This window comes from Engystomops pustulosus, unplaced genomic scaffold (genome assembly GCF_040894005.1).
Source record: "Engystomops pustulosus unplaced genomic scaffold, aEngPut4.maternal MAT_SCAFFOLD_118, whole genome shotgun sequence".
In the NCBI taxonomy this organism is placed as follows: Eukaryota; Metazoa; Chordata; class Amphibia; order Anura; family Leptodactylidae; genus Engystomops; species Engystomops pustulosus.
Window position 1 is genome coordinate 86,095 of NW_027284999.1, and position 144,179 is coordinate 230,273.

Below are 144,179 nucleotides of genomic sequence, written 5' to 3' on the forward strand. Positions count from 1 at the left end.
GGACCCGGCAGAAGGATGGTGACCATTAAGGAGCAGAGGGAAGGACGGTGACCCATAACGAGCAGGGGGAAGGATGGTGACCCATAAGGAACAGTGGGAAAGACGGTGACCCATTAGGAAGGTAACCCATAAGGATCCGTCAGAAGGACACTGACCCATAAGGATCATGGGGAAGGACGGTGACCCATAAGGAGCAGGGTGAAGAATGGTGAGCCATACGGAGCAGGGGAAAGGACGGTGACCCATAAAGCGCAGGGGTAAGGATGGTGACCCATAAGGAGCAGGCGGAAGGTAACCCATAAGGATCGGGCAGAAGGATGGTGACCCATTTGGCGCAGGGGGAAGGGTGGTGACCCATAAGGTGTATAGGGAAAGACGGTGACCCATAAGGACCAGGCAGAAGGATGGTGACCCATAAGAAGCAGAGGGAAGGATGGTGACCCATAAGGAGCAGGGGAAGGACGATGACCCATAAGGAGCAGGGGTAGGAAGGTGACCCAAAAGGAGCAGGCAAAAGGATGGTGACCCATAAGGAGCAGTCTAAAGGTAACCCATAAGGAGCAGGCAGAAGGACGGTGACCCATAAGGAGTAGGGGAAAGGATGTAGACCCGTATGGTGGAGGGGGAAGGGCGGTGATCCATATGGAGCAGGGGGAAAAACGGTGACCCATAAGGAGCAGGGGGACGGGGAGTAACACATAAGGAGCAGGGGGAAGGACGGTGACCCATAAGGAGCAGGGGAAGGATGGTGACCCATAAGGAGCAGGGGAAGGATGGTGACCAATAAGGAGCAGAGGAAAGGACGGTGACCCATAAGGAGCAGGGGAAGGATGGTGACCCATAAGGAGCAGAGGAAAGGACGGAGACCCATAAGGAGCAGGGGGAAAGACGGTGACCCATAAGGAGAAGGCTGAAGGACGTTGACCCATAAGTAGCAGGTGGAAGGACAGTGACCCATAAGGAGCAGGGGGAAGGAAGGTGACCCATAAGGAGCAGGGGGACGGAGAGTAACACATAAGGAGCAGGGGGAAAGACGGTCACCCAAATGGAGCAGGGAGAAGGACGGCGACCCATACGGAGCAGGGGGAAGGATGGTGACCCATAAAGAGCAGGGGGAAGGACGGTGACCCATAAGGAGAAGGCTGAAGGACGGTGACCCATAAGTTGCAGGGGGAAGACGGTGACCCATAAGGAGCAGGGGAAAGGACGGTGACCCATAAGGAGCAGGGGGAAGAACGGTGACCCATAAGGAGCAGAGGGAAGGACGGTGACCCATAAGGAGAAGGCTGAAGGACGGTGACCCATAAGTTGCAGGGGGAAGACGGTGACCCATAAGGAGCAGGGGAAAGGACGGTGACCCATAAGGAGCAGGGGAAAGGACGGAGACCCATAAGGAGCAGGGGGAAGGATGGTGACCCATAAGGAGAAGGCTGAAGGACGTTGACCCATAAGTAGCAGGTGGAAGGACAGTGACCCATAAGGAGCAGGGGGAAGGAAGGTGACCCATAAGGAGCAGGGGGACGGAGAGTAACACATAAGGAGCAGGGGGAAAGACGGTCACCCAAATGGAGCAGGGAGAAGGACGGCGACCCATAAGGAGCAGGGGGAAGTATGGTGACCCATAAAGAGCAGGGGGAAGGACGGTGACCCATAAGTAGAAGGCTGAAGGACGGTGATCCATAAGTTGCAGGGGGAAGACGGTGACCCATAAGGAGCAGGGGAAAGGACGGTGACCCATAAGGAGCAGGGGGAAGAACGGTGACCCATAAGGAGCAGAGGGAAGGACGGTGACCCATAAGGATCATGGGGAAGGACGGTGACCCATAAGGAGCAGGAGGAAAGACGGCGACCCATAAGGAGCAGGGGGATGGAGAGTGACACATAAGGAGCAGAGGGAAAGACGGTGACCCAAAAGGAGCAGGGAGAAGGACGGCGACCCATAAGGAGCAGGGGGAAGGACGGTGACCCATAAGGAGCAGGGGGAAGGATGGTGACAATGCGGAGACAATGGGGGTCATTTATTAAGGGCCCGATTCGCGTTTTCCCGACGTGTTACCCGAATATTTCCGTTTTGCGCCGCTTGTACTTAAATTGCCCCGGGATTTTGGCGCACGCGATCGGATTGTGGCGCATCGGCGCTGGCATGCGCGCGACGGAAATCGGGGGGCGTGGCCGAACGAAAACCCGACGTATTCGAAAAAACCGCCGCATTTAAAAACCGAAAATGTGTCGCATAAGGACCGCTTACCTTCACCTGGTCCAGCTCGGTGCATTCCGGCGCGATGAGTTTACTTTCAGCGCAGCAGCGCCACCTGGTGGACGGCGGAAGAACTACCTTATTAAATCCCGGCCGGACCCGAATCCAGAGCGGAGAAGCCGCCGCTGGAACGCGAATGGACCGGGTAAGTAAATTTGCCCCAATGTCTGGTTCTGGATGAGCCAAATAAGTTAGGGCCGAAGTGACCAGGAGGCGGAGCCGGTAGCGGAGGCCCGTCATGATGAGGGGGACCGGAGCGATAGAGTTAAAGGGGCGGGGCTTAGGCCCGCCCGAAGATCTCGCGGGAGCCGCAGTCTCCCGGGCTTAAAAGGAGGCTGGGACGGCCCCTTCTTCCTCTTGCCACGACGCCAGGGATTTGAACGGATCAGCGCGTCGGCAGAGGAAGAAGGTATGTCCCACATCCAGGACATCATGCGGGCGGCAGCAGCTGAGCACGGCCAGGATTGGCTGCGTGCACAGCTGCAAGCTGCCTTAACCCCCTCGTCCCCGGCATCTCCTCTGCTTTCACGGCCGGCGCGACGGGCTCGCCCCCCGGAGCGCTTCAGGCCTGACTCCTCTCCCGCCAGCGTTCCCTCCGCCAGCGGTACCGCAAGGCCCACCACCCGCCAGATCACCGGCGCGCGTGGGACACGTGCGCCCCCGGCACCGGCGGCCAAGAGGGTTCGCCCTCCGTCTGCTGGGGCCAGGGGGACTTCCATGTCCCAGCGCAGATCCCCGTCCCGGGCCCAGCGGACCTCCCCACCACCGCAGAGATCCAGGAGAGCCGCTGCCTCCAGGCAGAGCCCCCCATCGCCCCGTGTGTCAGCTCCTGCAGAGCGGGGGAGGGATAGAGCATCCCGCACACCCTCCCTCTCACCGCCCGCCACGCTACAGGCCAGTGTGACCAGCAGACCCCAGAACCACGTGGTGGCAGCGGTGGTTCATACCCCGCTGCGCTCTTCTCCAGCACCCGTGATGTCACCAAGAAACCCCCCACCAGCACGGCAGGCCTCTCCGGCCTGTTCTATCGTCGCTCCTCCTGATGAATTGGAAGAGTTCCTGGACGCCAGCGAGGCCCTTCCGCTGCCTCAGAGCCAGCCGACTCCCGCAGGACCAGGCCCAACGGCTGTTCTACCCCCGGCGGGGCAGCCTGGTGAGTACCACACAGCCCCTTCCTCCTATCCCCCCATCCCCCTTCCCCCACCCTCTCAAATGTATTCCTTTAATGCCAATGTTCCACAATCAGGGACCCCGTGTTCTCTCCCCCCCTGGGTAGCACATTTATGGTCAGGCTTCCAGGAGTTAATGGGGAGGGCATTAAACGCGGGTAGCCCAACACCCGTTTGGTCACCTCAGATAGTACCTGCCCCAGCTCCGGTTGTGCAGACGGCGGAAACACCGCTGCACGCCGAGTGGCGCCCGGATGACGGCCCGCGGAGCGAAATATACGTTTGCTTTGAGGGCCCACTAGGTTACCATTTACGCCAGCTCCTCCTATTCACCGGTTACACAGGCGACAGCTGTTGTCCCAGCGGGCGCTGGAAAATCAGGCACTTGCTGGCAGTTCAATGACGGCAGCTGTCGCTTCGGTAACACATGTAGATTTAAGCACGAGTGCTCCCATTGCGGTGGAGCACACTCGGCAGCCAGATGTTTCAGGAAAACTCGAGGCCGTGCCTCCGATCCTTCTAGAAAAGGGGAGGACGCCGGTCCTAGCAAGCCGGATGCAGCCGTACCTAAGTAAGTATCCAGATCGGGAGGGAGCAAAATTTTTGTTAGAAGGCTTTAGTGTAGGTTTCAAAATTCCCTCAACTTCTAAACGAGTAACTTTGAGCACAAAAAATTTAAAGTCAGCTAGGGAACATCCACAAGTAGTTCACGAAAAATTGTTCAAAGAGGTAGCGTTGGGCCGCATGGCAGGTCCTTTCAAATCAATACCGTTAAGTAATCTGATAGTCTCACCATTGGGGGTAGTCCCTAAAAAGGAACCCAATAAATTTCGCCTAATTCACCATCTATCTCACCCCCCGGGGCTGTCAGTGAATGATGGGATAACGGATGAACTATGTTCAGTATCTTACGTGTCATTCGATAAGGCGATTGACCTAGTAAGACTAATGGGCCCTGGAGCCCTGTTGGCTAAGACGGATATTGAAGCAGCCTTTCGTCTGCTCCCGGTTCATCCCGAGTCTTTTCATTTGCTAGGCTGTTACTGGGATGGGGCCTATTTTGTAGATCAATGTCTCCCCATGGGTTGCGCGCTGTCATGCTCCTACTTTGAACAATTCAGCACTTTCTTGGAATGGGTGGTGAAGATGGAATCGGGCATCGATTCCATTATTCACTACCTGGATGACTTCTTATGCATAGGCCCCCCAAATTCGCATGTGTGTTCAGTATTACTGAGCACTGTTCAGAGGGTAGCAAATCTTTTCGGGGTTCCGCTAGCTCCCGATAAAACAGAAGGCCCGGCAACAACCATGCGCTTCCTGGGCATTGAGATCGACTCTGTCGCAATGGAATGTCGCTTGCCACAGGATAAGCTACAGGACTTGCGCGAGTCGATTGAGACGGCCCGGGTAGCGCGTAAGCTGCGATTGCGTCAGCTGCAGTCGCTTCTGGGGAAGCTGGCCTTTGCCACCAGGATCATACCCATGGGTAGGATATTCAGTCGCAGGCTAGCATTAGCCACGGTGGGAGTTCGTGCTCCTCTTCACTTTATCAGACTATCAGCGGCGCATAGAGCAGATTTGGCTGTATGGTCATCATTTCTGGCTAAATTTAATGGCAAGTCGGTTTGGCTTCAGGAATGGACATCCAACGAAGAGGTGGAATTTTACACCGATGCGTCTGGTGGTCTTGGTTTTGGGGCTTATTTGAAGCGCGCTTGGGTGGCAGAGGCTTGGCCTACGGAGTGGAGAGATGCAGGTGTCATCAGGAACGCTACATTGACGGGATTATTCACATTAGTGGTCGCCCTGACGGTTTGGGGTTCCAGATTGGCTAACAGGCGTTTAAAAGTATACACATCCAACGAGGCGATGGCTCAGGCCTTAACATCCTTAACAGCTTCATCCCCGCAGGTTGTCAATATTCTTAGACATCTGGTACTGCTATGTCTGTCAAACAATATTTGGTTGAGTGCTAGACATGTCCCGAGCGAGCCTAATGCTACAGCATTTGCTTTATCTCATTTACAGTGGGAGTTGTTCCGGTCCCTGGCCCCGCATGCGGATCCCGTCCCGACCTACGTTCCACTTCATGTTTGGGATATCCCGTTCAGGTGGCATTGTCCTTTATAAAACAGTCCCTAGCTCCCTGTACATGGAGGTCTTACAATGTGACAAGGCTAGCTTGGGAACAGTGGTGCGAGGGGTTAGGTGTTAGCCCCTATCAAAACAATCTGGTTGTAGTTTTAGTGGGTTTCCTAGGTCACCGCCTTGAGATGTCGGTGTCCCCGTCAATCTTGCGGAGAGAATTAGCAGCTCTTGCATTTTATTTTAAACTGTTTTCAGGCCAAGATTTTACAAAACATTTCTTGATCAAACAGGCAATAAAAGGTTACACCCGCAGTTTCCAGCAGACACCCCGTATCCGTCGTCCAGTCTCCTTTGCATTGCTGCTGAAATTAACGGCATCTCTTCCCATGGCTTGCAGAGATGCCTATGAAGTAGCACTATTTAAAGCAGCATTCGCCCTGGCCTTTTTCGGGGCGTTTAGAATTGGCGAATTGCTGAATTCCAGCAAAACCAAACCCGATGGTCTTCCGTACAGCGCCGTATGCCTGACGGATAGTAAGATAGAATGTTTCTTGGCCAGATCAAAAACGGATCAATCGGGAAAGGGATCCACAATAGTGTTAAATAGTTTGCCGGATTCGCCGGCCTGCCCGGTAGCAATGGTGTCTCAGTTTTTGAAATCACGGCCCAAGGGGTTTATTCCTTTATTAATCCACAAAGATGGGTTACCTTTAACTAAATACCAGTTTGTAGTCATGTTTAGGAAGCTGCTGGCAAATCTGCATTTAGACCCGCAGGAATTTGCTTCGCACTCTTTTCGTATTGGAGCCGCCACAGAGGCAGCTCGTTGGGGTCTTCCGGATGAGGTGATTAAGCAAATCGGTCGGTGGGAGTCAAAACGCTTTAAGATCTATGTGCGCCCCAATTTAGTAGTGTAAGTGACTCCCGGACCAATATCCTCCTCCCCCAACCCCCCCCCCTTCCCACCCCCCACCTTCCCCTCCACCCCTTCCGGCTCTTTCGGGCATAGAAATGCAACAACATTTGTTTTTTACCCCCCCCCCCCTCCCCTTCCTGTTTTGTTTTTTAGCACCGTCCAAGTGCCTGGTATGGATTGTAGGCCACTCTTTTGTTGTCTGGGGCGCACGCAGAGCTGATGTCCGTCCACAGGGTCGCAGGTTGGGCTTACCCAGAAGTGAAGCGGAGGTCCACTGGTTAGGAACTCGGGGAATGTTGTGGAGTGCTCTCCTCCCTCAGCTACATTACTATGCTCGGCTGGATAGGGAACCTAATGTCATTTGTTTACATTTGGGAGGTAATGATTTAGGTTCGCGTACTTCTCAGTCGCTGATTAGAGATATTAAATATGACACCATGCGCCTGCTGTCTCTTTTCCCAGGAATCATACTCATTTGGTCTGATATCCTTCCCCGACTCAAATGGCGCAACGCCAGGTCGGTGTATAGGCTGAACCGCGCCCGGGCAAAAGTTAACAAAGCGGTGTCTAAGTTCATTACCCGACAAGGGGGGATCGTAGTACGTCACGACGACTTAGAGAATACCGATCCACAATTTCGTCGTGCCGACGGGGTTCATCTGAATGATATGGGCATTGATTTGTGGGCTTTGGGGATCCGGGATGGTATAGAGAGAGGTTTTCAGGTATGGCGGAGCGCACAGCAGTAAAGGGGTTTACTACTGCTCGCGTATGGCGGGGTCTATGAGGGCCAGTGGGGTGAAGCATTATACAGGTGTAAGTGGTTTTGGTAACAACGAGCGTTTGGTCACACCAGGTGGGTGGACCTGGGAGGAGGAAATTGAGTGTCCGCGACACTTTTGTCACCCCACGAGCCGAAGCGGTGCGGCGTGGGGAATATTGCGTACACTCTCTTCTCTCTGGCCCTCATAGACCTTCTTTCTGCAGGTTCTTTCATGTATAGTTTATAAATGTTATTTTATAACATGTTATTTATGTTAATATATTTAATTCCCTTTTTGTATGTTGTTAATAAAGAGGCTGCTGTGGCCGCCATATTCCAACTTTTAAAGGTGTTTTCCGGATATTTCTTGACAAGGTAAAGGTACACAGGGTTGCATGGGGTGCGTGTCATAGGTATGGAGCACATCGGGAGTCCCTACATCAAGGTTTATGATGAAGAGGGGATCTGGAATGGCGGATATGAGGTCAGAGTGCAGCTGATCCAGGACCGGGGAGTCACCAGACATCTGCCACACGTCTTCTTCTTGGGCTCTGACAGGGGGATATGTTACTATCCTGGGCAGCCAAGACTGTGCCACAGATGTGGCGGCCGGCACATGGCGTATTCCTGCCCTCATGCCAAATGTTCCCTGTGTGGAGAGTTGGGACATCGGAGAGACGCCTGTACAGGACACGTGCGGTGCTATCTCTGCTCGCTTTATGGACATACTTTTCTGGATTGTCCAGACGCTCAGCATAATAAGACCTGTGAGCCGCCAGGTGAGGAGACTGCAAAGGAAGGAGGAGAAGAAGGAGCTATACCTGCAGAAGAAGATCTCAGCCAAGAGCATCATAGCTCGAGGGACCTCACTTCTATCTGCTATCTGCAAGAGCATCACCGGATGTGGAGATCTCTCTTGGGAAATTCCATGTCTTAGGAGAAGAAGTCCATGTCCACCAAGAGGTGGGGAACAAAAGGACACAGTAGTGGTAGAGGAAAGAAGACCAGGAAATCTAAGTGACCTGCAGGAGTCTGAAGATCGGTGTTTATGTTGTGTGGGGACTTTAATTGTGTCTAGTGATAGTGACGGCTGTGGTGATTGGCGACGGCTCTGGTGATGGTGACGGCTCTGGTAATGGTGATGGCTCTGGTGATGGCGACGGCTCTGGTGATGGCGACTGCTCTGGTGATGGCGACTGCTCTGGTGATGCTGACAGCTCTGGTGATAGTGACGGCTCTGGTGATGGTGACGGCTCTGGTGATGGCGACGGCTCTAGTGATGGCGACGGCTCTAGTGATCGGCTGAGATATGAGACTTGATGAGACTTATCTGAGTAATATTGTCCAGCAGGCCGGCTTTGTGGATTGTTGTAGGGTCTTATAATTGTCTTGTGTATCGTGTGAATATTTTGTATTTGTGTATTATAAATAAAAACATTGACCCATATGGAGCAGAGGAAAGGACGGTGACCCATAAGGAGAAGGCTGAAGGACGGTGACCCATAAGTAGCAGGTGGAAGGACGGTGACCCATAAGGAGCAGGAGGAAGAACGGTGACCCATAAGGAGCAGGGGGAAAGACGGTGACCTATAAGGGTCATGGGGAAGGACGGTGACCCATAAGGAGCAGGAGGAAAGACGGAGACCCATAAGGAGCAGAGAGACGGAGAGTGACACATAAGGAGCAGGGGGAAAGACGGTGACCAAAAAGGAGCAGGGAGAAGGACGGTGACCCATAAGTAGCAGAGGGAAGGATGGTGACCCATAAGGAGCCGGAGGAAGAATGGTGACCCATAAGGAGCAGGGGGAAGGACGGTGCCCCATAAGGAGCAGCGGGAAGAACGGTGACCCATAAGGAGCAGGGGGAAGGATGGTGACCCATAATGAGCAGAGGGAAGGATGGTGACCCATAAGGAGCAGGAGGAAGAATGGTGACCCATAAGGAGCAGGGGGAAGAACAGTGACCCATAAGGAGCAGGGGGAAGGACGGTGACCCATAAGGAGCAGGGAAAAGGACGGAGACCCATAAAGAGCAGGAGGAAGGACGGTGACCCATAAGGACCAGGCGGAAGGGCGGTGACTCATAAGGAGCAGTCTGAAGGTAACCCATAAGGAGCAGGCGGAAGGACGGTGACCCATAAGAAGTAGGGGAAAGGATGGTGACCCATAAGAAGCAGACTGAAGGACGGTCACCCATAAGTAGCAGGGGGAAGGACGGTGACCCATAAGGAGCAGGGGAAGGACAGTGACCCATAAGGAGAAGGTTGAAGGACGGTGACCCATAAGTAGCAGGTGGAAGGACGGTGACCCATAAGGAGCAGGGGGAAGAACGGTGACCCATAAGGAGCAGAGGGAAGGACGGTGACCCATAAGGATCATGGGGAAGGACGGTGACCCATAAGGAGCAGGGGGATGGATAGTGACACATAAGGAGCAGAGGGAAAGACGGTGACCCAAAAGTTGCAGGGAGAAGGACGGCGACCCATAAGGAGCAGGGGGAAGGACGGTGACCCATAAGGAGCAGGGGGAAGGACGGTGACCCATAAGGAGCAGGGGGAAGGATGGTGACCTTTATGGAGCAGGGGAAAGGACGGTGACCCATAAGGAGCAGGGGGACGGAGAGTGACCCATAAGGAGTAAGGGGAAAGACGGTGACCCAAAAGGAGCAGGGAGAAGGACGGTGACCCATAAGGAGCAGGGGAAGGACGGTGACCCATAAGGAGTAGGGGAAAGGATGGTGACCCATAAGGAGCAGAGGGAAGGACGGTGACCCATAAGTAGCAGAGGGAAGACGGCGACCCATAAGGAGCAGGGGGAAGGATGGTGACTAGAGATGAGCGAACACTAAAATGCTCGGGTACTCGTTATTCGAGACGAACTTTTCCCGATGCTCGAGTGCTCGTCTTGAATAACGAACCCCATTGAAGTCAATGGGAGACTCGAGCATTTTTCAAGGGGACCAAGGCTCTGCACAGGGAAGCTTGGCCAAACACCTGGGAACCTCAGAAATGGATGGAAACACCATGGAAATGGACAGGAAACAGCAGGGGCAGCATGCATGGATGCCTCTGAGGCTGCATAATCGCACCATTATGCCAAAATTATGGGCAACAGCATGGCCATGACAGAGTGACAGAATGAAGCTAGATAGCATCTAAAACATCCAATAATTGACCCTGACACTATAGGGGACGGCATGCAGAGGCAGCGGCAGCAGGCTAGAGAGTGTCATGGCGACATACCCTAAATGGACTCAGGCTTCAAACCAATGGGTGGCAGAGAGGAACCAAAGGAGGTGAGCAAGAAGCGCTCAAATAATATCGGTACATGATAAAAGTTTGCCAGTATATTTTGTGGATTACACAGCAGGGTGGCGACAAAGTTAACATGGAAGCCATGAAAACAACCCAAAATTCTGCCTGACACAGCTCGTTTGATAAGGGGACGATGTATGGAGGCAGTGAACTAGTAGTAGATTAAAGGTGCTGCAGTTAAAACTATGTTAGTTGGATCTTGGCATGGAGCTGGCGCTCCGCTGCCAGGCGAGCTTTCGCCAATCCAAGCCCCTGTCTCTAGGCTACTCCCCAAACAGCACTTCTAAGAACCTTTTGTATAAGATCAAGTGTAGTAGCGTTCTTATAAGTTTAGGATATGCCGGGTGAGGGGAATGTAAACAGATGCGCAAGAAGCGCTGAAATAATATCCCTAAATGGTAAAAGTTTGCAAGTATATTTTGGGGATTACACAGCAGGGTGGCGACAAAGTTAACAACTTTGATGTGGAATGCCCTGTAATAGCTCTTGGGCGGTGTGCCTTTTATCGCCTAGGCTCAGCAGTTTCAGCACCGCCTGCTGTCGCTTAGCGACGGCACTGCTGCTGTGCCTAGAGCTACCGACTGATGGCGCCATGGCCACGGATGGTAATTCGGAGGAGGAGGAGGTGGAGGAGGGGTGGGAGGAGGTATAGTAGGCCTTTGAGACCTGGACCGAGGTAGGCCCCGCAATCCTCTGCGTCGGCATTATATGACCAGCCCCAGGGTCAGACTCGGTCCCAGCCTGCACCAAGTTAAGTGTAGTAGCGTTCTTATAAGTTTGGGATATGGCGGGTGAGGGGAATGTAAACAGATGCGCAAGAAGCGCTGAAATAATATCCCTAAATGGTAAAAGTTTGCCAGTGTATTTTGTGGATAACACAGCAGGGTGGCGACAAAGTTAACAACTTTGATGTGGAATCCATGAAAACAACCCAAATTTCTGCCTGACACACCTCGTTTGATAAAGGGACGATGTATGGAGGCAGCTATATGGACGACTTTTGGAGGTAGCAATGGAGACAACGTGTGGAGGCTGCTATGGAGACAATTTAATTTGGATAGTGCCTGTATGTGGCAGTCCCAAACATTTTTCAAACCAGAGGAGCAGGTAGGTGGCCCTCCAGTAAAATGGGATAGATTGAGTGCCTGTATGTGGCAGTCCCAAAAATGTTTCAAACCAGAGGAGCAGGTAGGTGGCCCTCCAGTAAAATGGAATAGATTGAGTGCCTGTATGTGGCAGTCCCAAAAATTGTTCAAACCAGAGGAGCAGGTAGGTGGCCCTGCAGTAAAATGGAATAGATTGAGTGCCTGTATGTGGCAGTCCCAAAAATTGTTCAAACCAGAGGAGCAGGTAGGTGGCCCTGCAGTAAAATGGAATAGATTGAGTGCCTGTATGTGGCAGTCCCAAAAATGTTTCAAACCAGAGGAGCAGGTAGGTGGCCCTCCAGTAAAATGGGATAGATTGAGTGCCTGTATGTGGCAGTCCCAAAAATGTTTCAAACCAGAGGAGCAGGTAGGTGGCCCTCCAGTAAAATGGAATAGATTGAGTGCCTGTATGTGGCAGTCCCAAAAATTGTTCAAACCAGAGGAGCAGGTAGGTGGCCCTGCAGTAAAATGGAATAGATTGAGTGCCTGTATGTGGCAGTCCCAAAAATTGTTCAAACCAGAGGAGCAGGTAGGTGGCCCTGCAGTAAAATGGAATAGATTGAGTGCCTGTATGTGGCAGTCCCAAAAATGTTTCAAACCAGAGGAGCAGGTAGGTGGCCCTGCAGTAAAATGGAATAGATTGAGTGCCTGTATGTGGCAGTCCCAAAAATTGTTCAAACCAGAGGAGCAGGTAGGTGGCCCTGCAGTAAAATGGAATAGATTGAGTGCCTGTATGTGGCAGTCCCAAAAATGTTTCAAACCAGAGGAGCAGGTAGGTGGCCCTCCAGTAAAATGGAATAGATTGAGTGCCTGTATGTGGCAGTCCCAAAAATTGTTCAAACCAGAGGAGCAGGTAGGTGGCCCTGCAGTAAAATGGAATAGATTGAGTGCCTGTATGTGGCAGTCCCAAAAATTTTTTAAAACAGAGGACCGGGTAGGTGGCCCTCCAGAAAAATGGAATAGATTGAGTGCCTGTATGTGGCACTCACAAAAATTGTTTCAAACAGAGGACCGGGTAGGTGGCCCTCCAGAAAAATTAAATGCATGAAGTACTATAGCTAGAGCCAGTGGGCCCTGTCAAAAAATAGCCAGTTTCCTCTGCTTTACTGTACAAAGAGGAGGAGAAGGAGGAAAATGAGGAGGAGGAGGAGGAGTGGATCAATTATTCAGGTTGAGCTTCCTTCACCTGGTGGAGATTGGAAATTCATTTATTTATTTATTCATTTTAATAAGCGTCAGCCTGTCAGCGCTGTCAGTCGACAGGCGTGTACGCTTATCGGTGATGATGCCACCAGCTGCACTGAAAACCCGCTCGGACAAGACGCTAGCGGCAGGGCAGGCAAGAACCTCCAAGGCGTACAGCGCCAGTTCGTGCCACATGTCCAGCTTTGAAACCCAGTAGTTGTAGGGAGCTGTGTGATCATTTAGGACGATGGTATGGTCAGCTACGTACTCCCTCACCATCTTTCTGTAAAGATCAGCCCTACTCTGCCGAGACTGGGGACAGGTGACAGTGTCTTGCTGGGGTGACATAAAGCTGGCAAAAGCCTTGTAAAGCGTACCCTTGCCAGTGCTGGACAAGCTGCCTGCTCGCCTACTCTCCCTCGCTACTTGTCCCGCAGAACTACGCACTCTGCCGCTAGCGCTGTCAGAAGGGAAATACTGTTTCAGCTTGTGCACCAGGGCCTGCTGGTATTCATGCATTCTCACACTCCTTTCCTCTCCAGGGATGAGAGTGGGAAGATTTTGCTTGTACCGTGGGTCCAGGAGAGTGAACACCCAGTAATCGGTGCTGGAATAAATTCTTTGAACGCGAGGGTCACGGGATAGGCAGCCTAGCATGAAATCTGCCATATGCGCCAGAGTACCAACGCGTAAGAATTCACTCCCCTCACTGCGCTGACTGTCCATTTCCTCCTCCTCCAACTCCTCCAACTCCTCTTCTTCTGCCCATACATGCTGAACAGTGAAGGACTCAACAATGGTCCCCTCTTGTGTCTCGCCAACATTCTCCTCCTCTTCCTCCTCATCCTCCTCCACCTCCACCTCCTCCGATATGCGCTGAGAAACAGACCTAAGGGTGCTTTGGCTATCAACAAGGGAATATTCTTCCCCCGTCTCTTGTGACGAGCGCAAAGCTTCCGACTTCATGCTGACCAGAGAGTTTTTCAACAGGCCAAGCAGCGGGATGGTGAGGCTGATGATGGCGGCATCGCCATTGACCATCTGTGTTGACTCCTCAAAGTTACTCAGCACCTGACAGATATCAGACATCCACGTCCACTCCTCATTATAGACTTGAGGAAGCTGACTGACCTGACTACCAGTTCTGGTGGAAGTTGACATCTGGCAGTCTACAATCGCTCTGCGCTGCTGGTAAACTCTGGATAACATGGTCAGTGTTGAATTCCACCTCGTGGGCACGTCGCACAACAGTCGGTGAGCGGGCAGTTGGAGGCGGCGCTGCGCTGCCCTGAGAGTGGCAGCATCTGGGCTGGACTTCCTGAAATGCGCACAGATGCGGCGCACCTTCGTGAGCAAATCAGACAGATTGGGGTATGTCTTGAGGAAACGCTGCACTATCAGATTTAACACATGGGCCAGGCATGGCACATGTGTCAGTCTGCCGAGTTGCAGAGCCGCCACCAGGTTACGGCCGTTGTCACACACAACCATTCCCGGCTTGAGGTTCAGCGGTGCCAGCCACAGATCAGTCTGCGCCGTGATGCCCTGTAATAACTCTTGGGCGGTGTGCCTTTTGTCGCCTAGGCTCAGCAGTTTGAGCACCGCCTGCTGTCGCTTAGCGACGGCACTGCTGCTGTGCCTAGAGCTACCGACTGATGGCGCCGTGCCCACGGATGGTAGTTCGGAGGAGGAGGTGGAGGAGGGGTGGGAGGAGGAGGAGGCATAGTAGGCCTGAAACACCTGGACCGAGGTAGGCCCCGCAATCCTCGGCGTCGGCAGTATATGAGCAGCCCCAGGGTCAGACTCGGTCCCAGCCTCCACCAAGTTAACCCAATGTGCCGTCAGCGATATATAGTGGCCCTGCCCGGCAGCACTCGTCCACGTGTCCGTGGTCAGGTGGACCTTGTCAGAAACGGCGTTGGTCAGGGCACGGATGATGTTGTCTGACACGTGCTGGTGCAGGGCTGGGACGGCACATCGGGAAAAGTAGTGGCGGCTGGGGACCGAATACCGAGGGGCGGCCGCCGCCATGAGGTTGCGAAAGGCCTCGGTCTCTACTAGCCTATAGGGCAGCATCTCCAGGCTAAGCAATCTGGAGATGTGCACATTAAGGGCTTGGGCGTGCGGGTGGGTTGCACTATATTTGCGTTTCCGCTCCAGCGTCTGGGGTATGGAGAGCTGAACGCTGGTGGATGCTGTGGAGGATCGTGGAGGTGACGATGGGGTTTTTGTGGCAGGGTCCTGGGCAGGGGGCTGACTAGCAGCTGACACAGGGGAAGGAGCAGTGGTGTGCACGGCCGGAGGTGAACGGGCTTGTTGCCACTGAGTGGGGTGCTTAGCATTCATATGCCTGCGCATACTGGTGGTAGTTAAGCTAGTAGTGGTGGAACCCCTGCTGATCCTGGTTTGGCAAATGTTGCACACCACAGTCCGTCGGTCATCCGGTGTTTCCTTAAAGAACCTCCACACTTCTGAAGATCTAGCCCTCGCCGCAAGAGCCCTCACCACGGGAGCTTCACTAGTTGACAGTGGCGCTGATGCACCAGCTCTGGCCCTGCCTCTCCGTCTGGCCCCACCACTGCCTCTTCCAACCTGTTCAGGTCGAGGACTCTCCTCCGTCTCAGAAGCACTGTGTTCACCCGGCCTCTCAACCCAGCTTGGGTCTGTCACCTCATCATCCTCCGATCCCTCAGTCTGCTCCCCCCTCGGACTTCCTGCCCTGACAACAACTTCCCCACTGTCTGACAACCGTGTCTCCTCATCGTCGGACACCTCTTTACACACTTCTTCCACTACGTCAAGAAGGTCATCATCACCCACAGACTGCGACTGGTGGAAAACCTGGGCATCGGAAAATTGCTCATCAGCAACCGGACAAGTGGTTTGTGACTGTGGGAAGGGTCCAGAAAACAGTTCCTCAGAGTATGCCGGTTCAAATGCCAAATTTTCCTGGGAGGGGGCAGACTGGGGGGAGGAGGCTGAGGTGCAGGAGCTGGAGGAGTGGCGATTTCGGTGACATGGGTGGACTGCGTGGAAGACTGACTGGTGGTGGACAAATTGCTCGAAGCATTGTCAGCAATCCACGACATCACCTGTTCGCACTGTTCTGGCCTCAACAGTGCTCTACCACGAGTCCCAGTAACTTCAGACATGAACCTAGGGAGTGTAGCTCTGCGGCGTTCCCCTGCTCCCTCATCAGCAGGTGGTGTCTCACCCCGCCCAGGACCACGGCCTCTGACCCCTGCAGTAGTTGGACGCCCACGTCCCCGCCCTCGTCCTCTACCCCTAGCCCTCGGGTTAAACATTTTTAAAATGAGAGTTATAACTTTATTTTTTTTTTTACTTTTTTTTGTTTTTTTTTGAGTTTTTAAAACCAAACAATGCTATCCTATTGCTATGGCTATTTTCTAGCCAAGTATCAAAGCACACTACTATGCCAGATGAGATGACACTGAGTTAGTGCCTAATTGAAATCCAACCCCTACTAAATTTTCCCACTTCGGCCTTTGCTATGGATATGTGCGTCACTAAGCGCAGAACACAGCGGTCGCAAGTCTCACTACAAATTGCTCAGAATTGGCAAGTACATGCACTGCAGAAACTACAGCCACCAGCAGATCAACCAGAAATCAAATATATAGAACGCTACTGTATGCGTAAGTAAGCTCTTTGTATTCTCCTATGGCTATTTTCTAGCCAAGTATCAAAGCACAGTACTATGCCAGATGAGATGACACTGAGTTAGTGCCTAATTGAAATCCAACCCCTACTGAATTTTCCCACTTCGGTCTTTGCTATGGATATGTGTGTCACTAAGAGCTAAACACAACGGTAGCAAGTCCCCCTGCTAATTCCTCACAAAATGGTACTAGATGCAAATTAAAATAAAAAAAGTAGAACGTTATTGTAGCCCTAAGAAGGGCTGTTGGGTTCTTGTAGAATCACTCCTGCCTAACAGTAAGCTAATAGAACACCCTAACACTTTCCCTGACCAGCAGCAGCTCTCTCCCTAGCGGCATCCAGAGACAGAATGATCCGAGCAGCGCGGGCAGGGGATAGTCTATCCCAGGGTCACCTGATCTGGCCAGCCAACCACTGCTATCGACGTGTAAGGGTACCACGTCATGCTGGGTGGAGTGCAGAGTCTCCTGGCTTGTGATTGGCTCTGTTTCTGGCCGCCAAAAAGCAAAACGGCGGGAGCTGCCATTTTCTCGAGCGGGCGAAGTATTCGTCCGTGCAACGAGCAGTTTCGAGTACCCTAATGCTCGACCGAGCATCAAGCTCGGACGAGCATGTTCGCTCATCTCTAACGGTGACCCATAAGGAGCAGGGGGAAGGACGGTGACCCATAAGCAGCAGACGGAAGGACGGTGACCCATATGGTGCAGGGGAAAGGACGGTGACCCATAAGGAGAAGGCTGAAGGACGGTGACCCATAAGGAGGAGGGGAAGGACGGTGACCCATAAGGAGCAGGGAAGGACTGTGACCCATAAGGAGCAGGGGGAAGGACGGTGACCCATAAGGAGCAGGGGGAAGGACGGTGACCCATAAGGAGCATGGGGAAGTACTGTGACCCATAAGGAGCATGGGGAAGGACTGTGACCCATAAGGAGAAGGGGGAAGGACTGTGACCCATAAGGAGCAGGGGAAGGATGGTGACCCATAAGGAGCATGGGGAAGGACTGTGACCCATAAGGAGAAGGGGGAAGGACGGTGACCCATAAAGAGCAGGGGAAGGACGGTGACCCATAAGGAACAGGGGGAAGGACTGTGACCCATAAGGAGCATGGGGAAGGATGGTGACCCATAAGGAACAGGGGGAAGGACTGTGACCCATAAGGAGCATGGGGAAGGACTGTGACCCATAAGGAGCATGGGGAAGGACTGTGACCCGTAAGGAGCAGGGGGAAGGACTGTGACCCATAAGGAGCATGGGGAAGGACGGTGACCCATAAGGAGCAGGGGGAAGGACGGTGATCCATAAGGAGCAGGGGGAAGGACGGTGACCAGGGGCGTAACTACAGTGGTAGCAGCCATAGCAGCTGCTATGGGGCCCACAGCATCAGGGGGCCCCATCATCCAACCTGCCAAGGTCGAGGTCCGCTGGAGTTCACCTTCTTCTCTTCGGTGCATGTAGGTGCGTGTCAAGCTACACAAATTCTTTTTTATATACAGTGTTGTTTCCGAATCCGTCGGGTTTTCCAATGGCCACGCCTCCGATTTCCAAAAAACCCGGGGCAATACAGGGAAAAACGGCGCAAATCGGTAATATTCGGGAAACGCAGCGTTCCGGCCCCTTAGTAAATGAGCCCCATTGTGTATGACATATACACTCACCGGCCACTTTATTAGGTACACCTGTCCAACTGCTCTTTAACACTTATTTACTAATCAGCCAATCACATGGGGGCAACTCAATCACATGGCGGCAGTGCATTTAGGCATGTAGACATGGTCAGGACAATCTCCTGCAGTTCTCCATCAGTATGGGGAAGAAAGGTGATTTGTGGCCTTTGAACGTGGCATGGTTGTTGGTGCCAGAAGGGCTGGTCTGAGTATTTCAGAAACTGCTGATCTACTGGGATTTTCACGCACAACCATCTCTAGGGTTTACAGAGAATGGTCCGAAAAAGAAAAAACATCCAGTGAGCGGCAGTTCTGTGGGCGGAAATGCCTTGATGATGCCAGAGGTCAGAGGAGAATGGGCAGACTGGTTCGAGCTGGTAGAAAGGCAACAGTGACTCAAATCGCCACCCGTTACAACCAAGGTAGGCAGAAGAGCATCTCTGAACGCACAGTACGTCCAACTCTGAGGCAGATGGGCTACAGCAGCAGAAGACCACACCGGGTGCCACTCCTTTCAGCTAAGAACAGGAAACTGAGGCTACAATTTGCACAAGCTCATCGAAATTGGACAGTAGAAGATTGGAAAAACGTTGCCTGTTCTGATGAGTCTCGATTTCTGCTGCGACATTCGGATGGTAGGGTCAGAATTTGGCGTCAACAACATGAAAGCATGGATCCAGCCTGCCTTGTATCAGCGGGTCAGGCTGGTGGTGGTGGTGTCATGGATCCATCCTGCCTTGTATCAGCGGCTCAGGCTGGTGGTGGGGGTGTCATGGATCCATCCTGCCTTGTATCAGCGGCTCAGGCTGGTGGTGGTGGTGTCATGGATCCATCCTGCCTTGTATCAGCGGCTCAGGCTGGTGGTGGTGGTGTCATGGATCCATCCTGCCTTGTATCAGCGGGTCAGGCTGGTGGTGGTGTCATGGATCCATCCTGCCTTGTATCAGCGGCTCAGGCTGGTGGTGGTGTCATGGATCCATCCTGCCTTGTATCAGCGGCTCAGGCTGGTGGTGGTGGTGTCATGGATCCATCCTGCCTTGTATCAGCGGGTCAGGCTGGTGGTGGTGGTGTCATGGATCCATCCTGCCTTGTATCAGCGGGTCAGGCTGGTGGTGCTGGTGTCATGGATCCATCCTGCCTTGTATCAGCGGCTCAGGCTGGTGGTGGTGGTGTCATGGATCCATCCTGCCTTGTATCAGCGGGTCAGGCTGGTGGTGGTGTCATGGATCCATCCTGCCTTGTATCAGCGGCTCAGGCTGGTGGTGGTGGTGTCATGGATCCATCCTGCCTTGTATCAGCGGGTCAGGCTGGTGGTGGTGTCATGGATCCATCCTGCCTTGTATCAGCGGCTCAGGCTGGTGGTGGTGGTGTCATGGATCCATCCTGCCTTGTATCAGCGGCTCAGGCTGGTGGTGCTGGTGTCATGGATCCATCCTGCCTTGTATCAGCGGGTCAGGCTGGTGGTGGTGGTGTCATGGATCCATCCTGCCTTGTATCAGCGGGTCAGGCTGGTGGTGGTGGTGTCATGGATCCATCCTGCCTTGTATCAGCGGGTCAGGCTGGTGGTGGTGGTGTCATGGATCCATCCTGCCTTGTATCAGCGGCTCAGGCTGGTGGTGGTGGTGTCATGGATCCATCCTGCCTTGTATCAGCGGCTCAGGCTGGTGGTGGTGGTGTCATGGATCCATCCTGCCTTGTATCAGCGGCTCAGGCTGGTGGTGCTGGTGTCATGGTGTTGTTGCTGACCATGTCCATCCCTTTATGAGCACAATGTACCCTGTAACATCTGATGGCTACTTTCAGCAGGATAATGCGCCATGTCATAAAGCTGGAATCATCTCAGACTGGTTTCTTGAACATGACAATGAGGTCACTGGACACAAATGGCTCCACAGTCACCAGATCTCAATCCAATAGAGCATCTTTGGGATGTGGTGGAACAGGAGATTCGCTTTATGGATGTGCAGCCGACAAATCTGCGGCAACTGTGTGATGCCATCATGTCACTATGGAGCAAAATCTCTGAGGAGCTTCCAGCACCTTGTTGTATCTATGCCACGAAGAATTGAGGCAGTTCTGAAGGCAAAAGGGGGTCCAACCCGTTACTAGCATGGTGGACCTAATAAAGTGGCCGGTGAGTGTATGTGATGTATATATACTGTATCTGTGATGTATATAAGCTGTATGTTTTCAGAATGTATGATGTGTATATATACTGCATTATACTCTATATGTGTACTGTGTATACTGTGTATCTGTAACTCACATTTGTGAGTATATAAATATGTATTTTTTAAGGTAGAAGGAGGGCCCCATTCAGAAGTCTGCTATGGGGCCCTGCCTCTCCTAGTTACGCCACTGACGGTAACCCATAATGAATAGGGGGAAGGACGGTGACCCATAAGGAGCAGGGGGAAGGAATCAGTTATCATTGGAGACTTGTGAACTCCCCCCACGGTGACCCATAAGGAGAAGGGGGAAGGACGGTGACCCATAAGGAGCAGGGGTAAGGTCGGTGACCCATAAGGAGCAGGGGGAAGGACTGTGACCCATAAGGAGCAGGGGAAGGACGGTGACCCATAAGGAGCAGGGGAAGGACGGTGACCCATAAGGAGCAGGGGAAGGACGGTGACCCATAAGGAGCAGGGGTAAGGTCGGTGACCCATACGGAGCAGGGGGAAGGACGGCGACCCATAAGGAGCAGGGTGAAGGACGGTGACCTATAAGGAGCAGGGGAAGGACGGTGACCCATAAGGAGCAGGGGTAAGGTCGGTGACCCATACGGAGCAGGGGGAAGGACGGCGACCCATAAGGAGCAGGGGTAAGGTCGGTGACCTATAAGGAGCAGGGGGAAGGGCGGTGACCCATAAGGAGCAGGGGGAAGGAATCAGTTATCATTGGAGACTTGTGAACTCCCCCCCTGGTGACCGTGCATCACTCGGATCACTCCCAAAGCTTCCGTTCTCCCCTATTGCTGGTCCAGAGGTATAAAACATTTCCTTATACTCACATCATGTGACTTTTATATGTTTTCTATAGTCCCCAGAAGCAGGGAGGGAAAAGCCACTAAAAACCACAAATATTTTACGTGGAAAATGCCCACAATCATTAATAGAGGATGAAAGGTAAGACAAAAGAGATTACAAACATATAACATCAGGGAAAAAGAACAAAAAATAAAAACCAAACAGAATAAGAAACAACAAAAAGACCTCACTATGAAAAATGCCCTCCACCACTCATCACACAGCAGTGACGCAGAGGATCACCTCCAACACTCATCACACATAAGGATACAGCAGTGACGCAGAGGATCACCTCCAACACTCATCACACATAAGGATACAGCAGTGACGCAGAGGATCACCTCCAACACTCAGCACATATAAGGATACAGCAGTGATGCAGAGGATCACCTCCAACACTCATCACATATAAGGATACAGCAGTGACGCAGAGGATCACCTCCAACACTCAGCACACATAGGGACACAGCAGTGACGCAGAGGATCACCTCCAACACTCAGCACATATAAGGATACAGCAGTGACGCAGAGGATCACCTCCAACACTCAGCACACATAGGGACACAGCAGTGACGCAGAGGACCACCTCCAACACTCAGCACACATAGGGACACAGCAGTGACGCAGAGGATCACCTCCAACACTCAGCACACATAGGGACACAGCAGTGACGCAGTGGATCACCTCCAACACTCATCACACATAAGGACACAGCAGTGACACAGAGTCATTACTCCAACACTCACCACACAGCAGTGACGCAGAGGATCACCTCCAACACTCATCACACATAAGGACACAGCAGTGACGCAGTGGATCACCTCCAACACTCATCACACATAAGGACACAGCAGTGACACAGAGTCATTACTCCAACACTCACCACACAGCAGTGACGCAGAGGATCACCTCCAACACTCATCACACATAAGGACACAGCAGTGATGCAGAGTCATTCCTCCAACACTCATCACACATAGGGACACAGCAGTGACGCAGAGGATCCCCTTCATCACTAATCACACATAGGGACACAGCTGTGACGCAGAGTCTTTTTCATTTTTTTTAACATTTTGCCATTTTATTTTGGGGTTTCGCTGGTGATCTGTTGACGCGTGTCAGCTGCTCATGATTCCCGTTTGGGGACTGCAGCCCAGCGATGGTCATGTCTGTCCGGTCATACTGACTAATACAAAGAAATGGATGATGCCATCAGGTCCAGCACCAAACATTACATTGGTCTCCAAGTTTAGTTATCATCATCGTCGTCATCATCGTCATCATCATCGTCATCATCATCATCATCATCGTCATCATCGTCATCATCGTCATCATCATCGTCGTCGTCATCATCGTCATCATCATCGTCATCGTCGTCTTCGTCATCATCATCGTCGTCTTCGTCATCATCGTCATCTTCAGTGTTGATCTTCCCAGACAACACGTCTTCAATCCATTGTTCCAGCTCAGAGGGAGAAGGTAAATCCTCGGCATCCTCCATTTCCATCCAGACGCTGTCCGCCTGCAATAGCAACATGGAGTAATATGGAGTGATAGGAGGAGTTATATGGAGTAAAAGGAGGAGTAATATGGAGTGATAGGAGGAGTTATATGGAGTAAAAGGAGGGGTTTCATGGTGTAATAGGAGGAGTTAAATGGAGTGACAGGAGGAGTTATATGGAGTGACAGGAGGAGTTATATGGAGTAATAGGAGGAGTGATATAGGGTAATAGGAAGAGTTATAAGTAGTAATAGGAGGAGTTATAAGGAGTAATAGGAGGGGTTATATTTAGATATGGGAGGAGTTGTGTGGAGTAATAGGAGGAGTTATATGGAGTGATAGGAGGAGTTATATGGAGTGATAGGAGGAGTCATATGGAGTGATAAGAGGAGTTCTATGGAGTGATAGGAGGAGTTATATGGAGTGATAGGAGGAGTTATATGGCGTGATAGGAGGAGTTATATAGGGAAATAGGAGGAGTTATATGTAGTAATAGGCGGAGTTATATGGAGTGATAGGTGGAGTTATATGGAATAATAGGAGGAGTTATATGGAGTAATAGGAGGAGTTATATGGAGTAATAGGAGGAGTTAAATGGACTGATAGGAGTAGTTATATGGAGTTATAGGAGGAGTTATATGGAGTGATAGGAGGAGTTATATGGAATGACAGGAGGAGTTATATGGTGTAATAGGAGGAGTTATATGGAGTAACAGGATGAGTTATATGGAGTGATAGGAGGAGTTATATGGAGTGATAAGAGGAGTTCTATGGAGTGATAGGAGGAGTTATATGGAGTTATAGGAGGAGTTATATGGAGTGATAGGAGGAGTTATATGGAATGACAGGAGGAGTTATATGGTGTAATAGGAGGAGTTATATGGAGTAACAGGATGAGTTATATGGAGTGATAGGAGGAGTTATATGGAGTGATAAGAGGAGTTCTATGGAGTGATAGGAGGAGTTATATGGAGTGAAAGGAGGAGTTATATGGAGTGAAAGGAGGAGTTATATGGAGTGATAGGAGGAGTTATATGGAGTGATAGGAGGAGTTATATGGAGTGATAGGAGGAGTTATATAGGGAAATAGGAGGAGTTATATGTAGTAATAGGCGGAGTTATATGGAGTTATAGGAGGAGTTATATGGAGTTATAGGAGGAGTTATATGGAATGACAGGAGGAGTTATATGGTGTAATAGGAGGAGTTATATGGAGTAACAGGATGAGTTATATGGAGTAATAGGAGGAGTTATATGGAGTGATAGGAGGAGTTATATGGAGTGATAGGAGGAGTTATATGGAGTGATAGGAGGAGTTATATGGAATAATAGGAGGAGTTATATAGGGTAATAGGAGGAGTTATATGGAGTAATAGGAGGAGTTATATGGAGTGATAGGAGGAGTTATATGGAATAATAGGAGGAGTTATATGGAGTGATAGGAGGAGTTATATGGAGTAATAGGAGGAGTTATATGGAGTGATAGGAGGAGTTATATGGAGTGATAGGAGGAGTTATATGGAGTGATACGAGGAGTTATACGGAGTAATAGGAGGGGTTATATTTAGTTATGGGAGGAGTTGTGTGGAGTAATAGGAGGAGTTATATGGTGTAATAGGAGGAGTTATATTTAGTTATGGGAGGAGCAGGGTGGTTTAATAAGAGGAGTTATATGGAGTAACAGGAGGAGTTATATGGAGTAATAGGGGGAGTTATATGGAGTAATAGGAGGAGTTATATGAAGTAATAGGAGGAGTTATATGGAGTAAAAGGAGGAGTTATATGTAGTAATAGGAGGAGTTATACGGTGTAATAGGAGGAGTTATATGGAGTAATAGGAGGAGTTATACGGTGTAATAGGAGGGGTTATATTTAGTTATGGGAGGAGCAGGGTGGTTTAATAAGAGGAGTTATATGGAGTAAAAGGAGGAGTTATATGGAGTGATAGGAGGAGTTATATGGAGTGATAGGAGGAGTTATATGGAGTAATAGGGGGAGTTATATGGAGTAATAGGAGGAGTTATATGGAGTGATAGGGGGAGTTATATGGAGTAATAGGAGGAGTTATATGGAGTAATAGGGGGAGTTATATGGAGTAATAGGAGGAGTTATATCGAGTAAAAGGAGGAGTTATATAGGGTAATAGGAGGAGTTATATGGAGTAATAGGGGGAGTTATATGGAGTATTAGGGGGAGTTATATGGAGTAATAGGGGTAGTTATATGGAGTAATAGGGGTAGTTATATGGAGTAATAGGAGGAGTTATATCGAGTAAAAGGAGGAGTTATATAGGGTAATAGGAGGAGTTATATGGAGTAATTGGAGGAGTTATATTTAGTTACGGGAGGAGCAGGGTGGTTTAATAAGAGGAGTTATATGGAGTAAAAGGAGGAGTTATATGGAGTGATAGGAGGAGTTATATGAAGTGATAGGAGGAGTTATATGGAGTGATAGGAGGAGTTATATGGAGTGATAGAAGGAGTTATATGGAGTGATAGGAGGAGTTATATGGAGTGATAGGAGGAGTTATATGAAGTGATAGGAGGAGTTATATGGAGTGATAGGAGGAGTTATATGGAGTAATAGGGGGAGTTATATGGAGTAATAGGAGGAGTTATATGGAGTAATAGGGGGAGTTATATGGAGTAATAGGGGGAGTTATATGTAGTAATAGGAGGAGTTATACGGTGTAATAGGAGGAGTTATATGGAGTGATAGGAGGAGTTATATGAAGTGATAGGAGGAGTTATATGGAGTAATAGGGGGAGTTATATGAAGTGATAGGAGGAGTTATATGGAGTAATAGGGGGAGTTATATGGAGTAATAGGGGGAGTTATATGGAGTAAAAGGAGGAGTTATATGGAGTGATAGGAGGAGTTATATGGAGTAAAAGGAGGAGTTATATGGAGTGATAGGAGGAGTTGTGTGGAGTAATAGGAGGAGTTATATGGAGTGATAGGAGGAGTTATATGGAGTGATAGGAGGAGTCATATGGAGTGATAGGAGGAGTTATATGGAGTAATTGGAGGGGATATATTTAGTTATGGGAGGAGTTGTGTGGAGTAATAGGAGGAGCTATATACAGTGATATATGATGGCGGCTGTTGGGTCACACACTCACATCGGTCACATTGACCACTCCTATCTGTGGTCGGAACAGGTCGATGTGGAAGGTCTTCTCCCAGTAGGTCACCATCTGTGCAGAGAAGAATGCCGGTTATCGATGATAGCAGCTCCCCCGCATTTATCCTTTATTCCTCTGCTCTGAAGAGTTTTACACTTAAATAAAATTTATTGATTCTGCACCACAAAGACACAAGAAGAAAGAGGGTGGAAGAGGAGGAGGACAGAGGAGTCTGGAGAAGGAGGAGGAGGACAGAGGAGTCTGGAGAAGGAGGAGGAGGACAGAGGAGTCTGGAGAAGGAGGAGGACAGAGGAGTCTGGAGAAGGAGGAGGAGGACAGAGGAGTCTGGAGAAGGAGGAGGAGGACAGAGGAGTCTGGAGAAGGAGGAGGACAGAGGAGTCTGGAGGAGGAGGAGGAGGACAGAGGAGTCTGGAGGAGGACAGAGGAGTCTGGAAGAGGAGGAGGACAGAGGAGTCTGGAGAAGGAGGAGGACAGAGGAGTCTGGAGAAGGAGGAGGAGGACAGAGGAGTCTGGAGAAGGAGGAGGACAGAGGAGTCTGGAGGAGGAGGAGGAGGACAGAGGAGTCTGGAAGAGGAGGAGGGCAGAGGGATCTGGTGGTGGAGGAGGACAGAGGAGTCTTGAGAGGGAGGAGGACACATGGTGGGCTGGAGGCGGAGGACTGATGAGTCTGGGTGAGGAGGAGGACAGAGGAGTCTGGAGGAGGACAGAGAAGTCTGGGTGAGGAGGAGGACAGAGGAGTCTGGAGGAGGAGGAGGACAGAGGAGTCTGGAGGAGGAGGAGGACAGAGGGGTCTGGAGGAGGAGGAGGACAGAGGAGTCTGGAGGAGGAGGAGGAAAGAGGAGTCTGGAGGAAGAGGACAGAGGAGTCTGGAGGAGGAGGAGGACAGAGGAGTCTGGAGGAGGAGGACAGAGGAGTCTGGAGGAGGAGGACAGAGGAGTCTGGAGGAGGACAGAGGAGTCTGGAGGAGGAGGAGGACAGAGGGGTCTGGAGGAGGAGGAGGACAGAGAAGTCTGGAGGAGGAGGAGGACAGAGGGGTCTGGAGGAGGAGGAGGAGAGAGGAGTCTGGAGGAGGAGGAGGACAGAGGAGTCTGGAGGAGGAGGAGGACAGAGGGGTCTGGAGGAGGAGGAGGACAGAGGGGTCTGGAGGAGGAGGAGGACAGAGTAGTCTGGAGGAGGAGGAGGACAGAGGGGTCTGGAGGAGGAGGAGGACAGAGGAGACTGGAGGAGGAGGAGGAGAGAGGAGTCTGGAGGAGGAGGAGGAGGACAGAGGAGACTGGGGGAGGAGGAGGAGGACAGAGGAGTCTGGGGGAGGAGGAGGACAGATGAGTCTGGAGGAGGAGGAGGACAGAGGAGACTGGAGGAGGAGGAGGAGAGAGGAGTCTGGAGGAGGACAGAGGAGTCTGGAGGAGGAGGAGGACAGAGGAGACTGGAGGAGGAGGAGGACAGAGGAGTCTGGAGGAGGAGGAGGACAGAGGAGTCTGGAGGAGGAGGAGGAGGACAGAGGAGTCTGGAGGAGGAGGAGCACAGAGGAGTCTGGAGGAGGAGGACAGAGGAGTCTGGAGGAGGAGGAGGACAGAGGAGTCTGGAGGAGGAGGACAGAGGAGTCTGGAGGAGGAGGAGGACAGAGGAGTCTGGAGGAGGAGGAGGACAGAGGAGTCCGGAGGAGGAGGAGGACAGAGGAGTCTGGAGAAGGAGGACAGAGGAGTCTGGAGGAGGAGGAGGAGAGAGGGGTCTGGAGGAGGAGGAGGACAGAGGAGTCTGGAGGAGGAGGACAGAGGGGTCTGGAGGAGGAGGAGAACAGAGGGGTCTGGAGGAGGAGGAGGACAGAGGAGTCTGGAGGAGGAGGACAGAGGGGTCTGGAGGAGGAGGAGAACAGAGGGGTCTGGAGGAGGAGGAGGACAGAGGGGTCTGGAGGAGGAGGAGGACAGAGGGGTCTGGAGGAGGAGGAGGACAGAGGGGTCTGGAGTCGGAGGAGGACAGAGGAGTCTGGAGGAGGAGGAGGACAGAGGAGTTTGGAGGAGGACAGAGGAGTCTGGAGGAGGAGGAGGACAGAGGAGTCAGGAGGAGGACAGAGGAGTCTGGAGGAGGAGGAGGACAGAGGAGTCTGGAGGAGGAGGAGGACAGAGGAGTCTGGAGGAGAAGGAGGACAGAGGAGTCTGGAGGAGGAGGAGGAGAGAGGGGTCTGGAGGAGGACAGAGGAGTCTGGAGGAGGAGGACAGAGGGGTCTGGAGGAGGAGGAGGACAGAGGAGTCTGGAGGAGGAGGACAGAGGGGTCTGGAGGAGGAGGAGGACAGAGGGGTCTGGAGGAGGAGGAGAACAGAGGGGTCTGGAGGAGGAGGAGGACAGAGGGGTCTGGAGTCGGAGGAGGACAGAGGAGTCTGGAGGAGGAGGAGGACAGAGGAGTCTGGAGGAGGACAGAGGAGTCTGGAGGAGGAGGAGGACAGAGGAGTCTGGAGGAGGAGGAGGACAGAGGAGTCTGGATGAGGAGGAGGAGGACCGAGGAGTCTGGAGGAGGAGGAGGAGGACAGGTCTTGGATTCTCCTGTCCTCTCTCTACCATGTCCTGATAAAACAATCATGTCACCAGAGGGAAGTCATCGGGGTCGATCCAGATGATGCTCAGCTCCGGGTTCTCCGTGTTCTCTCTGGCCACTTCCTTCAGGATTTGGACAAATTCATAACCATCTGAAACAGCAGAAGAGATGAGGTCAGAGGAGACAGGACCACCCTGATAATGGATCACCCCCTCACCCTGATAATGTATCACCCCCTCACCCTGATAATGTATCACCCCCTCCCCCTGATAATGTATCTCCCCCTCACCCTGATAATGTATCTCCCCCTCACCCTGATAATGTATCACCCCCTCACCCTGATAATGTATCACCCCCTCACCCTGATAATGTATCTCCCCCTCACCCTGATAATGTATCACCCCCTCACCCTGATAATGTATCACCCCCTCACCCTGATAATGTATCTCCCCCTCACCCTGATAATGTATCACCCCCTCACCCTGATAATGTATCACCCCCTCACCCTGATAATGTATCACCCCCTCACCCTGATAATGTATCACCCCTCACCCTGATAATGTATCACCCCCTCACCCTGATAATGTATCACCCCCTCACCCTGATAATGTATCACCCCTCACCCTGATAATGTATCACCCCCTCACCCTGATAATGTATCACCCCCTCACCCTGATAATGTATCACCCCCTCACCCTGATAATGTATCACCCCCTCACCCTGATAATGTATCTCCCCCTCACCCTGATAATGTATCTCCCCCTCACCCTGATAATGTATCACCCCCTCCCCCTGATAATGTATCACCCCCTCACCCTGATAATGTATCTCCCCCTCACCCTGATAATGTATCTCCCCCTCACCCTGATAATGTATCACCCCCTCACCCTGATAATGTATCACCCCCTCACCCTGATAATGTATCTCCCCCTCACCCTGATAATGTATCACCCCCTCACCCTGATAATGTATCTCCCCCTCACCCTGATAATGTATCTCCCCCTCACCCTGATAATGTATCACCCCCTCACCCTGATAATATATCACCCCCTCACCCTGATAATATATCACCCCCTCACCCTGATAGTGTATCACCCCCTCACCCTGATAATGTATCACCCCCTCACCCTGATAATGTATCACCCCCTCACCCTGATAATGTATCACCCCCTCACCCTGATAATGTATCACCCCCTCACCCTGATAATGTATCACCCCCTCACCCTGATAATGTATCACCCCCTCACCCTGATAATGTATCACCCCCTCACCCTGATAATGTATCACCCCCGCACCCTGATAATATATCACCCCCTCACCCTGATAGTGTATCACCCCCTCACCCTGATAATGTATCACCCCCTCACCCTGATAATGTATCACCCCCTCACCCTGATAATGTATCACCCCCTCACCCTGATAATGTATCACCCCCTCACCCTGATAATGTATCACCCCCTCACCCTGATAATGTATCACCCCCTCACCCTGATAATGTATCACCCCCTCACCCTGATAATGTATCACCCCCTCACCCTGATAATGTATCACCCCCTCACCCTGATAATGTATCTCCCCCTCACCCTGATAATGTATCACCCCCTCACCCTGATAATGTATCACCCCCTCACCCTGATAATGTATCACCCCCTCACCCTGATAATGTATCACCCCCTCACCCTGATAATGTATCACCCCCTCACCCTGATAATGTATCACCCCCTCACCCTGATAATGTATCACCCCCTCACCCTGATAATGTATCTCCCCCTCACCCTGATAATGTATCTCCCCCTCACCCTGATAATGTATCACCCCCTCACCCTGATAATGTATCACCCCCTCACCCTGATAATGTATCTCCCCCTCACCCTGATAATGTATCACCCCCTCACCCTGATAATGTATCACCCCCTCACCCTGATAATGTATCACCCCCTCACCCTGATAATGTATCACCCCCTCACCCTGATAATGGATCTCCCCCTCACCCTGATAATGGATCTCCCCCTCACCCTGATAATGTATCACCTCCTCACCCTGATAATGTATCACCCCCTCACCCTGATAATGTATCACCCCCGCACCCTGATAATGTATCTCCCCCTCACCCTGATAATGTATCTCCCCCTCACCCTGATAATGGATCACCCCCTCACCCTGATAATGGATCTCCCCCTCACCCTGATAATATATCACCCCCTCACCCTGATAATGTATCTCCCCCTCACCCTGATAATGTATCACCCCCTCACCCTGATAATGTATCACCCCCTCACCCTGATAATGTATCACCCCCTCACCCTGATAATGTATCTCCCCCTCACCCTGATAATGTATCACCCCCTCACCCTGATAATGTATCTCCCCCTCACCCTGATAATGTATCTCCCCCTCACCCTGATAATGTATCACCCCCTCACCCTGATAATGTATCTCCCCCTCACCCTGATAATGGATCTCCCCCTCACCCTGATAATGTATCTCCCCCTCACCCTGATAGTGTATCTCCCCCTCACCCTGATAATGTATCTCCCCCTCACCCTGATAATGTATCACCCCCTCACCCTGATAATGGATCTCCCCCTCACCCTGATAATGGATCTCCCCCTCACCCTGATAATGTATCACCCCCTCACCCTGATAATGTATCTCCCCCTCACCCTGATAATGGATCTCCCCCTCACCCTGATAATGTATCACCCCCTCACCCTGATAATGTATCACCCCCTCACCCTGATAATGTATCACCCCCTCACCCTGATAATGTATCACCCCCTCACCCTGATAATGTATCTCCCCCTCACCCTGATAATGTATCTCCCCCTCACCCTGATAATGGATCTCCCCCTCACCCTGATAATGTATCACCCCCTCACCCTGATAATGTATCACCCCCTCACCCTGATAATGTATCACCCCCTCACCCTGATAATGTATCACCCCCTCACCCTGATAATGTATCACCCCCTCACCCTGATAATGTATCACCCCCTCACCCTGATAATGTATCACCCCCTCACCCTGATAATGTATCACCCCCTCACCCTGATAATGTATCTCCCCCTCACCCTGATAATGTATCTCCCCCTCACCGTCGCTTTCACCTTCATCATCGTCTATAATCGCCCTATCATAACCCTCATCATCCCCTGGTTGGCTTACATATGTACCATCATCACCAACACTACAGCCACCATTATTGTGGGGTCCCTACTAAGTCTTTCGGGGTACCCCATGTGGTGTTGGAGGAGGGGGCTGATCTGGTGCACTACCCCCTGCTGGCTATTGTTAGCGCTGCATCTTACTATTGTCAGAACTTGAGAATTGTTCTGCATGGGATCAGACTCGGACTTCTGTGCTGGAAAACCACACCCACAGCTGCCTGATTGACAGCTCCCTTTATGATCCTTTCTAGGGAAAGCTGGGTGTGTGTTCTGAAATCGAATTGCCAGCGTCAGTGGTTTGAGTGATGGGCGGCTGAACCAGTCAGTGCTGGGGGCGGTGTCCATTACTGCCTTATATTCTGCCCCGTTCCTTCCGAGGCTGCTGGTTATACAGTCTGATCTCTCTGTGTCATGACTTCTGCTTTGTCTCCCGACCATTCTATTGGCTGTATGATTATGTACCTTTGCCGCCATCTTGGTTTTGTCCGTCCCACTCTCCTTGTGTGTCTGTAACCCTCAGAGCCGGTGCTTCCCCGCTCTCCCTGTCTCTGACGTGTCTTGGTTTTCTGTGTACCGGTGAGAACACTGGGCTATCTCGGGAAGTTAGAGTTCTCCTTAGGGAGACTGGCAATGAAGGCCACCATGGAGGCGCGTGAAGTCTTATAGCCATGGATCTTCCACTATCGGGATTCTGGGAAAATATGCCGGTGCTGGGAAAAGTTTTCCAAGATGGGATAAAGAAAACCACGCCTCTTTGAGCTCCTTGTAAGGCAGCTCCCTTGACATCAAGTAGGATCTACAAGAAGCCGTATGACACCACTGGTCTACCTCAGTATCCTGACACCTGTCCGCTCTTCCCTGTCACCTTGTAGGTTCCTGATAGCAGGTTCACCCTTGTCAGGGCGCGTAACTGCTACAAGTAGGACCTTAGCCCTCAGGGACGTCACAGGGTCAGTTCGCCACCACTTCTGACTCCTAGCGCCAAGCCTGGTGGTGGTTGCGCTGTTGCTGGACAGGTTCCTCACATCTATAATGTTTAATTATTGTGGGGGTCCTGGACAATAAGGAGGGTTCCTGAGGGATGAGGGGCAGGTATATGGTGAACTGTTTGAGGTAATTGGGCATGAAGAATTTTCCCGCTCTTTGTTGTCACCGGGGCTGAAGTCTGCCCGGTGATGTCAGAGCCAATGGGAGGCTGTCACTGGGGGATCTCTTCTTCTGCCCATTTATAAAAGGAGAACCCAAGATGAGTGAAAAGTAGTCCCCGTGAGTTTGGGGTGCAGAGTGTGTTATGGATTTAGGGGATAAACTGTCATAGGAAAGGAAGGGGGAAATTTTATACCAAGTGTCTGAGACCCAAAGAGCAACATACAGACCACAGGTACTACCAGACACATCCTGTATACAGCCAGTACTACCTCAGCCCGGCTACTACCAGACACATCCTGTATACAGCCAGTACTACCTCAGCCCGGCTACTACCAGACACATCCTGTATACAGCCAGTACTACCTCAGCCCGGCTACTACCAGACACATCCTGTATACAGTCAGTACTACCTCAGCCCAGCTACTACCAGACACATCCTGTATACAGCCAGTACTACCTCAGCCCAGCTACTACCAGACACATCCTGTATACAGCCAGTACTACCTCAGCCCAGCTACTACCAGACACATCCTGTATACAGCCAGTACTACCTCAGCCCGCCTACTACCAGACACATCCAGTATACAGCCAGTACTACCTCAGCCCGGCTACTACCAGACACATCCTGTATACAGCCAGTACTACCTCAGCCCAGCTACTACCAGACACATCCTGTATACAGCCAGTACTACCTCAGCCCGGCTACTACCAGACACATCCTGTATACAGCCAGTACTACCTCAGCCCTGCTACTACCAGACACATCCTGTATACAGCCAGTACTACCTCAGCCCAGCTACTACCAGACACATCCTGTATACAGCCAGTACTACCTCAGCCCAGCTACTACCAGACACATCCTGTATACAGCCAGTACTACCTCAGCCCTGCTACTACCAGACACATCCTGTATACAGCCAGTACTACCTCAGCCCGGCTACTACCAGACACATCCTGTATACAGCCAGTACTACCTCAGCCCGGCTACTACCAGACACATCCTGTATACAGCCAGTACTACCTCAGCCCAGCTACTACCAGACACATCCTGTATACAGCCAGTACTACCTCAGCCCAGCAACTACCAGACACATCCTGTATACAGCCAGTACTACCTCAGCCCGGCTACTACCAGACACATCCTGTATACAGCCAGTACTACCTCAGCCTGGCTACTACCAGACACATCCTGTATACAGCCAGTACTACCTCAGCCCAACTACTACCAGACACATCCTGTATACAGCCAGTACTACCTCAGCCCAGCTACTACCAGACACATCCTGTATACAGCCAGTACTACCTCAGCCCGGCTACTACCAGACACATCCAGTATACAGTCAGTACTACCTCAGCCCAGCTACTACCAGACACATCCTGTATACAGCCAGTACTACCTCAGCCCGGCTACTACCAGACACACCCTGTATACAGCCAGTACTACCAGACACACCCTGTATACAGCCAGTACTACCTCAGCCCGGCTACTACCAGACACATCCTGTATACAGTCAGTACTACCTCAGCCCAGCTACTACCAGACACATCCTGTATACAGCCAGTACTACCTCAGCCCAGCTACTACCAGACACATCCTGTATACAGCCAGTACTACCTCAGCCCAGCTACTACCAGACACATCCTGTATACAGCCAGTACTACCTCAGCCCAGCAACTACCAGACACATCCTGTATACAGCCAGTACTACCTCAGCCCGGCTACTACCAGACACATCCTGTATACAGTCAGTACTACCTCAGCCCAGCTACTACCAGACACATCCTGTATACAGCCAGTACTACCTCAGCCCAGCTACTACCAGACACATCCTGTATACAGCCAGTACTACCTCAGCCCAGCTACTACCAGACACATCCTGTATACAGCCAGTACTACCTCAGCCCAGCAACTACCAGACACATCCTGTATACAGCCAGTACTACCTCAGCCCGGCTACTACCAGACACATCCTGTATACAGCCAGTACTACCTCAGCCCAGCTACTACCAGACACATCCTGTATACAGCCAGTACTACCTCAGCCTGGCTACTACCAGACACATCCTGTATACAGCCAGTACTACCTCAGCCCGGCTACTACCAGACACATCCTGTATACAGCCAGTACTACCTCAGCCCAGCTACTACCAGACACATCCTGTATACAGCCAGTACTACCTCAGCCCAGCTACTACCAGACACATCCTGTATACAGCCAGTACTACCTCAGCCCGGCTACTACCAGACACATCCTATATACAGCCAGTACTACCTCAGCCCAGCTACTACCAGACACATCCTGTATACAGCCAGTACTACCTCAGCCCGGCTACTACCAGACACATCCTGTATACAGCCAGTACTACCTCAGCCCGGCTACTACCAGACACATCCTGTATACAGCCAGTACTACCTCAGCCCAGCTACTACCAGACACATCCTGTATACAGCCAGAGCTACCTCAGCCCAGCTACTACCAGACACATCCTATATACAGCCAGTACTACCTCAGCCCAGCTACTACCAGACACATCCTGTATACAGCCAGTACTACCTCAGCCCTGCTACTACCAGACACATCCTGTATACAGCCAGTACTACCTCAGCCCAGCTATTACCAGACACATCCTGTATACAGCCAGTACTACCTCAGCCCAGCTACTACCAGACACATCCTGTATACAGCCAGTACTACCTCAGCCCGGCTACTACCAGACACATCCTGTATACAGCCAGTACTACCTCAGCCCAGCTACTACCAGACACATCCTGTATACAGCCAGTACTACCTCAGCCCAGCTACTACCAGACACATCCTGTATACAGCCAGTACTACCAGACACATCCTGTATACAGCCAGTACTACCTCAGCCCAGCTACTACCAGACACATCCTGTATACAGCCAGTACTACCTCAGCCCAGCTACTACCAGACACATCCTGTATACAGCCAGTACTACCTCAGCCCAGCTACTACCAGACACATCCTGTATACAGCCAGTACTACCTCAGCCCAGCTACTACCAGACACATCCTGTATACAGCCAGTACTACCAGACACATCCTGTATACAGCCAGTACTACCAGACACATCCTGTATACAGCCAGTACTACCTCAGCCCGGCTACTACCAGACACACCCTGTATACAGCCAGTACTACCTCAGCCCGGCTACTAACAGACACATCCTGTATACAGCCAGTACTACCTCAGCCCAGCTACTACCAGACACATCCTGTATACAGCCAGTACTACCTCAGCCCAGCTACTACCAGACACATCCTGTATACAGCCAGTACTACCTCAGCCCGGCTACTACCAGACACATCCTGTATACAGCCAGTACTACCTCAGCCCGGCTACTACCAGACACATCCTGTATACAGCCAGTACCAGCTCAGCCCAGGTACTACCAGACACATCCTATATACAGCCAGTACTACCTCAGCCCAGCTACTACCAGACACATCCTATATACAGCCAGTACTACCTCAGCCCACCTACTACCAGACACATCCTGTATACAGCCAGTACTACCTCAGCCCAGCTACTACCAGACACATCCTGTATACAGCCAGTACTACCTCAGCCCAGCTACTACCAGACACATCCTGTATACAGCCAGTACTACCTCAGCCCGGCTACTACCAGACACACCCTGTATACAGCCAGTACTACCTCAGCCCGGCTACTACCAGACACATCCTGAATACAGCCAGTACTACCTCAGCCCGGCTACTACCAGACACATCCTGTATACAGCCAGTACTACCTCAGCCCGGCTACTACCAGACACATCCTGTATACAGCCAGTACTACCTCAGCCCAGCTACTACCAGACACATCCTGTATATAGCCAGTACTACCTCAGCCCGGCTACTACCAGACACATCCTGTATACAGCCAGTACTACCTCAGCCCGGCTACTACCAGACACATCCTGTATACAGCCAGTACTACCTCAGCCCGGCTACTACCAGAGACATCCTGTATACAGCCAGTACTACCTCAGCCCGGCTACTATCAGACACATCCTGTATACAGCCGGTACTACCTCAGCCCAGCTACTACCAGACACATCCTGTATACAGCCAGTACTACCTCAGCCCAGCTACTACCAGACACATCCTGTATACAGCCAGTACTACCTCAGCCCAGCTACTACCAGACACATCCTGTATACAGCCAGTACTACCTCAGCCCTGCTACTACCAGACACATCCTATATACAGCCAGTACTACCTCAGCCCAGCTACTACCAGACACATCCTGTATACAGCCAGTACTACCTCAGCCCAGCTACTACCAGACACATCCTGTATACAGCCAGTACTACCTCAGCCCAGCTACTACCAGACACATCCTGTATACAGCCAGTACTACCTCAGCCCGGCTACTACCAGACACATCCTGTATACAGCCAGTACTACTTCAGCCCAGCTACTACCAGACACATCCTGTATACAGCCAGTACTACCTCAGCCCGGCTACTACCAGACACATCCTGTATACAGCCAGTACTACCTCAGCCCGGCTACTACCAGACACATCCTGTATACAGCCAGTACTACCTCAGCCCAGCTACTACCAGACACATCCTGTATACAGCCAGTACTACCTCAGCCCAGCTACTACCAGACACATCCTGTATACAGCCAGTACTACCTCAGCCCAGCTACTACCAGACACATCCTGTATACAGCCAGTACTACCTCAGCCCAGCTACTACCAGACACATCCTGAATACAGCCAGTACTACCTCAGCCCGGCTACTACCAGACACATCCTGTATACAGCCAGTACTACCTCAGCCCTGCTACTACCAGACACATCCTGTATACAGCCAGTACTACCAGACACATCCTGTATACAGCCAGTACTACCAGACACATCCTGTATACAGCCAGTACTACCTCAGCCCGGCTACTACCAGACACATCCTGAATACAGCCAGTACTACCTCAGCCCGGCTACTACCAGACACATCCTGTATACAGCCAGTACTACCTCAGCCCGGCTACTACCAGACACATCCTGTATACAGCCAGTACTACCTCAGCCCGGCTACTACCAGACACATCCTGTATACAGCCAGTACCAGCTCAGTCCAGGTACTACCAGACACATCCTATATACAGCCAGTACTACCTCAGCCCAGCTACTACCAGACACATCCTGTATACAGCCAGTACTACCTCAGCCCTGCTACTACCAGACACATCCTGTATACAGCCAGTACTACCTCAGCCCGGCTACTACCAGACACATCCTGTATACAGCCAGTACTACCTCAGCCCGGCTACTACCAGACACATCCAGTATACAGCCAGTACTACCTCAGCCCCGATACTACCAGACACATCCTGTATACAGCCAGTACTACCTCAGCCCAGCTACTACCAGACACATCCTGTATACAGCCAGTACTACCTCAGCCCGGCTACTACCAGAGACATCCTGTATACAGCCAGTACTACCTCAGCCCAGCTACTACCAGACACATCCTGTATACAGCCAGTACTACCTCAGCCTGGCTACTACCAGACACATCCTGTATACAGCCAGTACTACCTCAGCCCAGCTACTACCAGACACATCCTGTATACAGCCAGTACTACCTCAGCCCGGCTACTACCAGACACATCCTGTATACAGCCAGTACTACCAGACACATCCTGTATACAGCCAGTACTACCTCAGCCCGGCTACTACCAGACACACCCTGTATACAGCCAGTACTACCAGACACATCCTGTATACAGCCAGTACTACCTCAGCCCGGCTACTACCAGACACACCCTGTATACAGCCAGTACTACCTCAGCCCGGCTACTACCAGACACATCCTGAATACAGCCAGTACTACCTCAGCCCGGCTACTACCAGACACATCCTGTATACAGCCAGTACTACCTCAGCCCGGCTACTACCAGACACATCCTGTATACAGCCAGTACTACCTCAGCCCGGCTACTACCAGAGACATCCTGTATACAGCCAGTACTACCTCAGCCCGGCTACTACCAGACACGTCCTGTATACAGCCAGTACTACCTCAGACCAGCTACTACCAGACACATCCTGTATACAGCCAGTACTACCTCAGCCCGGCTACTACCAGACACATCCTGTATACAGCCAGTACTACCAGACACATCCTGTATACAGCCAGTACTACCTCAGCCCGGCTACTACCAGACACACCCTGTATACAGCCAGTACTACCAGACACATCCTGTATACAGCCAGTACTACCTCAGCCCGGCTACTACCAGACACACCCTGTAAACAGCCAGTACTACCTCAGCCCGGCTACTACCAGACACATCCTGAATACAGCCAGTACTACCTCAGCCCGGCTACTACCAGACACATCCTGTATACAGCCAGTACTACCTCAGCCCGGCTACTACCAGACACATCCTGTATACAGCCAGTACTACCTCAGCCCGGCTACTACCAGAGACATCCTGTATACAGCCAGTACTACCTCAGCCCGGCTACTATCAGACACATCCTGTATACAGCCGGTACTACCTCAGCCCAGCTACTACCAGACACATCCTGTATACAGCCAGTACTACTTAAGCCCAGCTACTACCAGACACATCCTGTATACAGCCAGTACTACCTCAGCCCGGCTACTACCAGACACATCCTGTATACAGCCAGTACTACCTCAGCCCGGCTACCACCAGACACATCCTGTATACAGCCAGTATTACCTCAGCCCGGCTACTACCAGACACATCCTGTATACAGCCAGTACTACCTCAGCCCGGCTACTACCAGAGACATCCTGTATACAGCCAGTACTACCTCAGCCCAGCTACTACCAGACACATCCTGTATACAGCCAGTATTACCTCAGCCCAGCTACTACCAGACACATCCTGTATACAGCCAGTACTACCTCAGCCCAGCTACTACCAGACACATCCTGAATACAGCCAGTACTACCTCAGCCCGGCTACTACCAGACACATCCTGTATACAGCCAGTACTACCTCTGCCCGGCTACTACCTGACACATCCTGTATACAGCCAGTACTACCTCAGCCCGGCTACTACCAGACACATCCTGTATACAGCCAGTACTACCTCAGCCCGGCTACTACCAGACACATCCTGTATACAGCCAGTATTACCTCAGCCCAGCTACTACCAGACACATCCTGTATACAGCCAGTACTACCTCAGCCCAGCTACTACCAGACACATCCTGTATACAGCCAGTACTACCTCAGCCCGGCTACTAACAGACACATCCTGTATACAGCCAGTACTACCAGACACATCCTGTATACAGCCAGTACTACCTCAGCCCGGCTACTACCAGACACACCCTGTATACAGCCAGTACTACCTCAGCCCGGCTACTAACAGACACATCCTGTATACAGCCAGTACTACCGCAGCCCAGCTACTACCAGACACATCCTGTATACAGCCAGTACTACCTCAGCCCGGCTACTACCAGACACATCCTGTATACAGCCAGTACTACCTCAGCCCGGCTACTACCAGACACATCCTGTATACAGCCAGTACTACCTCAGCCCACCTACTACCAGACACATCCTGTATACAGCCAGTACTACCTCAGCCCAGCTACTACCAGACACATCCTGTATACAGCCAGTACTACCTCAGCCCAGCTACTACCAGACACATCCTGTATACAGCCAGTACTACCTCAGCCCGGCTACTACCAGACACACCCTGTATACAGCCAGTACTACCTCAGCCCGGCTACTACCAGACACATCCTGAATACAGCCAGTACTACCTCAGCCCGGCTACTACCAGACACATCCTGTATACAGCCAGTACTACCTCAGCCCGGCTACTACCAGACACATCCTGTATACAGCCAGTACTACCTCAGCCCGGCTACTACCAGAGACATCCTGTATACAGCCAGTACTACCTCAGCCCGGCTACTATCAGACACATCCTGTATACAGCCGGTACTACCTCAGCCCAGCTACTACCAGACACATCCTGTATACAGCCAGTACTACCTCTGCCCGGCTACTACCAGACACATCCTGTATACAGCCAGTACTACCTCAGCCCTGCTACTACCAGACACATCCTATATACAGCCAGTACTACCTCAGCCCAGCTACTACCAGACACATCCTGTATACAGCCAGTACTACCTCAGCCCAGCTACTACCAGACACATCCTGTATACAGCCAGTACTACCTCAGCCCGGCTACTACCAGACACATCCTGTATACAGCCAGTACTACTTCAGCCCAGCTACTACCAGACACATCCTGTATACAGCCAGTACTACCTCAGCCCGGCTACTACCAGACACATCCTGTATACAGCCAGTACTACCTCAGCCCAGCTACTACCAGACACATCCTGTATACAGCCAGTACTACCTCTGCCCGGCTACTACCTGACACATCCTGTATACAGCCAGTATTACCTCAGCCCAGCTACTACCAGACACATCCTGTATACAGCCAGTACTACCTCAGCCCAGCTACTACCAGACACATCCTGTATACAGCCAGTACTACCTCAGCCCAGCTACTACCAGACACATCCTGTATACAGCCAGTACTACCTCAGCCCTGCTACTACCAGACACATCCTGTATACAGCCAGTACTACCTCAGCCCAGCTACTACCAGACACATCCTGTATACAGCCAGTACTACCTCAGCCCGGCTACTACCAGACACATCCAGTATACAGCCAGTACTACCTCAGCCCGGCTACTACCAGACACATCCTGTATACAGCCAGTACTACCTCAGCCCAGCTACTACCAGACACATCCTGTATACAGCCAGTACTACCTCTGCCCGGCTACTACCTGACACATCCTGTATACAGCCAGTACTACCTCAGCCCTGCTACTACCAGACACATCCTGTATACAGCCAGTACTACCAGACACATCCTGTATACAGCCAGTACTACCAGACACATCCTGTATACAGCCAGTACTACCTCAGCCCGGCTACTACCAGACACATCCTGAATACAGCCAGTACTACCTCAGCCCGGCTACTACCAGACACATCCTGTATACAGCCAGTACTACCTCTGCCCGGCTACTACCTGACACATCCTGTATACAGCCAGTACTACCTCAGCCCTGCTACTACCAGACACATCCTGTATACAGCCAGTACTACCAGACACATCCTGTATACAGCCAGTACTACCTCAGCCCAGCTACTACCAGACACATCCTGTATACAGCCAGTACTACCTCAGCCCAGCTACTACCAGACACATCCTGTATACAGCCAGTACTACCTCAGCCCGGCTACTACCAGACACATCCTGTATACAGCCAGTACTACCTCAGCCCAGCTACTACCAGACACGTCCTGTATACAGCCAGTACTACCTCAGCCCAGCTACTACCAGACACATCCTGTATACAGCCAGTACTACCTCAGCCCGGCTACTACCAGACACATCCAGTATACAGCCAGTACTACCTCAGCCCCGATACTACCAGACACATCCTGTATACAGCCAGTACTACCTCAGCCCAGCTACTACCAGAGACATCCTGTATACAGCCAGTACTACCTCAGCCCAGCTACTACCAGACACATCCTGTATACAGCCTGTACTACCTCAGCCTGGCTACTACCAGACACATCCTGTATACAGCCAGTACTACCTCAGCCCAGCTACTACCAGACACGTCCTGTATACAGCCAGTACTACCTCAGTCCAGCTACTACCAGACACATCCTGTATACAGCCAGTACTACCTCAGCCCGGCTACTACCAGACACATCCTGTATATAGCCAGTACTACCAGACACATCCTGTATACAGCCAGTACTACCTCAGCCAGGCTACTACCAGACACACCCTGTATACAGCCAGTACTACCTCAGCCCGGCTACTAACAGACACATCCTGTATACAGCCAGTACTACCAGACACATCCTGTATACAGCCAGTACTACCTCAGCCCGGCTACTACCAGACACACCCTGTATACAGCCAGTACTACCTCAGCCCAGCTACTACCAGACACATCCTGTATACAGCCAGTACTACCAGACACATCCTGTATACAGCCAGTACTACCTCAGCCCGGCTACTACCAGACACATCCTGAATACAGCCAGTACTACCTCAGCCCGGCTACTACCAGACACATCCTGTATACAGCCAGTACTACCTCAGCCCGGCTACTACCAGACACATCCTGTATACAGCCAGTACTACCTCAGCCCGGCTACTACCAGAGACATCCTGTATACAGCCAGTACTACCTCAGCCCGGCTACTATCAGACACATCCTGTATACAGCCGGTACTACCTCAGCCCAGCTACTACCAGACACATCCTGTATACAGCCAGTACTACTTCAGCCCAGCTACTACCAGACACATCCTGTATACAGCCAGTACTACCTCAGCCCGGCTACTACCAGACACATCCTGTATACAGCCAGTACTACCTCAGCCCGGCTACTACCAGACACATCCTGTATACAGCCAGTACTACCTCAGCCCGGCTACTACCAGAGACATCCTGTATACAGCCAGTACTACCTCAGCCCAGCTACTACCAGACACATCCTGTATACAGCCAGTATTACCTCAGCCCAGCTACTACCAGACACATCCAGTATACAGCCAGTACTACCTCAGCCCGGCTACTACCAGAGACATCCTGTATACAGCCAGTACTACCTCAGCCCAGCTACTACCAGACACATCCTGTATACAGCCAGTATTACCTCAGCCCAGCTACTACCAGACACATCCTGTATACAGCCAGTACTACCTCAGCCCAGCTACTACCAGACACATCCTGAATACAGCCAGTACTACCTCAGCCCGGCTACTACCAGACACATCCTGTATACAGCCAGTACTACCTCTGCCCGGCTACTACCTGACACATCCTGTATACAGCCAGTACTACCTCAGCCCAGCTACTACCAGACACATCCTGTATACAGCCAGTATAACCAGACACATCCTGTATACAGCCAGTACTACCAGACACATCCTGTATACAGCCAGTACTACCTCAGCCCAGCTACTACCAGACACATCCTGTATACAGCCAGTACTACCTCAGCCCAGCTACTACCAGACACATCCTGTATACAGCCAGCATTACCTCAGCCCGGCTACTACCAGACACATCCTGTATACAGCCAGTACTACCTCAGCCCAGCTACTACCAGACACATCCTGTATACAGCCAGTACTACCTCAGCCCAGCTACTACCAGACACATCCTGTATACAGCCAGTACTACCTCAGCCTGGCTACTACCAGACACATCCTGTATACAGCCAGTACTACCTCAGCCCAGCTACTACCAGACACGTCCTGTATACAGCCAGTACTACCTCAGCCCAGCTACTACCAGACACATCCTGTATACAGCCAGTACTACCTCAGCCCGGCTACTACCAGACACATCCTGTATACAGCCAGTACTACCTCAGCCCAGCTACTACCAGACACATCCTGTATACAGCCAGTACTACCTCAGCCCTGCTACTACCAGACACATCCTGTATACAGCCAGTACTACCTCAGCCCGGCTACTACCAGACACATCCTGTATACAGCCAGTACTACCTCAGCCCAGCTACTACCAGACACATCCTATATACAGCCAGTACTACCTCAGCCCTGCTACTACCAGACACATCCTGTATACAGCCAGTACTACCTCAGCCCGGCTACTACCAGACACATCCTGTATACAGCCAGTACTACCTCAGCCCAGCTACTACCAGACACATCCTGTATACAGCCAGTACTACCAGACACATCCTGTATACAGCCAGTACTACCTCAGCCCAGCTACTACCAGACACATCCTATATACAGCCAGTACTACCTCAGCCCGGCTACTACCAGACACATCCTGTATACAGCCAGTACTACCTCAGCCCGGCTACTACCAGACACATCCTGTATACAGCCAGTACTACCCCAGCCCGGCTACTACCAGACACATCCTGTATACAGCCAGTACTACCTCAGCCCAGCTACCACCAGACACATCCTGTATACAGCCAGTACTACCTCAGCCCCGCTACTACCAGACACATCCTGTATACAGCCAGTACTACCTCAGCCCGGCTACTAACAGACACATCCTGTATACAGCCAGTACTACCTCAGCCCAGCTACTACCAGACACATCCTGTATACAGCCAGTACTACCTCAGCCCGGCTACTACCAGACACATCCTGTATACAGCCAGTACTATTTCAGCCCAGCTACTACCAGACACATCCTGTATACAGCCAGTACTACCTCAGCCCGGCTACTACCAGACACATCCTGTATACAGCCAGTGCTACCTCAGCCCAGCTACTACCAGACACATCCTGTATACAGCCAGTACTACCTCTGCCCGGCTACTACCTGACACATCCTGTATACAGCCAGTATTACCTCAGCCCAGCTACTACCAGACACATCCTGTATACAGCCAGTACTACCTCAGCCCAGCTACTACCAGACACATCCTGTATACAGCCAGTACTACCTCAGCCCAGCTACTACCAGACACATCCTGTATACAGCCAGTACTACCTCAGCCCAGCTACTACCAGACACATCCTGTATACAGCCAGTACTACCTCTGCCCGGCTACTACCTGACACATCCTGTATACAGCCAGTACTACCTCAGCCCTGATACTACCAGACACATCCTGTATACAGCCAGTACTACCAGACACATCCTGTATACAGCCAGTACTACCAGACACATCCTGTATACAGCCAGTACTACCTCAGCCCGGCTACTACCAGACACATCCTGAATACAGCCAGTACTACCTCAGCCCGGCTACTACCAGACACATCCTGTATACAGCCAGTACTACCTCTGCCCGGCTACTACCAGACACATCCTGTATACAGCCAGTACTACCTCTGCCCGGCTACTACCTGACACATCCTGTATACAGCCAGTACTACCTCAGCCCTGCTACTACCAGACACATCCTGTATACAGCCAGTACTACCAGACACATCCTGTATACAGCCAGTACTACCTCAGCCCAGCTACTACCAGACACATCCTGTATACAGCCAGTACTACCTCAGCCCAGCTACTACCAGACACATCCTGTATACAGCCAGTACTACCTCAGCCCGGCTACTACCAGACACATCCTGTATACAGCCAGTACTACCTCAGCCCAGCTACTACCAGACACGTCCTGTATACAGCCAGTACTACCTCAGCCCAGCTACTACCAGACACATCCTGTATACAGCCAGTACTACCTCAGCCCGGCTACTACCAGACACATCCAGTATACAGCCAGTACTACCTCAGCCCCGATACTACCAGACACATCCTGTATACAGCCAGTACTACCTCAGCCCAGCTACTACCAGAGACATCCTGTATACAGCCAGTACTACCTCAGCCCAGCTACTACCAGACACATCCTGTATGCAGCCTGTACTACCTCAGCCTGGCTACTACCAGACACATCCTGTATACAGCCAGTACTACCTCAGCCCAGCTACTACCAGACACGTCCTGTATACAGCCAGTACTACCTCAGCCCAGCTACTACCAGACACATCCTGTATACAGCCAGTACTACCTCAGCCCGGCTACTACCAGACACATCCTGTATACAGCCAGTACTACCAGACACATCCTGTATACAGCCAGTACTACCTCAGCCAGGCTACTACCAGACACACCCTGTATACAGCCAGTACTACCTCAGCCCGGCTACTAACAGACACATCCTGTATACAGCCAGTACTACCAGACACATCCTGTATACAGCCAGTACTACCTCAGCCCAGCTACTACCAGACACACCCTGTATACAGCCAGTACTACCTCAGCCCGGCTACTACCAGACACATCCTGAATACAGCCAGTACTACCTCAGCCCGGCTACTACCAGACACATCCTGTATACAGCCAGTACTACCTCAGCCCGGCTACTACCAGACACATCCTGTATACAGCCAGTACTACCTCAGCCCGGCTACTACCAGAGACATCCTGTATACAGCCAGTACTACCTCAGCCCGGCTACTATCAGACACATCCTGTATACAGCCGGTACTACCTCAGCCCAGCTACTACCAGACACATCCTGTATACAGCCAGTACTACTTCAGCCCAGCTACTACCAGACACATCCTGTATACAGCCAGTACTACCTCAGCCCGGCTACTACCAGACACATCCTGTATACAGCCAGTACTACCTCAGCCCGGCTACTACCAGACACATCCTGTATACAGCCAGTACTACCTCAGCCCGGCTACTACCAGAGACATCCTGTATACAGCCAGTACTACCTCAGCCCAGCTACTACCAGACACATCCTGTATACAGCCAGTATTACCTCAGCCCAGCTACTACCAGACACATCCAGTATACAGCCAGTACTACCTCAGCCCGGCTACTACCAGAGACATCCTGTATACAGCCAGTACTACCTCAGCCCGGCTACTACCAGACACATCCTGTATACAGCCAGTACTACCTCAGCCCGGCTACTACCAGACACATCCTGTATACAGCCAGTACTACCTCAGCCCAGCTACTACCAGACACATCCTGTATACAGCCAGTACTACCTCAGCCCAGCTACTACCAGACACATCCTGTATACAGCCAGTATTACCTCAGCCCAGCTACTACCAGACACATCCTGTATACAGCCAGTACTACCTCAGCCCAGCTACTACCAGACACATCCTGAATACAGCCAGTACTACCTCAGCCCGGCTACTACCAGACACAACCTGTATACAGCCAGTACTACCTCTGCCCGGCTACTACCTGACACATCCTGTATACAGCCAGTACTACCTCAGCCCAGCTACTACCAGACACATCCTGTATACAGCCAGTACTACCAGACACATCCTGTATACAGCCAGTACTACCAGACACATCCTGTATACAGCCAGTACTACCTCAGCCCAGCTACTACCAGACACATCCTGTATACAGCCAGTACTACCTCAGCCCAGCTACTACCAGACACATCCTGTATACAGCCAGTACTACCTCAGCCCAGCTACTACCAGACACATCCTGTATATAGCCAGTACTACCTCAGCCCAGCTACTACCAGACACATCCTGTATACAGCCAGTACTACCTCAGCCCGGCTACTACCAGACACATCCTGTATACAGCCAGTACTACCTCAGCCCGGCTACTACCAGACACATCCTGTATACAGCCAGTATTACCTCAGCCCGGCTACTACCAGACACATCCTGTATACAGCCAGTACTACCTCAGCCCAGCTACTACCAGACACATCCTGTATACAGCCAGTACTACCTCAACCCAGCTACTACCAGACACATCCTGTATACAGCCAGTACTACCTCAGCCCGGCTACTACCAGACACATCCTGTATACAGCCAGTACTACCTCAACCCAGCTACTACCAGACACATCCTGTATACAGCCAGTACTACCTCAGCCCGGCTACTACCAGACACATCCTGTATACAGCCAGTACTACCTCAACCCAGCTACTACCAGACACATCCTGTATACAGCCAGTACTACCTCAGCCCGGCTACTACCAGACACATCCTGTATACAGCCAGTACTACCTCAGCCCGGCTACTACCAGACACATCCTGTATACAGCCAGTATTACCTCAGCCCAGCTACTACCAGACACATCCTGTATACAGCCAGTACTACCTCAGCCCAGCTACTACCAGACACATCCTGTATACAGCCAGTACTACCTCAACCCAGCTACTACCAGACACATCCTGTATACAGCCAGTACTACCTCAGCCCAGCTACTACCAGACACATCCTGTATACAGCCAGTACTACCTCAGCCCAGCTACTACCAGACACATCCTGTATACAGCCAGTACTACCTCAGACCGGCTACTACCAGACACATCCTGTATACAGCCAGTACTACCTCAGCACAACTACTACCAGACACATCCTGTATACAGCCAGTACTACCTCAGCCCAGCTACTACCAGACACATCCTGTATACAGCCAGTACTACCTCAGCCCATCTACTACCAGACACATCCTGTATACAGCCAGTACTACCTCTGCCCGGCTACTACCTGACACATCCTGTATACAGCCAGTACTACCTCAGCCCGGCTACTACCAGACACATCCTGTATACAGCCAGTACTACCTCAGCCCAGCTACTACCAGACACATCCTGTATACAGCCAGTACTACCTCAGCCCAGCTACTACCAGACACATCCTGTATACAGCCAGTACTACCTCAGCCCAGCTACTATCAGACACATCCTGTATACAGCCAGTACTACCTCAGCCCGGATACTTCCAGACACATCCTGTATACAGCCAGTACTACCTCAGCCCGGCTACTACCAGACACATCCTGTATACAGCCAGTACTACCTCAGCCCTGCTACTACCAGACACATCCTGTATACAGCCAGTACTACCTCAGCCCGGCTACTACCAGACACATCCTGTATACAGCCAGTACTACCTCAGCCCTGCTACTACCAGACACATCCTGTATACAGCCAGTACTACCTCAGCCCAGCTACTACCAGACACATCCTGTATACAGCCAGTACTACCAGACACATCCTGTATACAGCCAGTACTACCTCAGCCCGGCTACTACCAGACACATCCTGTATACAGCCAGTACTACCTCAGCCCAGCTATTACCAGACACATCCTGTATACAGCCAGTACTACCTCAGCCCAGCTACTACCAGACACATCCTGTATACAGCCAGTACTACCTCAGCCCTGCTACTACCAGACACATCCTGTATACAGCCAGTACTACCTCAGCCCGGCTACTACCAGACACATCCTGTATACAGCCAGTACTACCTCAGCCCAGCTACTACCAGACACATCCTGTATACAGCCAGTACTACCTCAGCCCGGCTACTACCAGACACATCCTGTATACAGCCAGTACTACCACAGCCCAGCTACTACCAGACACATCCTGTATACAGCCAGTACTACCTCAGCCCGGCTACTACCAGACACATCCAGTATACAGCCAGTACTACCTCAGCCCGGCTACTACCAGACACATCCTGTATACAGCCAGTACTACCTCAGCCCAGCTACTACCAGACACATCCTGTATACAGCCAGTACTACCTCAGCCCGGCTACTACCAGACACATCCTGTATACAGCCAGTACTACCTCAGCCCAGCTACTACCAGACACATCCTGTATACAGCCAGTACTACCTCAGCCCGGCTACTAACAGACACATCCTGTATACAGCCAGTACTACCTCAGCCCAGCTACTACCAGACACATCCTGTATACAGCCAGTACTACCTCAGCCCAGCTACTACCAGACACATCCTGTATACAGCCAGTACTACCTCAGCCCAGCTACTACCAGACACATCCTATATACAGCCAGTACTACCTCAGCCCGGCTACTACCAGACACATCCTGTATACAGCCAGTACTACCTCAGCCCGGATACTTCCAGACACATCCTGTATACAGCCAGTACTACCTCAGCCCAGCTACTACCAGACACATCCTGTATACAGCCAGTACTACCTCAGCCCGGCTACTACCAGACACATCCTGTATACAGCCAGTACTACTTCAGCCCAGCTACTACCAGACACATCCTGTATACAGCCAGTACTACCTTTGCCAGGCTACTACCAGACACATCCTGTATACAGCCAGTACTACCTCAGCCCGGCTACCACCAGACACATCCTGTATACAGCCAGTACTACCTCAGCCCAGCTACTACCAGACACATCCTGTATACAGCCAGTACTACCTCAGCCCGGCTACTACCAGACACATCCTGTATACAGCCAGTACTACCTCAGCCCGGCTACTACCGGACACATCCTGTATACAGCCAGTACTACCTCAGCCCAGCTACTACCAGACACATCCTATATACAGCCAGTACTACCTCAGCCCAGCTACTACCAGACACATCCTGTATACAGCCAGTACTACCTCAGCCCGGCTACTACCAGACACATCCTGTATACAGCCAGTACTACCTCAGCCCGGCTACTACCAGACACATCCTGTATACAGCCAGTACTACCTCAGCCCGGCTACTAACAGACACATCCTGTATACAGCCAGTACTACCTCAGCCCGGCTACTACCAGACACACCCTGTATACAGCCAGTACTAACTCAGCCCAGCTAATACCAGACACATCCTGTATACAGCCAGTACTACCTCAGCCCGGCTACTACCAGACACATCCTGTATACAGCCAATACTACCTCAGCCCGGCTACTACCAGACACATCCTGTATACAGCCAGTACTACCTCAGCCCGGCTACTACCAGACACATCCTGTATACAGCCAGTACTACCTCAGCGCGGCTACTACCAGACACATCCTGTATACAGCCAGTACTACCTCAGCCCAGCTACTACCAGACACATCCTGTATACAGCTAGTACTACCTCAGCCCAGCTACTACCAGACACATCCTGTATACAGCCAGTACTACCTCAGCCCAGCTACTACCAGACACATCCTGTATACAGCCAGTACTACCTCAGCCCGGCTACTACCAGACACATCCTGTATACAGCCAGTACTACCTCAGCCCGGCTACTACCAGACACATCCTGTATACAGCCAGTACTACCTCAGCCCGGCTACTACCAGACACACCCTGTATACAGCCAGTACTACCTCAGCCTAGCTACTACCAGACACATCCTGTATACAGCCAGTACTACCTCAGCCCAGCTACTACCAGACACATCCTGTATACAGCTAGTACTACCTCAGCCCAGCTACTACCAGACACATCCTGTATACAGCCAGTACTACCTCAGCCCAGCTACTACCAGACACATCCTGTATACAGCCAGTACTACCTCAGCCCGGCTACTACCAGACACATCCTGTATACAGCCAGTACTACCTCAGCCCGGCTACTACCGGACACATCCTGTATACAGCCAGTACTACCTCAGCCCAGCTACTACCAGACACATCCTATATACAGCCAGTACTACCTCAGCCCAGCTACTACCAGACACATCCTGTATACAGCCAGTACTACCTCAGCCCGGCTACTACCAGACACATCCTGTATACAGCCAGTACTACCTCAGCCCGGCTACTACCAGACACATCCTGTATACAGCCAGTACTACCTCAGCCCGGCTACTAACAGACACATCCTGTATACAGCCAGTACTACCTCAGCCCGGCTACTACCAGACACACCCTGTATACAGCCAGTACTAACTCAGCCCAGCTAATACCAGACACATCCTGTATACAGCCAGTACTACCTCAGCCCGGCTACTACCAGACACATCCTGTATACAGCCAATACTACCTCAGCCCGGCTACTACCAGACACATCCTGTATACAGCCAGTACTACCTCAGCCCGGCTACTACCAGACACATCCTGTATACAGCCAGTACTACCTCAGCGCGGCTACTACCAGACACATCCTGTATACAGCCAGTACTACCTCAGCCCAGCTACTACCAGACACATCCTGTATACAGCTAGTACTACCTCAGCCCAGCTACTACCAGACACATCCTGTATACAGCCAGTACTACCTCAGCCCAGCTACTACCAGACACATCCTGTATACAGCCAGTACTACCTCAGCCCGGCTACTACCAGACACATCCTGTATACAGCCAGTACTACCTCAGCCCGGCTACTACCAGACACATCCTGTATACAGCCAGTACTACCTCAGCCCGGCTACTACCAGACACACCCTGTATACAGCCAGTACTACCTCAGCCTAGCTACTACCAGACACATCCTGTATACAGCCAGTACTACCTCAGCCCAGCTACTACCAGACACATCCTGTATACAGCTAGTACTACCTCAGCCCAGCTACTACCAGACACATCCTGTATACAGCCAGTACTACCTCAGCCCAGCTACTACCAGACACATCCTGTATACAGCCAGTACTACCTCAGCCCGGCTACTACCAGACACATCCTGTATACAGCCAGTACTACCTCAGCCCGGCTACTACCAGACACATCCTGTATACAGCCAGTACTACCTCAGCCCAGCTACTACCAGACACATCCTGTATACAGCCAGTACTACCAGACACATCCTGTATACAGCCAGTACTACCTCAGCCCGGCTACTACCAGACACATCCTGTATACAGCCAGTAGTATCTCAGCCCGGCTACTACCCGACACATCCTGTATACAGCCAGTACTACCTCAGCCCAGCTACTACCAGACACATCCTGTATACAGCCAGTAGTACATCAGCCCGGCTACTACCCGACACATCCTGTATACAGCCAAATACTACCTCAGCCCGGCTACTACCAGACACATCCTGTATACAGCCATTACTACCTCAGTCCCACTACTACCAGACACATCCTGTATACAACCAGTACTACCTCAGCCCAGCTACTACCAGACACATCCTGTATACAGCCATTACTACCTCAGTCCCACTACTACCAGACACATCCTGTATACAGCCAGTAGTACATCAGCCCGGCTACTACCCGACACATCCTGTATACAGCCAAATACTACCTCAGCCCGGCTACTACCAGACACATCCTGTATACAGCCATTACTACCTCAGTCCCACTACTACCAGACACATCCTGTATACAGCCAGTACTACCTCAGCCCGGCTACTACCAGACACATCCTGTATTCAGCCAGTACTACCTCAGCCCGGCTACTACCAGACACATCCTGTATACAGCAAGTACTACCTCAGCCCTGCTACTACCAGACACATCCTGTATACAGCCAGTACTACCTCAGCCCGGCTACTACCAGACACATCCTGTATACAGCCAGTACTACCTCAGCCCAGCTACTACCAGAGACATCCTGTATACAGCCAGTACTACCTCAGCCCAGCTACTACCAGACACATCCTGTATACAGCCAGTACTACCTCAGCCCGGCTACTACCAGACACATCCTGTATACAGCCAGTACTACCTCAGCCCAGCTACTACCAGACACATCCTGTATACAGCCAGTACTACCTCAGCCCAGCTACTACCAGACACATCCTGTATACAGCCAGTACTACCTCAGCCCGGCTACTACCAGACACATCCTGTATACAGCCAGTACTACCTCAGCCCAGCTACTACCAGAGACATCCTGTATACAGTCAGTACTACCTCAGCCCAGCTACTACCAGACACGTCCTGTATACAGCCAGTACTACCTCAGCCCAGCTACTACCAGACACATCCTGTATACAGCCAGTACTACCTCTGCCCGGGTACTACCAGACACATCCTGTATACAGCTAGTACTACCAGACACATCCTGTATACAGCCAGTACTACCTCAGCCCGGCTACTACCAGACACATCCTGTATACAGCTAGTACTACCAGACACATCTTGTATACAGCCAGTACTACCTCAGCCCGGCTACTACCAGACACACCCTGTATACAGCTAGTACTACCAGACACATCCTGTATACAGCCAGTACTACCTCAGCCCAGCTACTACCAGACACATCCTGTATACAGCCAGTACTACCTCAGCCCAGCTACTACCAGACACATCCTGTATACAGCCAGTACTACCTCAGCCCGGCTACTACCAGACACATCCTGTATACAGCCAGTACTACCTCAGCCCAGCTACTACCAGACACATCCTGTATACAGCCAGTACTACCTCAGCCCGGGTACTACCAGACACATCCTGTATACAGCCAGTACTACCTCAGCCCGGCTACTACCAGACACATCCTGTATACAGCCAGTACTACCTCAGCCCAGCTACTACCAGAGACATCCTGTATACAGTCAGTACTACCTCAGCCCAGCTACTACCAGACACATCCTGTATACAGCCAGTACTACCTCAGCCCGGCTACTACCAGACACATCCTGTATACAGCCAGTACTACCTCAGCCCGGCTACTACCAGACACATCCTGTATACAGCCAGTACTACCTCAGCCCGGCTACTACCAGACACATCCTGTATACAGCCAGTACTACCTCAGCCCAGCTACTACCAGACACATCCTGTATACAGCCAGTACTACCTCAGCCCAACTACTACCAGACACATCCTGTATACAGCCAGTACTACCTCTGCCCGGCTACTACCAGACACATCCTGTATACAGCCAGTACTACCTCAGCCCGGCTACTACCAGACACATTCTGTATACAGCGAGTACTACCTCAGCCCAGCTACTACCAGACACATCCTGTATACAGCCAGTACTACCTCAGCCCGGCTACTACCAGACACATCCTGTATACAGCCAGTACTACCAGACACATCCTGTATACAGCCGGTACTACCTCAGCCCGGCTACTACCAGACACATCCTGTATACAGCCAGTACTACCTCAGCCCGGCTACTACCAGACACATCCTGTATACAGCCAGTACTACCTCAGCCCGGCTACTACCAGAGACATCCTGTATATAGCCAGTACTACCAGACACATCCTATACACAGCCAGTACAACCAGACACATCCTATATACAGCCAGTACTACCAGACACATCCTATATACAGCCAGTACTACCAGACACATCCTATATACAGCCAGTACTACCAGACACATCCTATATACAGCCAGTACTACCAGACACATCCTATATACAGCCAGTACTACCAGACACACCCTTTATACAGCCAGTTCTACCAGACACATCCTATATACAGCCAGTACTACCAGACACATCCTATATACAGCCAGTTCTACCAGACACATCCTATATACAGCCAGTTCTACCAGACACATCCTATTTACAGCCAGTACTACCAGACACATCCTATATACAGCCAGTACTACCAGACACATCCTATATACAGCCAGTACTACCAGACACATCCTATATACAGCCAGTACTACCAGATACATCCTGTATACAGCCAGTACTACCTCAGCCCGGCTACTGCCAGAGACATCCTGTATATAGCCAGTACTACCAGACACATCCTATATACAGCCAGTACTACCAGACACATCCTATATACAGCCAGTACTACCAGACACATCCTATATACAGCCAGTTCTACCAGACACATCCTATATACAGCCAGTACTACCAGACACATCCTATATACAGCCAGTTCTACCAGACACATCCTATATACGGCCAGTACTACCAGACACATCCTATATACAGCCAGTACTACCAGACACATCCTATATACAGCCAGTACTACCAGACACATCCTATATACAGCCAGTACTACCAGACACATCCTATATACAGCCAGTACTACCAGACACATCCTATATACAGCCAGTTCTACCAGACACATCCTATATACAGCCAGTACTACCAGACACATCCTATATACAGCCAGTTCTACCAGACACATCCTATATACAGCCAGTACTACCAGACGCATTCTGTATACAGCCAGTACTACCAGACACATCCTATATACAGCCAGTACTACCAGACACATCCTATATACAGCCAGTTCTACCAGACACATCCTATATACAGCCAGTACTACCAGACACATCCTATATACAGCCAGTGCTACCAGACACATCCTATATACAGCTAGTACTACCAGACACATCCTATATACAGCCAGTACTACCAGACACATCCTATATACAGCCAGTACTACCAGACACATCCTGTATACAGCCAGTTCTACCAGACACATCCTATATACAGCCAGTACTACCAGACACATCCTGTATACAGCCAGTACTACCAGACACATCCTATATACAGCCAGTACTACCAGACACATCCTGTATACAGCCAGTACTACCAGACACATCCTATATACAGCCAGTACTTTCTTTCCTGGGCTTTATAACCTTTTTCCCTGTCACCTTCTCATTCTGTAGTAAATTCTCTCACCTGGATCTTCCTCCTCAGCGAACGCCACAATGTGAATTCCATCCTGATCGTCCTCCTGCAATAACAAAGAGATCAGTGGTCGGATTGAAATCGATTACACTGTAGAGGATATGCCGCAGTGTGTCAGTGCAGTGTATGTATTATGTGTAGCGGATTCGGCGCAGTGTGTCAGTGCAGTGTGTGTATTATGTGTATAGGATTCGGCGCAGTTTGTCAGTGCAGTGTATGTATTATGTGTAGAGGATTCGGCGCAGTGTGTCAGTGCAGTGTGTGTATTATGTGTAGAGGATTCGGCGCAGTGTGTCAGTGCAGTGTATGTATTATGAGTAGAGGATTCGGCGCAGTGTGTCAGTGCAGTGTATATATTATGTGTAGAGGATTCGGCGCAGTGTGTCAGTGCAGTGTGTATTATGTGTAGAGGATTCGGCGCAGTGTGTCAGTGCAGTGTGTGTATTATGTGTAGAGGATTTGGTGCAGTGTGTCAGTGCAGTGTGTGTATTATGTGTAGAGGATTTGGTGCAGTGTGTCAGTGCAGTGTGGGTATTATGTGTAGAGGATTTGGTGCAGTGTGTCAGTGCAGTGTGTGTATTATCTGTAGAGGATTTGGTGCAGTGTGTCAGTGCAGTGTGTGTATTATGTGTAGAGGATTTGGCGAAGTGTGTCAGTGCAGTGTGTGTATTATGTGTAGCGGATTCGGCGCAGTGTGTCAGTGCAGTGTGTGTATTATGTGTAGCGGATTCGGCGCAGTGTGTCAGTGCAGTGTGTGTATTATGTGTAGAGGATTTGGCGAAGTGTGTCAGTGCAGTGTGTGTATTATGTGTAGAGGATTTGGTGCAGTGTGTCAGTGCAGTGTGTGTATTATGTGTAGAGGATTTGGTGCAGTGTGTCAGTGCAGTGTGGGTATTATGTGTAGAGGATTTGGTGCAGTGTGTCAGTGCAGTGTGTGTATTATCTGTAGAGGATTTGGTGCAGTGTGTCAGTGCAGTGTGTGTATTATGTGTAGAGGATTTGGCGAAGTGTGTCAGTGCAGTGTGTGTATTATGTGTAGAGGATTTGGTGCAGTGTGTCAGTGCAGTGTGTGTATTATGTGTAGAGGATTTGGTGCAGTGTGTCAGTGCAGTGTGTGTATTATCTGTAGAGGATTTGGTGCAGTGTGTCAGTGCAGTGTGTGTATTATGTGTAGAGGATTTGGCGAAGTGTGTCAGTGCAGTGTGTGTATTATGTGTAGAGGATTTGGTGCAGTGTGTAGGTGCAGTGTGTGTATTATGTGTAGAGGATTTGGTGCAGTGTGTCAGTGCAGTGTGGGTATTATGTGTAGAGGATTTGGTGCAGTGTGTCAGTGCAGTGTGTGTATTATCTGTAGAGTATTTGGTGCAGTGTGTCAGTGCAGTGTGTGTATTATGTGTAGAGGATTTGGTGCAGTGTGTCAGTGCAGTGTGTGTATTATCTGTAGAGGATTTGGTGCAGTGTGTCAGTGCAGTGTGTGTATTATGTGTAGAGGATTTGGTGCAGTGTGTCAGTGCAGTGTGTGTATTATGTGTAGCGGATTCGGCGCAGTGTGTCAGTGCAGTGTGTGTATTATGTGTAGCGGATTCGGCGCAGTGTGTCAGTGCAGTGTGTGTATTATGTGTAGAGGATTTGGTGCAGTGTGTCAGTGCAGTGTGGGTATTATGTGTAGAGGATTTGGTGCAGTGTGTCAGTGCAGTGTGTGTATTATCTGTAGAGGATTTGGTGCAGTGTGTCAGTGCAGTGTGTGTATTATGTGTAGAGGATTTGGCGAAGTGTGTCAGTGCAGTGTGTGTATTATGTGTAGAGGATTTGGCGAAGTGTGTCAGTGCAGTGTGTGTATTATGTGTAGAGGATTTGGTGCAGTGTGTCAGTGTAGTGTGTGTATTATGTGTAGAGGATTTGGTGCAGTGTGTCAGTGCAGTGTGTGTATTATCTGTAGAGGATTTGGTGCAGTGTGTCAGTGCAGTGTGTGTATTATGTGTAGAGGATTTGGCGAAGTGTGTCAGTGCAGTGTGTGTATTATGTGTAGAGGATTTGGTGCAGTGTGTCAGTGCAGTGTGTGTATTATGTGTAGAGGATTTGGTGCAGTGTGTCAGTGCAGTGTGGGTATTATGTGTAGAGGATTTGGTGCAGTGTGTCAGTGCAGTGTGTGTATTATGTGTAGAGGATTTGGTGCAGTGTGTCAGTGCAGTGTGTGTATTATGTGTAGCGGATTCGGCGCAGTGTGTCAGTGCAGTGTGTGTATTATGTGTAGCGGATTCGGCGCAGTGTGTCAGTGCAGTGTGTGTATTATGTGTAGAGGATTTGGTGCAGTGTGTCAGTGCAGTGTGGGTATTATGTGTAGAGGATTTGGTGCAGTGTGTCAGTGCAGTGTGTGTATTATCTGTAGAGGATTTGGTGCAGTGTGTCAGTGCAGTGTGTGTATTATGTGTAGAGGATTTGGCGAAGTGTGTCAGTGCAGTGTGTGTATTATGTGTAGAGGATTTGGCGAAGTGTGTCAGTGCAGTGTGTGTATTATGTGTAGAGGATTTGGTGCAGTGTGTCAGTGTAGTGTGTGTATTATGTGTAGAGGATTTGGTGCAGTGTGTCAGTGCAGTGTGTGTATTATCTGTAGAGGATTTGGTGCAGTGTGTCAGTGCAGTGTGTGTATTATGTGTAGAGGATTTGGCGAAGTGTGTCAGTGCAGTGTGTGTATTATGTGTAGAGGATTTGGTGCAGTGTGTCAGTGCAGTGTGTGTATTATGTGTAGAGGATTTGGTGCAGTGTGTCAGTGCAGTGTGGGTATTATGTGTAGAGGATTTGGTGCAGTGTGTCAGTGCAGTGTGTGTATTATCTGTAGAGGATTTGGTGCAGTGTGTCAGTGCAGTGTGTGTATTATGTGTAGAGGATTTGGTGCAGTGTGTCAGTGCAGTGTGTGTATTATCTGTAGAGGATTTGGTGCAGTGTGTCAGTGCAGTGTGTGTATTATGTGTAGCGGATTCGGCGCAGTGTGTCAGTGCAGTGTGGGTATTATGTGTAGAGGATTTGGTGCAGTGTGTCAGTGCAGTGTGGGTATTATGTGTAGAGGATTTGGTGCAGTGTGTCAGTGCAGTGTGGGTATTATGTGTAGAGGATTTGGTGCAGTGTGTCAGTGCAGTGTGTGTATGATGTGTGGAGGTTCAGTAAATATTGTGGACATTTTGTTATTATTGTCGCCTCTTCTCGCCCCCCGCAGATTCCTCCAGGATTTTCTTTGGGGTCACGTGACATTGTCTGAGGATTTCTCATGATATCTGAGCTCCTGGCGTCCGTTCAACATTGCTGATAGTTTATACATGACGGCTCAACAGTCTGACGCCAGGACCTGTGCCCGCAATAACACGGGGCCATAAGAGGGGGGCCATGTCCTGGGGAGGGCGCTGTACTCCACTATACCACATGCTGGGGCCATGTCCTGGGGAGGGCGCTGTACTCCACTATACCACATGCTGGGGTCATGTCCTGGGGAGGGCGCTGTACTCCACTATACCACATGCTGGAGGTCATGTCCTGGGGAGGGCACTGTACTCCACTATACCACATGCTGGAGGTCATGTCCTGGGGAGGTCACTGTACTCCACTATACCACATGCTGGAGGTCATGTCCTGGGGAGGGCGCTGTACTCCTCTATACCACATGCTGGGGGTCATGTCCTGGGGAGGGCGCTGTACTCCACTATACCACATGCTGGAGGTCATGTCCTGGGGAGGGCACTGTACTCCACTATACCACATGCTGGGGTCATGTCCTGGGGAGGGCGCTGTACTCCACTATACCACATGCTGGAGGTCATGTCCTGGGGAGGGCACTGTACTCCACTATACCACATGCTGGAGGTCATGTCCTGGGGAGGTCACTGTACTCCACTATACCACATGCTGGGGCCATGTCCTGGGGAGGGCGCTGTACTCCACTATACCACATGCTGGGGGTCATGTCCTGGGGAGGGCGCTGTACTCCACTATACCACATGCTGGGGGTCATGTCCTGGGGAGGGCACTGTACTCCACTATACCACATGCTGGGGGTCATGTCCTGGGGAGGGCGCTGTACTCCACTATACCACATGCTGGGGTCATGTCCTGGGGAGGGCGCTGTACTCCACTATACCACATGCTGGAGGTCATGTCATGGGGAGGGCGCTGTACTCCTCTATACCACATGCTGGGGGTCATGTCCTGGGGAGGGCGCTGTACTCCACTATACCACATGCTGGGGGTCATGTCCTGGGGAGGGCACTGTACTCCACTATACCACATGCTGGAGGTCATGTCCTGGGGAGGGCGCTGTACTCCACTATACCACATGCTGGAGGTCATGTCCTGGGGAGGTCACTGTACTCCACTATACCACATGCTGGAGGTCATGTCCTGGGGAGGGCGCTGTACTCCTCTATACCACATGCTGGGGGTCATGTCCTGGGGAGGGCGCTGTACTCCACTATACCACATGCTGGGGGTCATGTCCTGGGGAGGGCACTGTACTCCACTATACCACATGCTGGGGCCATGTCCTGGGGAGGGCGCTGTACTCCACTATACCACATGCTGGGGTCATGTCCTGGGGAGGGCGCTGTACTCCACTATACCACATGCTGGGGGTCATTTCCTGGGGACGGCGCTGTACTCCACTATACCACATGCTGGGGGTCATGTCCTGGGGAGGGCGCTGTACTCCACTATACCACATGCTGGGGGTCATGTCCTGGGGAGGGCGCTGTACTCCACTATACCACATGCTGGGGCCATGTCCTGGGGAGGGCGCTGTACTCCACTATACCACATGCTGGAGGTCATGTCCTGGGGAGGGCGCTGTACTCCACTATACCATATGCTGGGGACATGTCCTGGGGAGGGCGCTGTACTCCACTATACCACATGCTGGGGCCATGTCCTGGGGAGGGCGCTGTACTCCACTATACCACATGCTGGGGCCATGTCCTGGGGAGGGCGCTGTACTCCACTATACCACATGCTGGGGGTCATTTCCTGGGGAGGGCGCTGTACTCCACTATACCTCATGCTGGGGTCATGTCCTGGGGAGGGCGCTGTACTCCACTATACCACATGCTGGGGCCATGTCCTGGGGAGGTCACTGTACTCCACTATACCACATGCTGGGGCCATGTCCTGGGGAGGGCGCTGTACTCCACTATACCTCATGCTGGGGTCATGTCCTGGGGAGGGCGCTGTACTCCACTATACCACATGCTGGGGCCATGTCCTGGGGAGGTCACTGTACTCCACTATACCACATGCTGGGGCCATGTCCTGGGGAGGGCGCTGTACTCCACTATACCACATGCTAGGGTCATGTCCTGGGGAGGGCGCTGTACTCCACTATACCACATGCTGGGGGTCATGTCCTGGGGAGGGCGCTGTACTCCACTATACCTCATGCTGGGGGCCATGTCCTGGGGAGGGCGCTGTACTCCACTATACCGCATGCTGGGGCCATGTCCTGGGGAGGGCGCTGTACTCCACTATACCACATGCTGGGGGTCATGTCCTGGGGAGGGCGCTGTACTCCACTATACCACATGCTGGGGGTCATGTCCTGGGGAGGGCGCTGTACTCCACTATACCACATGCTGGGGTTCATGTCCTGGGGAGGGCGCTGTACTCCACTATACCACATGCTGGGGGTCATGTCCTGGGGAGGGCGCTGTACTCCACTACACCATATGCTGGGGGTCATGTCCTGGGGAGGGCGCTGTACTCCACTATACCACATGCTGGGGGTCATGTCCTGGGGAGGGCGCTGTACTCCACTATACCACATGCTGGGGTCATGTCCTGGGGAGGGCGCTGTACTCCACTATACCACATGCTGGGGTCATGTCCTGGGGAGGTCACTGTACTCCACTATACCGCATGCTGGGGCCATGTCCTGGGGAGGGCGCTGTACTCCACTATACCACATGCTGGGGGTCATGTCCTGGGGAGGGCGCTGTACTCCACTATACCACATGCTGGGGGTCATGTCCTGGGGAGGGCGCTGTACTCCACTATACCACATGCTGGGGGTCATGTCCTGGGGAGGGCGCTGTACTCCACTATACCACATGCTGGGGCCATGTCCTGGGGAGGGCGCTGTACTCCACTATACCACATGCTGGGGCCATGTCCTGGGGAGGGCGCTGTACTCCACTATACCACATGCTGGGGGTCATGTCCTGGGGAGGGCGCTGTACTCCACTACACCATATGCTGGGGGTCATGTCCTGGGGAGGGCGCTGTACTCCACTATACCACATGCTGGGGTCATGTCCTGGGGAGGGCGCTGTACACCACTATACCACATGCTGGGGTCATGTCCTGGGGAGGGCGCTGTACTCCACTATACCACATGCTGGGGCCATGTCCTGGGGAGGGCGCTGTACTCCACTATACCACATGCTGGGGCCATGTCCTGGGGAGGGCGCTGTACTCCACTATACCACATGCTGGAGGTCATGTCCTGGGGAGGTCACTGTACTCCACTATACCACATGCTGGGGTCATGTCCTGGGGAGGTCACTGTACTCCACTATACCACATGCTGGGGTTCATGTCCTGGGGAGGGCGCTGTACTCCACTATACCACATGCTGGAGGTTATGTCCTGGGGAGGGCGCTGTACTCCACTATACCATATGCTGGGGGTCATGTCCTGGGGAGGGCGCTGTACTCCACTATACCACATGCTGGGGCCATGTCCTGGGGAGGGCGCTGTGCTCCACTATACCACATGCTGGGGACATGTCCTGGGGAGGGCGCTGTACTCCACTATATCACATGTTGGGGATCATGTCCTGGGGAGGGCGCTGTACTCCACTATACCACATGCTGGGGCCATGTCCTGGGGAGGGCGCTGTACTCCACTATACCACTTGCTGGGGCCATGTCCTGGGGAGGGCGCTGTACTCCACTATACCACATGCTGGGGCCATGTCCTGGGGAGGGCGCTGTACTCCACTATACCACATGCTGGGGCCATGTCCTGGGGAGGGCGCTGTACTCCACTATACCACATGCTGGAGGTCATGTCCTGGGGAGGGCGCTGTACTCCACTATACCACATGCTGGGGCCATGTCCTGGGGAGGGCGCTGTACTCCACTATACCACATGCTGGAGGTCATGTCCTGGGGAGGGCGCTGTACTCCACTATACCACATACTGGGGGCCATGTCCTGGGGAGGGCGCTGTACTCCACTATACCACATGCTGGGGCCATGTCCTGGGGAGGGCGCTGTACTCCACTATACCACATGCTGGGGCCATGTCCTGGGGAGGGCGCTGTACTCCACTATACCACATGCTGGGGCCATGTCCTGGGGAGGGCGCTGTACTCCTCTATACCACATGCTGGGGACATGTCCTGGGGAGGGCGCTGTACTCCACTACACCATATGCTGGAGATCATGTCCTGGGGAGGTCACTGTACTCCACTATACCACATGCTGGGGCCATGTCCTGGGGAGGGCGCTGTACTCCACTATACCACATGCTGGGGTCATGTCCTGGGGAGGGCGCTGTACTCCACTATACCACATGCTGGGGTTATGTCCTGGGGAGGGCACTGTACTCCACTATACCACATGCTGGGGCCATGTCCTGGGGAGGGCGCTGTACTCCACTATACCACATGCTGGGGTCATGTCCTGGGGAGGGCGCTGTACTCCACTATACCACATGCTGGGGTCATGTCCTGGGGAGGGCGCTGTACTCCACTATACCACATGCTGGGGTCATGTCCTGGGGAGGGCACTGTACTCCACTATACCACATGCTGGGGTTCATGTCCTGGGGAGGGCGCTGTACTCCACTATACCACATGCTGGGGTCATGTCCTGGGGAGGGCGCTGTACTCCACTATACCACATGCTGGGGTCATGTCCTGGGGAGGGCGCTGTACTCCACTATACCACATGCTGGGGACATGTCCTGGGGAGGGCACTGTACTCCACTATACCACATGCTGGAGGTCATGTCCTGGGGAGGGCGCTGTACTCCACTATACCACATGCTGGAGGTCATGTCCTGGGGAGGGCGCTGTACTCCACTATACCACATGCTGGGGGTCATGTCCTGGGGAGGGCGCTGTACTCCACTATACCACATGCTGGGGTCATGTCCTGGGGAGGGCGCTGTACTCCACTATACCACATGCTGGAGCCATGTCCTGGGGAGGGCGCTGTACTCCACTATACCACATGCTGGGGGTCATGTCCTGGGGAGGGCGCTGTACTCCACTATACCACATGCTGGGGCCATGTCCTGGGGAGGGCGCTGTACTCCACTATACCACATGCTGGGGCCATGTCCTGGGGAGGGCGCTGTGCTCCACTATACCACTTGCTGGGGCCATGTCCTGGGGAGGGCGCTGTACTCCACTATACCACATGCTGGGGCCATGTCCTGGGGAGGGCGCTGTACTCCACTATACCACATGCTGGGGCCATGTCCTGGGGAGGGCGCTGTACTCCACTATACCATATGCTGGGGGTCATGTCCTGGGGAGGGCGCTGTACTCCACTATACCACATGCTGGAGGTCATGTCCTGGGGAGGGCGCTGTACTCCACTATACCACATGCTGGGGGTCATGTCCTGGGGAGGGCGCTGTACTCCACTATACCATATGCTGGGGCCATGTCCTGGGGAGGGCACTGTACTCCACTATACCACTTGCTGGGGCCATGTCCTGGGGAGGGCGCTGTACTCCACTATACCACATGCTGGGGCCATGTCCTGGGGAGGGCGCTGTACTCCACTATACCATATGCTGGGGGTCATGTCCTGGGGAGGGCGCTGTACTCCACTATACCACATGCTGGAGGTCATGTCATGGGGAGGGCGCTGTACTCCACTATACCACATGCTGGGGGTCATGTCCTGGGGAGGGCGCTGTACTCCACTATACCATATGCTGGGGACATGTCCTGGGGAGGGCGCTGTACTCCACTATACCACATGCTGGGGGTCATGTCCTGGGGAGGGCGCTGTACTCCACTATACCATATGCTGGGGACATGTCCTGGGGAGGGCGCTGTACTCCACTATACCACATGCTGGGGGTCATGTCCTGGGGAGGGCGCTGTACTCCACTATACCATATGCTGGGGACATGTCCTGGGGAGGGCGCTGTACTCCACTATACCACATGCTGGGGGTCATGTCCTGGGGAGGTCACTGTACTCCACTATACCACATGCTGGGGCCATGTCCTGGGGAGGGCGCTGTACTCCACTATACCACATGCTGGGGCCATGTCCTGGGGAGGGCGCTGTACTCCACTATACCACATGCTGGGGTCATGTCCTGGGGAGGTCACTGTACTCCACTATACCACATGCTGGGGCCATGTCCTGGGGAGGGCGCTGTACTCCACTATACCACATGCTGGGGCCATGTCCTGGGGAGGGCGCTGTACTCCACTATACCACATGCTGGGGCCATGTCCTGGGGAGGGCGCTGTACTCCACTATACCACATGCTGGGGCCATGTCCTGGGGAGGGCGCTGTACTCCACTATACCACATGCTGGGGCCATGTCCTGGGGAGGGCGCTGTACTCCTCTATACCACATGCTGGGGACATGTCCTGGGGAGGGCGCTGTACTCCACTACACCATATGCTGGAGATCATGTCCTGGGGAGGTCACTGTACTCCACTATACCACATGCTGGGGCCATGTCCTGGGGAGGGCGCTGTACTCCACTATACCACATGCTGGGGTCATGTCCTGGGGAGGGCGCTGTACTCCACTATACCACATGCTGGGGTCATGTCCTGGGGAGGGCACTGTACTCCACTATACCACATGCTGGGGCCATGTCCTGGGGAGGGCGCTGTACTCCACTATACCACATGCTGGGGCCATGTCCTGGGGAGGGCGCTGTACTCCACTATACCACATGCTGGGGTCATGTCCTGGGGAGGGCACTGTACTCCACTATACCACATGCTGGGGCCATGTCCTGGGGAGGGCGCTGTACTCCACTATACCACATGCTGGGGTCATGTCCTGGGGAGGGCGCTGTACTCCACTATACCACATGCTGGGGGTCATGTCCTGGGGAGGGCGCTGTACTCCACTATACCACATGCTGGGGGTCATGTCCTGGGGAGGGCGCTGTACTCCACTATACCATATGCTGGGGACATGTCCTGGGGAGGGCGCTGTACTCCACTATACCACATGCTGGGGGTCATGTCCTGGGGAGGGCGCTGTACTCCACTATACCATATGCTGGGGACATGTCCTGGGGAGGGCGCTGTACTCCACTATACCACATGCTGGGGGTCATGTCCTGGGGAGGGCGCTGTACTCCACTATACCATATGCTGGGGACATGTCCTGGGGAGGGCGCTGTACTCCACTATACCACATGCTGGGGGTCATGTCCTGGGGAGGTCACTGTACTCCACTATACCACATGCTGGGGCCATGTCCTGGGGAGGGCGCTGTACTCCACTATACCACATGCTGGGGCCATGTCCTGGGGAGGGCGCTGTACTCCACTATACCACATGCTGGGGTCATGTCCTGGGGAGGTCACTGTACTCCACTATACCACATGCTGGGGCCATGTCCTGGGGAGGGCGCTGTACTCCACTATACCACATGCTGGGGCCATGTCCTGGGGAGGGCGCTGTACTCCACTATACCACATGCTGGGGCCATGTCCTGGGGAGGGCGCTGTACTCCACTATACCACATGCTGGGGCCATGTCCTGGGGAGGGCGCTGTACTCCACTATACCACATGCTGGGGCCATGTCCTGGGGAGGGCGCTGTACTCCTCTATACCACATGCTGGGGACATGTCCTGGGGAGGGCGCTGTACTCCACTACACCATATGCTGGAGATCATGTCCTGGGGAGGTCACTGTACTCCACTATACCACATGCTGGGGCCATGTCCTGGGGAGGGCGCTGTACTCCACTATACCACATGCTGGGGTCATGTCCTGGGGAGGGCGCTGTACTCCACTATACCACATGCTGGGGTCATGTCCTGGGGAGGGCACTGTACTCCACTATACCACATGCTGGGGCCATGTCCTGGGGAGGGCGCTGTACTCCACTATACCACATGCTGGGGCCATGTCCTGGGGAGGGCGCTGTACTCCACTATACCACATGCTGGGGTCATGTCCTGGGGAGGGCACTGTACTCCACTATACCACATGCTGGGGCCATGTCCTGGGGAGGGCGCTGTACTCCACTATACCACATGCTGGGGTCATGTCCTGGGGAGGGCGCTGTACTCCACTATACCACATGCTGGGGGTCATGTCCTGGGGAGGGCGCTGTACTCCACTACACCATATGCTGGGGGTCATGTCCTGGGGAGGGCGCTGTACTCCACTATACCACATGCTGGGGCCATGTCCTGGGGAGGGCGCTGTACTCCACTATACCACATGCTGGGGCCATGTCCTGGGGAGGGCGCTGTACTCCACTATACCACATGCTGGAGGTCATGTCCTGGGGAGGTCACTGTACTCCACTATACCACATGCTGGGGTCATGTCCTGGGGAGGTCACTGTACTCCACTATACCACATGCTGGGGCCATGTCCTGGGGAGGGCGCTGTACTCCACTATACCACATGCTGGGGTTCATGTCCTGGGGAGGGCGCTGTACTCCACTATACCACATGCTGGAGGTTATGTCCTGGCGAGGGCGCTGTACTCCACTATACCATATGCTGGGGGTCATGTCCTGGGGAGGTCACTGTACTCCACTATACCACATGCTGGGGTTCATGTCCTGGGGAGGGTGCTGTACTCCACTATACCACATGCTGGGGGCCATGTCCTGGGGAGGGCGCTGTACTCCACTATACCACATGCTGGGGTCATGTCCTGGGGAGGGTGCTGTACTCCACTATACCACATGCTGGGGTCATGTCCTGGGGAGGGCACTGTACTCCACTATACCACATGCTGGGGGTCATGTCCTGGGGAGGGCGCTGTACTCCACTATACCACATGCTGGAGGTCATGTCCTGGGGAGGGCGCTGTACTCCACTATACCACATGCTGGAGGTCATGTCCTGGGGAGGGCGCTGTACTCCACTATACCACATGCTGGGGACATGTCCTGGGGAGGGCGCTGTACTCCACTATACCACATGCTGGGGTCATGTCCTGGGGAGGGCGCTGTACTCCACTATACCGCATGCTGGAGGTCATGTCCTGGGGAGGGCGCTGTACTCCACTATACCATATGCTGGGGACATGTCCTGGGGAGGGCACTGTACTCCACTACACCATATGCTGGGGATCATGTCCTGGGGAGGGCGCTGTACTCCACTATACCACATGCTGGGGTCATGTCCTGGGGAGGTCACTGTACTCCACTATACCATATGCTGGGGCCATGTCCTGGGGAGGGCGCTGTACTCCACTATACCGCATGCTGGAGGTCATGTCCTGGGGAGGTCACTGTACTCCACTATACCATATGCTGGGGACATGTTAGTTATAGCACAGGGTCGGGGTCATCAGATTTCGCCTCCTCAGTGCGGGAGCGTTGGGCACTGGAGAACTTACCCACGTCTCAAACATGTCTTCAGGACGCAGCTTCCTCAGGGTGGCCCTAGAAGAAGAGGACAAAGAGGGTTGAGGGGACGCATGTGGGGCTGGAAATATGCACGTGTGAGGCAGGAGGGGGCGTGTGTGGGGTAGGAGGGGGTGCATGTTGGGTAGGAGGGGGGCACATGTGAGGCTGGAGCCGGGCACATGTAGAGCAGGAGAGGGGGTGCATGTAGGGCAGGAGGGGAACATGTGGGGCTCGAGGGAAGCACATGTGGGGCAGGAGGGCGGCACGTGTGGGGCAGTAGGGGGAGCATTGGGGTAGGCGGGGGCAGAGATGATGACTGCAGGATAGGGGTAAATATTTTGTACATGTGAGATTCCGGTATCGGGTGATGACCCTCTGTTACTCACCTCTTGTGCTCGTTGATGAAGTCCACCAGCTCTTCCTCGGTGTACGGCTTATCAGGGATGGTCACTGGCTCATCCATGAATGGCTCGTAGAAGTCCACCTCATTCATCTTCAGCGTCAGAGTCCTGGCCACCTGACGAGAGATGCGTTACTGAGACATCATGGCCTTCTCCATGTCTGACCCTCCACCATGACTGAGATCCGGACCACATCCCACCCGGGGCTTCACTCTTACCGACTTGTCAAATGTTGCAAAGAATTTAATGTATGGATGGAAGTTCTCAGCAGCCTCCTCAAATGCCTGGTAGTCTGCGAGGTCAAAACGAGAACATCAGAAATACACATCAGCTAAGGTGAGCAGTGGGCGCCTGATGGGTGGAATTGTGCTGGACTGGGTGAGCGCCAACTGGATCATTGGTATTAAGTCAGTAATGCCTCAACACCTCTCCTAAAAGCCATTGCACCTTATGCTGTGACAGCCTGTCTTATTGCCCATGTTGTTATTGGTCTTGTATTGTACATTCAGTCTGCAATGATATGTTCATTCTCATGTTATGCATGCTGCCACCTAGTGGTCAAAGTTTTTATTGTTTGATAATTTGCTTCCTGTATCTGTAAGCTAGCTATCCCATCATGCACTGTTACCCAGTTTCTCCTCCTTTTTCTGTGACATCACTTCCTCCTTCTTCATGCTGTCCTCCATTTGTGACTGTAGCAGACATGTTCATCCTCACTGTGCAGTAGCAATGTGTTGTGACCGCATGGCATGTCATTTCTAAGGTAAAGACATTAAACTGAACCTAAAGCACATCCATTGCATCCTTCCTTCATGCAAATGGCCACGCTGTGGAATGAATGCCAGTGACTTCTACTATCTACCATCCAGTTTATACGGAGACTGCACTCACAACCTATCAGGGTCTTCTCCAGCGTGTATCTGTGGCAGAATACACCTATTTAGGTCACACAAAGGCTACCCCCCCTTACCTATGGCTCCCTTCTTTTAAATATTTGGTACCATCTAGAGATGAGCGAACATACTCGTCCCGCTCGAGAAAATGGCAGCTCCCGCCGTTTTGCTTTTTGGCGGCCAGAAACAGAGCCAATCACAAGCCAGGAGACTCTGCACTCCACCCAGCATGACGTGGTACCCTTACACGTGGATAGCAGTGGTTGGCTGGCCAGATCAGGTGACCCTGGGATAGACTAGCCGCTGCCCGCGCTGCTCGGATCATTCTGTCTCTGGATGCCGCTAGGGAGAGAGCTGCTGCTGGTCAGGGAAAGTGTTAGGGTGTTCTATTAGCTTACTGTTAGGCAGGAGTGATTCTACAAGAACCCAACAGCCCTTCTTAGGGCTACAATAACGTTATACTTTTTTTTTTTAATTTGCTTGTGGCTGGGCTTGCTGGCATTAGTAGTGCAGCTAGTACCATATTGTGAGGAATTTGCTGGGAGACTTGCTACCGTTGTGTTTAGCTCTTAGTGACACACATATCCACCTCAAACACCGAAGTGGGAAAATTTATTAGGGGTTTGATTAGAATTAGGCACAGTCTGCTGATTTATTTATTTTTTTCCTTTATTTCATTTTATAGCTCAAAGTCATCAGGCACAGCACAAAATCCAGTTGTGTGCTGTCAGTGTAGGTTAAAAACTAGCCATAGCAATAAGATCGTTTTGTTAAAAAAAAAAAAATAAAATAAAAAAAAAATAAACACACAAAAAAAAAAAATTAAAAGTTTACACTTTAATTTGGAAAATGTTTAACCCGAGGGCTAGGGGTAGAGGACGAGGGCGTGGATGTGGGCGTCCAACTACTGCAGGGGTCAGAGGCCGTGGTCCTGGGCGGGGTGAGACACCACCTGCTGATGAGGGAGCAGGGGAACGCCGCAGAGCTACACTCCCTAGGTTCATGTCTGAAGTTACTGGGACTCGTGGTAGAGCACTGTTGAGGCCAGAACAGTGCAAAGAGGTGATGTCGTGGATTGCGGACAATGCTTCTAGCCATTTGTCCACCAGTCAGTCTTCCACGCAGTCCACCCATGTCACCGAAATCAGCACTCCTCCAGCTCCTCCACCTCAGCCTCCTTCCCCCCAGTCTGCCCCCTCCCAGCAAAATTTGGCATTTGAACCGGCATACTCTGAGGAACTGTTTTCTGGACCCTTCCCACAGTCACAAACCACTTGTCCGGTTGCTGCTGAGATATTTTCCGATGCCCAGGTTTTCCACCGGTCGCAGTCTGTGGGTGATGATGACATTATTCACGTAGTGGAAGAAGTGTGTAAAGAGGTGTCGGACGATGAGGAGACACGGTTGTCAGACAGTGGTGAAGTTGTTGTCAGGGCAGGAAGTCCGAGGGGGGAGCAGACTGAGGGATCGGAGGATGATGAGGTGACAGACCCAAGCTGGGTTGATAGGCCGGGTGAACACAGTGCTTCTGAGACGGAGGCGAGTCCTATAGCAGAACAGGTTGGAAGAGGCAGTGGTGGGGCCAGAACGAGAGACAGGGCCAGAGCTGGTGCATCAGCGCCAAATGGTTCACGTAGTCAAGCTCCCGTGGCGAGGGCTAGATTTTCAGAAGTCTGGAGGTTCTTTAAGGAAACACCGGATGACCGACGGACTGTGGTGTGCAACCTGTGCCAAACCAGGATCAGCAGGGGTTCCACCACTACTAGCTTAACTACCACCAGTATGCGCAGGCATATGAATGCTAAACACCCCACTCAATGGCACCAAGCCCGTTCACCTCCGTCCGGGCACACCACTGCTCCTTCCCCTGTGTCATCTGCTAGTCAGCCCCCTGCCCAGGACCAGGGCCCAAACACCTCCCATGCGAAAACCCCATCTTCGCCTCCACGATCCTCCACAGCATCCACTAGCGTTCAGCTCTCCATACCCCAGACTCTGGAGCGCAAAAGGAAGTATAGCGCAACCCACCCACACGCCCAAGCCCTCAACGTCCAAATCTCCAAACTGCTTAGCCTGGAGATGCTGCCCTATAGGCTGGTAGAGACCGAGGCCTTTCGAAACCTCATGGCGGCGGCTGCCCCTCGGTATTCGGTCCCCAGCCGCCACTACTTTTCCCGATGTGCCGTCCCAGCCCTGCACAAGCACGTGTCAGACAACATCATCCATGCCCTGACCAACGCCGTTTCTGACAAGGTCCACCTGACCACGGACACGTGGACGAGTGCTGCCGGGCAGGACCACTATATATCGCTGACGGCACATTGGGTTAACTTGGTGGAGGCTGGGACCGAGTCTGACCCTGGGGCTGCTCATATACTGCCGACGCCGAGGATTGCGGGGCCTACCTCGGTCCAGATCTCTCAGGCCTACTATGCCTCCTCCTCCTCCCACCCCTCCTCCACCTCCTCCTCCGAATTACCATCCGTGGGCATGGCGCCATCAGTCGGTAGCTCCAGGGACAGCAGCAGTGCCGTCGCTAAGCGACAGCAGGCCGTGCTCAAACTGCTGAGCCTAGGCGATAAAAGGCACACCGCCCAAGAACTATTACAGGGCATCACGGCGCAGACTGATCTGTGGCTGGCACCGCTGAACCTGAAGCCAGGCATGGTTGTGTGTGACAACGGCCGTAACCTGGTGGCGGCCCATGTGTTAAACCTCATAGTTCAGCGTTTCCTCAAGACATAACCCAATCTGTCTGATTTGCTCACGAAGGTGCGCCGCATCTGTGCGCATTTCAGGAAGTCCAGCACAGATGCTGCCACTCTCAGGGCAGCGCAGCGCCGCCTCCAACTGCCCGCTCACCGACTGTTGTGCGACGTGCCCACGAGGTGGAATTCAACACTGACCATGTTATCCAGAGTTTACCAGCAGCGCACAGCGATTGTAGACTGCCAGACGTCAACTTCCACCAGAACTGGTAGTCAGGTCAGTCAGCTTCCTCAAGTCTACAATGAGGAGTGGGCGTGGATGTCTGATATCTGTCAGGTGCTGAGTAACTTTGAGGAGTCAACACAGATGGTCAGTGGCGATGCCGCCATCATCAGCCTCACCATCCCGCTGCTTGGCCTGTTGAAAAACTCTCTGGTCAGCATGAAGTCGGAAGCTTTACGCTCGTCACAAGAGACGGGGGAAGAAGATTCCCTTGTTGATAGCCAAAGCACCCTCAGGTCTGTTTCTCAGCGCATATCGGAGGAGGTGGAGGAGGATGAGGAGGAAGGGGAGGAGAATGTTGGCGAGACAGAAGAGGGGACCATTGTTCAGTCCTTCACTGGTGAGCGTGTATGGGCAGAAGAAGAGGAGTTGGAGGAGGAGGAAATGGAGAGTCAGGCCAGTGAGGGGAGTGAATTCTTACGCGTTGGTACTCTGGCGCATATGGCAGATTTCATGCTAGGCTGCCTATCCCGTGACCCTCGCGTTCAAAGAATTTATTCCAGCAACGATTACTGGGTATTCACTCTCCTGGACCCACGGTACAAGCAAAATCTTTCCACTCTCATCCCTGGAGAGGAAAGGAGTGTGAGAATGCATGAATACCAGCAGGCCCTGGTGCACAAGCTGAAACAGTATTTCCCTTCTGACAGCGCTAGCGGCAGAGTGCGTAGTTCTGCGGGACAAGTAGCGAGGGAGAGTAGGCGAGCAGGCAGCTTGTCCAGCACTGGCAAGGGTACGCTTTACAAGGCTTTTGCCAGCTTTATGTCACCCCAGCAAGACACTGTCACCTGTCCCCAGTCTCGGCAGAGTAGGGCTGATCTTTACAGAAAGATGGTGAGGGAGTACGTAGCTGACCATACCATCATCCTAAATGATCACACAGCTCCCTACAACTACTGGGTTTCAAAGCTGGACATGTGGCACGAACTGGCGCTGTACGCCTTGGAGGTTCTTGCCTGCCCTGCCGCTAGCGTCTTGTCCGAGCGGGTTTTCAGTGCAGCTGGTGGCATCATCACCGATAAGCATACACGCCTGTCGACTGACAGCGCTGACAGGCTGACGCTTATCAAGATGAATAAAGCCTGGATTTCTCCGGATTTCCATTCTCCACCAGGTGAAGGAAGCTCAACCTGAATAATTTATGCACTCCTCCTCCTCCTCATTGTCCTCCTTCTCCTCCTCTTTGTACACTAAAGCATAGGAAACTGGCTATTTTTTGCCAGGGCCAACTGGCTCTAGCTATAGTACTTTATGCATTTAATTTTTCTGGAGGGCCACCGACCCGGTCCTCTGTTTTAAGCAATTTCTGGGAGTGCCACATACAGGCACTAAATCTATTTAATTTTTCTGGAGGACCACCTACCTGCTCCTCTGGTTTGAAAACTTTTTTGGACTGCCACATACAGGCACTATCCAAATTAAATTGTCTCCATAGCAGCCTCCACACGTCATCTTTTTAGCTGCCTCCACACGTTTTCTCCATTGCTACCTCCACACGTCATCGCCATAGCTGCCTCCAAAAGTCGTCCATATAGCTGCCTCCATACATGGTCTCCTTATCAAACGAACTGTGTCAGGCAGAATTTTGGGTTGTTTTCATGGCTTCCACATCAAACTTGTTAACTTTGTCGCCATCCTGCTGTGTAATCCACAAAATATACTGGCAAACTTTTATCATTTACCGATATTTTTTCAGCGCTTCTTGCGCATCTGTTTACATTCCCCTCACCCGCCATATCCTAAACTTATAAGAACGCTTCTACACTTGATCTTATACAAAAGGTTCTTAGAAGTGCTGTTTGGGGAGTAGCCTAGAGACAGGGGCTTGGATTGGCGAAAGCTCGCCTGGCAGCGGAGCGCCAGCTCCATCTCAAGATCCAACTAACATACTTTTAACTGCAGCACCTTTAATCTACTACTAGTTCACTGCCTCCATACATGGTCTCCTTATCAAACGAGCTGTGTCAGGCAGAATTTTCAGGTGTTTCACCAGATACATAGTGGAACTCGGCCCATCTGTCGCCGCCATGCTGGAGACCTGAAGTTGCAATCATAGCAGCGCAATATGGATGCCCCATACTGTCGCTCTTAATCATGGAACCATTTCCGAAAAACAATTAAAAATAGAACCACTATGCTATTCCATTATTCCTAGGTGAAATATTCAAACGACCCGGCCTGCTTTGAAAATTATAATTTTTTCAAAGTAAACGCTTCTGGCCCCCAGGCCCATTTTGGGTGGGGAGGAGCCGAGAGACAGGGGGTTGGACAGGCGAAAGCTCGCCTGGCAGCAGACCGCCAGCTCCATCCCAAGATTAGGCAGCCTCAGAGGGATCCATGCATGCTGCCCCTGCTGTTTCCTGTCCTTTTTGCCTCCATGATCCTCCACAGCATCCACCAATGTCTCCATGCGCAACTTACAACTCTCTATACCCCAGACGCTGGAGCACGAGAGGATATGCAGCACATCATCCCCTTATCAAACGAGCTGTGTCAGGCAGAATTTTCAGGTGTTTCACCAGATACATAGTGGAACTCGTCCCATCTGTCACCGCCATGCTGGAGACCTGAAGTTGCAATCATAGCAGCGCAATATGAATGCCCCATACTGTCGCTCTTAATCATGGAAGTCGTCTCCATGGCTGTCTCCACATGTCGTCCCTTTATCAAACGAGCTGTGTCAGGCTCATTTTTCGGGTCTTTCACCAGATACGTTATGGAACTTGGTCACTATGTCGCCACCATGCTGTGTTATCGACTAAATATACCGTCAACCTTTTGTTCACATAGGAAATCATTTCAGCGCTTCTTGCTCACCTCCTTTGGTTCCTCTCTGCCACCCATTGGTTTGAAGCCTGAGTCCATTTAGGGTATGTCGCCATGCCACTCTCTAGCCTGCCGCTGCTGCCGCTGCCTCTGCATGCCGTCTTCTATAGTGTCAGGGTCAATTATTGGATGTTTTAGATGCTATCTAGCCTCATTCGGTCACTCTGTCATGGCCATGCTGTTGCCCATAATTTTAGCATAATGGTGCGATTAAGTAGCCTCAGAGGCATCCATGCATGCTGACCCTGCTGTTTCCTGTCCATTTCCGTGGTGTTTCCATCATTTTCTGAGGTTTCCAGGTGTTTGGCCAAGCTTCCCTGTGCAGACCCTTGGTCCCCTTGAAAAATGCTCGAGTCTCCCATTGACTTCAACGAGCCCTAACGAGCACCCGAGCATTTTAGTGCTCGCTCATCTCTAGTACCATCTCATGGTCGCTCTGTGGTTCCTCATGGCTGGTTTCTATGGCTTCCCCCTCATGACTGTCTCTATGGCTTCCCCATTACGGCTGTCATAATGGCTCCCCATCATGGCTGTCTCTATTGATTCCCCTCTCTCTCTTAGCTGTCTCCATGGCTCCCTCTCTTGGCTGTCTTTACGTCTCTCTCTCTCTCTCTTGGTTATTTCTATGGCTCCCTCTCTTTGCCCTCTCTTTAGATTTCCTCTCATGAACACATCTATGGCTCCTCCTCTTGGTTACCTCTATAGTTCCCCATCAAGGCTGTAGCTATGGCTAACCATTATGGCTGTCTCTATGGTTCCCTCTCTTGGCTGTCTCTATGGCTTTCTCTCTTGGCTTTCTCTACGGCTCCCTCCCTTGGCTACCTCTATGGCTCCCTCTCTTGGCTGCCTCCATGGCTCCCTCTAATGGTTGCCTCTATGGCTCCCTCTCTTGACTGTCTCTATGTTTCCCTCTCTTGGCTTTCTCTATAACTCTCTTTCTTGGCTGTCTCCATGGCTCCCTCTAATGGTTGCCTCTATGGCTCCCTCTCTTGGCTGCCTCTTTGGCTCCTTCGTTTGGCTGTCTCTATGGCTCCCTCTATTGGCTTTCTCTATGGTTCTCTCTCTTGGCTGTCTCTATGGCTCCCTCTCTTGGCTTTTTTCTTTGGTTCCCTCTTTTGGCTGTCTCTATGGCTTCCTCGTTTGGCTGTCTCTATGGCTCCCTCTATTGGCTTTCTCTATGGTTCTCTCTCTTGGCTGTCTCTTTGGCTCCCTCTCTTGGCTGTCTCTATGGCTCCCTCTCTTGGATTTCTCTATGGTTCTATCTCTTAGCTGTCTCCATGGCTCCCTCTCTTGGCTGTCTTTATGGCTCTCTCTCTCTCTCTTGGCCATTTCTATGTCTCACTCTCTTGGCCCTCTCTAAGGATTTCCTCTTATGGATGTCTCTATGGCTCCTCCTCAAGGCTGCCTCTACGATTCCCTTCATGGCCATCGTTATGTATATATGGCTAACCATTGTGGCTCCCTCTCTTGGCTGTCTCTATGGCTTCCTCTCTTGGCTGCCTCTGTGGCTCCCTCTATTGGCTGTCTCTTTGGCTCCCTCTCTTGGCTGTCTCTATGGCTCCCACTCTTGGATTCCGCTATGGCTCACTCTCTAGGCTGTCTCTATAGCTCCCTCTCTTGGCTATCTTTATGGCTCTCTCTCTCCCATGGCCATTTCTATGGCTCCCTCTCTTTGCCCTCTCTAAGGATTTCCTCTTATGGATGTCTCTATGGCTCCCTTCATGGCCACCTTTATGGTTCTCCATCATGGCAGCCTCTATATTTCCCTATCAAGGCTGTATATATGGCTAACCATTGTGGCTGTCTCTATAGTTCCCTCTCTTGGCTTTCTCAATGGCTCTCTTTTTTGGCTGTCTCCATGGCTCCCTCTTTTGGTTGCCTCTATGGTTCCTTCTTTTGGCTACCTCTATGGCTCACTCTTTTGGCTTTCTCCATAGCTCCCTCTCTTGGCTGCCTTCTTGGCTCCCTCTCTTGGCTGTCTCTTGGGCTCCCTCACGAGGCTGTCTCTATGGGTCCCCCTCAAGGCTGTCTCTATGGCTCCCTCTATTGGCTTTCTTTATGGTTCTCTCTCTTGGCTGTCTCTATGGCACCCTCTCTTGGCTGCCTCTATGGCTCCCTCTCTTCTCTGTCCCTATGGCTCCCTCTTTTGGTTTTCTCTATGGGTCCCTCTCTTAGCCCCCTCTATGGTGCCCTCCCTTGGCTGTCTCTATGGCTCCCTCTCTTGGCTTTATCTATGGCTCCCTCTCTTGGCTTTCTCTATGGCTCCCTCGCTTGGCTGTCTCTAAGGTTCCTTCTCTCGGCTGTCTCTAAGGCTCCCTCTATTGGGTTTCTCTATGGCTCCCTCTCTTGGTTGCTTCTATGGTCCCCTCTCTTGGTTGCCTCTATGATCCCCTCTCTTGGCTGTCTCTATGGCTCGCTCTCTTGGCTGTCGCTATGGCTCTCTCGCTTGAATTTCTCCATGGCTCCCTCTCTTGGCTGTCTCTATGGCTCCCTCTCTTTCTTGGCTGTATCTATGGCTTCCTCTCTTGGTTGCCTCTGTAGCTCCCTCTCTTGGCTTTCTCTGTTGTTCTCTCACAAGGCTGTCTCTATGGCTCCTACTCTTCGCTGTCTCTATGGCTCCTACTCTTCGCTGTCTCTATGGCTCCCTCTTTTGGCTGTCTCTATGGCTTTCGCTCTTGGCTGTCTCAAAGGTTCTCTCTCCTGGCTGTCTCTATAGCTCCCTCTCTTGGCTGTCTCTATGGCTCCCTCTCTTTCTTGGCTGTATCTATGGCTTCCTCTCTTGGTTGCCTCTGTAGCTCCCTCTCTTGGCTTTCTCTGTTGTTCTCTCACAAGGCTGTCTCTATGGCTCCTACTCTTCGCTGTCTCTATGGCTCCTACTCTTCGCTGTCTCTATGGCTCCCTCTTTTGGCTGTCTCTATGGCTTCCTCTCTTGGCTGTCTCAAAGGTTCTCTCTCCTGGCTGTCTCTATGGCTCCCTCTCTTTCTTGGCTGTATCTATGGCTTCCTCTCTTGGTTGCCTCTGTAGCTCCCTCTCTTGGCTTTCTCTGTTGTTCTTTCACAAGGCTGTCTCTATGGCTCCTACTCTTCGCTGTCTCTATGGCTCCTACTCTTCGCTGTCTCTATGGCTCCCTCTTTTGGCTGTCTCTATGGCTTCCTCTCTTGGCTGTCTCAAAGGTTCTCTCTCCTGGCTGTCTCTATAGCTCCCTCTCTTGGCTGTCTCTATGGCTCCCTCTCTTTCTTGGCTGTATCTATGGCTTCCTCTCTTGGTTGCCTCTGTAGCTCCCTCTCTTGGCTTTCTCTGTTGTTCTCTCACAAGGCTGTCTCTATGGCTCCTACTCTTCGCTGTCTCTATGGCTCCTACTCTTCGCTGTCTCTATGGCTCCCTCTTTTGGCTGTCTCTATGTCTTCCTCTCTTGGCTGTCTCAAAGGTTCTCTCTCCTGGCTGTCTCTATAGCTCCCTCTCTTGGCTGTCTCTATGGCTCCCTCTCTTGGATACTTCTATGGTTGGCTCTCCTCACACACTTGTCTTCCTTCCCTCATACTCACGCTCTGATTTTTCATCCTTGAAGAAGCCGATGACTCTGGTCTCTTCCTCGAGCCTGTCCAGTGCTTTAAGTTCTGCCTCATCATTGATGATCTCTACAGGATCTTCAATCAACTAGAGGTGAACAGAACGAGTTATCTGGGATCATCCATTCATAGGTGGTGAGTGTGGGAGGAGCTCCATCTCTACTTACATCCAAGAGAAAATCCACCAACACGTCAGCCGCCAGCTCTCCATCAAACTCCAGGACATTGTCCTCTTTGAAAACATAAAGACTTTCTTCCTCAGTGCAACCTGAGGACAGGAAAAAGTGGACTGAAAACATCATCAGAAAACAATGAGCAGATAATTACTGACAACACAATATGAGGATATATAATCAGAAACAAACTGAAAGTGCAACATGAGGATATACAATCCCCATCACACTGACAGCAGAACATGAGAAGATACAATCCCCATCACACTGACAGCACAACATGAGGATATACAATCACCATCACACTGACAGAACAACATGAGAAGATACAATCCCCATCACACTGACAGCACAACATGAGGATATACAATCACCATCACACTGACAGAACAACATGAGAAGATACAATCCCCATCACACTGACAGCACAACATGAGGATATACAATCACCATCACACTGACAGAACAACATGAGGATATACAATCCCCATCACACTGACAGCACAACATGGGGATATACAATCACCATCACACTGACAGCACAACATGAGAAGATACAATCCCCATCACACTGACAGCACAACATGAGGATATACAATCCCCATCACACTGACAGAACAACATGAGGATATATAATCACCATCAAACTGACAGCACAACATGAGAAGATACAATCCCCATCACACTGACAGCACAACATGAGGATATACAATCACCATCAAACTGACAGAACAACATGAGAAGATACAATCCCCATCACACTGACAGCACAGCATGAGGATATACAATCCCCATCACACTGACAGCACAACATGGGGATATACAATCCCCATCACACTGACAGCACAACATGAGGATATATAATCACCATCAAACTGACAGAACAACATGAGAAGATACAATCCCCATCACACTGACAGCACAACATGGGGATATACAATCCCCATCACACTGACATAACAACATGAGGATATACAATCACCATCACACTGACAGCAGAACATGAGAAGATACAATCCCCATCACACTGACAGCAAAACCTGAGGATATACAATCACCATCACACTGACAGCAGAACATGAGGATATACAATCACCATCACACTGACAGCAGAACATGAGGATATACAATCACCATCACACTGACAGCACAACATGAGGATATACAATCACCATCACACTGACAGAACAACATGAGAAGATACAATCCCCATCACACTGATAGCACAACATGAGGATATACAATCACCATCACACTGACAGCACAACATGAGGATATACAATCACCATCACACTGATAGCACAAAGTGAGGATATACAATCACCATCACACTGATAGAACAACGTGAAGATATACAATCACCATCACACTGACAGCACAGCATGAGGATATACAATCACCATCACACTGACAGCACAACATGAGGATATAGAATCACCATCCCACTGACAGCACAACATGAGGATATACAATCACCATCCCACTGACAGCAGAACATGAGGATATACAATTATCATCCCACTGGCAGCAGAACATGAGGATATACAATCACCAGCACACTGACAGCACAACATGAGGATATACAATCACCATCACACTGACAGCACAACATGAGGATATACAATCACCATCACACTGTCAGCAGAACATGGGGATATACAATCACAATCACACTGACAGCACAACATGAGGATATACAATCACCATCCCACTGATAGCACAAAGTGAGGATATACAATCACCATCACACTGACAGAACAACGTGAAGATATACAATCACCATCACGCTGACAGCACAGCATGAGGATATACAATCACCATCACACTGACAGCACAACATGAGGATATAGAATCACCATCCCACTGACAGCATAACCTGAGGATATACAATTATCATCCCACTGACAGCAGAACACGAGGATATACAATTATCATCCCACTGACAGCAGAACATGAGGATATACAATCACCAGCACACTGACAGCACAACATGAGGATATACAATCACCAGCACACTGACAGCACAACATGAGGATATACAATCACCATCACACTGACAGCACAACATGAGGATATACAATCACCATCACACTGACAGCACAACATGAGGATATACAATCACCATCACACTGACAGCACAACATGAGAAGATACAATCACCATCACACTGACAGCACAACATGAGGATATACAATCACCATCCCACTGACAGCAGAACATGAGGATATACAATTATCATCCCACTGACAGCACAACATGAGGATATACAATCACCATCACACTGACAGCACAACATGAGGATATACAATCACCATCACACTGACAGCACAACATGAGAAGATACAATCCCCATCACACTGACAGCACAACATGAGAAGATACAATCACCATCACACTGACAGCACAACATGAGAAGATACAATCACCATCACACTGACAGCACAACATGAGGATATAGAATCACCATCACACTGACAGCACAACATGAGGATATACAATCACCATCACACTGACAGCACAACATGAGGATATACAATCACCATCACACTGACAGCACAACATGAGAAGATACAATCACCATCACACTGACAGCACAACATGAGAAGATACAATCCCCATCACACTGACAGCACAACATGAGAAGATACAATCACCATCACACTGACAGCACAACATGAGGATATAGAATCACCATCCCACTTACAGCATAACCTGAGGATATACAATTATCATCCCACTGACAGCAGAACACGAGGATATACAATTATCATCCCACTGACAGCACAACATGAGGATATACAATCACCAGCACACTGACAGCACAACATGAGGATATAGAATCACCATCACACTGACAGCACAACATGAGGATATACAATCACCATCCCACTGACAGCATAACCTGAGGATATACAATTATCATCCCACTGACAGCAGAACATGAGGATATACAATTATCATCCCACTGACAGCAGAACATGAGGTTATACAATCACCATCACACTGACAGCACAACATGAGGATATACAATCACCAGCACACTGACAGCACAACATGAGGATATACAATCACCATCACACTGACAGCACAATATGAGAAGATTCAATCCCCATCACACTGACAGCACAACATGTGGATATGCAATCACCATCACAATGACAGCACAGCATTAAGATATACAATCACACTGACAGCACGACCTGAGGATATACAATAACCATCACACTGACAGAACTACATGAGGATATACAATCACCATCACACTGACAGCACAATATGAAGATATACAACCACCCACACACTGACAGCACAACATGAGGATATACAATCACCATCACACTGACAGCACAACATGAGGATAAACAATCCCCATCACACTGACAGCACAACATGAGGATATACAATCACCATCACACTGACAGCACAACATGAGGATATACAATCACCATCACACTGACAGCACAACATGAGGATATACAATCACCATCACATTGACAGCACAACATGAGGATATACAAGCATATTGATAAGTGTTTAGAACACTCTACGTATAAAAGATTTAGTAAACAACTTGGGTTTGAGGAATTACCGAGTTTCTTTGCAACTTTAGAATTTTTCTTTATATCGAGAAGTCCAAACCCAACGCTTTTCTTTTCCAGCACCTGAGCTGACAACTATAAGACAAAACTATTATTAGTCCTGTGTGCGGCGTCGTTGTGTGTTACTGCGACACGTTCATTGCTGATATCAGACACAATTCTATCACAGCAGCACAAAGCAAAGGACCAGCAAAGGAAGGTTCAACGTGTCAGCAAGAGCAAAGGACCAGCAAAGGAAGGAGCAATGTGTCAGCAAGAGCAAAGGACCAGCAAAGGAAGGAGCAATGTGTCAGCAAGAGCAAAGGACCAGCAAAGGAAGGAGCAATGTGTCAGCAAGAGCAAAGGACCAGCAAAGGAAGGAGCAATGTGTCAGCAAGTGCAAATGACCAGCAAAGGAAGGTGTAACGTGTCAGCAAGAGCAAAGGACCAGCAAAGGAAGGTGCAGCGTGTCAGCAAGAGCAAAGGACCAGCAAAGGAAGGTGTAACGTGTCAGCAAGAGCAAAGGACCAGCAAAGGAAGGTGCAACGTGTCAGCAAGAGCAAAGGACCAGCAAAGGAAGGTGTAACGTGTCAGCAACAGCAAAGGACCAGCAAAGGAAGGTGCAACGTGTCAGCAAGTGCAAATGACCAGCAAAGGAATGTGTAACGTGTCAGCAACAGCAAAGGACCAGCAAAGGAAGGTGCAACGTGTCAGCAAGAGCAAAGGACCAGCAAAGGAAGGTGTAACGTGTCAGCAACAGCAAAGGACCAGCAAAGGAAGGTGCAACGTGTCAGCAAGTGCAAAGGACCAGCAAAGGAAGGTGCAACGTGTCAGCAAGTGCAAAGGACCAGCAAAGGAAGGTGCAACGAGTCAGCAAGTGCAAAGGACCAGCAAAGGAAGGTGCAATGTGTCAGCAAGAGCAAAGGACCAGCAAAGGAAGGTGCAGCGTGTCAGCAAGAGCAAAGGACCAGCAAAGGAAGGTGTAATGTGGCAGCAACAGCAAAGGACCAGCAAAGGAAGGTGCAACGTGTCAACAAGAGCAAAGGACCAGCAAAGGAAGGTGCAACGTGTCAGCAAGTGCAAGGGACCAGCAAAGGAAGGTGCAATGTGTCAGCAAGAGCAAAGAACCAGCAAAGGAAGGTGCAACGTGTCAGCAAGTGCAAAGGACCAGCAAAGGAAGGTGCAACGTGTCAGCAACAGCAAAGGACCAGAAAAGGAAGGTGCAACGTGTCAGCAAGAGCAAAGGACCAGCAAAGGAAGGTGCAACGTGTCAGCAAGAGGAAAGGACCAGCAAAGGAAGGTGCAATGTGTCAGCAAGAGCAAAGGACCAGCAAAGGAAGGTGCAACGTGTCAGCAAGAGCAAAGGACCAGAAAAGGAAGGTGCAACGTGTCAGCAAGAGCAAAGGACCAGAAAAGGAAGGTGCAATGTGTCAGCAAGAGCAAAGGACCAGCAAAGGAAGGTGCAACATGTCAGCAAGAGCAAAGGACCAGCAAAGGAAGGTGCAACGTGTCAGCAAGAGCAAAGGACCAGCAAAGGAAGGTGCAATGTGTCAGCAAGAGCAAAGGACCAGCAAAGGAAGGTGCAACGTGTCAGCAAGAGAAAAGGACCAGCAAAGGAAGGTGCAACGTGTCAGCAAGAGCCGGCGACTATTATATAATGTGCCGCAGCAGGTTTATCCTCGTGTCTCCAGGTTCTGCGTCTCAGGTGTCGCTGGAGGAGGAGGTCTCGTTACTCTGCAGGGGTTAGGTTACTATTCTGTGACAGAGGGGGAGGAGGGGAAGCAGCTGTCACTTGTCACACTATGGTGTCACGGCCGGGACTGGCAGAAGCACCTGTCCCTGCACCCAGGACGCTGCTAAATAGGAGTCGCCACTTGTCTAATGGAATCTCGTCTAAAGCTGCTGTGGAAATGAAAATCTCCATTAATGTCCGTCCACACGGAAGGAGACGTCACATACATGATGTGTCACAGTGACAAACAGCAGGAAAAGAACTGAACACGGGAAGAAAACGCCCTAGAGAGTCGTGACACCCTCTGAAATCCATCAGTAATTAGAGAGCAATCCTCAGGGTGCGTCAGGACACGTGCAGAGTAAAATGTTCAATGTGTTTGGCTGATCTGGAAGCGTGACATGGTGTGATGTAACGTTATGTACCGTGATGTCATGTGACTCGCTGTGATGTAATGTGATGTCATGTGATTTGCTGTGATGTCATGTGCCGTGATGTGATGTAACGTGATGTGCCGTGATGTCATGTGATGTAACGTGACGTGGAGTCATGTGACGTGGTGTGATGTAACGTGGTGTGATGTCATGTGACGTGATGTCATGTGACGTGGTGTGATGTAACGTGATGTCATGTGATGTCACGTGACGTGGAGTCATGTGACGTGGTGTGATGTAACGTGGTGTGATGTCATGTGACGTGATGTCATGTGACGTGGTGTGATGTAACGTGATGTCATGTTGCGCTAGCGTTTACGTTAATGGTTGCATTTTGTAAACACAAGTTTTAACATCAATTTAATTAGCATTTTGAAATGTGCGCGTTAAGCCCCTGAGAGATCCGGGGAGAAGAGACCAAAACCCAAATCCCTGGAGATCATAATACGCACTTATCCAATCAGCCCAAAGCAACGAACCCCAGAGCGGAGGAGGGGGCATCAAACATGAGCCTCCTGCCCCGGCCCCTCATCTACCCCCCCCTCTGACCCCAGTAATGCCTCCGCCTCATCTCCAGCCCCGGCCCCTCGTGTACCCTCCGCACTGACCCCAGTAATGCCTCCGCCTCATCTCCAGCCCCGGCCCCTCGTGTACCCTCCGCACTGACCCCAGTAATGCCTCCACCTCATCCCCAGCCCTGGCCCCTCGTGTACCCCCCCCCTCTGACCCCAGTAATGCCTCCACATCATCCCCAGCCCTGGCCCCTCGTGTACCCTCCGCACTGACCCCAGTAATGCCTCCACCTCATCCCCAGCCCTGGCCCCTCGTGTACCCTCCGCACTGACCCCAGTAATGCCTCCACCTCATCCCCAGCCCTGGCCCCTCGTGTACCCTCCGCACTGACCCCAGTAATGCCTCCGCCTCATCCCCAGCCCTGGCCCCTCGTGTACCCTCCGCACTGACCCCAGTAATGCCTCCACCTCATCCCCAGCCCTGGCCCCTCGTGTACCCTCCGCACTGACCCCAGTAATGCCTCCACCTCATCCCCAGCCCTGGCCCCTCGTGTACCCTCCGCACTGACCCCAGTAATGCCTCCACCTCATCCCCAGCCCTGGCCCCTCGTGTACCCTCCGCACTGACCCCAGTAATGCCTCCACCTCATCCCCAGCCCTGGCCCCTCGTGTACCCTCCGCACTGACCCCAGTAATGCCTCCACCTCATCCCCAGCCCTGGCCCTGGCCCCTCGTGTACCCTCCGCATTGACCCCAGTAATGCCTCCACCTCATCCCCAGCCCCTCGTATACCCTCCGCACTGACCCCAGTAATGCCTCCACCTCATCCCCAGCCCTGGCCCCTCGTGTACCCTCCGCACTGACCCCAGTAATGCCTCCACCTCATTCCCAGCCCTGGCCCCTCGTGTACCCTCCGCACTGACCCCAGTAATGCCTCCGCCTCATGTCCAGCCCCGGCCCCCAGTGTACCCTCCACTCTGACCCCAGTAATGCCTCCACCTCATCCCCAGCCCTGGCCCCTCGTGTACCCTCCGCACTGACCCCAGTAATGCCTCCGCCTCATCTCCAGCCCCGGCCCCTCGTGTACCCTCCGCACTGACCCCAGTAATGCCTCTGCCTCATCTCCAGCCCCGACCCCTCGTATACCCTCCGCACTGACCCCAGTAATGCCTCTGCCTCATGTCCAGCCCCGGCCCCCAGTGTACCCTCCACTCTGACCCCAGTAATGCCTCTGCCTCATCTCCAGCCCCGACCCCTCGTATACCCTCCGCACTGACCCCAGTAATGCCTCCACCTCATCCCCAGCCCTGGCCCCTCGTGTACCCTCCGCACTGACCCCAGTAATGCCTCCACATCATCCCCAGCCCTGGCCCCTCGTGTACCCTCCGCACTGACCCCAGTAATGCCTCCACCTCATCCCCAGCCCTGGCCCCTCGTGTACCCTCCGCATTGACCCCAGTAATGCCTCCACCTCATCCCCAGCCCTGGCCCTGGCCCCTCGTGTACCCTCCGCATTGACCCCAGTAATGCCTCCGCCTCATCCCCAGCCCCTCGTGTACCCTCCGCACTGACCCCAGTAATGCCTCCACCTCATCCCCAGCCCTGGCCCCTCGTGTACCCTCCGCACTGACCCCAGTAATGCCTCCACCTCATCCCCAGCCCTGGCCCCTCGTGTACCCTCCGCACTGACCCCAGTAATGCCTCCACCTCATCCCCAGCCCTGGCCCCTCGTGTACCCTCCGCACTGACCCCAGTAATGCCTCCACCTCATCCCCAGCCCTGGCCCCTTGTGTACCCTCCGCATTGACCCCAGTAATGCCTCCACCTCATCCCCAGCCCTGGCCCCTTGTGTACCCTCCGCATTGACCCCAGTAATGCCTCCACCTCATCCCCAGCCCCTGGTATACCCTCCGCACTGACCCCAGTAATGCCTCCACATCATCCCCAGCCCTGGCCCCTCGTGTACCCTCCACTCTGACCCCAGTAATGCCTCCGCCTCATCTCCAGCCCCGGCCCCTCGTGTACCCTCCGCACTGACCCCAGTAATGCCTCCGCCTCATCTCCAGCCCCGGCCCCTCGTGTACCCTCCGCACTGACCCCAGTAATGCCTCCACCTCATTCCCAGCCCCGGCCCCTCGTGTACCCTCCGCACTGACCCCAGTAATGCCTCCGCCTCATCTCCAGCCCCGGCCCCTCGTGTACCCTCCGCACTGACCCCAGTAATGCCTCCGCCTCATGTCCAGCCCCGGCCCCCAGTGTACCCTCCACTCTGACCCCAGTAATGCCTCCACCTCATCCCCAGCCCTGGCCCCTCGTGTACCCTCCGCACTGACCCCAGTAATGCCTCCGCCTCATCTCCAGCCCCGGCCCCTCGTGTACCCTCCGCACTGACCCCAGTAATGCCTCTGCCTCATCTCCAGCCCCGACCCCTCGTGTACCTTCCCACTCTGACCCCAGTAATGCCTCCGCCTCATCTCCAGCCCCGACCCCTCGTGTACCCTCCCACTCTGACCCCAGTAATGCCTCTGCCTCTGCCTCATCCCCAGCCCCGGCCCCTCGTGTACCCTCCGCACTGACCCCAGTAATGCCTCCGCCTCATCTCCAGCCCTGGCCCCTCGTGTATCCTCCGCACTGACCCCAGTAATGCCTCCGCCTCATGTCCAGCCCCGGCCCCCAGTGTACCCTCCACTCTGACCCCAGTAATGCCTCCACCTCATCCCCAGCCCTGGCCCCTCGTGTACCCTCCGCACTGACCCCAGTAATGCCTCCGCCTCATCTCCAGCCCCGGCCCCTCGTGTACCCTCCGCACTGACCCCAGTAATGCCTCTGCCTCATCTCCAGCCCCGACCCCTCGTGTACCCTCCCACTCTGACCCCAGTAATGCCTCCGCCTCATCTCCAGCCCCAACCCCTCGTGTACCCTCCCACTCTGACCCCAGTAATGCCTCTGCCTCTGCCTCATCCCCAGCCCCGGCCCCTCGTGTACCCTCCGCACTGACCCCAGTAATGCCTCCGCCTCATCTCCAGCCCCGGCCCCTCGTGTACCCTCCGCACTGACCCCAGTAATGCCTCTGCCTCATGTCCAGCCCCGGCCCCCAGTGTACCCTCCACTCTGACCCCAGTAATGCCTCTGCCTCATGTCCAGCCCCGGCCCCTCGTGTACCCTCCACTCTGACCCCAGTAATGCCTCCACCTCATCTCCAGCCCCAGCCCCTCGTGTACCCTCCGCACTGACCCCAGTAATGCCTCCACCTCATCTAAAGCCCCGGCCCCTCGTGTACCCTCCGCACTGACCCCAGTAATGCCTCCACCTCATCTCCAGCCCCGGCCCCTCGTGTACCCTCCGCACTGACCCCAGTAATGCCTCTGCCTCATGTCCAGCCCCGGCCCCCAGTGTACCCTCCACTCTGACCCCAGTAATGCCTCCACCTCATCCCCAGCCCTGGCCCCTCGTGTACCCTCCGCACTGACCCCAGTAATGCCTCCGCCTCATCTCCAGCCCCGGCCCCTCGTGTACCCTCCGCACTGACCCCAGTAATGCCTCCACCTCATCTCCAGCCAAGACTTGTAAATTCCTCAGCTAAGGAGGTGAAAATGTGCGAACACTAGGCTCGGAGCCCAGAGAGGACAGAGAGCCAGGAGAAGTTATCACCAGCCCAGGGGTCAGAGGCCACGGAATATAGGGAGAAAAGCTGCACCTCAACATGTACAGACCTAATGAACAAGAAGAAGGAGGCCTGGAACATCACACTGCCTGTCTATACTATCTGTGTGCTGTGTGCAGGGTCTCCAGTGTATCCTATGAGATGTGACATCACACTGCCTGTCTATACTATCTGTGTGCTGTGTGCAGAGTCTCCAGTGTATCCTATGAGATGTAACATCACACTGCCTGTCTATACTATCTGTGTGTGCTGTGTGCAGGGTCTCCAGTGTATCCTATGAGATGTGACATCACACTGCCTGTCTATACTATCTGTGTGCTGTGTGCAGAGTCTCCAGTGTATCCTATGAGATGTGACATCACACTGCCTGTCTATACTATCTGTGTGCTGTGTGCAGAGTCTCCAGTGTATCCTATGAGATGTAACATCACACTGCCTGTCTATACTATCTGTGTGCTGTGTGCAGAGTCTCCAGTGTATCCTATGAGATGTGACATCACACTGTCTGTCTATACTATCTGTGTGCTGTGTGCAGAGTCTCCAGTGTATCCTATGAGATGTGACATCACACTGCCTGTCTATACGATCTGTGTGCTGTGTGCAGGGTCTCCAGTGTATCCTATGAGATGTGACATCACACTGCCTGTCTATACTATCTGTGTGCTGTGTGCAGAGTCTCCAGTGTATCCTATGAGATGTGACATCACACTGCCTGTCTATACTATCTGTGTGTGCTGTGTGCAGAGTCTCCAGTGTATCTTATGAGATGTGACATCACACTGCCTGTCTATACTATCTGTGTGCTGTGTGCAGGGTCTCCAGTGTATCCTATGAGATGTGACATCACACTGCCTGTCTATACTATCTGTGTGCTGTGTGCAGAGCCTCCAGTGTATCCTATGAGATGTGACATCACACTGCCTGTCTATACTATCTGTGTGCTGTGTGCAGAGTCTCCAGTGTATCCTATGAGATGTGACATCACACTGCCTGTCTATACTATCTGTGTGCTGTGTGCAGAGTCTCCAGTGTATCCTATGAGATGTGACATCACACTGCCTGTCTATACTATCTGTGTGCTGTGTGCAGGGTCTCCAGTGTATCGTATGAGATGTGACATCACACTGCCTGTCTATACTATCTGTGTGCTGTGTGCAGGGTCTCCAGTGTATCCTATGAGATGTGACATCACACTGCCTGTCTATACTATCTGTGTGCTGTGTGCAGGGTCTCCAGTGTATCGTATGAGATGTGACATCACACTGCCTGTCTATACAATCTGTGTGCTGTGTGCAGAGTCTCCAGTGTATCCTATGAGATGTGACATCACACTGCCTGTCTATACTATCTGTGTGTGCTGTGTGCAGAGTCTCCAGTGTATCCTATGAGATGTGACATCACACTGCCTGTCTATACTATCTGTGTGCAGAGTCTCCAGTGTATCCTATGAGATGTGACATCACACTGCCTGTCTATACTATCTGTGTGCTGTGTGCAGGGTCTCCAGTGTATCCTATGAGATGTAACATCACACTGCCTGTCTATACTATCTGTGTGCTGTGTGCAGAGTCTCCAGTGTATCCTATGAGATGTGACATCACACTGCCTGTCTATACTATCTGTGTGTGCTGTGTGCAGGGTCTCCAGTGTATCCTATGAGATGTGACATCACACTGCCTGTCTATACTATCTGTGTGTGCTGTGTGCAGAGTCTCCAGTGTATCCTATGAGATGTAACATCACACTGCCTGTCTATACTATCTGTGTGCTGTGTGCAGAGTCTCCAGTGTATCCTATGAGATGTAACATCACACTGCCTGTCTATACTATCTGTGTGCTGTGTGCAGGGTCTCCAGTGTATCCTATGAGATGTGACATCACACTGCCTGTCTATACTATCTGTGTGTGCTGTGTGCAGAGTCTCCAGTGTATCCTATGAGATGTGACATCACACTGCCTGTCTATACTATCTGTGTGCTGTGTGCAGGGTCTCCAGTGTATCCTATGAGATATGACATCACACTGCCTGTCTATACTATCTGTGTGCTGTGTGCAGGGTCTCCAGTGTATCCTATGAGATGTGACATCACACTGCCTGTATATACTATCTGTGTGTGCTGTGTGCAGGGTCTCCAGTGTATCCTATGAGATGTGACATCACACTGCCTGTCTATACTATCTGTGTGCTGTGTGCAGGGTCTCCAGTGTATCCTATGAGATGTGATATCACACTGCCTGTATATACTATCTGTGTGTGCTGTGTGCAGGGTCTCCAGTGTATCCTATGAGATGTGACATCACACTGCCTGTCTATACTATCTGTGTGCTGTGTGCAGAGTCTCCAGTGTATCCTATGAGATGTGACATCACACTGCCTGTCTATACTATCTGTGTGCTGTGTGCAGGGTCTCCAGTGTATCCTATGAGATGTAACATCACACTGCCTGTCTATACTATCTGTGTGCTGTGTGCAGGGTCTCCAGTGTATCCTATGAGATGTGACATCACACTGCCTGTCTATACTACCTGTGTGCTGTGTGCAGAGTCTCCAGTGTATCCTATGAGATGTAACATCACACTGCCTGTCTATACTATCTGTGTGCTGTGTGCAGGGTCTCCAGTGTATCCTATGAGATGTGACATCACACTGCCTGTCTATACTATCTGTGTGCTGTGTGCAGGGTCTCCAGTGTATCCTATGAGATGTGACATCACACTGCCTGTCTATACTATCTGTGTGCTGTGTGCAGGGTCTCCAGTGTATCCTATGAGATGTAACATCACACTGCCTGTCTATACTATCTGTGTGCTGTGTGCAGGGTCTCCAGTGTATCCTATGAGATGTGACATCACACTGCCTGTCTATACTATCTGTGTGCTGTGTGCAGGGTCTCCAGTGTATCGTATGAGATGTGACATCACACTGCCTGTCTATACTATCTGTGTGCTGTGTGCAGAGCCTCCAGTGTATCCTATGAGATGTGACATCACACTGCCGGTCTATACTATCTGTGTGCTGTGTGCAGAGTCTCCAGTGTATCCTATGAGATGTGACATCACACTGCCTGTCTATACTATCTGTGTGCAGAGTCTCCAGTGTATCCTATGAGATGTAACATCACACTGCCTGTCTATACCATCTGTGTGCTGTGTGCAGAGTCTCCAGTGTATCCTATGAGATGTGACATCACACTGCCTGTCTATACTATCTGTGTGCAGAGTCTCCAGTGTATCCTATGAGATATAACATCACACTGCCTGTATATACTATCTGTGTGCTGTGTGCAGGGTCTCCAGTGTATCCTATGAGATGTAACATCACACTGCCTGTCTATACTATCTGTGTGCTGTGTGCAGGGTCTCCAGTGTATCCTATGAGATGTGACATCACACTGCCTGTCTATACTATCTGTGTGCTGTGTGCAGGGTCTCCAGTGTATCCTATGAGATGTGACATCACACTGCCTGTATATACTATCTGTGTGTGCTGTGTGCAGGGTCTCCAGTGTATCCTATGAGATGTGACATCACACTGCCTGTCTATACTATCTGTGTGCTGTGTGCAGGGTCTCCAGTGTATCCTATGAGATGTGACATCACACTGCCTGTATATACTATCTGTGTGTGCTGTGTGCAGGGTCTCCAGTGTATCCTATGAGATGTGACATCACACTGCCTGTCTATACTATCTGTGTGCTGTGTGCAGAGTCTCCAGTGTATCCTATGAGATGTGACATCACACTGCCTGTCTATACTATCTGTGTGCTGTGTGCAGGGTCTCCAGTGTATCCTATGAGATGTAACATCACACTGCCTGTCTATACTATCTGTGTGCTGTGTGCAGGGTCTCCAGTGTATCCTATGAGATGTGACATCACACTGCCTGTCTATACTATCTGTGTGCTGTGTGCAGAGTCTCCAGTGTATCCTATGAGATGTAACATCACACTGCCTGTCTATACTATCTGTGTGCTGTGTGCAGGGTCTCCAGTGTATCCTATGAGATGTGACATCACACTGCCTGTCTATACTATCTGTGTGCTGTGTGCAGGGTCTCCAGTGTATCCTATGAGATGTGACATCACACTGCCTGTCTATACTATCTGTGTGCTGTGTGCAGGGTCTCCAGTGTATCCTATGAGATGTGACATCACACTGCCTGTCTATACTATCTGTGTGCTGTGTGCAGGGTCTCCAGTGTATCCTATGAGATGTAACATCACACTGCCTGTCTATACTATCTGTGTGCTGTGTGCAGGGTCTCCAGTGTATCCTATGAGATGTAACATCACACTGCCTGTCTATACTATCTGTGTGCTGTGTGCAGAGTCTCCAGTGTATCCTATGAGATGTGACATCACACTGCCTGTCTATACTATCTGTGTGCTGTGTGCAGAGTCTCCAGTGTATCCTATGAGATGTGACATCACACTGCCTGTCTATACTATCTGTGTGCTGTGTGCAGGGTCTCCAGTGTATCCTATGAGATGTAACATCACACTGCCTGTCTATACTATCTGTGTGCTGTGTGCAGAGTCTCCAGTGTATCCTATGAGATGTAACATCACACTGCCTGTCTATACTATCTGTGTGCTGTGTGCAGGGTCTCCAGTGTATCCTATGAGATGTGACATCACACTGCCTGTATATACTATCTGTGTGCTGTGTGCAGAGTCTCCAGTGTATCCTATGAGATGTGACATCACACTGCCTGTCTATACTATCTGTGTGCTGTGTGCAGGGTCTCCAGTGTATCCTATGAGATGTAACATCACACTGCCTGTCTATACTATCTGTGTGCTGTGTGCAGAGTCTCCAGTGTATCCTATGAGATGTGACATCACACTGCCTGTCTATACTATCTGTGTGCTGTGTGCAGAGTCTCCAGTGTATCCTATGAGATGTGACATCACACTGCCTGTCTATACTATCTGTGTGTGCTGTGTGCAGGGTCTCCAGTGTATCCTATGAGATGTGACATCACACTGCCTGTCTATACTATCTGTGTGCTGTGTGCAGAGCCTCCAGTGTATCCTATGAGATGTGACATCACACTGCCTGTCTATACTATCTGTGTGCTGTGTGCAGAGTCTCCAGTGTATCCTATGAGATGTAACATCACACTGCCTGTCTATACTATCTGTGTGTGCTGTGTGCAGAGTCTCCAGTGTATCCTATGAGATGTGACATCACACTGCCTGTCTATACTATCTGTGTGCTGTGTGCAGGGTCTCCAGTGTATCCTATGAGATGTGACATCACACTGCCTGTCTATACTATCTGTGTGCTGTGTGCAGAGTCTCCAGTGTATCCTATGAGATGTAACATCACACTGCCTGTCTATACTATCTGTGTGTGCTGTGTGCAGAGCCTCCAGTGTATCCTATGAGATGTGACATCACACTGCCTGTCTATACTATCTGTGTGCTGTGTGCAGGGTCTCCAGTGTATCCTATGAGATGTAACATCACACTGCCTGTCTATACTATCTGTGTGCAGGGTCTCCAGTGTATCCTATGAGATGTGACATCACACTGCCTGTCTATACTATCTGTGTGCTGTGTGCAGAGTCTCCAGTGTATCCTATGAGATGTGACATCACACTGCCTGTCTATACTATCTGTGTGCTGTGTGCAGGGTCTCCAGTGTATCCTATGAGATGTGACATCACACTGCCTGTCTATACTATCTGTGTGTGCTGTGTGCAGAGTCTCCAGTGTATCCTATGAGATGTGACATCACACTGCCTGTCTATACTATCTGTGTGCTGTGTGCAGAGTCTCCAGTGTATCCTATGAGATGTGACATCACACTGCCTGTCTATACTATCTGTGTGCTGTGTGCAGAGTCTCCAGTGTATCCTATGAGATGTGACATCACACTGCCTGTCTATACTATCTGTGTGCTGTGTGCAGAGTCTCCAGTGTATCCTATGAGATGTGACATCACACTGCCTGTCTATACTATCTGTGTGCTGTGTGCAGAGTCTCCAGTGTATCCTATGAGATGTGACATCACACTGCCTGTCTATACTATCTGTGTGCTGTGTGCAGAGTCTCCAGTGTATCCTATGAGATGTGACATCACACTGCCTGTCTATACTATCTGTGTGCTGTGTGCAGAGTCTCCAGTGTATCCTATGAGATGTAACATCACACTGCCTGTCTATACTATCTGTGTGCTGTGTGCAGAGTCTCCAGTGTATCCTATGAGATGTAACATCACACTGCCTGTCTATACTATCTGTGTGCTGTGTGCAGGGTCTCCAGTGTATCCTATGAGATGTAACATCACACTGCCTGTCTATACTATCTGTGTGCTGTGTGCAGAGTCTCCAGTGTATCCTATGAGATGTGACATCACACTGCCTGTCTATACTATCTGTGTGCTGTGTGCAGGGTCTCCAGTGTATCCTATGAGATGTAACATCACACTGCCTGTCTATACTATCTGTGTGCTGTGTGCAGGGTCTCCAGTGTATCCTATGAGATGTAACATCACACTGCCTGTCTATACTATCTGTGTGTGCTGTGTGCAGAGTCTCCAGTGTATCCTATGAGATGTGACATCACACTGCCTGTCTATACTATCTGTGTGCTGTGTGCAGAGTCTCCAGTGTATCCTATGAGATGTGACATCACACTGCCTGTCTATACTATCTGTGTGCTGTGTGCAGAGTCTCCAGTGTATCCTATGAGATGTAACATCACACTGCCTGTCTATACTATCTGTGTGCTGTGTGCAGAGTCTCCAGTGTATCCTATGAGATGTAACATCACACTGCCTGTCTATACTATCTGTGTGTGCTGTGTGCAGAGCCTCCAGTGTATCCTATGAGATGTAACATCACACTGCCTGTCTATACTATCTGTGTGTGCTGTGTGCAGGGTCTCCAGTGTATCCTATGAGATGTGACATCACACTGCCTGTCTATATTATCTGTGTGCATAGTCTCCAGTGTATCCTATGAGATGTGACATCACACTGCCTGTCTATACTGTGTGCTGTGTGCAGGGTCTCCAGTGTATCCTATGAGATGTGACATCACACTGCCTGTCTATACTATCTGTGTGCTGTGTGCAGAGTCTCCAGTGTATCCTATGAGATGTAACATCACACTGCCTGTCTATACTATCTGTGTGCTGTGTGCAGGGTCTCCAGTGTATCCTATGAGATGTGACATCACACTGCCTGTCTATACTATCTGTGTGTGCTGTGTGCAGGGTCTCCAGTGTATCCTATGAGATGTGACATCACACTGCCTGTCTATACTATCTGTGTGCTGTGTGCAGAGCCTCCAGTGTATCCTATGAGATGTGACATCACACTGCCTGTCTATACTATCTGTGTGCTGTGTGCAGGGTCTCCAGTGTATCCTATGAGATGTGACATCACACTGCCTGTCTATACTATCTGTGTGCTGTGTGCAGAGTCTCCAGTGTATCCTATGAGATGTGACATCATACTGCCTGTCTATACTATCTGTGTGCTGTGTGCAGAGTCTCCAGTGTATCCTATGAGATGTGACATCACACTGCCTGTCTATACTATCTGTGTGCTGTGTGCAGAGTCTCCAGTGTATCCTATGAGATGTAACATCACACTGCCTGTCTATACTATCTGTGTGCTGTGTGCAGGGTCTCCAGTGTATCCTATGAGATGTGACATCACACTGCCTGTCTATACTATCTGTGTGCTGTGTGCAGAGTCTCCAGTGTATCCTATGAGATGTGACATCACACTGCCTGTCTATACTATCTGTGTGCTGTGTGCAGGGTCTCCAGTGTATCCTATGAGATGTAACATCACACTGCCTGTCTATACTATCTGTGTGCTGTGTGCAGGGTCTCCAGTGTATCCTATGAGATGTGACATCACACTGCCTGTATATACTATCTGTGTGCTGTGTGCAGGGTCTCCAGTGTATCCTATGGATTATCACTGTTCCATACATCCAGCAGGATGAAGGGATTATCAGCCGACCCCTCGCCTCCTGCATCTGTCACTTCTCAGGTTTCTGTAAAGCCCCTGGGGTTTCCCGGATCCTCCTCCCTGGAGGGGACCTACAGCCGGGTGTAATATTATTGTATGAATATTATGGGGTGTCTGGTCCCTTGAGATACAGGGGGGTCATTTACTTCCCCGGTCCTGTCGCGATCCAGTGGCGCGTTCTCCGGCGAGGATTCGGGTCTTCCGGCGATTCACTAAGGTCGTGCGCCCGATGTCCACCAGGTGTCGCTGCTGCGCTGAAGTCCGCCGGTGTTCACCAACCTATTCCCGGTGCATGTGAGTGATTGATTTTGCGACACAATTCGTTTTTAAAATTCCCCGTTTTTTCCGAATTAGTAGAGTTTTCCGACGGCCACGCCCCCCGATTTCTGTCGCGTGAAAGCCGGCGCTGATGTGCCACAATCCGATCGCGTGCGACAAAATCCCGGGGCAATTCCAGGCAAATGGGAAAAATTCGGGAAACCCGGCGGAAAAAAGCGATTCGGACTCTTAGTACATGTGCCCCATAGAGTCTAGTGCAGGTGTGCAGCTCCAGGGGCTCACTGGGGCTCATTTACTAAGGGCCCGCGGATCACATTTTCGTTTTCCATTTGCGCTGCATCGTGCCAGGGATTGTGTCGCACGCAATCAGATTTCGCGACCAGCATGCAGGCAACAGAAATCGGGGGCGTGGCCGTCGGACTCGGATTCGGACTGTGCGCAGGATTTAACATTTAAAATTGTGTTGCAAGGCACGCACTTACATGCACCGGGAAGAAGCAGGTGAACTCCGGCGGACGCATGCAGGAACTCGTGCGCACGAGCTTCGTGAATCGTGCCGGACTTCATCTTCGTCGGACCGCCCGATTCTGGGATCGCGACAGAACAAGGTAAGTAAATGTTCCCCACTGTGTCGGTGCCGTCCTGGGGCTTTGGGACGAGTTGTAGCGTCCTGAACACTGGAAGCCTCAGGGACCTTCCCCTAATTCTGTATTGTGGAAGTGTTTATACATCTCTCCTGACATCTATGAGACCCCTCCCCCCCCCCCCGACCAGGGACCGCCCCCAAATATCCAACAGTCACCTCGAAAATGAGCAGAAAAGGTGTAAAATAATCCTCCACAATCCTCCCCGGCAAACTTACCGGTCTGCAGCCCCCCGAAAGAGGAGGTGACATGTGATGGTCAGGGGGCTCATAGTCTGCAGCCTCCCGAAAGAGGAGGTGACATGTGATGGTTGGGGGGCTCATAGTCTGCAACCCCCCAAAAGAGGAGGTGACATGTGATGGTCAGGGGGCTCATAGTCTGCAGCGCCCCAAAAGAGGAGGTGACATGTGATGGTCAGGGGGCTCATAGTCTGCAGCCCCCCAGAGTGAGGAGGTGACATGTGATGGTCGGGGGGCTCACAGTCTGCAGCCCCCCAGAGTGAGGAGGTGACATGTGATGGTCGGGGGGCTCACAGTCTGCAGCCCCCCAGAGTGAGGAGGTGACAAGTGATGGTCGGGGGGCTCTTAGTCTGCAGCCCCCCAGAGTGAGAAGGTGACATGTGGCGGTCGGGGGGATCATAGTCTGCAGCCCCCCAGAGTGAGGAGGTGACATGTGATGGTCGGGGGGCTCACAGTCTGCAGCCCCCCAGAGTGAGGAGGTGACATGTGATGGTCGGGGGCGCTCACAGTCTGCAGCGCCCCAGAGTGAGGAGGTGACATGTGATGGTCGGGGGCGCTCACAGTCTGCAGCCCCTCAGAGTGAGGAGGTGACACGTGATGGTCGGGGGGCTCACAGTCTACAGCGCCCCAGAGTGAGGAGGTGACATGTGATGGTCGGGGGGCTCACAGTCTGCAGCCCCCCAGAGTGAGGAGGTGACGCGTGATGGTCCGGGGGCTCACAGTCTGCAGCCCCCCAGAGTGAGGAGGTGACATGTGGTGGTCCGGGGGCTCACAGTCTGCAGCCCCCCAGAGTGAGGAGGTGACGTGTGTCGGTTGGGGGGCTCATAGTCTGCAGCCCCCCAGAGTGAGGAGGTGACATGTGATGGTCGGGGGGATCATAGTCTGCAGCCCCCCAGAGTGAGGAGGTGACGCGTGATGGTCCGGGGGCTCATAGTCTGCAGCCCCCCAGAGTGAGGAGGTGACATGTGGTGGTCGGGGGGCTCATAGTCTGCAGCCCCTCAGAGTGAGGAGGCGACATGCGATGGTCAGGGGCTCATAGTCTGCAGCCCCCCAGAGTGAGGAGGTGACATGTGATGGTCGGGGGGCTCACAGTCTGCAGCCCCCCAGAGTGAGGAGGTGACATGTGATGGTCGGGGGGCTCATAGTCTGCAGCCCCCCAGAGTGAGGAGGTGACATGTGATGGTCGGGGGGCTCCTAGTCTGCAGCCCCCCAGAGTGAGGAGGTGACGTGTGTCGGTCGGGGGGCTCATATTCTGCAGCCCCCCAGAGTGAGGCGGTGACATGTGATGGTCGGGGGGCCGGGCACTCACCTCCAGCACGCTCTCGGTCAGGTGGGCTTGCTTCTGTGCCGTCTTGTCTCCAGGGCTCGGGCTCTGCCATAGGTAGACGCAGAAGATGTCGTATTTCTTCATCACCTGCCGATAGTTCCTGTCACTCAGCTCTTGGACACGGTCCTTTCCATCATAGGAGGGGAAGCGGAGACCCTCTTCAGCCCCACAAAGGGCCAGGAGGGACCCCCACACCAGGAGACTGACGGCGTGCATGGAGGAGAGCGAGGGGCTGTGTGACGGGCTGGCGCCGGAGCCCACCTTACATAGTGACATCTCCCACTCCCATCTCCATTTTTAGGAGACAGTTGTTTCAGGACTATAAATAGAGGCAGGATAATCCGGGAGGTGAGGGGTCAGCAGCGCTGGGGGTCTCAGCCTTCTCCACTGCAGGGGGGACTCTGCTCAATCTCTTCTGCTGAAATGCTCTGTGCTGCTGGGTACAGCTGCTCCTTGTAGACACTGTCCCCAACCTCACAGCTCTAATACCAGACCCGTCACAGCCTCCCCGCATGGGATGTGCGATCCCCAGTCCATTCAGACAGTCCCCGCATACAGTCCCTGCACACAGTCCCCGCACACAGTCCCAACATACAGTCCCAACATACAGTCCCCGCACACAATCCCCACATACAGTCCGCACATATAGTCCCCGCATACAGTACATACAGGATCGGTTCTGTGGGTTTTTGCTTAAGTTTAGCTCCTGGATAGTGGATTGGAGAATTTGGGATTAACAATTAAAGTTAATAGAAAAAAACTTTAGTAGCATATCCGGAATATCTCCGGAGCCGCTGCAACTTCAGACCTGGGCCCTGGATAAACATAATCTGTGTGTTTTTAATGGTTTGACACTTTCGGTACCAGAACCAGAACCAAGCTTCACTGGAAATGAAGAAGACCCAAATCTCCTGTTGACTTTCATTTCTGCAGGTAAATGACTTTTGGAGATACAAGTGTGAGGATCTACTACTGCTGAGAAGATAGACCAGACCATGAAAATGAGAGTCCACACTTTGTAGTCAATCCCTGAGCACCTGATAAGGTCTATCAAGATCTTGGTCCAAGGGTTAATTGGGTGGATAAGTCTTGCTCTAGGAGTAAACCGAACTAAATATCCAAGCACCTGCTTCTGTGTGCCACTGCCACCTAGAGGAGGATCTGTAGGGAACGGATTGGCTAAGAAAGGAGTTGTGGGTAAGAGAGAAGAGGAGAGGAGGACCTGCTGGAGAAACTTCACCTCTGCACACAGCCTTAGAGGAGAGGAGGATCTGCTGGAGAAGCTTCACCTCCGCACAGCAGCCCCAGAGGACAGGAGGACCTGCTGGAGAAGCTTCACCTCCGCACAGCAGCCCCAGAGGACAGGAGGACCTGCTGGAGAAGCTTCACCTCCGCAAAGCAGCCCCAGAGGAGAAGAGGACCTGCTGGAGAAGCTTCACCTCCGCACAGCAGCCCCAGAGGACAGGAGGACCTGCTGGAGAAGCTTCACCTCCACACAGCAGCCCCAGAGGAGAGAAGGACCTGCTGGAGAAGCTTCACCTCCGCAAAGCAACCCCAGAGGAGAGGAGGACCTGCTGGAGAAGCTTCACCTCCACACAGCAGCTCAAGAGGAGAGGAGGACCTGCTGGAGAAGCTTCACCTCCGCAAAGCAGCCCCAGAGGAGAGGACGACCTGCTGGAGAAGCTTCACCTCCGCACAGCAGCTCAAGAGAAGAGGAGGATCTGCTGGAGAAGCTTCACCTCTGCACAGCAGCCCCAGAGGAGAGGAGGACCTGCTGGAGAAGCTTCACCTCCACACAGTAGCCCCAGAGGAGAGGAGGACCTGCTGGAGAAGCTTCACCTCTGCACAGCAGCCCCAGAGGGAGGAGGACCTGCTGGAGAAGCTTCACCTCTGCACAGCAGCCCCAGAGGAGAGGAGGACCTGCTGGAGAAGCTTCACCTCCACACAGTAGCCCCAGAGGAGAGGAGGACCTGCTGGAGAAGCTTCACCTCTTCATAGCAGCCCCAGAAGAGAGGAAGACCTGCTGGAGAAGCTTCAACTCCACACAGCAGTCCCAGAGAAGAGGAGGACCTGCTGGAGAAGCTTCACCTCTTCATAGCAGCCCCAGAAGAGAGGAAGACCTGCTGGAGAAGCTTCAACTCCACACAGCAGTCCCAGAGAAGAGGAAGACCTGCTGGAGAAGCTTCAACTCCACACAGCAGCCACAGAGGAGAGGAGGACCTGCTGGAGAAGCTTCACCTCCACACAGTAGCCCCAGAGGAGAGGAGGACCTGCTGGAGAAGCTTCACCTCTTCATAGCACCCCCAGAGGAGAGGAGGACTTGCTGGAGAAGCTTCACCTCTACACAGCAGGCCCAGAGGAGAGGAGAACCTGCTGGAGAAGCTTCACCTCTGCACACAGCCTTAGAGGAGAGGAGGACCTGCTGGAGAAGCTTCACCTCCGCACAGCAGCCCCAGAGGAGAGGAGGACCTGCTGGAGAAGCTTCACATCCGCACAGCAGCCCCAGAGGAGAAGAGGACCTGCTGGAGAAGCTTCACCTCCACACAGCAGCTCAAGAGGAGAGGAGGACCTGCTGGAGAAGCTTCACCTCCGCAAAGCAGCCCCAGAGGAGAGGACGACCTGCTGGAGAAGCTTCACCTCCGCACAGCAGCTCAAGAGAAGAGGAGGACCTGCTGGAGAAGCTTCACATCTGCACAGCAGCCCAAGAGGAGAGGAGGACCTGCTGGAGAAGCTTCACCTCCACACAGCAGCCCAAGAAGAGAGGAGAACCTGCTGGAGAAGCTTCACCTCCGCACAGCAGCCCCAGAGGAGAGGAGGACCTGCTGGAGAAGCTTCACCTCTTCATAGCAGCCCCAGAGGAGAGGAAGACCTGCTGGAGAAGCTTCAACTCTACACAGCAGGCCCAGAGGAGAGGAGGACCTGCTGGAGAAGCTTCACCTCCGCACAGCAGCCCCAGAGGAGAGGAGGACCTGCTGGAGAAGCTTCACCTCTTCATAGCAGCCCCAGAGGAGAGGAAGACCTGCTGGAGAAGCTTCAACTCTACACAGCAGGCCCAGAGGAGAGGAGAACCTGCTGGAGAAGCTTCACCTCTGCATACAGCCTTAGAGGAGAGGAGGACATGCCGGAGAAGCTTCACCTCCGCACAGCAGCCCCAGAGGAGAGGAGGACCTGCTGGAGAAGCTTCACCTGTTCATAGCAGCCCCAGAGGAGAGGAGGACCTGCTGGAGAAGCTTCACCTCTGCATACAGCCTTAGAGGAGAGAAGGAGCTGCTGGAGAAGCTTCACCTCTGCACAGCAGCCACAGAGGAGAGGAGGACCTGCTGGAAAAGCTTCACCTCTACACAGCAGGCCCAGAGGAGAGAAAGACCTGCTGGAGAAGCTTCACCTCCACAAAGAAAGCCCAGAGGAGAGGAGGTCCTGCTGGAGAAGCTTCACCTCCACACAGAAACCCCATAGGAGAGGAGGACGTGCTGGAGAAGCTTCACCTCTTCATACAGCCTTAGAGGAGAGGAGGAGCTGCAGGAGAAGCTTCACCTGCACACAGCAGCCATAAAGGAAATGAGGACCTGCTGGAGAAGCTTCACCTCTACACAGTAGCCCCAAAGGAGAGGAGGGCCTGCTGGAGAAGCTTCATCTCCGCACAGCAGCCCCAGAGGAGAGGAGGGCCTGCTGGAGAAGCTTCACCTCCGCAAAGCAGCCCCAGAGGAGAGGAGAAGCTGCTGGAGAAGATTCAACTGCACAAAGCAGGCCCAGAGGAGAGGACGACCTGCTGGAGAAGCTTCACCTCCACACAGAAACCCCAGAGGAGAGGAGGACGTGCTGGAGAAGCTTCACCTCTTCATACAGCCTTAGAGGAGAGGAGGACCTGCTGGAGAAGCTTCACCTCTGCATACAGCCTTAGAGGAGAGGAGGAGCTGCTGGAGAAGCTTCAACTCCACACAGCAGCCCCAGAGGAGAGGAGTACCTGCTGGAGAAGCTTCACCTCCACACAGCAGCCCCAGAGGAGAGGAGTACCTGCTGGAGAAGCTTCACCTCCACACAGCAGCCCCAGAGGAGAGGAGTACCTGCTGGAGAAGCTTCAACTCCACAATGCAGCCCCAGAGCAGAGGAGGACCTGCTGGAGAAGCTTTACCTCTGCACAGCAGCCCCAGAGAGAGGAGGACCTGCTGGAGAAGCTTCACCTCTACACAGCAGCCACAGAAAAGTGGAGGACAAGCTGGAGAAGCTTCACCTATACACAGCAGTCCCAGAATAGAGGAGGACCTGCTGGAGAAGCTTCACCTCCACACAGCAGCCCAAGAGGACAGGAGGACCTGCTGGAGAAGCTTCACCTCCACACAGCAGCCCCAGAGGAGAGAAGGACCTGCTGGAGAAGCTTCACCTCCGCAAAGCAGCCCCAGAGGAGAGGAGGACCTGCTGGATAAGCTTCACCTGTGCACAGCAGCCACAGAGGAGAGGAGGACCTGCTGGAGAAGCTTCACTTCTGCATACAGCCTTGGAAGAGGACTTGCTGGAGAAGCTGCACCTCTGCATACAGCCTTGGAAGAGGACCTGCTGGAGAAGCTTCACCTCTACACAGCATCCCCAGAGGAGAGGAGGACCTGCTGGAGAAGCTTCACCTCCACACAGAAACCCCATAGGAGAGGAGGACGTGCTGGAGAAGCTTCACCTCTTCACCTCTTCATACAGCCTTAGAGGAGAGGAGGACCTGCTGGAAAAGCTTCACCTCTGCATGCAGCATTAGAGGAGAGGAGGACCTGCTGGAGAAGCTTCAACTCCACAATGCAGCCCCAGAGCAGAGGAGGACCTGCTGGAGAAGCTTTACCTCTGCACAGCAGCCCCAGAGTGAGGAGGACCTGCTGGAGAAGCTTCACCTCTACAGAGCAGCCACAGAAAAAAGGAGGACAAGCTGGAGAAGCTTCACCTATACACAGCAGTCCCAGAATAGAGGAGGACCTGCTGGATAAGCTTCACCTCCACACAGCAGCCCCAGAGGACAGGAGGACCTGCTGGAGAAGCTTCACCTCCACACAGCAGCCCCAGAGGAGAGAAGGACCTGTTGGAGAAGCTTCACCTCCGCAAAGCAGCCCCAGAGGAGAGGTTGACCTGCTGGATAAGCTTCACCTGTGCACAGCAGCCACAGAGGAGAGGAGGACCTGCTGGAGAAGCTTCACTTCTGCATACAGCCTTGGAAGAGGACTTGCTGGAGAAGCTGCACCTCTGCATACAGCCTTGGAAGAGGACCTGCTGGAGAAGCTTCACCTCCGCAAAGCAGCCCCAGAGGAGAGGAGGACCTGCTGGATAAGCTTCACCTGTGCACAGCAGCCACAGAGGAGAGAAGGACCTGCTGGAGAAGCTTCACCTCCGCATACAGCATTAGAGGAGAGGAGGACCTGCTGGAGAAGCTTCACCTCCGCATACAGCATTAGAGGAGAGGTTGACCTGCTGGATAAGCTTCACCTGTGCACAGCAGCCACAGAGGAGAGGAGGACCTGCTGGAGAAGCTTCACTTCTGCATACAGCCTTGGAAGAGGACTTGCTGGAGAAGCTGCACCTCTGCATACAGCCTTGGAAGAGGACCTGCTGGAGAAGCTTCACCTCTACACAGCATCCCCAGAGGAGAGGAGGACCTGCTGGAGAAGCTTCACCTCCACACAGAAACCCCATAGGAGAGGAGGACGTGCTGGAGAAGCTTCACCTCTTCACCTCTTCATACAGCCTTAGAGGAGAGGAGGACCTGCTGGAGAAGCTTCACCTCTGCATACAGCATTAGAGGAGAGGAGGACCTGCTGGAGAAGCTTCACCTCTGCATACAGCCTTAGAGGAGAGGAGGAGCTGCTGGAGAAGCTTCAACTCCACAGAGCAGCCCCAGAGGAGAGGAGCACCTGCTGGAGAAGCTTCACTTCTGCACAGCAGCCCCAGAGGGGGGACCTGCTGGAGAAGCTTCAACTCCACAATGCAGCCCCAGAGCAGAGGAGGACCTGCTGGAGAAGCTTTACCTCTGCACAGCAGCCCCAGAGTGAGGAGGGCCTGCTGGAGAAGCTTCACCTCTACACAGCAGCCACAGAAAAAAGGAGGACAAGCTGGAGAAGCTTCACCTATACACAGCAGTCCCAGAATAGAGGAGGACCTGCTGGATAAGCTTCACCTCCACACAGCAGCCCCAGAGGACAGGAGGACCTGCTGGAGAAGCTTCACCTCCACACAGCAGCCCCAGAGGAGAGAAGGACCTGTTGGAGAAGCTTCACCTCTGCAAAGCAGCCCCAGAGGAGAAGAGGTCCTGCTGGATAAGCTTCACCTGTGCACAGCAGCCACAGAGGAGAGGAGGACCTGCTGGAGAAGCTTCACTTCTGCATACAGCCTTGGAAGAGGACTTGCTGGAGAAGCTGCACCTCTGCATACAGCCTTGGAAGAGGACCTGCTGGAGAAGCTGCACCTCTACACAGCAGCCCCAGAAGAGAGGAGGACCTGCTGGAGAAGCTTCACCTCCACACAGCAGCCCCAGAAGAGAGCAGGACCTGCTGGAGAAGCTTCACCTCTACACAGCAGCCCCAGAGGAGAGGAGGACCTGCTGGAGAAGCTTCACCTCCACACAGAAACCCCATAGGAGAGGAGGACGTGCTGGAGAAGCTTCACCTCTTCATACAGCCTTAGAGGAGAGGAGGACCTGCTGGAGAAGCTTCACCTCTGCATAAAGTATTAGAGGAGAGGAGGACCTGCTGGAGAAGCTTCACCTCTGCATACAGCCTTAGAGGAGAGGAGGACCTGCTGGAGAAGCTTCACCTCTGCATACAGCCTTAGAGGAGAGGAGGAGCTGCTGGAGAAGCTTCAACTCCACACAGCAGCCCCAGAGGAGAGGAGTACCTGCTGGAGAAGCTTCCACTCCACACAGCAGCCCTAGAGGAGAGGAGGACCTGCTGGAGAAGCTTCAACTCCACAAAGCAGCCCCAGAGCAGAGGAGGACCTGCTGGAGAAGCTTTACCTCTGCACAGCAGCCCCAGAGGGAGGAGGACCTGCTGGAGAAGCTTCACCTCTACACAGCAGCCACAGAAAAATGGAGGACAAGCTGGAGAAGCTTCACCTATACACAGCAGTCCCAGAATAGAGGAGGACCTGCTGGATAAGCTTCACCTCCACACAGCAGCCCCAGAGGACAGGAGGACCTGCTGGAGAAGCTTCACCTCCGCAAAGCAGCCCCAGAGGAGAGAAGGACCTGCTGGAGAAGCTTCACCTGTGCACAGCAGCCACAGAGGAGAGGAGGACCTGCTGGAGAAGCTTCACTTCTGCATACAGCCTTGGAAGAGGACTTGCTGGAGAAGCTGCACCTCTGCATACAGCCTTGGAAGAGGACCTGCTGGAGAAGCTTCACCTCTACACAGCATCCCCAGAGGAGAGGAGAACCTGCTGGAGAAGCTTCACCTCCACACAGAAACCCCATAGGAGAGGAGGACGTGCTGGAGAAGCTTCACCTCTTCATACAGCCTTAGAGGAGAGGAGGACCTGCTGGAGAAGCTTCACCTCTGCATACAGCATTAGAGGAGAGGAGGACCTGCTGGAGAAGCTTCACCTCTGCATACAGCCTTAGAGGAGAGGAGGAGCTGCTGGAGAAGCTTCAACTCCACAAAGCAGCCCCAGAGGAGAGGAGTACCTGCTGGAGAAGCTTCAACTCCACACAGCAGCCCCAGAGAAGAGGAGGACCTGCTGGAGAAGCTTCACTTCTGCACAGCAGCCCCAAAGGGGGGACCTGCTGGAGAAGCTTCAACTCCACAAAGCAGCCCCAGAGCAGAGGAGGACCTGCTGGAGAAGCTTTACCTCTGCACAGCAGCCCCAGAGGGAGGAGGACCTGCTGGAGAAGCTTCACCTCCGCAAAGCAGCCCCAGAGGAGAAGAGGACCTGCTGGAGAAGCTTCACCTCTACACAGCAGCCACAGAAAAAAGGAGGACAAGCTGGAGAAGCTTCACCTATACACAGCAGTCCCAGAATAGAGGATGACCTGCTGGATAAGCTTCACCTCCGCACACCAGCCCCAGAGGACAGGAGGACCTGCTGGAGAAGCTGCACCTCTACACAGCAGCCCCAGAGGAGAGGAGGACCTGCTGGAGAAGCTTCACCTCCACACAGCAGCCCCAGAAGAGAGCAGGACCTGCTGGAGAAGCTTCACCTCTACACAGCAGCCCCAGAGGAGAGGAGGAGCTGCAGGAGAAGCTTCACCTCCGCACAGCAGCCATAAAGGAAATGAGGACCTGCTGGAGAAGCTTTACCTCTACACAGCAGCCCCAGAGGAGAGGAGGACCTGCTGGAGAAGCTTCATCTCCGCACAGCAGCCCCAAAGGAGAGGAGGGCCTGCTGGAGAAGCTTCACCTCCGCAAAGCAGGCCCAGAGGAGAGAAGAAGCTGCTGGAGAAGCTTCAACTGCACACAGCAGACCCAGAGGAGAGGAGGACCTGCTGGATAAGCTTCACCTGTGCACAGCAGCCACAGAGGAGAGGAGGACCTGCTGGAGAAGCTTCACTTCTGCATACAGCCTTGGAAGAGGACTTGCTGGAGAAGCTGCACCTCTGCATACAGCCTTGGAAGAGGACCTGCTGGAGAAGCTTCACCTCTACACAGCATCCCCAGAGGAGAGGAGGACCTGCTGGAGAAGCTTCACCTCCACACAGAAACCCCATAGGAGAGGAGGACGTGCTGGAGAAGCTTCACCTCTTCACCTCTTCATACAGCCTTAGAGGAGAGGAGGACCTGCTGGAGAAGCTTCACCTCTGCATACAGCATTAGAGGAGAGGAGGACCTGCTGGAGAAGCTTCACCTCTGCATACAGCGTTAGAGGAGAGGAGGAGCTGCTGGAGAAGCTTCAACTCCACAGAGCAGCCCCAGAGGAGAGGTGGACCTGCTGGAGAAGCTTCACCTCTACACAGCAGCCCCAGAGGAGAGGAGGACCTGCTGGAGAAGCTTCACCTCTACACAGCAGCCCCAGAGGAGAGGGGGGACCTGCTGGAGAAGCTTCACCTCTACACAGCAGCCCCAGAGGAGAGGGGGGACCTGCTGGAGAAGCTTCAACTCCACAATGCAGCCCCAGAGCAGAGGAGGACCTGCTGGAGAAGCTTCACCTCTACACAGCAGCCACAGAAAAAAGGAGGACAAGCTGGAGAAGCTTCACCTATACACAGCAGTCCCAGAATAGAGGAGGACCTGCTGGAGAAGCTTCACCTCCACACAGCAGCCCCAGAGGACAGGAGGACCTGCTGGAGAAGCTTCACCTCCACACAGCAGCCCCAGAGGAGAGAAGGACCTGTTGGAGAAGCTTCACCTCCGCAAAGCAGCCCCAGAGGAGAAGAGGTCCTGCTGGATAAGCTTCACCTGTGCACAGCAGCCACAGAGGAGAGGAGGACCTGCTGGAGAAGCTTCACTTCTGCATACAGCCTTGGAAGAGGACTTGCTGGAGAAGCTGCACCTCTGCATACAGCCTTGGAAGAGGACCTGCTGGAGAAGCTGCACCTCTACACAGCAGCCCCAGAAGAGAGGAGGACCTGCTGGAGAAGCTTCACCTCCACACAGCAGCCCCAGAAGAGAGCAGGACCTGCTGGAGAAGCTTCACCTCTACACAGCAGCCCCAGAGGAGAGGAGGAGCTGCAGGAGAAGCTTCACCTCCGTACAGCAGCCATAAAGGAAATAAGGACCTGCTGGAGAAGCTTTACCTCTACACAGCAGCCCCAGAGGAGAGGAGGACCTGCTGGAGAAGCTTCACCTCCACACAGCAGCCCCAGAGGAGAGGAGGACGTGCTGGAGAAGCTTCACCTCTTCATACAGCCTTAGAGGAGAGGAGGACCTGCTGGAGAAGCTTCACCTCTGCATAAAGTATTAGAGGAGAGGAGGACCTGCTGGAGAAGCTTCACCTCTGCATACAGCCTTAGAGGAGAGGAGGACCTGCTGGAGAAGCTTCACCTCTGCATACAGCCTTAGAGGAGAGGAGGAGCTGCTGGAGAAGCTTCAACTCCACACAGCAGCCCCAGAGGAGAGGAGTACCTGATGGAGAAGCTTCCACTCCACACAGCAGCCCTAGAGGAGAGGAGGACCTGCTGGAGAAGCTTCACTTCTGCACAGCAGCCCCAGAGGGGGGACCTGCTGGAGAAGCTTCAACTCCACAAAGCAGCCCCAGAGCAGAGGAGGACCTGCTGGAGAAGCTTTACCTCTGCACAGCAGCCCCAGAGGGAGGAGGACCTGCTGGAGAAGCTTCACCTCTACACAGCAGCCACAGAAAAATGGAGGACAAGCTGGAGAAGCTTCACCTATACACAGCAGTCCCAGAATAGAGGAGGACCTGCTGGATAAGCTTCACCTCCACACAGCAGCCCCAGAGGACAGGAGGACCTGCTGGAGAAGCTTCACCTCCACACAGCAGCCCCAGAGGAGAGAAGGACCTGCTGGAGAAGCTTTCCCTCCGCAAAGCAGCCCCAGAGGAGAGGAGGACCTGCTGGATAAGCTTCACCTGTGCACAGCAGCCACAGAGGAGAGGAGGACCTGCTGGAGAAGCTTCACTTCTGCATACAGCCTTGGAAGAGGACTTGCTGGAGAAGCTGCACCTCTGCATACAGCCTTGGAAGAGGACCTGCTGGAGAAGCTTCACCTCTACACAGCAGCCCCAGAGGAGAGGAGAACCTGCTGGAGAAGCTTCACCTCCACACAGAAACCCCATAGGAGAGGAGGACGTGCTGGAGAAGCTTCACCTCTTCATACAGCCTTAGAGGAGAGGAGGACCTGCTGGAGAAGCTTCACCTCTGCATACAGCATTAGAGGAGAGGAGGACCTGCTGGAGAAGCTTCACCTCTGCATACAGCCTTAGAGGAGAGGAGGAGCTGCTGGAGAAGCTTCAACTCCACACAGCAGCCCCAGAGGAGAGGAGTACCTGCTGGAGAAGCTTCAACTCCACACAGCAGCCCCAGAGAATAGGAGGACCTGCTGGAGAGGCTTCACTTCTGCACAGCAGCCCCAAAGGGGGGACCTGCTGGAGAAGCTTCAACTCCACAAAGCAGCCCCAGAGCAGAGGAGGACCTGCTGGAGAAGCTTTACCTCTGCACAGCAGCCCCAGAGGGAGGAGGACCTGCTGGAGAAGCTTCACCTCCGCAAAGCAGCCCCAGAGGAGAAGAGGACCTGCTGGAGAAGCTTCACCTCTACACAGCAGCCACAGAAAAAAGGAGAACAAGCTGGAGAAGCTTCACCTATACACAGCAGTCCCAGAATAGAGGATGACCTGCTGGATAAGCTTCACCTCCGCACACCAGCCCCAGAGGACAGGAGGACCTGCTGGAGAAGCTGCACCTCTACACAGCAGCCCCAGAGGAGAGGAGGACCTGCTGGAGAAGCTTCACCTCCACACAGCAGCCCCAGAAGAGAGCAGGACCTGCTGGAGAAGCTTCACCTCTACACAGCAGCCCCAGAGGAGAGGAGGAGCTGCAGGAGAAGCTTCACCTCCGCACAGCAGCCATAAAGGAAATGAGGACCTGCTGGAGAAGCTTTACCTCTACACAGCAGCCCCAGAGGAGAGGAGGACCTGCTGGAGAAGCTTCATCTCCGCACAGCAGCCCCAAAGGAGAGGAGGGCCTGCTGGAGAAGCTTCACCTCCGCAAAGCAGGCCCAGAGGAGAGAAGAAGCTGCTGGAGAAGCTTCAACTGCACACAGCAGACCCAGAGGAGAGGAGGACCTGCTGGAGAAGCTTCACCTCCACACATAAACTTCAAAGGAGATGAGGACGTGCCGGAGAAGCTTCACCTCCGCAAAGCAGCCCCAGAGGAGAGGAGGACGTGCTGGAGAAGCTTCACCTCCACACAGAAACCCCAGAGGAGAGGAGGACCTGCTGGAGAAGCTTCACCTCTGACAGCAGCCACAGAGGAAAGGAGGAGCTGCTGGAGAAGCTTCACCTCCGCACAGCAGTCACAGAGGAGAGGAGGACCTGTTGGAGAAGCTTCACCTCCGAACAGCAGCCCCAGAGGGAGGAGAACCTGCTGGAGAAGCTTCACCTCTACACAGAAACCCCAAAGGAGAGGAGGACCTGCTGGAGAAGCTTCACCTCTGCATACAGCCTTAGAGGAGAGGAGGAGCTGCTGGAGAAGCTTCATCTCTGCATACAGCCTTAGAGGAGAGGAGGAGCTCCTGGAGAAGCTTCACCTCTGCATACAGCCTTAAAGGAGAGGAGGAGCTGCTGGAGAAGCTTCACCTCTGCGTACAGCCTTAGAGGAGAGGAGGAGCTGCTGGAGAAGCTTCACCTCCGCACAGCAGCCACAGAGGAGAGGAGGACATGCTGGAGAAGCTTCACCTCTGCATACAGCCTTAGAGGAGAGGAGGACCTGCTGGAGAAGCTTCACCTCTGCATACAGCCTTAGAGGACAGGAGGACCTGCTGGAGAAGCTTCACCTCCGCACAGCAGCCACAGAGGAAAGGAGGACCTGCTGGAGAAGCTTCACTTCTACACAGCAGCCCCAGAGGAGAGGAGGACATGCAGGAGAAGCTTCACCTCCGCACAGCAGCCCCAGAGGGAAGAGGACCTGCTGGAGAAGCTTCAACTCCACACAGCAGCCCCAGAGGAGAGGGGGACCTTCTGGAGAAGCTTCACTTCTGCACAGCATCCCCAGAGGGCGGACCAGCTGGAGAAGCATAAACTCCACACAGCAGCCCCAGAGAAGAGGAGGACCTGCTGGAGAAGCTTCATCTCTGCACAGCAGCCCCAAAGGAGAGGAGGGCCTGCTGGGAAGCTTCACCTCCACAAAGCAGCCCCAGAGGAGAGGAGAAGCTGCTGGAGAAGCTTCCACTGAACACAGCAGGCCCAGAGGAGAGGAGGACCTGCTGGATAAGCTTCACCTCCGCAAAACAGCCCAAGAGGAGAGGAGGACCTGCTGTAGAAGCTTCACCTCCACACAGAAACCCCAGAGGAGAGGAGGAGCTCCTGGAGAAGCTTCACCTCTGCATACAGCCTTAAAGGAGAGGAGGAGCTGCTGGAGAAGCTTCACCTCTGCGTACAGCCTTAGAGGAGAGGAGGAGCTGCTGGAGAAGCTTCACCTCCGCACAGCAGCCACAGAGGAGAGGAGGACATGCTGGAGAAGCTTCACCTCTGCATACAGCCTTAGAGGAGAGGAGGACCTGCTGGAGAAGCTTCACCTCTGCATACAGCCTTAGAGGACAGGAGGACCTGCTGGAGAAGCTTCACCTCCGCACAGCAGCCACAGAGGAAAGGAGGACCTGCTGGAGAAGCTTCACTTCTACACAGCAGCCCCAGAGGAGAGGAGGACATGCAGGAGAAGCTTCACCTCCGCACAGCAGCCCCAGAGGGAAGAGGACCTGCTGGAGAAGCTTCAACTCCACACAGCAGCCCCAGAGGAGAGGGGGACCTTCTGGAGAAGCTTTACTTCTGCACAGCATCCCCAGAGGGCGGACCAGCTGGAGAAGCATAAACTCCACACAGCAGCCCCAGAGAAGAGGAGGACCTGCTGGAGAAGCTTCATCTCTGCACAGCAGCCCCAAAGGAGAGGAGGGCCTGCTGGGAAGCTTCACCTCCGCAAAGCAGCCCCAGAGGAGAGGAGAAGCTGCTGGAGAAGCTTCAACTGAACACAGCAGGCCCAGAGGAGAGGAGGACCTGCTGGATAAGCTTCACCTCCGCAAAACAGCCCAAGAGGAGAGGAGGACCTGCTGTAGAAGCTTCACCTCCACACAGAAACCCCAGAGGAGAGGAGGACGTGCTGGAGAAGCTTCACCTCTTCACACAGCCTTAGAGGAGAGGAGGACCTGCTGGAGAAGCTTCACCTCTGCATACAGCTTAAGAGGAGAGAAGGACCTGCTGGAGAAGCTTCACCTCTGCATATAGCCTTAGAGGAGAGGAGGAGCTGCTGGAGAAGCTTCACCTCCGCACAGCAGCCACAGAGGAAAGGAGGACCTGCTGGAGAAGCTTCACCTCTACACAGCAGCCCCAGAGGAGAGGAGGACCTGCTGGAGAAGCTTCACCTCCGCACAGCAGCCCCAGAGGGAGGAGGACCTGCTGGAGAAGCTTCACCTCTGCATACAGCCTTAGAGGACAGGAGGACCTGCTGGAGAAGCTTCACCTCCGCACAGCAGCCACAGAGGAAAGGAGGACCTGCTGGAGAAGCTTCACTTCTACACAGCAGCCCCAGAGGAGAGGAGGACCTGCTGGAGAAGCTTCACCTCCGCACAGCAGCCCCAGAGGGAGGAGGACCTGCTGGAGAAGCTTCACTTCTGCACAGCATCCCCAGAGGGCGGACCAGCTGGAGAAGCATAAACTCCACACAGCATTCCCAGAGAAGAGGAGGACCTGCTGGAGAAGCTTCATCTCTGCACAGCAGCCCCAAAGCAGAGGAGGGCCTGCTGGAGAAGCTTCACCTCCGCAAAGCAGCCCCAGAGGAGAGGAGAAGCTTCACCTCCGCAAAACAGCCCAAGAGGAGAGGAGGACCTGCTGTAGAAGCTTCACCTCCACACAGAAACCCCAGAGGAGAGGAGGACATGCTGGAGAAGCTTCACCTCCACACAGAAACCCCAGAAAAGAGGAGGACGTGCTGGAGAAGCTTCACCTCTTCACACAGCCTTAGAGGAGAGGAGGACCTGCTGGAGAAGCTTCACCTCTGCATACAGCTTAAGAGGAGAGAAGGACCTGCTGGAGAAGCTTCACCTCTGCATACAGCCTTAGAGGAGAGGAGGAGCTGCTGGAGAAGCTTTACCTCCGCACAGCAGCCACAGAGGAAAGGAGGACCTGCTGGAGAAGCTTCACCTCTACACAGCAGTCCCAGAGTAGAGGAGGACCTGCTGGAGAAGCATCAACTCTGCATACAGCCTTAGATGAGGACCTGCTGGAGAAGCTTCACTTCTGCATACAGCCGTAGAGGAGGACCTGCTGGAGAAGCTTCACCTCCGCACACCAGCACCAGAGGAGAGGAGGACCTGCTGGAGAAGCTTCACCTCCACAAAGCAGCCCCAGAGTAGAGGAGGACCTGCTGGAGAAGCATCAACTCTGCATACAGCCTTAGATGAGGACCTGCTGGATAAGCTTCACCTCTGCATACAGCCTTAGAGGAGGACCTGCTGGAGAAGCTTCACCTCCGCACACCAGCACCAGAGGAGAGGAGGACCTGCTGGAGAAGCTTCACCTCCACACAGCAGCCCCAGAGTAGAGGAGGACCTGCTGGAGAAGCATCAACTCTGCATACAGCCTTAGATGAGGACCTGCTGGAGAAGCTTCACTTCTGCATACAGCCGTAGAGGAAAGGAGGACCTGCTGGATAAGCTTCACCTCCACACAGCAGCCACAGAAGAGGAGGATGTGCAGGAGAAGCTTCACCTCTACACAGCAGCCCCAGAGGAGGACCGGCTGGAGAAGCTTTACCTCCACACAGCAGCCCCAGAGGAGGACCTGCTGGAGAAGCTTTACCTCCACACAGCAGCCCCAGTGGAGAGAAGGACCTGATGGAGAAGCTTCAACTCTACACAGAAACCCCAGAGGAGAGGAGGACATGCTGGAGAAGCTTCACCTCCACACAGAAACCCCAGAAAAGAGGAGGACCTGCTGGAGAAGCTTCACCTCTGCATACAGCTTAAGAGGAGAGAAGGACCTGCTGGAGAAGCTTCACCTCTGCATACAGCCTTAGAGGAGAGGAGGAGCTGCTGGAGAAGCTTTACCTCCGCACAGCAGCCACAGAGGAAAGGAGGACCTGCTGGAGAAGCTTCACCTCTACACAGCAGTCCCAGAGTAGAGGAGGACCTGCTGGAGAAGCATCAACTCTGCATACAGCCTTAGATGAGGACCTGCTGGAGAAGCTTCACTTCTGCATACAGCCGTAGAGGAGGACCTGCTGGAGAAGCTTCACCTCCGCACACCAGCACCAGAGGAGAGGAGGACCTGCTGGAGAAGCTTCACCTCCACAAAGCAGCCCCAGAGTAGAGGAGGACCTGCTGGAGAAGCATCAACTCTGCATACAGCCTTAGATGAGGACCTGCTGGATAAGCTTCACCTCTGCATACAGCCTTAGAGGAGGACCTGCTGGAGAAGCTTCACCTCCGCACACCAGCACCAGAGGAGAGGAGGACCTGCTGGAGAAGCTTCACCTCCACACAGCAGCCCCAGAGTAGAGGAGGACCTGCTGGAGAAGCATCAACTCTGCATACAGCCTTAGATGAGGACCTGCTGGAGAAGCTTCACTTCTGCATACAGCCGTAGAGGAAAGGAGGACCTGCTGGATAAGCTTCACCTCCACACAGCAGCCACAGAAGAGGAGGATGTGCAGGAGAAGCTTCACCTCTACACAGCAGCCCCAGAGGAGGACCGGCTGGAGAAGCTTTACCTCCACACAGCAGCCCCAGAGGAGGACCTGCTGGAGAAGCTTTACCTCCACACAGCAGCCCCAGTGGAGAGAAGGACCTGATGGAGAAGCTTCAACTCTACACAGCAGCCCCAGAGGAGAGGAGGACCTGCTGGCAAAGCTTCACCTCTACACAGCAGCCCCAGAGGAGAGCAGGACCTGCTGGAGAAGCTTCACCTCCGCAAAGCAGCCCCAGAGGAGAAGAGGACCTGCTGGAGAAGCTTTACCTCTACACAGCAGCCCCAGAGGAGAGGAGGACCTGCTGGAGAAGCTTCACCTCTACAGAGCAGCCCCAGAGGAGGGGACGACCTGCTGGAGAAGCTTCATCTCCGCACAGCAGGCCTAGAGGAGAGGAGAAGCTGCTGGAGAAGCTTCAACTGCACACAGCAGGCCCAGAGTAGAGGAGGACCTGCTGGAGAAGCTTCACCTCCGCACAGCAGCCCCAGAGGAGAGGGGGACCTGCTGGAGAAGCTTCACCTCTTCATACAGCTTTAGAGGAGAGGAAGACCTGCTGGAGAAGCTTCACCTCTGCATACAGCCTTAGAGGAGAGGAGGACCTGCTGGAGAAGCTTCACCTCTGCATACAGCCTTAGAGGAGAGGAGGAGCTGCTGGAGAAGCTTCAGCTCCGCAAAGCAGCCGCAGAGGAAAGGAGGACCTGCTGGAGAAGCTTCACCTCTACACAGCAGCCCCAGAGGAGAGGAGGACCTGCTGGAGAAGCTTCACCTCCGCACAGCAGCCCCAGGGGGAGGAGGACCTGCTGGAGAAGCTTCACCTCCGCACAGCAGCCCCAGAGGAGAGGAGGACCTGCTGGAGAACCTTCAACTCCACACAGCAGCCCCAGAGTAGAGGAGGACCTGCTGGAGAAACTTCACTTCTGCACGGCAGCCCCAGAGGGAGGACCTGCTGGAGAAGCTTCAACTCCACACAGCAGCCCCAGAGGAGAAGAGGACCTGCTGGAGAAGCTTCACCTCTACAGAGCAGCCCCAGAAAAGTGGAGGACCTGCTGGAGAAGCTTCACCTCTACACAGCAGTCCCAGAATAGAGGAGGACCTGCTGGAGAAGCTTCACCTCCGCACACCAGCACCAGAGGAGAGGAGGACCTGCTGGAGAAGCTTTACCTCTGCATAAACCCTTAGAAGAGGACCTGCTGGAAAAGCTTCACCTCCGCACAGCAGCCCCAGAGGAGAAGAGGACCTGCTGGAGAAGCTTCACCTCTACACAGCAGCCCCAGAAGAGAAAAGGACCTGCTGGAGAAGCTTCACCTCCACACAGCAGCCCCAGAAGAGAGGAGGACCTGCTGGAGAAGCTTCACCTCCACACAGCAGCCCCAGAGGAGAGGAGGACCTGCTGGAGAAGCTTCACCTCTACACAGCAGCCCCAGAGGAGAGGAGGACCTGCTGGAGAAGCTTCACCTCTACACAGCAGCCCCAGAAGAGAGGAGGACCTGCTGGAGAAGCTTCACCTCCACACAGCAGCCCCAGAGGAGAGGAGGACCTGCTGGAGAAGATTCTCCTCTACACAGCAGCCCGTAGAGGAGTGGAGGAGCTGATGGAGAAGCTTCAACTGCACACAGCAGGCCCAGAGGAGAGGAGGACCTGCTGGAGAAGCTTCACCTCTACACAGCAGCCCCAGAGGAGAGGAGGACCTGCTGGAGAAGCTTCACCTCCACACAGCAGCCCCAGAGGAGAGGAGGACCTGCTGGAGAAGCTTCACCTCTACACAGCAGCCCCAGAGGAGAGGAGGACCTGCTGGAGAAGCTTCACCTCCACACAGCAGCCCCAGAGGAGAGGAGGACCTGCTGGAGAAGCTTCACCTCTACACAGCAGCCCCAGAGGAGAGCAGGACCTGCTGGAGAAGCTTCACCTCCGCAAAGCAGCCCCAGAGGAGAAGAGGACCTGCTGGAGAAGCTTTACCTCTACACAGCAGCCCCAGAGGAGAGGAGGACCTGCTGGAGAAGCTTCACCTCCGCACAGCAGCCCCAGGGGGAGGAGGACCTGCTGGAGAAGCTTCAACTCCACACAGCAGGCCCAGATGAGAGGAGGACCTACTGGAGAAGCTTTACCTCTACACAGCAGTCCCAGAATAGAGGAGGACCTGCTGGATAAGCTTCACCTCTCCATACAGCCTTAGAGGAGGACCTGCTGGAGAAGCTTCACCTCTGCACACCAGCACCAGAGGAAAGGAGGATCTACTGGAGAAGCTTCACCTCCGCACAGCAGCCACAGAGGAGAGAAGGACCTGCTGGAGAAGCTTCACCTCTGCATACAGCCTTAAAGGAGGACCTGCGGGACAAGCTTCACCTCTGCATACAGCCTTAGAGGACAGGAGGACCTGCTGGAGAAGCTTCACCTCTACACACCAGCCCTAGAGTAGAGGAGGACCTGCTGGAGACGCTTCACCTCCACACAGAAACCCCAGAGGAGAGGAGGACCTGCTGGAGATGCTTCACCTCCACACAGAAACCCCAGAGGGCTTAAATATGTGATTTCCATTATTCTCCTACATAGAGAAGAAAAAGCCGAAAAAAGTTTTATAAGTAATACTCCCCTCTCACCACACACTGTACAACTACTATAATATCACCTGTGTGCTATAAGTAATACTCCTCCTCACACCACACACTGTACAACTACTATAATGTCACCTATGTAACTATAAGTAATACTGCCCCTCACAACACACATTGTACAACTACTATAATATCACTTGTGTACTATAAGTAATACTCCCCCTCACACCACACACTGTACAGCTACTATAATATCACCTGTGTACTATAAGTAATACTCCCCTCACACCACACACTGTACAACTACAATATTGTCACCTGTGTACTATAAGTAATACTCCCCCTCACACCACACACTGTACAACTACTATAATGTCACCTGTGTACTATAAGTAATACTCCCCTCACACCACACACTGTACAACTACTATAATGTCACTTGTGTACTAGAAGTAATACTCCCCTCACACCACACACTGTACATCTACTATAATTTCACATGTGTACTATAAGTAATACTCCCCCTTACACCACACACTGTACAACTACTATAATGTCACCTGTGTACTATAAGTAATACTGCCCCTCACACCACACACTGTACAACTACTATAATGTCACCTGTGTACTATAAGTAATACTCCCCCTCACACCACACACTGTACAACTACTATAATGTCACCTGTGTACTATAAGTAATGCTCCCCTGACACCACACACTGTACAACTACTATAATGTCACCTGTGTACTATAAGTAATACTCCCCCTCACACCACACACTGTACAACTACTATAATATCATCTGTGTACTATAAGTAATACTCCCCTCAAACCACACACTGTACAACTAATATAATGTCACCTGTGTACTATAAGTAATACTCCCCTCACACCACACACTGTACAACTACTATAATGTCACCTGTGTACTATAAGTAATACTCCCCCTCACACCACACACTGTACAACTACTATAATGTCACCTGTGTACTATAAGTAATGCTCACCTCACACCACACACTGTACAACTACTATAATATCACCTGTGTACTATAAGTAATACTGCCCCTCACACCACACACTGTACAACTAATATAATATCACCTGTGTACTATAAGTAATACTCCTCCTCACACCACACACTGTACAACTACTATAATGTCACCTGTGTACTATAAGTAATTTTCCCCTTCACACCACACACTGTACAACTTCTATAATATCACCTATTTAACTATAAGTAATACTGCCCCTCACAACACACATTGTACAACTACTATAATATCACTTGTGTACTATAAGTAATGCTTCCCCTCACACCACACACTGTACAACTACTATAATATCACCTGTGTACTATAAGTAATACTCCCCTCACACCACACACTGTACAACTACTATAATGTCACCTGTGTACTATAAGTAATACTCCCCTCACACCACACACTGTACAACTACTATAATGTCACTTGTGTACTATAAGTAATACTCCCCCTCACACCACACACTTTACAACTACTATAATATCACCTGTGTACTATAAGTAATATTCCCCTTCACACCACACACTGTACAACTACTATAATGTCACTTGTGTACTATAAGTAATACTCCCCCTCACACCACACACTTTACAACTACTATAATATCACCTGTGTACTATAAGTAATACTCCCCCTCACACCACACACTGTACAACTACTATAATGTCACCTGTGTACTATAAGTAATGCTCCCCTGACACCACACACTGTACAACTACTATAATATCACCTGTGTACTATAAGTAATACTGCCCCTCACACCACACACTGTACAACTACTATAATGTCACCTGTGTACTATAAGTAATACTCCCCCTCACACCACACACTGTACAACTACTATAATGTCACCTGTGTACTATAAGTAATGCTCCCCTGACACCACACACTGTACAACTACTATAATGTCACCTGTGTACTATAAGTAATACTCCCCCTCACACCACACACTGTACAACTACTATAATGTCACCTGTGTACTATAAGTAATACTCCCCTCACACCACACACTGTACAACTACTATAATGTCACTTGTGTACTATAAGTAATACTCCCCCTCACACCACACACTTTACAACTACTATAATATCACCTGTGTACTATAAGTAATATTCCCCTTCACACCACACACTGTACAACTACTATAATGTCACTTGTGTACTATAAGTAATACTCCCCCTCACACCACACACTTTACAACTACTATAATATCACCTGTGTACTATAAGTAATACTCCCCTCACACCACACACTGTACATCTACTATAATTTCACATGTGTACTATAAGTAATACTCCCCCTTACACCACACACTGTACAACTACTATAATGTCATCTGTGTACTATAAGTAATACTCCCCTCACACCACTCACTGTACAACTAATATAATGTCACCTGAGTACTATAAGTAATACTCCCCCTTACACCACACACTGTACAACTACTATAATGTCACCTGTGTACTATAAGTAATATTCCCCTTCACACCACACACTGTACAACTTCTATAATGTCACCTATGTAACTATAAGTAATACGGCCCCTCACACCACACACTGTACAACTACTATAATGTCACCTGTGTACTATAAGTAATACTCCCCCTCACACCACACACTGTACAGCTACTATAATGTCACCTGTGGACTATAAGTAATACTCCCCTCACACCACACACGGTACAACTACTACAATTTCACATGTGTACTATAAGTAATACTCCCCCTTACAACACACACTGTACAACTACTATAATATCACCAGTGTACTATAAGTAATGCTTCCCCTCACACCACACACTGTACAACTACTATAATATCACCTGTGTACTATAAGTAATACTCCCCTCACACCACACACTGTACAACTAATATTATGTCACCTGAGTACTATAAGTAATACTCCCCCTTACACCACACACTGTACAACTAATATAATGTCACCTGTGTACTATAAGTAATACTCCCCTCACACTACACACAGTACAACTACTATTATGTCACCTGTGTACTATAAGTAATACTCCTCCTCACACCACACACTGTACAACTACTATAATGTCACCTGTGTACTATAAGTAATGCTCCCCTGACACCACACACTGTACAACTACTATAATATCACCTGTGTACTATAAGTAATACTGCCCCTCACACCACACACTGTACAACTACTATAATATCATCTGTGTACTATAAGTAATACTCCCATCACACCACACACTGTACAGCTAATATAATGTCACCTGTGTACTATAAGTAATACTCCCCCTCACACCACACACTGTACAACTACTATAATGTCACCTGTGTACTATAAGTAATACTCCCCCTCACACCACACACTGTACAACTACTATAATATCACCTGTGTACTATAAGTAATACTGCCCCTCACACCACACACTGTACAAATAATATAATATCACTTGTGTACTATAAGTAATACTCCCCTTACACCACACACTGTACAACTAATATAATGTCACCCGTGTACTATAAGTAATACTCCCCTCACACCATACACTGTACAACTACTATAATGTCACCTGTGTACTATAAGTAATACTCCCCCTCACACCACACACTGTACAACTAATATAATGTCACCCGTGTACTATAAGTAATACTCCCCTCACACCACACACTGTACAACTACTATAATGTCTCCTGTGTACTATAAGTAATACTCCCCCTCACACCACACACTGTACAACTAATATAATATCACCTGTGTACTATAAGTAATACTGCCCCTCACACCACACACTGTACAACTACTATAATATCATCTGTGTACTATAAGTAATACTCCCCTCACACCACACACTGTACAACTAATATAATGTCACCTGTGTACTATAAGTAATACCTTCCTCATGCCACACACTGTACAACTAATATAATGTCACCTGTGTACTATAAGTAATACTCCCCCTCACACCACACACTGTACAACTACTATAATGTCACCTGTGTACTATAAGTAATGCTCACCTCACACCACACACTGTACAACTACTATAATATCACCTGTGTACTATAACTAATACTGCCCCTCACACCACACACTGTACAACTAATATAATATCACCTGTGTACTATAAGTAATACTCCCCTCACACCACACACTGTACAACTAATATAATGTCACCCGTGTACTATAAGTAATACTCCCCTCACACCACACACTGTACAACTACTATAATATCATCTGTGTACTATAAGTAATACTCCCCTCACACCACACACTGTACAACTAATATAATGTCACCTGTGTACTATAAGTAATACTCCCCTCACACCACACACTGTACAACTACTATAATGTCACCTGTGTACTATAAGTAATACTCCCCATCACACCACACACTGTACAACTACTATAATGTCACCTGTGTACTATAAGTAATGCTCACCTCACACCACACACTGTACAACTACTATAATATCACCTGTGTACTATAAGTAATACTGCCCCTCACACCACACACTGTACAACTACTATAATATCACCTGTGTACTATAAGTAATACTCCCCTCACACCACACACTGTACAACTAATATAATGTCACCCGTGTACTATAAGGAATACTCCCCTCACACCACACACTGTACAACTACTATAATTTCACATGTGTACTATAAGTAATACTCCCCCTTACACCACACACTGTACAACTACTATAATATCACCTGTGTACTATAAGTAATGCTTCCCCTCACACCACACACTGTACAACTACTATAATATCACCTGTGTACTATAAGTAATACTCCCCTCACACCACACACTGTACAAATAATATAATGTCACCTGAGTACTATAAGTAATACTCCCCCTTACACCACACACTGTACAACTAATATAATGTCACCTGTGTACTATAAGTAATACTCCCCTCACACCACACACTGTACAACTACTATTATGTCACCTGTGTACTATAAGTAATACTCCCCCTCCCACCACACACTGTACAACTACTATAATGTCACCTGTGTACTATTAGTAATGCTCCCCTGACACCACACACTGTACAACTACTATAATATCACCTGTGTACTATAAGTAATACTGCCCCTCACACCACACACTGTACAACTACTATAATATCATCTGTGTACTATAAGTAATACTCCCCTCACACCACACACTGTACAACTAATATAATGTCACCTGTGTACTATAAGTAATACTCCCCTCACACCACACACTGTACATCTATTTTAATTTCACTTGTGTACTATAAGTAATACTCCCCCTCACACCACACACTGTACAACTACTATAATGTCACCTGTGTACTATAAGTAATGCTCACCTCACACCACACACTGTACAAAAACTATAATATCACCTGTGTACTATAAGTAATACTCCCCTCACACCACACACTGTACAAGTAATATAATGTCACCTGTGTACTATAAGTAATACTCCCCTCACACCACACACTATACAACTACTATAATGTCACCTGTGTACTATAAGTAATACTCCCCCTCACACCACACACTGTACAACTACTATAATGTCACCTGTGTACTATAAGTAATGCTTCCCCTCACACCACACACTGTACAACTACTATAATGTCACCTGTGTACTACAAATAATACTCCCCTCACACCACACACTGTACAACTACTATAATGTCACCTGTGTACTATAAGTAATGCTCCCCTCACACCACACACTGTACAACTACTATGTCACATGTGTACTATAAGTAATACTCCCCTCACACCACACACTGTACATCTACTATAATTTCACATGTGTACTATAAGTAATACTCCCCCTTACACCACACACTGTACAACTACTATAATATCACCTGTGTACTATAAGTAATACTCCCCTCACACCACCCACTGTACAACTAATATAATGTCACCTGAGTACTATAAGTAATACTCCCCCTTACACCACACACTGTACAACTAATATAATGTCACCTGTGTACTATAAGTAATACTCCCCTCACACCACACACTGTACAACTACTATTATGTCACCTGTGTACTATAAGTAATACTCCCCCTCACACCACACACTGTACAACTACTATAATGTCACATGTGTACTATAAGTAATGCTCTTCTCACACCACACACTGTACAACTACTATAATATCACCTGTGTACTATAAGTAATACTGCCCCTCACACCACACACTGTACAACTACTATAATATCACCTGTGTACTATAAGTAATACTCCCCTCACACCACACACTGTACAACTAATATAATGTCACCTGAGTACTATAAGTAATACTCCCCCTTACACCACACACTGTACAACTAATATAATGTCACCTGTGTACTATAAGTAATACTCCCCTCACACCACACACTGTACAACTAATATAATGTCACCTGTGTACTATAAGTAATACTCCCCCTCACACCACACACTGTACAACTACTATAATGTCACCTGTGTACTATAAGTAATACTCCCCTCACACCACACACTGTACAACTACTATAATGTCATCCGGTGTACTATAAGTAATACTCCCCTCACACCACACACTGTACAACTACTATAATATCACCTGTGTACTACATGCAATACTCCCCTCACAACACACACTGTACAACTAATATAATGTCACCTGAGTACTATAAGTAATACTCCCCCTTACAACACACACTGTACAACTTCTATAATGTCACCTGTGTACTATAAGTAATGCTTCCCCTCACACCACACACTGTACAACTACTATAATATCACCTGTGTACTACAAGTAATACTCCCCTCACAACACACACTGTACAACTAATATAATGTCACCTGAGTACTATAAGTAATACTCCCCCTTACACCACACACTGTACAACTAATATAATGTCACATGTGTACTATAAGTAATACTGCCCCTCACACCACACACTGTACAACTAATATAATGTCACCTGTGTACTATAAGTAATACTCACCTCACACCACACACTGTACAACTACTATAATATCACCTGTGTACTATAAGTAATACTGCCCCTCACACCACACACTGTACAACTACTATAATGTCACCTGTGTACTATAGGTAATACTGCCCTCACACCACACACTGTACAACTAATATAATGTCACCTGTGTACTATAAGTAATACTCCCCTCACACCACACACTGTACAACTACTATAATGTCACCTGTGTACTATAAGTAATACTCCCCTCACACCACACACTGTACAACTACTATAATGTCACCTGTGTACTATAAGTAATACTCCCCCTCACACCACACACTGTACAACTACTATAATGTCACCTGTGTACTATACATAATACTCCCCCTCACACCACACACTGTACAACTACTATAATGTCACCTGTGTACTATAAGTAATACTCCCCCTCACACCACACACTGTACAACTTCTATAATGTCACCTGTGTACTATAAGTAATACTCCCCTCACACCACACACTGTACAACTACTATAATATCACCTGTGTACTATAAGTAATACTCCACTCACACCACACACTGTACATCTACTATAATATCACCTGTGTAATATAAGTAATACTGCCCCTCACACCACACACTGTACAACTACTATAATATCACCTGTGTACTATAAGTAATACTCACCTCACACCACACACTGTACAACTACTATAATATCACCTGTGTACTATTAGTAATACTCCCCTCACACCACACACTGTACATCTACTATAATATCACCTGTGTACTATAAGTAATACTGCCCCTCACACCACACACTGTACAACTACTATAATGTCACCTATGTACTATAAGTAATACTGCCTCTCACACCACACACTGTACAACTACTTTAATATCACCTGTGTACTATAAGTAATACTGCCCCTCACACCACATACTGTACAACTACTATAATGTCACCTGTGTACTATAAGTAATACTGCCCCTCACACCACACACTGTACAACTACTATAATATTACCTGTGTACTATAAGTAATACTGCCCCTCACACCACACACTGTACAACTACTATAATGTCACCTGTGTACTATAAGTAATACTCCCCTCACACCACACACTGTACAACTACTATAATATCACCTGTGTACTATAAGTAATACTCCTCCTCACACCACACACTGTACAACTACTATAATATCACCTATGTACTATAAGTAATACTCCCCTCACACCACACACTGTACAACTAATATAATGTCACCTGAGTACTATAAGTAATACTCCCCTCACACCACACACTGTACAACTAATATAATGCCACCTGTGTACTATAAGTAATACTCCCCTCACACCACACACCGTACAACTACTATAATTTCACTTGTGTACTATAAGTAATACTGCCCCTCACATCACACACTGTACAACTACTATAATGTCACCTGTGTACTATAAGTAATACTCCCCTCACACCACACACTGTACAACTACTATAATGTCACCTGTGTACTATTCGTAATACTCCCCCTCACACCACACACTGTACAACTACTATAATGTCACCTGTGTACTATAAGTAATACTCCCATTCACACCACACACTGTACAACTTCTATAATATCACCTGTGTACTATAAGTAATATTCCCCTCACACCACACACTGTACAACTACTATAATATCACCTGTGTACTATAAGTAATACTCCCCTCACACCACACACTGTACATCTACTATAATATCACCTGTGTAATATAAGTAATACACCCCCTTAAACCACACACTGTACAACTACTATAATATCACCTGTGTACTATAAGTAATACTCCCCTCACACCGCACACTGTACAACTACTATTATGTCACCTGTGTACTATAAGTAATACTGCCCCTCATACAACACACTGTACATCTACTATAATATCACCTGTGTACTATAAGTAATACTGCCCCTCACACCACACACTGTACAACTACTATAATGTCACCTGTGTACTATAAGTAATACTGCCCTCACACCACACACTGTACAACTAATATAATGTCACCTGTGTACTATAAGTAATACTCCCCTCACACCACACACTGTACAACTACTATAATGTCACCTGTGTACTATAAGTAATACTCCCCCTCACACCACACACTGTACAACTTCTATAATATCACCTGTGTACTAAAAGTAATACTCCCCTCACATCACACACTGTACAACTACTATAATATCACCTGTGTACTATAAGTAATACTTTCCTCACACCACACACTGTACATCTACTATAATATCACCTGTGTAATATTAGTAATACTGCCCCTCACACCACACACTGTACAACTACTATAATATCACCTGTGTACTATAAGTAATACTCCCCTCACACCACATACTGTACAACTACTATAATATCACCTGTGTACTATAAGTAATACTCCCCTCACACCACACACTGTACATCTACTATAATATCACCTGTGTACTATAAGTAATACTGCCCCTCACATCACACACTGTACAACTACTATAATGTCACCTATGTACTATAAGTAATACGGCCCCTCACACCACACACTGTACAACTACTATAATATCACCTGTGTACTATACGTAATACTGCCCCTCACACCACACACTGTACAACTACTATAATGTCACCTGTGTACTATAAGTAATACTGCCCCTCACACCACACACTGTACAACTACTATAATGTCACCTGTGTACTATAGGTAATACTCCCCTCACACTACACACTGTACAACTTCTATAATATTACCTGTGTACTATAAGTAATACTGCCCCTCACACCACACTCTGTACAACTACTATAATGTCACCTGTGTACTATAAGCAATACTCCTCCTCACACCACACACTGTACAACTACTATAATGTCACCTGTGTACTATAAGTAATACTCCCCTCACACCACACACTGTACAACTACTATAATATCACCTGTGTACTATAAGTAATACTCCTCCTCACACCACACACTGTACAACTACTATAATGTCACATCTGTACTATAAGTAATACTGCCCCTCACACCACACACTGTACAACTACTATAATGTAACCTGTGTACTATAAGTAATACTCCCCCTCACACCACACACTGTACAACTACTATAATATCACCTGTGTACTATAAGTAATACTCCCCTCACACCACACACTGTACAACTACTATAATGTCACCTGTGTACTATAAGTAATACTTCCCCTCACACCACACACTGTACAACTACTATAATGTCACCTGTGTACTATAAGTAATACTGCCCCTCAAACCACACACTGTACAACTACTATAATGTCACCTGTGTACTATAAGTAATACTCCCCTCACACCACACACTGTACAACTACTATAATGTCACCTATGTACTATAAGTAATACTCCCACTCACACTACACACTGTACAACTTCTATAATATCACCTGTGTACTATAAGTAATACTCCCCCTCACACCACACACTGTACAACTACTATGTCACCTGTGTACTATAAGTAATACTCCCCCTCACACCACACACTGTACAACTACTATAATGTCACCTGTGTACTATAAGTAATACTCCCCCTCACACCACACACATTACAACTACTATAATGTCACCTGTGTACTATAAGTAATACTGCCCCTCACACCACACACTGTACAACTACTATAATGTCACCTGTGTACTATAAGTAATACTCCCCCTCACACCACACACTGTACAACTAATATAATGTCACCTGAGTACTATAAGTAATACTCCCCTCACACCACACACTGTACAACTAATATAATGTCACCTGTGTACGTTAAGTAATACTCCCCTCACACCACACACTGTACAACTACTATAATGTCACCTGTGTACTATAAGTAATACTCCCCTCACACCACACACTGTACAACTACTATAATGTCACCTGTGTACTATAAGTAATACTCCCCTCACACCACACACTGTACAACTACTATAATATCACCTGTGTACTATAAGTAATACTCCCCTCACACAAAACACTATACAACTAATATAATGCCACCTGTGTACTATAAGTAATACTCCCCTCACACCACACACCGTACAACTACTATAATGTCACCTGTGTATTATAAGTAATACTGCCCCTCACACCACACATTGTACAACTACTATAATGTCACCTGTATACTATAAGTAATACTCACCTCACACCACACACTGTACAACTACTATAATGTCACCTGTGTACTATTCGTAATACTCCCCCTCACACCACACACTGTACAACTACTATAATGTCACCTGTGTACTACAAGTAATACTCCTCCGCACACCACACACTGTACAACTTCTATAATATCACCTGTGTACTATAAGTAATACTCCCCTCACACCACACACTGTACAACTACTATAATATCACCTGTGTACTATAAGTAATACTCCTCCTCACACCACACACTGTACAACTACTATAATGTCACATCTGTACTATAAGTAATACTGCCCCTCACACCACACACTGTACAACTACTATAATGTCACCTGTGTACTATAAGTAATACTCCCCCTCACACCACACACTGTACAACTACTATAATATCACCTGTGTACTATAAGTAATACTCCCCTCACACCACACACTGTACAACTACTATAATGTCACCTGTGTACTATAAGTAATACTTCCCCTCACACCACACACTGTACAACTACTATAATGTCACCTGTGTACTATAAGTAATACTGCCCCTCAAACCACACACACTGTACAACTACTATAATGTCACCTGTGTACTATAAGTAATACTCCCCTCACACCACACACTGTACAACTACTATAATGTCACCTGTGTACTATAAGTAATACTCCCACTCACACTACACACTGTACAACTTCTATAATATCACCTGTGTACTATAAGTAATACTCCCCCTCACACCACACACTGTACAACTACTATAATGTCACCTGTGTACTATAAGTAATACTCCCCCTCACACCACACACTGTACAACTACTATAATGTCACCTGTGTACTATAAGTAATACTCCCCCTCACACCACACACATTACAACTACTATAATGTCACCTGTGTACTATAAGTAATACTGCCCCTCACACCACACACTGTACAACTACTATAATGTCACCTGTGTACTATAAGTAATACTCCCCCTCACACCACACACTGTACAACTAATATAATGTCACCTGAGTACTATAAGTAATACTCCCCTCACACCACACACTGTACAACTAATATAATGTCACCTGTGTACGTTAAGTAATACTCCCCTCACACCACACACTATACAACTACTATAATGTCACCTGTGTACTATAAGTAATACTCCCCTCACACCACACACTGTACAACTACTATAATGTCATCTGTGTACTATAAGTAATACTCCCCTCACACCACTCACTGTACAACTAATATAATGTCACCTGAGTACTATAAGTAATACTCCCCCTTACACCACACACTGTACAACTACTATAATGTCACCTGTGTACTATAAGTAATATTCCCCTTCACACCACACACTGTACAACTTCTATAATGTCACCTATGTAACTATAAGTAATACGGCCCCTCACACCACACACTGTACAACTACTATAATGTCACCTGTGTACTATAAGTAATACTCCCCCTCACACCACACACTGTACAGCTACTATAATGTCACCTGTGGACTATAAGTAATACTCCCCTCACACCACACACGGTACAACTACTACAATTTCACATGTGTACTATAAGTAATACTCCCCCTTACAACACACACTGTACAACTACTATAATATCACCAGTGTACTATAAGTAATGCTTCCCCTCACACCACACACTGTACAACTACTATAATATCACCTGTGTACTATAAGTAATACTCCCCTCACACCACACACTGTACAACTAATATTATGTCACCTGAGTACTATAAGTAATACTCCCCCTTACACCACACACTGTACAACTAATATAATGTCACCTGTGTACTATAAGTAATACTCCCCTCACACTACACACAGTACAACTACTATTATGTCACCTGTGTACTATAAGTAATACTCCTCCTCACACCACACACTGTACAACTACTATAATGTCACCTGTGTACTATAAGTAATGCTCCCCTGACACCACACACTGTACAACTACTATAATATCACCTGTGTACTATAAGTAATACTGCCCCTCACACCACACACTGTACAACTACTATAATATCATCTGTGTACTATAAGTAATACTCCCATCACACCACACACTGTACAGCTAATATAATGTCACCTGTGTACTATAAGTAATACTCCCCCTCACACCACACACTGTACAACTACTATAATGTCACCTGTGTACTATAAGTAATACTCCCCCTCACACCACACACTGTACAACTACTATAATATCACCTGTGTACTATAAGTAATACTGCCCCTCACACCACACACTGTACAAATAATATAATATCACTTGTGTACTATAAGTAATACTCCCCTTACACCACACACTGTACAACTAATATAATGTCACCCGTGTACTATAAGTAATACTCCCCTCACACCATACACTGTACAACTACTATAATGTCACCTGTGTACTATAAGTAATACTCCCCCTCACACCACACACTGTACAACTAATATAATGTCACCCGTGTACTATAAGTAATACTCCCCTCACACCACACACTGTACAACTACTATAATGTCTCCTGTGTACTATAAGTAATACTCCCCCTCACACCACACACTGTACAACTAATATAATATCACCTGTGTACTATAAGTAATACTGCCCCTCACACCACACACTGTACAACTACTATAATATCATCTGTGTACTATAAGTAATACTCCCCTCACACCACACACTGTACAACTAATATAATGTCACCTGTGTACTATAAGTAATACCTTCCTCATGCCACACACTGTACAACTAATATAATGTCACCTGTGTACTATAAGTAATACTCCCCCTCACACCACACACTGTACAACTACTATAATGTCACCTGTGTACTATAAGTAATGCTCACCTCACACCACACACTGTACAACTACTATAATATCACCTGTGTACTATAACTAATACTGCCCCTCACACCACACACTGTACAACTAATATAATATCACCTGTGTACTATAAGTAATACTCCCCTCACACCACACACTGTACAACTAATATAATGTCACCCGTGTACTATAAGTAATACTCCCCTCACACCACACACTGTACAACTACTATAATATCATCTGTGTACTATAAGTAATACTCCCCTCACACCACACACTGTACAACTAATATAATGTCACCTGTGTACTATAAGTAATACTCCCCTCACACCACACACTGTACAACTACTATAATGTCACCTGTGTACTATAAGTAATACTCCCCATCACACCACACACTGTACAACTACTATAATGTCACCTGTGTACTATAAGTAATGCTCACCTCACACCACACACTGTACAACTACTATAATATCACCTGTGTACTATAAGTAATACTGCCCCTCACACCACACACTGTACAACTACTATAATATCACCTGTGTACTATAAGTAATACTCCCCTCACACCACACACTGTACAACTAATATAATGTCACCCGTGTACTATAAGGAATACTCCCCTCACACCACACACTGTACAACTACTATAATTTCACATGTGTACTATAAGTAATACTCCCCCTTACACCACACACTGTACAACTACTATAATATCACCTGTGTACTATAAGTAATGCTTCCCCTCACACCACACACTGTACAACTACTATAATATCACCTGTGTACTATAAGTAATACTCCCCTCACACCACACACTGTACAAATAATATAATGTCACCTGAGTACTATAAGTAATACTCCCCCTTACACCACACACTGTACAACTAATATAATGTCACCTGTGTACTATAAGTAATACTCCCCTCACACCACACACTGTACAACTACTATTATGTCACCTGTGTACTATAAGTAATACTCCCCCTCCCACCACACACTGTACAACTACTATAATGTCACCTGTGTACTATTAGTAATGCTCCCCTGACACCACACACTGTACAACTACTATAATATCACCTGTGTACTATAAGTAATACTGCCCCTCACACCACACACTGTACAACTACTATAATATCATCTGTGTACTATAAGTAATACTCCCCTCACACCACACACTGTACAACTAATATAATGTCACCTGTGTACTATAAGTAATACTCCCCTCACACCACACACTGTACATCTATTTTAATTTCACTTGTGTACTATAAGTAATACTCCCCCTCACACCACACACTGTACAACTACTATAATGTCACCTGTGTACTATAAGTAATGCTCACCTCACACCACACACTGTACAAAAACTATAATATCACCTGTGTACTATAAGTAATACTCCCCTCACACCACACACTGTACAAGTAATATAATGTCACCTGTGTACTATAAGTAATACTCCCCTCACACCACACACTATACAACTACTATAATGTCACCTGTGTACTATAAGTAATACTCCCCCTCACACCACACACTGTACAACTACTATAATGTCACCTGTGTACTATAAGTAATGCTTCCCCTCACACCACACACTGTACAACTACTATAATGTCACCTGTGTACTACAAATAATACTCCCCTCACACCACACACTGTACAACTACTATAATGTCACCTGTGTACTATAAGTAATGCTCCCCTCACACCACACACTGTACAACTACTATGTCACATGTGTACTATAAGTAATACTCCCCTCACACCACACACTGTACATCTACTATAATTTCACATGTGTACTATAAGTAATACTCCCCCTTACACCACACACTGTACAACTACTATAATATCACCTGTGTACTATAAGTAATACTCCCCTCACACCACCCACTGTACAACTAATATAATGTCACCTGAGTACTATAAGTAATACTCCCCCTTACACCACACACTGTACAACTAATATAATGTCACCTGTGTACTATAAGTAATACTCCCCTCACACCACACACTGTACAACTACTATTATGTCACCTGTGTACTATAAGTAATACTCCCCCTCACACCACACACTGTACAACTACTATAATGTCACATGTGTACTATAAGTAATGCTCTTCTCACACCACACACTGTACAACTACTATAATATCACCTGTGTACTATAAGTAATACTGCCCCTCACACCACACACTGTACAACTACTATAATATCACCTGTGTACTATAAGTAATACTCCCCTCACACCACACACTGTACAACTAATATAATGTCACCTGAGTACTATAAGTAATACTCCCCCTTACACCACACACTGTACAACTAATATAATGTCACCTGTGTACTATAAGTAATACTCCCCTCACACCACACACTGTACAACTAATATAATGTCACCTGTGTACTATAAGTAATACTCCCCCTCACACCACACACTGTACAACTACTATAATGTCACCTGTGTACTATAAGTAATACTCCCCTCACACCACACACTGTACAACTACTATAATGTCATCCGGTGTACTATAAGTAATACTCCCCTCACACCACACACTGTACAACTACTATAATATCACCTGTGTACTACATGCAATACTCCCCTCACAACACACACTGTACAACTAATATAATGTCACCTGAGTACTATAAGTAATACTCCCCCTTACAACACACACTGTACAACTTCTATAATGTCACCTGTGTACTATAAGTAATGCTTCCCCTCACACCACACACTGTACAACTACTATAATATCACCTGTGTACTACAAGTAATACTCCCCTCACAACACACACTGTACAACTAATATAATGTCACCTGAGTACTATAAGTAATACTCCCCCTTACACCACACACTGTACAACTAATATAATGTCACATGTGTACTATAAGTAATACTGCCCCTCACACCACACACTGTACAACTAATATAATGTCACCTGTGTACTATAAGTAATACTCACCTCACACCACACACTGTACAACTACTATAATATCACCTGTGTACTATAAGTAATACTGCCCCTCACACCACACACTGTACAACTACTATAATGTCACCTGTGTACTATAGGTAATACTGCCCTCACACCACACACTGTACAACTAATATAATGTCACCTGTGTACTATAAGTAATACTCCCCTCACACCACACACTGTACAACTACTATAATGTCACCTGTGTACTATAAGTAATACTCCCCTCACACCACACACTGTACAACTACTATAATGTCACCTGTGTACTATAAGTAATACTCCCCCTCACACCACACACTGTACAACTACTATAATGTCACCTGTGTACTATACATAATACTCCCCCTCACACCACACACTGTACAACTACTATAATGTCACCTGTGTACTATAAGTAATACTCCCCCTCACACCACACACTGTACAACTTCTATAATGTCACCTGTGTACTATAAGTAATACTCCCCTCACACCACACACTGTACAACTACTATAATATCACCTGTGTACTATAAGTAATACTCCACTCACACCACACACTGTACATCTACTATAATATCACCTGTGTAATATAAGTAATACTGCCCCTCACACCACACACTGTACAACTACTATAATATCACCTGTGTACTATAAGTAATACTCACCTCACACCACACACTGTACAACTACTATAATATCACCTGTGTACTATTAGTAATACTCCCCTCACACCACACACTGTACATCTACTATAATATCACCTGTGTACTATAAGTAATACTGCCCCTCACACCACACACTGTACAACTACTATAATGTCACCTATGTACTATAAGTAATACTGCCTCTCACACCACACACTGTACAACTACTTTAATATCACCTGTGTACTATAAGTAATACTGCCCCTCACACCACATACTGTACAACTACTATAATGTCACCTGTGTACTATAAGTAATACTGCCCCTCACACCACACACTGTACAACTACTATAATATTACCTGTGTACTATAAGTAATACTGCCCCTCACACCACACACTGTACAACTACTATAATGTCACCTGTGTACTATAAGTAATACTCCCCTCACACCACACACTGTACAACTACTATAATATCACCTGTGTACTATAAGTAATACTCCTCCTCACACCACACACTGTACAACTACTATAATATCACCTATGTACTATAAGTAATACTCCCCTCACACCACACACTGTACAACTAATATAATGTCACCTGAGTACTATAAGTAATACTCCCCTCACACCACACACTGTACAACTAATATAATGCCACCTGTGTACTATAAGTAATACTCCCCTCACACCACACACCGTACAACTACTATAATTTCACTTGTGTACTATAAGTAATACTGCCCCTCACATCACACACTGTACAACTACTATAATGTCACCTGTGTACTATAAGTAATACTCCCCTCACACCACACACTGTACAACTACTATAATGTCACCTGTGTACTATTCGTAATACTCCCCCTCACACCACACACTGTACAACTACTATAATGTCACCTGTGTACTATAAGTAATACTCCCATTCACACCACACACTGTACAACTTCTATAATATCACCTGTGTACTATAAGTAATATTCCCCTCACACCACACACTGTACAACTACTATAATATCACCTGTGTACTATAAGTAATACTCCCCTCACACCACACACTGTACATCTACTATAATATCACCTGTGTAATATAAGTAATACACCCCCTTAAACCACACACTGTACAACTACTATAATATCACCTGTGTACTATAAGTAATACTCCCCTCACACCGCACACTGTACAACTACTATAATATCACCTGTGTACTATAAGTAATACTCCCCCTCACACCACACACTGTACAACTACTATTATGTCACCTGTGTACTATAAGTAATACTGCCCCTCATACAACACACTGTACATCTACTATAATATCACCTGTGTACTATAAGTAATACTGCCCCTCACACCACACACTGTACAACTACTATAATGTCACCTGTGTACTATAAGTAATACTCCCCTCACACCACACACTGTACAACTAATATAATGTCACCTGTGTACTATAAGTAATACTCCCCCTCACACCACACACTGTACAACTTCTATAATATCACCTGTGTACTAAAAGTAATACTCCCCTCACATCACACACTGTACAACTACTATAATATCACCTGTGTACTATAAGTAATACTTTCCTCACACCACACACTGTACATCTACTATAATATCACCTGTGTAATATTAGTAATACTGCCCCTCACACCACACACTGTACAACTACTATAATATCACCTGTGTACTATAAGTAATACTCCCCTCACACCACATACTGTACAACTACTATAATATCACCTGTGTACTATAAGTAATACTCCCCTCACACCACACACTGTACATCTACTATAATATCACCTGTGTACTATAAGTAATACTGCCCCTCACATCACACACTGTACAACTACTATAATGTCACCTATGTACTATAAGTAATACGGCCCCTCACACCACACACTGTACAACTACTATAATATCACCTGTGTACTATACGTAATACTGCCCCTCACACCACACACTGTACAACTACTATAATGTCACCTGTGTACTATAAGTAATACTGCCCCTCACACCACACACTGTACAACTACTATAATGTCACCTGTGTACTATAGGTAATACTCCCCTCACACCACACACTGTACAACTTCTATAATATTACCTGTGTACTATAAGTAATACTGCCCCTCACACCACACTCTGTACAACTACTATAATGTCACCTGTGTACTATAAGCAATACTCCTCCTCACACCACACACTGTACAACTACTATAATGTCACCTGTGTACTATAAGTAATACTCCCCTCACACCACACACTGTACAACTACTATAATATCACCTGTGTACTATAAGTAATACTCCTCCTCACACCACACACTGTACAACTACTATAATGTCACATCTGTACTATAAGTAATACTGCCCCTCACACCACACACTGTACAACTACTATAATGTAACCTGTGTACTATAAGTAATACTCCCCCTCACACCACACACTGTACAACTACTATAATATCACCTGTGTACTATAAGTAATAATCCCCTCACACCACACACTGTACAACTACTATAATGTCACCTGTGTACTATAAGTAATACTTCCCCTCACACCACACACTGTACAACTACTATAATGTCACCTGTGTACTATAAGTAATACTGCCCCTCAAACCACACACTGTACAACTACTATAATGTCACCTGTGTACTATAAGTAATACTCCCCTCACACCACACACTGTACAACTACTATAATGTCACCTATGTACTATAAGTAATACTCCCACTCACACTACACACTGTACAACTTCTATAATATCACCTGTGTACTATAAGTAATACTCCCCCTCACACCACACACTGTACAACTACTATGTCACCTGTGTACTATAAGTAATACTCCCCCTCACACCACACACTGTACAACTACTATAATGTCACCTGTGTACTATAAGTAATACTCCCCCTCACACCACACACATTACAACTACTATAATGTCACCTGTGTACTATAAGTAATACTGCCCCTCACACCACACACTGTACAACTACTATAATGTCACCTGTGTACTATAAGTAATACTCCCCCTCACACCACACACTGTACAACTAATATAATGTCACCTGAGTACTATAAGTAATACTCCCCTCACACCACACACTGTACAACTAATATAATGTCACCTGTGTACGTTAAGTAATACTCCCCTCACACCACACACTGTACAACTACTATAATGTCACCTGTGTACTATAAGTAATACTCCCCTCACACCACACACTGTACAACTACTATAATGTCACCTGTGTACTATAAGTAATACTCCCCTCACACCACACACTGTACAACTACTATAATATCACCTGTGTACTATAAGTAATACTCCCCTCACACAAAACACTATACAACTAATATAATGCCACCTGTGTACTATAAGTAATACTCCCCTCACACCACACACCGTACAACTACTATAATGTCACCTGTGTATTATAAGTAATACTGCCCCTCACACCACACATTGTACAACTACTATAATGTCACCTGTATACTATAAGTAATACTCCCCTCACACCACACACTGTACAACTACTATAATGTCACCTGTGTACTATTCGTAATACTCCCCCTCACACCACACACTGTACAACTACTATAATGTCACCTGTGTACTACAAGTAATACTCCTCCGCACACCACACACTGTACAACTTCTATAATATCACCTGTGTACTATAAGTAATACTCCCCTCACACCACACACTGTACAACTACTATAATATCACCTGTGTACTATAAGTAATACTCCTCCTCACACCACACACTGTACAACTACTATAATGTCACATCTGTACTATAAGTAATACTGCCCCTCACACCACACACTGTACAACTACTATAATGTCACCTGTGTACTATAAGTAATACTCCCCCTCACACCACACACTGTACAACTACTATAATATCACCTGTGTACTATAAGTAATACTCCCCTCACACCACACACTGTACAACTACTATAATGTCACCTGTGTACTATAAGTAATACTTCCCCTCACACCACACACTGTACAACTACTATAATGTCACCTGTGTACTATAAGTAATACTGCCCCTCAAACCACACACACTGTACAACTACTATAATGTCACCTGTGTACTATAAGTAATACTCCCCTCACACCACACACTGTACAACTACTATAATGTCACCTGTGTACTATAAGTAATACTCCCACTCACACTACACACTGTACAACTTCTATAATATCACCTGTGTACTATAAGTAATACTCCCCCTCACACCACACACTGTACAACTACTATAATGTCACCTGTGTACTATAAGTAATACTCCCCCTCACACCACACACTGTACAACTACTATAATGTCACCTGTGTACTATAAGTAATACTCCCCCTCACACCACACACATTACAACTACTATAATGTCACCTGTGTACTATAAGTAATACTGCCCCTCACACCACACACTGTACAACTACTATAATGTCACCTGTGTACTATAAGTAATACTCCCCCTCACACCACACACTGTACAACTAATATAATGTCACCTGAGTACTATAAGTAATACTCCCCTCACACCACACACTGTACAACTACTATAATGTCACCTGTGTACTATAAGTAATACTCCCCCTCACACCACACACTGTACAACTACTATAATATCACCTGTGTACTATAAGTAATACTCCCCTCACACCACACACTGTACATCTACTATAATATCACCTGTGTAATATAAGTAATACTGCCCCTCATACCACACACTGTACATCTACTATAATATCACCTGTGTACTATAAGTAATACTCTCCCTCACACCACACACCGTACAACTACTATAATATCACCTGTGTACTATAAGTAATACTCCCCTCACACCACACACTGTACATCTACTATAATATCACCTGTGTAATATAAGTAATACTGCCCCTCACACCACACACCGTACAACTACTATTATATCACCTGTGTACTATAAGTAATACTCCCCTCACACCACACACTGTACAAATACTATAATATCACCTGTGTACTATAAGTAATATTCCCCTCACACCACACACTGTACAACTACTATAATATCACCTGTGTACTATAAGTAATACTCTCCCTCACACCACACACCGTACAACTACTATAATATCACCTGTGTACTATAAGTAATACTCCCCTCACACCGCACACTGTACAACTACTATAATATCACCGGTGTACTATAAGTAATATTGCCCTCACACCGCACACTGTACAACTACTATAATATCACCTGTGTACTATAAGTAATACTCCCCTCACACCACACACTGTACAAATACTATAATATCACCTGTGTACTATAAGTAATATTCCCCTCACACCACACACTGTACAACTACTATAATATCACCTGTGTACGATAAGTAATACTGCCCCTCACACCACACACTGTACAACTAATATAATGTCATCCAATGTACTATAAGTAATACTCCCCCTCACACCACACACTGTACAACTACTATAATATCACCTGTGTACTATAAGTAATACTGCCCCTCACACCACACTCTGTACAACTACTATAATATCACCTGTGTAATATAAGTAATGCTCCCTCTTACACCACACACTGTACAACTACTATAATGTCACCTGTGTACTATAAGTAATACTTCCCCTCACACCACACACTGTACAACTACTATAATGTCACCTGTGTACTATAAGTAATACTTCCCCTCACACCACACACTGTACAACTACTATAATGTCACCTGTGTAATATAAGTAATGCTCCCTCTTACACCACACACTGTACAACTACTATAATGTCACCTGTGTACTATAAGTAATACTCCCCTCACACCACACACTGTACAACTACTATAATATCACCTGTGTAATATGAGTAATACTCCCCTCACACCACACACTGTACATCTACTATAATATCACCTGTGTAATATGAGTAATACTGCCCCTCATACCACACACTGTACATCTACTATAATATCACCTGTGTACTATAAGTAATACTGCCCCTCACACCACACACCGTACAACTACTATTATATCACCTGTGTACTATAAGTAATACTCCCCTCACACCGCACACTGTACAACTACTATAATATCACCGGTGTACTATAAGTAATATTGCCCTCACACCGCACACTGTACAACTACTATAATATCACCTGTGTACTATAAGTAATATTCCCCTCACACCACACACTGTACAACTACTATAATATCACCTGTGTACGATAAGTAATACTGCCCCTCACACCACACTCTGTACAACTACTATAATATCACCTGTGTACTATAAGTAATACTCCTCCTCACACCACACACTGTACAACTACTATAATATCACCTGTGTACTATAAGTAATACTCCCCACACACCACACACTGTACAAATACTATAATATCACCTGTGTACTATAAGTAATATTCCCCTCACACCACACACTGTACAACTACTATAATATCACCTGTGTACGATAAGTAATACTGCCCCTCACACCACACTCTGTACAACTACTATAATATCACCTGTGTTCTATAAGTAATACTCCTCCTCACACCACACACTGTACAACTACTATAATGTCACCTGTGTACTATAAGCAATACTCCTCCTCACACCACACACTGTACAACTACTATAATGTCACCTGTGTACTATAAGTAATACTCCCCTCACACCACACACTGTACAACTACTATAATATCACCTGTGTACTATAAGTAATACTCCCCTCACACCACACACTGTACAACTACTATAATGTCACCTGTGTACTATAAGTAATACTGCCCCTCACACCACACACTGTACAACTACTATAATGTCACCTGTGTACTATAAGTAATACTCCCCCTCACACCACACACTGTACAACTACTATAATGTCACCTGTGTACTATAAGTAATACTTCCCCTCACACCACACACTGTACAACTACTATAATGTCACCTGTGTACTATAAGTAATACTTCCCCTCACACCACACACTGTACAACTACTATAATGTCACCTGTGTAATATAAGTAATGCTCCCTCTTACACCACACACTGTACAACTACTATAATGTCACCTGTGTACTATAAGTAATACTCCCCTCACACCACACACTGTACAACTACTATAATATCACCTGTGTACTATAAGTAATACTCCCCCTCACACCACACACTGTACAACTACTATAATATCATCTGTGTACTATAAGTAATACTCCCCTCACACCACACACTGTACAACTAATATAATGTCACCTGTGTACTATAAGTAATA

At 50.2% G+C, this 144,179-nt stretch overlaps 1 protein-coding gene across 2 annotated transcripts; it reads right to left on the reverse strand.

Moving 5' to 3' along the window:
* Positions 1–22,277: 22,277 nt before the first annotated feature.
* Positions 22,278–100,646, reverse strand: LOC140107124 (calsequestrin-2-like). 2 transcript variants are annotated; one of them, XM_072131673.1, is made up of 12 exons: positions 100,384–100,646; positions 83,590–83,674; positions 79,995–80,095; positions 79,804–79,915; positions 69,767–69,840; positions 69,534–69,664; positions 69,138–69,183; positions 56,566–56,620; positions 28,443–28,543; positions 25,836–25,910; positions 22,598–22,734; positions 22,278–22,522 (listed from the first exon to the last, which is right to left on the reverse strand). In XM_072131673.1, exons 1-12 carry the CDS (start codon positions 100,615–100,617, stop codon positions 22,462–22,464), a joined length of 1,212 nt encoding a protein of 403 aa, XP_071987774.1. In that variant the 5' UTR covers positions 100,618–100,646; the 3' UTR covers positions 22,278–22,461. The 2 variants fall into 2 exon arrangements, with proteins under 2 accessions (XP_071987774.1, XP_071987773.1); XM_072131672.1 differs by having other exon boundaries at positions 22,278–22,734.
* Positions 100,647–144,179: the final 43,533 nt, after the last annotated feature.

What these genes read in the sequence shown, in the direction of transcription:
- LOC140107124 (XM_072131672.1), bottom strand. Translation starts at nt 100,617, where the DNA reads ATGCACGCCGTCAGTCTCCTGGTGTGGGGGTCCCTCCTGGCCCTTTGT. An exon ending in TTCATCAACGAGCACAAGAG is followed by an intron (nt 69,184 to 69,533) that starts GTGAGTAACAGA and finishes CTCTTCTTCTAG; the next exon opens with GGCCACCCTGAGGAAGCTGC. An exon ending in AAGACATGTTTGAGACGTGG is followed by an intron (nt 56,621 to 69,137) that starts GTAAGTTCTCCA and finishes TTGTTATTGCAG; the next exon opens with GAGGACGATCAGGATGGAAT.